The 144,179-nt window shown below is 44.2% G+C and overlaps 1 protein-coding gene across 2 annotated transcripts; it reads right to left on the bottom strand.

Annotated features, from left to right (window-relative positions):
* Window positions 1–17,358: 17,358 nt before the first annotated feature.
* LOC140485525 (solute carrier family 49 member A3-like) lies at window positions 17,359–115,265 on the bottom strand. 2 transcript variants are annotated; one of them, XM_072583704.1, is made up of 10 exons: window positions 115,107–115,265; window positions 92,396–92,554; window positions 90,993–91,212; window positions 89,867–89,943; window positions 89,617–89,754; window positions 65,032–65,148; window positions 58,699–58,851; window positions 29,766–29,923; window positions 29,262–29,371; window positions 17,359–22,091 (listed from the first exon to the last, which is right to left on the bottom strand). In XM_072583704.1, the coding sequence occupies exons 1-10, from the start codon at window positions 115,239–115,241 to the stop codon at window positions 21,952–21,954; spliced, it is 1,407 nt and encodes a 468-aa protein (XP_072439805.1). In that variant the 5' UTR covers window positions 115,242–115,265; the 3' UTR covers window positions 17,359–21,951. The 2 variants fall into 2 exon arrangements, with proteins under 2 accessions (XP_072439805.1, XP_072439806.1); XM_072583705.1 differs by lacking the exon at window positions 115,107–115,265 and adding an exon at window positions 114,968–115,082.
* Window positions 115,266–144,179: the final 28,914 nt, after the last annotated feature.

Genomic DNA, 144,179 nt, shown 5'->3' on the forward strand with positions numbered 1-144,179 from the left:
GTTCTATGTTCTATATAGCAGCAGAATTAGGCATCTGGCCCATCGAGTCTGCTCCACCATTTGACTATGGCTGTTCAGTTTCTCAACTCCATTCTTCTGCCTTCTCCCTTTAAACACTTGATTCATTTATTAATCAAGAACCTGTCTATCTCTGTCGTAAAGACATTCAATTACTTAGTCTTCTGAGGCAATGAATTACACAGATTCACTACCCTATAGCTGAAGAAATTCCTCATCTCTGTGACTGTTTGGAGGATAGTTGGATGAGCTGAGGCATTATTAATGGATCCTTATGCTGGGCTTTGACCTAACACCAATATAGTGTCCTACCAACCAGAGCTATGACCACTGCAAGTGCCCAAGCTCCAGGCCAAGGTGTCTGGAACACTGAATGATTGTGAAGAAGGTGAAAGAAGGAATGTCAGTCAATCAGACCTCTTCATGATGAGGACCCTCCTGGATTGCTGTGGTTTCAAGCAGCAAATGTTTTCTCTCTGCAATGACTTTCCCAGTTTTTTTTATATGTGTCATGTGAACATCTGAAGGCATTTGAGGAGAAAGGAGGTGAGGCTCCTCTCTCTGTGGTACCACTGTTTGTCCTCCCAGTGAAGAGTAGCCAGATTGTTACAATCCTTATGTACAGCCCCATGTCCCAGTAGGTGTCCTGATCTTCCCATGTACAGCCTGAAGGAGGTAGCACCAAATGCAGTGGACCCCTTTGGGATTTGCACCAGCAAGCGGCAGGTCCAGGTGACCCTGAAGGAGGACTCCATTGGAAACTGGCCTGGCCCGTGGGGACCGACCAGACCTCCCAGTCATTGCCCATTTTTTTTGTAAATATATTTATTAGCAAATTTTTTAAACTTTACAAATACAAAATTATTGAAAAATACAATCAATAACAAATATCAGTATAACAAAAAGAAAAAAAATACAACTACTGTCTACTAAGTACGAACTTACCCTATTATACAAAACAAGTCTGAACACTGTGCAAAGCAACACCAATAAATAAGTAAATAGCTAATATATCAAAAAAAGAAAAGCAAAAAAAAAGACAATACAGAACAGCTATGCTCAGTACAAACAAAGGAACAGGAGCATTGTATACATACCCGTGTTAACTCGGGAGACCCCTCTAGGGCCCAGGGCTCGACAAATCTAACCATCCTGGTTAAACAAACACCCTACTTAAGATAACTGACAAATCTATATCCAGATAACTCCAGTAGGGCTGCCATGTCTTATAAAAATGGTCTGTTGTGTGGTGCACCATGTTTGTGAAAAGAAAGTTCAAGGGAATGTGCTCCATAATTAATCCCCACCATCCCAGCAAGCCCAGCGGGTTCTCAGACACCCAGTTCATCAGAATATTTTTCCCCGCGCAGTGTGCAAGAATATTAAATCGTTTCTTCCCATGCCCCTCTAAAGATGGTAAATTCAGTAGACCTAAGAGGAGAGATATCGGGTCTACTTTAACTTCAGTCGACAATACCCTCCCTATCTCTCCTGCCCCAGCGCTTCAATAAACACGGAGCCTGTGGCATATCTAGAAGCAATGGGTAAAAGTACCTACACTTAGTTTACATTTGGGCACATTGAAGATGCCCCTTTTTTAAACTTCACCAGATGGTCTGGTACCAGATGAACCCTGTGCAGAACTTTTAATTGTGTCGCACATGTCCTATTACAGATTAAGATCTTTTGAGTGTTCTCCCATGTTTCAGAAGAGATCGCCACTCCCAGACCTCACATAACTGGTTAATATCCTGCCAGGCCCTGCCACCCAGCAGGCGATAGAGGGCACTAACCAAGAGGGTGTTTGTGGAGTGTAGCAACAACTGCTCTCTGTCAGGCTTATAGGCCTTAATGAGAAGCGTAGTCTTCTTCTGGATGAAATCCCTAACCTGAAAAAAACGGAAACGATCTCCGCTGGGCAACCCGTATTTGTGGCTCAATTGCTCAAAAGACATCATAACCTCCCCCTCAAACAAGTCTTCCCCAACTAGAAACTCCTCTCACTGCCCATAGTTTGAACCCTGAGTCCATCATCCCTGGTCTGTACCCTAGCTTACCAACTATAGGCAAAAGTGGTGAAGTCTTGGATAAGCAACCCACACGTACGCATCGCCCTCCACGCCTTGACTGTACTAATGACAATGGGGTTCCAGCAGTGCTCTATAACTGTCCTCATCTTATCCAGGAACCACTGATTAGTATGAGGGCACTTTGCCTGGGAGGCCTTGATATCCAGCCATATTGAGTTTGGATCGTTACCTACCCAATCGCAGACAAAGGACAGCAGGGAACTCAATTGATACCTCCTGATGTCTGGGAAATCAACTCCTCCCCATCCTTGAGGCAACTGCAATTTAGTAAGTTTGATGAAGGGCCCACCCACGATGCCAGACAAAGGAACCAAACCAACCTATAAGCTTCCGCAGTGTTAACCTGGGAAACATTATTTAGGGAGCATACGCATGGGATAAAGCAAATGAGGAAGAACATTAATCTTAATGAGAGATATTCAGCCCAGCCATGAAATTGGAAGAGCCTCCCATCTCTGGAGATCTTCCCTAATATTGTCGAGCAAATGAGCAAAGTTAGTCCGAAATAACAGATCAAACTTGGGATTAATAAAAATGCCTAGGTATCGGAACCCTGCCCGTGACCACTTAAAAGGGAACTTAGAGCCACCTTCAACTTCTGGTACATCCTCAAGGCATAGCCTCCGGTTTTGCAAAGTTAATCTTATATTCTGAAATAGCCCCAAATGAATTGATACATTGTATCAAATGGGGTATGGAGGTGATCGGGTTCGATAAAAACAGAAGGACATCATCCCCGTACAGTGTAATCTTGTGTGCCCTCGATCCCACATACGGAGCGGTAATGTGGACGTTCTGACGAATGGTCTCTGCCAGCGGCTCTATCACCAATGTAAACAACAATGGTAAGAGGGGGGCGGCCTTGCCGACTACCCCTAACAATCCTAAAATTCCCAGACTTCACCCTGTTGGTGATGACCTTGGCCAGAAGGTGGCGATATAAAACCTAGCAAAGACTCCACCCAATCCGAACTATTGTAAGATATAAAAAGATATAAAAAAGATACGGCCATTCCACCCGGTCAAATGCTTTCTCTGTATCTAAGGAAATTACCAATCCCTGGATCGATCGTTACTGACAAACTTGGACTATATTCAACAACCTTCTAATATTATTAGAGAACCTACGGCCCCTTATAAAGCCTGGCTGGTCCTCTTTAATAATATGGGGCAATACCTTTTCCAATCTCATCGCCAGGATCTTGGACAGAATCTTGAAATCTGAATTTAATAGAGAGATGGGCCTGTATGAGGCACAATCCTCAGGAACCTTCCCCTTAAAAATTAAGGAAATATTAGCTTCTCTCAAAGATGGTGGTGGGCATTCATGCATTCGGAGTGATTGTACATCTCCAACATTGGCCCTAACAGAATCCCTTTAAATTCTTTATCAAATTCACCCGGAAGACCGTTAGGGCCAGGCGCTTTCCCACTCTGAAGTTGCCTAGCTGCTTCCTATATTTCCTGAACTGTCAAGGGGGCATTAAGGAGAGAGGCCTGTTCCAAGGTTACCCCTGGAGGTCCAGGTTCTTAAAAACGGCCTCCATTTTAGCCCTCCTGTCCTCACAATCTTCAGACCAATACAGTTCAGAGTAAAAACTCCGAAAAGCCTCATTAATCTTTTTAGCATCGTATGTCAGGACCCTGGCACTGTCTCTGATTGCAGTAATGGATTGGGGAGCATGCTTTTTCCTAGTCAGGTACGCTAAATACTGCCTTGGCCTATCCCTATATTCGAAGAGCCTTTGTCTAGCAAAAGCAAGTTCTTTCTTTGCATTTTGTGTCAGTATTGAATTCAAGGCAGCCCGGAGGCCGTGATCCACTGTAGCTTAGTCACTGAAGGCCGTGCAAAATGTACTGCTTTGGCGGCTTTCAACCACGTCTCAAGTAGACGCTGCTGTTCCTCCTTCTGTTATTTCCGGCTAAAAGAATATGAAATAGCTAATCCCCTAGCAAAGGCCTTAGCAGTCTCCCATAGCATGGACGAACTACTAGCCGTGCCTGAGTTGATAGTCAAGAATTCCTGAAACTCCTTCAAAATGTATTCCACAAATTTGGAATCCTTAAGGAGAAAAAGGTCCAAACACCAGTGCTGCAAACCTAGCCCTTCACTCTTGGCCTTTAACTTCCAAATATACCGCCATGTGATCAGAGATAACTATATTCCCAATTTTGCAACCCATAATCGAATCCAGAAGGGCCAAGGGATCCAGAAAGAGATCAATCCTTGTGTGACATTTATGTGGGTTTGAAAAAAAGGTGAAGTCCCTGTCGGTAGGGTGAAGACATCTCCAAATATCCACCAGCCCCAACTCCTCACATAAGTCAGCCATCAGCTTGGCCTGTAAAGAAATAGTTGGGGGCCCACAAGGCATCCTGTCTACTGTCGGATCCAAAAGACAATTAAAATCCCCCCCATAGTAATAATGTGCTAGGTTCCAAAGGCACTCAGCTTAGAGAAAGCACTAATCAAAATTTGAGGGGATACGCCGGAGGATAGTAGACATTTAAAATGCCATATTCCTCCCCATGTACCATGGTTTTAAGAATCACAACCGTCCCTGCTCATCTTTCACCTGCTCTAATAATGTGGACGGAAGGTTTATCTGGATAAGTACCGCCACTCCCCTACTTTTAGTAGTAAAGGATGAAAAGAATACCCGGTCATAACCCTCCTCATTGTAATTTCAGGTGTTCCCCATCATCTAGATGGGTTTCTTGCAAAAAAGCGATATCAACCCTTTCCCTTCTAAGGCTAAAAAGTACTTTATTCCTTTTAATAGGTGAATGACTTCCCTTGATGTTTCAGGTGCACCATTTAATAAAACACTTAGCCATATCCCCTTTCAGAGACCCTTGAACCCCTGGGAGGGGGAACCCTGCTTACAAAGCGCTGAGCACAAGTAAATAAAGACTCATAGAGTTGAAGAATTATATATGCAAAAACTACTCTATCATAACTACAAACAACTATTACTACCAAAAACCTATAAAGAAAACCAACTGTAAAATCTTGAATGGAAGACTCTTCCCCCTGCCCATAGGGGGCACTCATCCTACCCATCCCCTCCTTCACAGCTCCTTCAAAGCCGGACTATGCCCCAGCCTTAGGCCAGAAAAAAAACAAGGAGATGATCCTTAAATCAACAGAAAAAAGACAAAGTCAGGATGAACACTCCACCTATTCCTGGCTTCATGTCACCCCTACTGGTGACTAAAAGAAACAGAACAAACAAAAAAAAGGGGAGACAACAAAGAACATCCACAAAATTTCCCATTATAAAATACAGTTGTTTTAAAAAAGAAACAACTTATTCCAAGTTTTTTTTCCCCTTTCCAAAAAAGAAATTATTATGGAGTAAAAAGGGAATTAAAAAAAGGAAGGGAAAACATGGGAAAAGACGGAAAAGAGAACAAACATTAACCATATTCTTCAGGCCAGTCCGTCTATTTTAAAGTGTCCACAAAGTTTTTAGCTTTATTCACTGAGTCAAACGTATAAACTGAGTCTTCGTGGCTGAAACAAAGTACTGCGGGGTATCTCATGGAACACTGGATGCCCAGGTTCCTCAGCCTCTTTTTAACTTCATCGAAGGACTTCCTCTTTCGGATTACAGCAACAGAGAAATCCTGGAAAAACATGATTTTTGACAGCAGTGCCTGCGGATCTTTTCCTAGGGATCTGGAAGCTTCTATGACTTTTTGCTTGTCCTTATATGAGTGGAAGAGCACTAGGACCGGGCGGGAGCGCTGCACCGGCCCTGACCTGTACACTGTAACCCGATATACCCTTTCAATCTGAAACCTGCTGGACTCGATGTGAAGGCCCAAAAACTTTGGCAGCCAGTTTTCAAAGAAGCTGACTGGCTGCTCATCTTCCTCACCTTCAGGGAGCCCGACAGCTTGGAGATTTATCCTCCAACCTTGATTTTCAAGGTCATCGATATGGTCTCGCAAAGCCCACACCTCTCGCTCCAGCACCTGGATCCAACTGGATGAGGACTCCATTGCAGCTTCTGAGGCCTTAGTTTGACCGTCCAACTCCTCCAGCCTCTCCCCGAGGCCCTGGATCTCCTGCTCGTGCTTCTGCAGCATGGATGCAATAGGTTGGGCTTGGGCACGAATCTCCCCATGGCTCTCCTCAATTGCAGCCCCAACTTTCAAGGAAAGTCTCTCCATCGCCGCAATCAATTCCTGCAAGTCTGTCAGGTCTGGGACTGGGGTTGGGGGCAGAGAGGGGAAAGGTTCAGGAGAGGCTGCTGCTGCTGCAGTCTCTGGTGTGGAGGGTCCACCCTGCTGCTGTTTGCTCACTCCTTTTCCCTTTAGCATCATTCCCACTCCCAAATATTAACAAATAGGTGTTCTGTAATGGCTAGATCAGGGACAGGATTGGCTGTTGCAGGTTCCAGGGTTTAAATGTTTTAGTAGGGTCAGAGGTGGGGGCAAAAGAGGGGGGGGTGTGGCTTTGCTTGTCAAAGATAGTATTACAGCGGTGGAAAGGAAGATGGACGAAGATTTGCCATCTGAGGTAGTTTGGGTGGAGGTTAGGAATAGGAGAGGTGAGGTCACCCTTTTAGGAGTCTTTTACAGGCCTCCTAATAGTCCTAGAATCGTTGAAGAAAGGATTGTGAAGATGATTCAGGAGAAGAGCGACAGTAATAGGGTGATTGTTATGGGAGACTTTAACTTTCCTGATATTGATTGGGAAAGCTATAGCTCCAGTTCGTTAGATGGGTCAGTGTTTGTGCAATGTGTGCAGGAGAGTTTCCTGACACAATATGTAGATAAGCCTACAAGAGGTGAGGCCATACTGGATTTGGTTCTGGGTAACGAACCAGGCCAGGTATTAGAACTAGAGGTAGGTGAGCACTTTGGGGACAGTGACCACAATTCGGTGATTTTTACTCTCGTGATGGAGAGGGATAAGTGTGTACTACAGGGCAAGAGTTATAGCTGGGGGCAGGGAAATTATGATGCGTTGAGGCATGACTTAGGATGTGTGGATTGGAAAAGTAGATTCCAAGGCGAGAGCGTAATTGATATGTGGAACTTGTTCAAGGAGCAACTATTGAGTGTCCTTGATAAGTACGTACCTATCAGGCAGGGAGGAAAGGGTCGTGTGAGGGAGCCGTGGTTTAATAAGGAGTTGGAATCCCTTGTTAAACGGAAGAGGGCGGCCTTTGTAAAGATGAGGCGTGAAGGTTCAATAGGGGCAATTGAGAGTTATAAGGTAGCCCGGAAAGACCTGAAGAGAGAGCTAAGAGCAGCAAGGAGGGGACATGAAAGGTCCTTAGTTGGTAGGATTAGGGAAAACTCTAAGGCTTTCTATAGGTATGTTAGGAATAAAAGAATGACTAGGGAAGGAATAGGTCCAATCAAGGATAGTAATGGGAAGTTGCGTGTGGAGGCTGAAGAGATTGGGGAGGCGCTGAATGAATACTTTTCATCAGTATTCACTCAGGAACAGGACATTGTTGTCGATATAAATACTGAGGCACGAATAAGTAGAATGGATGGCTTTGAGATATGTAGAGAAGAGGTGTTGGAAATTCTGGCAAGGGTGAAAATAGATAAGTCCCCTGGGCCTGATGGTATTTATCCTAGGATTCTCTGGGAAGCAAGGGAGGAGATTGCAGAGCCATTGGCCTTGATTTTTGTGTCCTCTTTGTCGACAGGAGTAGTGCCAGAGGACTGGAGGCTAGCAAACGTGGTTCCCTTGTTCAAGAAGGGGAGTAGGGATAATCCTAGTAACTATAGGCCAGTGAGTCTCACTTCTGTTGTGGGCAAAGTCTTAGAGAGAATTGTAAGGGATAGGATTTATGCACATCTGGATAAGAGTGATGTGATCAAGGATAGTCAGCATGGTTTTGTGAAGGGCAGGTCGTGCCTCACAAACCTTATTGAATTCTTTGAGAAGGTGACTAAGGAGGTAGATGAGGGGAAAGCGGTAGATGTGGTATATATGGATTTTAGTAAGGCGTTTGATAAGGTCCCCCATGGTAGGCTACTGCAGAAAATACAGAGATATGGCATTGAAGGTGAGTTGGAGGTTTGGATTAGGAATTGGCTCTCTGGAAGAAGACAGAGGGTAGTAGTTGATGGCAAAGGTTCATCTTGGAGTGCCGTCACTAGCGGTGTTCCGCAAGGATCTGTTTTGGGACCATTGCTGTTTGTCATTTTTATAAATGACCTGGAGGAAGGGTTAGAAGGTTGGGTGAGCAAGTTTGCGGATGATACGAAAGTCGGAGGAGTTGTAGACAGTGAGGAAGGATATGGCAGGTTACAGCGGGATATAGAGAAGCTGCAGAGCTGGGCAGAAAGGTGGCAAATGGAGTTCAATGTAGCTAAGTGTGAAGTGATTCACTTTGGTAAGAGTAATAAAAAGATGGATTACTGGGCTAATGGTAGACTACTTGGTAGTGTGGAAGAGCAGAGGGATCTTGGTGTCCATGTACACAGATCTCTGAAAGTTGCCACCCAGGTAAATAGTGCAGTGAAGAAGGCATATGACGTACTGGCTTTAATTGGTAGAGGAATTGAGTTCCGGAGTCCTGAGGTCATGCTGCAGTTGTATAAGACTCTGGTGCGGCCGCATCTGGAATATTGTGTGCAGTTTTGGTCGCCATACTATAGGAAGGATGTGGAGGCACTGGAACGGGTGCAGAGGAAGTTTACCAGGATGTTGCCTGGTATGGTAGGAAAATCCTATGAGGAAAGGCTGAGGCACTTGGGGTTGTTTTCATTGGAGAAAAGAAGGTTTAGGGGTGATTTGATAGAGGTGTACAAGATGATTAGGGGGTTAGATCGGGTTGACAGTGAGAACCTTTTTCCACGTATGGAGTCAGCTATTACAAGGGGGCATAGCTTTAAATTAAGGGGGGGTAGATATAGGACTGATGTTAGGGGTAGGTTCTTCACTCAGCGAGTTGTAAGTTCATGGAATGCCCTGCCAGTAGCAGTAGTGGACTCTCCCTCTTTATGGGTATTTAAGCGGGCATTGGATAGGTATATGCAGGATAGTGGCTTAGTGTAGGTTAGGGGTGCTTTGATCGGCGCAACATCGAGGGCCGAAGGGCCTGTACTGCGCTGTAATGTTCTATGTTCTATGTTCTATGTAATTGCACCACATAAGTTGGCCAGGGATGGCAAAAAAAAACACCAGTATGTTAGGCAGAGCTGACCACAGCAGTTCTACAGAATCGCCGCCATGTTGCTGAGTCGCCAGTCATTGCTCACTTTAATTCCCCTTCCTACTCCTTTTCCAACATGACCATCCTTGGCCTCCACTATTGGCAAAGTGGATCTGTCCACAAATTGGAGGAACAGCACCTCATCTTCCACCTGGGCAGCCTACAGCCCAGAGAACTCAACATTGAGTTCTCCAATTTCAAATAACCTCTCTTCCTACTCACTGACTCCCTTTCCAGCCCATCCCCCTCCCTTCCATTGCTCTGATTGACCCTTCCTTCCAGCTTCCAACTGGATTCATTCCTCCCATTAACCAACAAGATTGTACTCTCTGTGTTCACCTCACCAGTCCAACCCTCTCCCCATCCAATACCATCCCCAACCCCCTACTTTATTTGCAGCTCCCCTTACACCACCCACCAGTCTTAAAGAAGGGTTACACCTGAAACATTGAATTCTCCACCTCCTGATGCTGCCTGGCTCACTATGTTCGCCCAGCCTCCTGCTTGTCTACCTCATGACTGGAAGGAGCTTGGAACATATATGCACAAATGGCCAAAAGAGGCAACACATGTCGTGGACTCCAAAAGGACAGTGAGGCACTATCCTCCAATAGATCAACTGAGAAAAGGGACAATCAGAAAAAAAGGAAATGTTTTCAGAAAAAGAAGATGCTCCAGGTCGTGATAAACCAACTGAACCTCCACCTGAGAACAGAGTCATTGGAGAAGACAGTGAACAAACAGGGTGAATAACAGGTGATGAGGATAAACAGCAAAATGAAAACCCTTCAGTCACACAGTGTAGGGTTTTGGTTTGCAGTCAGTTATTTTATAATTTTTAAGTGGTTGGAATCACCCCAGATCGCTGGTTCAAGACACTCAACCTATTTAGGGAATGTGAATTGAAGGTGGCAGTAGACAGGCATTTCAGGGCAGAAGAATCTCTGCTTTTATTAAAAATATAAAGTATTATACAAGAAATATAGGTAAATGCAATAAAAAGGGAAATTGAGTCAATCAGCTATACAGAATACAGTAATATTATTAAATACACAATTAACTAGATTAAACACTAGCAGAATCTAAAAACAACAGTTTTAATGACAGAATCTTTAATCAAAGTTCTTACCCTTGGAGTCTCAATGCAATGTCACTACCCGCCATCCCCTCTCTGCTTGGTTGATGGAACTGGGGTTTCTGCTCACTATTGAGGGAAACATGTTTTTGAAATACGCCTGGTTGTTCGCACCTGCCATACTCGAAGCCTGAATGAAGACTTTGTGCTGCATATGGTTTTCAGTTTGGGTTGAGTCTGCACACGTGGTAAGGTGTGTACTGGATCTATCTGGTAAGTACCTGTATTCTTTCCCTTGCTGATTGTTTTAGGGGCCTGGTTTTCACCTCAGGATGTGTCTGAGGCCTTGTAGTGTTGGTTGGTTTTCAGAGTTTGTTGGTTCTTGGATTTGCTGTTCATGGTCAGTTGGTTCCCCTGGTTCAGATTAGGCTCATGTCTGACAGCTCTTGCTCAGAAGCTCTCAGAATGTACTTGGATTGCCTCTGATCATTCTTGGAATTTCTCTCAGAAAATAACTGTCAAGTGAGATTGGGCCTGCAATAATAATGATTGTGTGTCCCAATCTTCATGCCAATCTTTGCTTTCCGTTGTGTTTCTGGTGTTCTTTCTGAAGTCAATTGTTTTCTTGATTGTTAAGAATCTGTGTGAATAGGTTTTGATGAAAGTTGAATGTCTGGTATCTCTGTTGGCCTCATACTGTCTGTGCTGGGTAACCAGAGGTTTAAAAACTGTCTCAGGCTACAGCCTGTTAGATTTGGTCGATTGCTCTTTTAGAAAGGAGGTGTACGTTAGAATTGTATGCGTTGTATGTTTGCTGCAGCCTCAGTCCAGGATTTTGCCCAGTATTTCAGATGAAGGGAATTTTGCTCAATGTCTCCTGAACCTGCCACCACAGGCCAGCAGCAGAATGGAAAGAAGTTCTACCAGGAACTACTCTTTCAATGAAGACAGACAGGAGAGTATGTCATAAACAGAAAAGGTAAAGCACCAAAAGGGGCAGGAGATGGGCAGCGCCTGACTTGGAAACGATGGACATTGTGAGGGGCCTGGTGAAACTGCACCTTCTGCTGTTAGGAACCACGAGGTACCCAACACCACAGCAAGAAACTAGGAACAGTGATAATTTGAAGCAGGAGCAGAGCACAACAGCTCTGCTCAGTTCGGGACGGCACATTAAATCGGACCTTCCTGGCTTTGTTCTTGACCAAATGATATCTGATCGAGGCAGCAACCCCTAGGGAGGAATACGACATCTCCCTCAGCCCTACTAAGGTGTGATGCTCTCTCAAATCGTGGAGAGGCCAAGAGCTCACCCAGCAACTGGTTTAAACAATTAACAAACTATCACAGGGAATGAACATCTGGCCAGTGACTTCAACTGCATCATTGATGTGGCTGGACAATTCAGAAGTCTTACCAGCCTGGACCAAGAGAAGGCCTTTGACAGGATATCATACACCTACATGTGGGATGCGGTCTGGATTAGTGGTGCTGGAAGAGCAAAGAGGTACTCTATGCTACTTTCTCCCCACCCCCACCCTCCTCTAGCTTATCTCTCCACGCTTCAGGCTCACTGCCTTTATTCCTGATGAAGGGCTTTTGCCCGAAACATCGATTTTGAAGCTCCTTGGATGCTGCCTGAACTGCTGTGCTCTTCCAGCACCACTAATCCAGAATCTGGCTTCCAGCATCTGCAGTCATTGTTTTTACCTGGTTCCGAAGGGCTGACAACAAACTGGATGCTACACCCAGAAATGGTTAAAGTCACCAAGCTACATGGTGCCTTGCAGACAAAGCACAGCACAGATGCATCTGATCACAGCCACACAGGTCTATCCATCAGCATTTCATTGCCCAGAGGACAGTTTGAGAGTCAACCACATTATGGGTCTGAAGTCACGAGTGGACCAGATCAAGTAATGATTGCAATTTCCTTCCTTAAAAAGGACATTAGTGAACCCAATGGGATTTTTCTGATAACTGACAATCCACAGTTATCATTAGACTCTTCAATCCAGATTATTTTTTAACTGAATTCAATCTCCAAAAGTGAGATTCAACTTTAGTCCCCAGAATATTACCTGGATCTCTAGATTAACAGTCTAGTAATAATATCACAAGACCCATTACCTCCCTTTATTGTACGACACAAAGCCCACAGACACTAGTCTCCCAGTTGATCCAATCCTCTTATCAATCCCCTTGGACATAGGAGAGCTGGACTAGCCATTATCTCTTGACAAACTGACCAATGCCTTTGAGTCATTTAAGAAGAGTAAAACTCCTGTAAGCGACAGCTTATTGGCCAAGTTGTATCCAGCTCTGTGGAACTTAGTTGGCCAGTATCATCACCCTTATCTACAAGCTAAAGAGGGAGAGGAAGGAAATTAGAAATCAGCGACAAATTTTACTGTTGAATGCAAATTACAAAAGGTCTAAGGTCATCACTAACCAGGTCAGGTCTGTTCTGGGATTGGTAATTCATCCTGACCAACCCTGTGCGTACTGGGCAGGACATTTTCTGAGAGTTTCACGTTCCCCAGGTCTACCATTGCCTACATGGAGGAGGAGGAGGAGGAGGAGGAGGAGAAGGAGGATGGACACCAGTCTCATCAGCATGGACCAAGAGAAGGCCTTTGACAAGATATCATACACCTACATGTGGGATGCGGTCTTGAAAATGGGCTTTGGGTAGGGAATCCATAATTGGATCCAACTGCTCTACACCAATGTTAGCGCACTCTTAATCAATGTATGGGAATCAAAGCTTCCCGGTCATATCCAGAGGCAGGGCTGCCCACACTCTCCTACCTTGTTTGTGTGCTGTATAGAGCCCTTCGCTGAGTCCATCAGGAAGGGTGTAATCCTGAGAGGAATGACTGTTTCAGGCAGTGGAGGCCTGCAGGTCACAGCCTCCCCGTGTATGGATGACAGAGTCATTTTCTGCTCGGATCCACGTCAGTTCACAGACTCACGAGCATCTGCAAGCAGTTCAAACTGGCCCTCGGAGTCAGGGTAAATCAAGGCAAGTATGAGGCCATGTTCTTTGGGAACTGGACCAACCAATCCTTTATCAGCTTCAGTTTCAGGACAAATTACCTGAAGGTGCTGTAATTATGATTTGGGAGGAACATATCACCAAGTTGAGGCAGCAAGTGGGCAGATGAGAGCTCCGCTCACTTTTCATCGTGGGTTAAACAAACCTTTTCATCACGCGTGAAGCACTCTCTCTGTCCGTGATGCATGGTTTTGCCTATTCCTGAGCCCACACCTTAGCAGGCACCTGAGCTACCTTTCACTTCAGCTGGAGATCTACAATGGACCATTTTCCCAGGAACACCACCTACAAAGCTCTGGATAAGGGAGTAGATAACAGAAATGCCACCCTCAGCCCGTTGGTCACCTTTGTGTGCAGACCCTCTATGCACAAACACTAAGTGTCACTACGAACTAAGGTTCTACTTGCCCCCGGTGTTGCAAAGGACAGCTCTGGCCTGCAGCTAGTCGGAGCATTCCATTTTACCTGCTCTTTATGAAAAAATTTGCAAACAAACATACTTTTGACCACAAATCCATCAGGAACTGGTCAGTAACTGATAGCAGCCTTGAGAGCCTGCAGGAAAAGGAGAGGAAAGATCCTATTGTGTGATTCTGAGCAGCCTGTCAAAATTATTTGGCAAAATGCCTCATCACTAGAACTTTTCAACAAGCACCAAGACATCACTTGGCTTGTGGGGAGAAGGGCACTTCCCATCAATTCCTTCACGTATGCCCAGTCTGTGTGCGCCACGGAACACTGCCCTCCAAAGCAGCTGTGGGGGATTTTGATGAGGGTGGTGGTAGAGACAGTCACACATATCCTGCTGGATTTTGCCTTTGCAAAGAAGGTCTGGATAGAAAGGCAGTGGTTATAGAACATAGAAAAGTACAGAACAGAACTGACCCTTTGGCCCATAATGTTGTGCCGAGGTTTAATCCTAATGTAAAATAACTTAACCTATGCACCCCTCAACTCTGCTATCCATGTGCATGCCCAGCAGTCACTTAGATGTCCCCAATGACTCTGCTTCCACCACCACCATAGCTGGCAACACATTCCATGCATTCACAACTCTCTGCGTAAAGAACGTTCCTCTGACATCCCCTCTATACCTTTCTCCTAATATCTTAAAACTATGAACCCTTGTACCAGTCAATCCTTCCCTGGGGAAGAGTCTCTGACTATTGACTCTATCCATTCCTCTCATTATCTTGTATACCTCGATCTGGTCACCTCTCTTCCTCCTTTTTCTCCAGAGAAAAAAGTCCAAATTTGTCAGCCTCTCTTCATAAGGCAAACCCTCCAGTCCAGGCAGTATCCTAGTAAACCTTCCCTGCACCCTCTCCAAAGCCTAGTCTTTCCTATAGTAGGGTGAGCAGAACTGGACACAATATTCCAAGGGTGGTCTCACCAGGGACTTGTAGAGTTGTAGCAGAACCTTGCAGCTCTTAAAACTCGATCCCCCTGTTAAGAAAGCTTATGGTGTTATGGCTTTCATTAACAACCCTATCCACTTAGATCGCAACTTTGAGGGATCTATTGTAAAGGTTTGTCCTGCTCAGCAGTACAGCACACTGCTCTATGGCCTGTTACCCAGGACACCCACAACGACAAACATTGACTGCACCTGGACGACCATCAACTCAGCAAAAGCTCTTTTGTCTCCTCAAAGCTGGTTTTCCAGTGCAAGGAGCTGACCTTGACTGAGTGCTGATGGAGTTTAATTTGGATGTAGGTTTACTTGCTGAGCTGCAAGGTTCATTTCCAGATGTTTCATCCCCCTACTAGGTAGCATCTTCAGTGGGCCTTGGTCGAAGCACTGCTGATAATTCCTGCTTTCTATTTATATGTTTGGGTTTCTTCTGGCTGGTGATATCAATTCCTATGTTGATATTAGTTTTGCTTGTTACTTATTAGTCTTTGTCACTTACAGTTCTTGCACAGTATTTTTGTAACAAACACTACATTGGACAAACAGGCAGAAAACTAGCCACCAAGATACATGAACACCAACTAGCTACAAAAAGACATGACCCACTCTCACTAGTATCTTTACATACAGATTAGGAAGGACACCACTTCAACTGGGACAACACATCCATCCTAGGACAAGACATGCATGAGAATTCCTAGAAGCATGGCATTCCAACCGCAACTCTTATCAACAAACACATTGAGTTAGACCCCATCTACCACCTCCTGAGAAAAGGAACAGGAAATGACATCACCAACCCAAAGAAACCCAAACATATAAATTGAAAGCAGAAATTATCAGCAGTGCTTCGCCTGAGGCCCACTGAAGATATTACCTAGTAAGGTGACGAAACATCTGGAAATGAACCTTCCAGCTCAGCGTGCAAACCTACATCCAACACCAATAAGCCAGATTAATTCTGAGTAGACATTGATTACAGTGATTTATCTGGAGATTGAGAATCTTAAGGTGAATGCTTATTAATCGATCATGCTGACATTGGAGGACTCTGGGTATTTAGAGAGACATTTTCACTGATCTTGTGTTCCTTTTGTTTCTGTGAGGCAGTCATTTATAACAGTAACCCATTCAGTATGCGCTGGCTCTCTGAGCAACCAGTCAGCCCCTTCAGTCATGCAAGTTTACTTCCTTCAAGTATTTAGCCAGTTTTCTTTTGGAAGATGATTGTTTCAACTTCCTGCACCCTTGTGGGTGATGAGTTGCTGTATAAAGAAAAATTCATATTCATATTGGTCTTGCATTTCTTGCCCATAGTCTTTAGAGCTGTCCCACCCCTAATTCTTGTACATTAATAAGAATAGCTTTTACCTACCTTACTTAAACTTGTCAAATCGTATGGGTATACGCCACACTCCCTTCAATCTGTTTTGCTGTTATGTAAGAGTCATAACAGCACTTAAACAGACCCTTCAGCCTGACTCATCCATGCTGACCCAGTTTCCTAAACTGAACTAGTCTCATTTGTCTGTTTTTGGCCCATATCCCTCGCCTATCAATGTACCTGTCCAACTTATTTTAAATCCAATAATTGTACTCTCCGTTTCCTCTGGCAGCTCATTCCACATACGCACCATCCTTTTGAAAATGTTGCCCCTCGGGTCTTTTTATAAATCGTCCTTGTCTCACCTTAAACCTATGCCCTCGAGATTTGGACTCCCCTATCCTGAGGAAAAGGCCTTGGCTATTCACTTTATCTATGCCCCTCATAATTTTATAAACCTCAACAAGGTCACCCCTCAACCTCCTACATTCCAGGGAATTTCAGCCTCTACTTAACCTCTCCAGTCTCAATAACATTCTTGTAAATCATTCTTAACCTTTTCCAGTTTAATAACTCTTCCTATAACAGGGTGACCAGAATTGTATGCACTATTTCAAATGTCCCGACTCCTGTGCTCAATGCTCTGACTGATGAAGGCCTTCACCATGCCACCCCTAAGGCCTGTCTGACAACACTCTCCAGGTACTGTCAGTAACTGTATAAGTCCTGCCTTGGTTTGTCTTACCAAAATGCAACAACTCTCATTTATTTACATTAAACTCCCTCTGCCATTCCTCAATGCATTGGCCTAGTTGATCAAGATCCCCTTATACTTTTAGATAACCATCTTCACTGTCCACTACAGTACCAATTTTGGTGGCATCTGCAAACTTACTAAACATGTTTCCTCTATTCTTATCCAAATCATAGAGACAGTAGCATGGAAACAGAACCTTTGTCCTACTAGTCCACATCTCCATGTTCCCAAACTAAATGTGGCCCAAATCTTTCCTACTCAAGTACTTATGCAAATGCCTTTAAAAATGTACCAGCTGTAACTGCTTTCATTATTTCCTCTGGCAGTTCATTCTATACACTAACTACATTCTGTTTTTAAAAAAAAGCTGACTTTCCAAAATGGATTTAAAAACACGATGAAAAACGAGTTTTCATTTGAAAAAAGTTTAATGATATTACAGAATGATAATGGAATATCAGCAAGTGATCAACAATCTTTAATCCAAGACAAAATTACATAGATGCAAATTTGTTAATGTTTTACTCTTTAATTTATAGCCAGTTAAAATTTTGTGGTTGGTTTCCCTTGCATTTGGATCAGTTGTCAAGTGATATTTGGAAGCAATTTTACCAAATTCAGCCAGAATTTCCACTAAAGGCAGTGAATCTCCCTACCACTGCCTCAATGCCAGCTGCTACCATTATGCAGCCCCTAATCCAAATTGGAAGATAACCACTTTGGCATAGACTCATCTGGAGCCATTATCTGATACGCATTTTGAACATGGTCTATCTCTTTTAAATAAATAAATAAAACAATCAATAAAATACAAATAAAAAAACACTGACCCCAATCTCATTTAATGAGATTGGAAAGTTTGGTCTCTGCTTAGTGATGTGTTAGCTGATTTCAGCTGAGTCAGCAGGTCAGTCAGTGCTCCTTCAGGCTGCTATTCGGTGCATCTGGCTGCAACGATACAAGGCTGGAAATCGGACAATACCAGGCTCAAGCTCAAGTACAGTATCTCATCACAGACTCCTGTCCAAGTTACATCTAATTAATGGTTACCCAGGAGAAATGTTGGAGGACAAACCCCTGTGGATCTTCAGCAAACGACTGACACCTTTGGCTAGGGAAGGAAGAAAATGGGTAAAAATAATAAAAACAAGTAAATTCGTTTGTGACAAGTCAGTCACAGTGAGAGGTCAGGAAAATAAATCATTACCTTTTCAGATGCAAGCAAAATCAGGAAACCAACCTGGAAAGCAGACTGAAGTCTGATCAATCCTGAGGGGGGATTGGTACCCCAACCAAGATTTCTTCAGATTTCAAGTCTAAACTATTACTGGAGATCTGAAGGAAAGAACAATTCTCCCTCTCTCATATTATGTATGCTTTGGGAATAGAAGTATTTGAAGGGATACTCAGACCTATTACATTTCTGTACACAGTGAAGCTGCAATAAAATTAAAGAAATTAATGTGATACCAAATCCGAAGGAACTACTACAAATCACTAAAATTCTGAAATTTGGAAATTTTGAAAATGCTTCAGAATCCAGGACCATTAGGTTCACAATAATTGATGAGAAAGCTCAGATTATCACACAGCATATATCCAAAATACTGGCATTTCAAGAGGGTTTTGAAAGGGATCTGATATGCTTTTGATAAGAAGAAATGTGTAGTGGATCTAACCAGATAATTTTTGAAAGTATTGGAACAGACATGATGGGCCAAATCATCTCCTTGGGTGCTTTGTCATTTCCTCAAGTCATATTCAGCTATAATATACAAAGAAAACAACTTCATGCCAAGTCTGTCACTGCCAGCAGCTTGAGAAGTCTATTCAACTTCCAAAACTGGAGGCTGAAGAACCGCCTCAAAATACTAAATAACATGTATTATGGGTTCAACTGAGTTGACCAATATTTAGTGAAGTTCTCTTGTGAAACTCGAAGGCACTTGGAAATAAGCCATTTTGTATCCCACAAGCAGCAGGTCTGCAAATGAGATGATTGCTCCTAAAACCAAATAAAAGTTACAAGACAAAACAAACCTAATTACTTCTGTTTTTTGCAAAAGACAAACAGTGGTTCACCAAGAAATAAGAATACTTAAATACCTCACTTTCAGAAGAATAAAAATAATTACTTGCTAAACTGCACTTCCAAATTATAGTAAATTTTTTCTTCTTCAAAATAAAGACAATACAGGGGCCAGGATCAGCAATTCTGACTCAGTCCAATAGATTTTAAACTTCATTAATTGTCACTGCTCAAAGTATAAAAACAAAATGCTTCCAGATAGAAAATTTGACAATAATTTGAATTTTGCACAAGTACTGTAATTGACATCTCATTTAGGAAAATCATCCACAGTGCTGTAGAAAGCAAATGAATATGAGCAAAGGCAAGACATGGGAAAATGGGAAATTAACCTGATTGAGATAAATTGAAAAGGATCATGACAACAACCCAGAAGGGTCAAACGTAATCAGGCCAATTAATAGCAAGTTTCAGCCTTTATTATTTCTGACCTGTACCAAATACAGGATGAGGGAGCCAAATAAATTTCATCAGTAACTTGTAGAAAACTGCAACTTATCCCTTTGACCATCATCCAAAAGCCATTTAATTGGAAAACAGGCACAATTAAAGGCTACAAGCTTCTCCACAGCCCTATAAAAATCTTTCACGCACATTGCAATTTATTGCACTTTATCACACATTAACAATAAACTGCTGTGAAGTACCTGCTCCTTTATTGTTTAGCAGCTAATCTGTAAAGTGCAAAATCCCTCAAACAGGAACAAAGTAAATGTATGTTTGGGTGCTAATTCAGGAAGCAATGTTTGGAAAACTGATAGGATCTAATTTAATACTTCACCTCAACAATCCGCAAACATTCTCTTAATTTTCAAACATGATTTTGTGTTTAAATCAGAAACTAGAGTTTCAACCAACAAGCTTTTGACTCCGATAAGTAAATGTTAATAGCTGAGTCAAACTGATAGCTGCATTCACTGGAAGGTGTTTTGATGCAGAAGCGAAAGCTCGAATAACACATTTAACGAATTACAAATATACAAGATACTTTGTAAGTGCCTTCAAAATGAAAGATTAAGTTCAAAGCTTGTGCTGGCTCCTTTCTGGTGACATGGCCTAATCTTTTAACTCTTCAGTTATAGTATTCAATGGGTCTTGCATATGATATTCTTGTTCGATGAACCAAGGCTTGCTCTATATTCAGAAGGCTCTGCTGCATTTCTCACTCATGGAACTCCTAATATGTCTGCTTTTTCTCATCCTCTAAAATGTTTAGCAGACTTCGGGGCAAAGTTAGCACAATAGAATTTAAGTGTGCTTTACATGCTCTTGTGATACTCTTCCATCTAGAGATGCAGCAACCAATGGGGTTTAGAATAAAGGTTTCATTTTGTGTGTTATTGCTGATGACTAAAACCCAACACATGAGAATCAAGTTCTGGCACAGGCACCATACAGGACATATTGTTACAAGTTGTTGTTGTGGTGGATAGCACCTGTTCCCAAGCTGCTGTAACCAGTTGTTGTTGTCATGGTGCAAGACAACCAACAGGAGGTGTTCCTCTGCTTTCAGTTCCTGACTCCAAAAACCAATGTTTGAGGGTCATCATGCCACACAAAACTAACTATAAAATGGAGCTTTAAGCAACCTATTGATCACCTGGCTTCAGTTGCTTCACTGTATAGAAAGTTCAGGTTGGCAACTGTCTTCCAGCTTTATCCACTGAAACTGCTTTTGGCTTTCATTGCATGGATCTCTGTGTTGGAAGAGGATTGCTCAGTTTGTGATATTGCTCTGCCAAGATGTGTTCATAATGCATCACATACAATGAAGACAAAAACGGAGTTTCTTTTCACAAAGCCTTTAAGTTGCCCATGTTTTAGAGCCAAACAAATATTGAAAAGAAAAAGGACCCTAAATAACACCAAGCGGAGTAGGAATCTAGAACACAATTCCCATTTCACTGGAGATTTATGGATTTTTGCAGACAGCCTACAGTTGCAGAACTCTCTGGCAGGTTGACTGAACAGCACTGAGATGTCAAATAAGCAGCATGGTGGCTCAGTGGTTAGTACTGCTGCCTCACAGTGCCAGGGATCTGAGTTCGATTCCAGCCTCAGATGACAGTGTGTGGAGTGCGCACATTCTCCCCGTATCTGTGTGGGTTTCCTCCGGGGGCTCTGGTTTCCTCCCACAGTCCAAAGATGTGCAGGTAAGGTGAACTGGCCGTGCTAAATTGCCCGTACTGTTCAGGGATGTGTAGGCGAGGTGCATTAGTCAGGGAAAATGTAGAGTAATAGGGAATAGGTTAAGGTGGGATACCCTTTGGAGGGTCAGTGTGGACTTGTTGGGCCAAATGGCCTGTTTTCACACTGTAGGGATTTTGTGTCTCTTGGCATTTGCTCATTAGTCACCTATTCCCATGTTTATTCCCCACTCGTTAATCTTCGTTCAAGCGTGTTTGATCCCTCTGCTCACTTTTTAAACTAGTCATTTTTCCTTCATTTGCTTTGTCTGAAGTTGAAAAGTGATCTCTTATTGAACAGCATAATGCACCGAGGCAAACAACAGGCACTTGTACGAGATGTACTAATCTCTCAGATTCTAGAACACACTACTGGATGGTCAATTTTCATCAAAAGTTCGGGGCATTGATCAGATTGGAAGTTGAGTGCTCAATTATTCATCTCCTTTACAGTCATGAAAATGTACTTTTAAATAATTTGTAAAATCTAACTTTCCTACTTATAATACATTTGCATTTTTAACACTTTACATATTCAAAAATATGTAAAGAAAGTAAATTAGAAAACAAATACACGATAAAAAATACCTGGCAAGCACAGGCTGATTGGGAATTAAAAAGTGTGCTTCAGTGTCCACTTTTAAAACAGGAAGACAGATAGATATGTAATATAAAACATTTCAAATATTTTAAAAAATAAAATGGTCTTTCAGATTCCTGGAAACAGACATGGTCCCTGCAAGTGTGCAATCATTCAGACACAGCTCCATCAAGAAGAGCAGAGGAATCCTCATCGTCTTCAGCACTGACTCGCCTGTACTCTGTATGGAACAAGAGTGCAAAGCAGCAAGCTTCCAAGCTACAGATAGCAGCCAACACCAATGTAGGAACTATTAAATAAAAAAACATATGAATGCATGATTATTTCTTCAATCAATAAGTATTACAAACACAGTGAAGCAGTCTATGCCTGTGTACAAGGTCTGGACAATGTTCAAGTTGAGGCTGATAAGTGGCTAATAATACTGATGCTACAAAAGTACTGGAAAATTACCAATGCAAGTGAGAATCCAACTATTTTCCCCATGATGATCAATAGCACTTAGTCACCAAATCCCCACACCCTGAGATTCACCACTGACCAGAAACTGAACTGGACCAGTCATGTAATAGCAACATTAACAATCCAAAAACAGGGAACTATGCGGCAAATAACTCACCTGCTATTACTCCAAAGCCTGCACACAAACTTCAAGACACAAGTCTGGAGTGTGATGGAATATTGTCCATTTCCTGAATGAGTACAGTCCCAATAACACTCAAAGATGTTTGACACCATTCTCTCCACTTAGAACATTCACTCTCTGCATCCCAGAAGTATCGGCAGTTATGTGAACAATTGAGAGGATCCACTGAAGCCACTCAGCAGGCTTCTTTGAAAGTCCCCTCAAAACCACAACCTCTGCTACTTACAAGGTCAAGGGAAGATGATCCGGGCAGAAGTTGGAAGCAGTCTGCAGAAGGTTTACAATACATTTACATTCTTCCTTAAATTGAGTCGTGTCATCAATCTAATACACAGTTAATTGTGCTGGTCCTTTCACACTACATAAGGAGCCAATTCTCATTCTCCCACGGAAATTAGAAACGTAGAAAATTGGAGTAGGAGGCCAGTTGGTTCTTTGTGCCTGCTCCAACATTCCATATGGTCATGACTGATGATCTAATTCAGCAACTTGTTCCTGCATATCCTTTCATTTCTTTAGCTTGAAGAGCTACATCTAACACCTCCTCAAAAACTATTCAATATTTTATCCATAACCACTGTCAGAATTCCACACGCTCACCACTCTCTGGAGAGATTTTTCCATTCACTCCTAAATGACTTTACACGATATCCTCAGTCTGTGACTGAGGTTTTGGACTCCCCAGTCATCCTGCATTTATCCCATCTAGCCCTGTTAGAATTCTGAGTTTTTATTGGATCCTCCCTCATTCTTCTAAACTTGAGTGAATATAATCCTAACTGATCCAGTCTCTCTTCATATCACTCAATCTTATGCACCTCTTAGATCCCCTTTCAGCTTTCTCTGCTGTAAATAAACAACCTGAACTTATACAGCCTTGCTTACAGCAGAAATGCAGCACCCCAGGCAACATCCTTCTTATAGTGTGATAACCATAACTGCACACAGTACTCTATTACCTAACCACAGGTCTGCACAGCTTCCAAGTGATCTCCCCATTCTTATAATCTGTCACAGCAGCGAAAGGTAGGACTCCCATATGGTTTCTTAACTACATTGCCACCTTTATGAATCTCTGCACAAGCACCCCAAGATACACTAGCCCAATCCCATGTTCTTTAATTGTTCTTGCTGATTACTTGTGGGACCTTATCAAAAGCCTTCTGAAAGTCTAAATAAACCATATTCCCTAATTTCCTCTTATTAATTCTACTAATTACATCCTCAAAAATAAACTCCAGTAAATTTGTCAAGCATGACTTTGTATCATAAATGGGGCGGCACGGTGGCTCAGTGATTAGCACAGCACCAGGGACCCAGGTTTGATTCCCGTCTTGGGTGACAGTCTGTGTGGAGTTTGCACGTTCTCCCCATGTCTGCGTGGGTTTTCTCTGGGTGCTCCGGTTTCCCCTCTCAATCCAAAGATGTGCAGGTCAGGTGAATTGGCTGTGCTAAATTGCCCACAGTGTTAGGTACATTAGTCAGGGGTAAATATAGGGTAGGGCAATGGGGCTAGGTGGGTTACTCTTCTGACTTGTTGGGCCAAAGGGCTTGTTTCCATACTGTGGGAATCTAATCTAAACTCTGTCTGATCCTGTCACAGTTTTCCAAGTGGTCTGCTATTGAATCCTTTAGAACAGACTGCAGCTTTTTCCCCCACTATCATTGTCGGGCTAAGCAGTCTATAAATATTCTCTGCTTTCATTTTTTAAAAAATAGTGGAGTTACAATAGCTACCCTCCAATTCACAGTTCTCAAGTCTAAAGAAATGTGAAAGCTGACCATCAATGCAGCTACTTTTCAAGGGTCACTTCTGGGATGCAGTCTGTCAGGAACTGGGGAATTATTGACCTTTACTCCCAACACTATTTCTATTGGTTCCTCTATCTCATTAGACAGTGTTCCCCAAAATGTTTGAGATGTTATGTGTGCCCTCTGTGGTGAAAACAGAACCAAAAATGTATGTATTTAATTGATCTGTCATCTTTGTTCCCCATTATAACTTCCCCTATTTATGAATGGAATGGACCTACATTTGTCTTCATTAATCTTTATCTCTTCACATACTTACAGAAGCTTTTACAGTTTGTATGTTCCCTGCATCATGTTCAACCTCCACCTCTTAAATCTTTTCCTTTGATGAAATCTAATTTACTCCCTTGGATCTAAAACTATTGTTAACCTTTCTGGTTAGTCGGTTGGTCCAGCTTTCCCATTTTATTCTTGTACCAGACAGGAATGAACAATTTGAGTGTTGCAGTGGAAAAGCACAGGAGAGGCAGCATCCAGGAGTAGGAGAATCAATGTTTTGGGCATAAACCCTTCATCATTCCTGTGGCTCTTCTGCCACAGGCTTATTAGACCATAACATATAGGAGCACAATTAGGCCATTTAGCCCATCAAGTCTGCTCTGACCTTTGATCATGGCCAAGATATTGCTCAATCCCATTCTCCTGTCTTCTCCCATAACCCTTGATCCCCTTTCCAATCAAGCACCTCAAACACACAATGACTTGCCCTCCACAGCCCTCTACAGCAAAGCGTTCCACAGATTTACTAACCACTGGCTAAAGAAATTCCTCCATCCCTCATTTCTAAGGGTCATCTCATTACTCTGACACCTCCCCATACATTAGTGGAAACATCTTCTCCACATCCACTTTATCCAGGCCTCTCAGTATTCTGTAAGCTTCAATGAAACATCCCTCGTCCTTCTAAATTTCACTGAGTGCAGACCCATAGTCCTCAACCGCTCCTCATAAGACAAACCTTGGGAGATTTGTAGCTCGGGTGTTCGTTGTGGTTCTGTTCGCCGAGCTGGGAATTTGTGTTGCAGACGTTTCGTCGCCTGTCTAGGTGACATCCTCAGTGCTTGGGAGCCTCCTTTGAAGCACTTTTGTGATGTTTCCTCCGGCATTTATAGTGATTTGTACCTGCCGCTTCTGGTTGCCAGTTCCAGCTGTCCGCTGCAGAGGCCGGTATATTGGGTCCAGGTCGATGTGCTTATCGATTGAATCTGTGGATGAGTGCCATGCCTCTAGGAATTCCCTGGCTGTTCTCTGTTTGGCTTGTCCTATAATAGTAGTGTTGTCCCAGTCGAATTCATGTTGCTTGTCATCTGAGTATGTGGCTACTAAGGATAGCTGGTCATGTCGTTTCATGGCTAGTTGGTGTTCATGGATACGGATCGTTAGCTGTCTTCCTGTTTGTCCTATGTAGTGTTTTGTGCAGACCTTGCATGTGATTTTGTATACTACATTGGTTTTGCTCATGCTGGGTATCGGGTCCTTCGTCCTGGTGAGTTGTTGTCTGAGAGTGGCTGTTGGTTTGTGTGCGGTTATGAGTCGCAGTGGTCGCAGTAGTCTGGTTGTCAGTTCAGAAATGTTTTTGATGTTTGGTAGTGTGGCTAGTCCTTTGGGTTGTGGCATGTCCTCATTCCGTTGTTTTTCCCTTAGGCATCTGTTGATGAAATTGCGGGGGTATCCGTTTTTGGCGAATACATTGTTGCTCTTCCTCTTTTTGCAGTTCTGGTGTGCTGCAGTGTGTTGTGGCCCTTTTGAACAGTGTCTTGATGCAACTTCTTTTGTGTGTGTTGGGGTGGTTGCTTTCGTAGTTTAGGACTTGGTCTGTGTGTGGCTTTCCTGTATACCTTTGTGGTGAATTCTCCGTTCGGTGTTCTCTGTACCGTCACGTCTAGGAATGGGAGTTGGTTGTCCTTTTCTTCCTCTCTAGTGAATCAGATTCCTGAGAGTGTGGCGATGATGATCCAGTGTGTGTTCTCTATTTCTGTGTTTTTAATGATTACAAAGGTATCATCCACGTATCTGACCCAGAGTTTGGGTTGAATTTGCGGTAAGACTGTTTGTTCTAACCTTTGCATTACCGCTTCGGCTATGAGTCCAGAGATGGGTGAGCCCATGGGTGTGCTGTTGATTTGTTCATATATTTGGTTGTTGAATGTGAAGTGTGTTGTGAGGCACAGGTCCAGTAGTTTGAGTATGCAGTCTTTGTTGATAGGTTCCCCTTCCTGTTGTCTGTTCTGTATGTCCAGCAGGTTGGCTATTGTTTCTGTGGCTAGGGTTATGTCAATAGAGGTGAACAGTGCCATTACATCGAATGAGATCATACAAAATCCCATGCAAGGACTGCACAAAACACTACATAGGACAAACAGGAAGACAGCTAACGATCCGCATCCATGAACACCAACTAGCCATGAAACGACACGACCAGCTATCCTTAGTAGCCACACACGCAGATGACAAGCAACATGAGTTCGACTGGGACAACACTACTATTATAGGACAAGCCAAACAGAGAACAGCCAGGGAATTCCTAGAGGCATGGCACTCATCCACAGATTCAATCAATAAGCACATCGACCTGGACCCAATATACCGGCCACTGCAGCGGACAGCTGGAACTGACAACCGGAAGTGGCAGAGACAAACCACTATAAATGCCGGAGGAAAGATCACAGAAGCGCTTCACAGGAGGTTCCCAAGCACCGAGGATGTCACCTGGACAGGGGACAAAACGTCTGCAACACAAATTCCCAGCACGGCGAACAGAACCACAACATATGACAAACCCTTTTGCTTAAAACTATATTCTCCTGCTCGTCTGACCTACTGTGCTTTTCCAGCACCACACTCTTGACTTTGATCTCCAGCATCTGCAGTCCTCACTTTCTCCCAGGAATGAGCAATTGTTGCAATTCCTCCATACACTCTTTAAATATTTGTTGTTGCCCATCTACAGTCATCCCATATGATCATTGTCCTCAGTTTATCATAGTTAGCTCATGCCTCATACCATTGCAGTTTAGATTCAGAATCTTGTCTCAGAATCAACTATGCAACGCCATCTTAATAGTCTCTCATCACAAGGGGGCCTGCACAGCTGGCTTGCCAATTATCAATTTCTTAATACACACTACCCAGACTAAGATGGTCTGCCCTTCCGTTGGTTCCTCAACATAACGATTCAGAAAATCATCTAGCACACTCTCCAGGAATTTGTCCATGACAATAGGGTGAGTCATTTGATTTTCCCAATCTAAATGCAAGTTAAAGTCACCCATAAATACAGCTGTAGTCTTATTGCTTGCATTTCTAATTTCCTGTTTCGAGCCTTCTCTAACATTACCATTACAGTTTGAGGGTCTATATACAACCCACATTATTGTTTCTTGCTCCATGGTGTTTCTAAACTCTATCCATAGAGTTTCTACTTCACTGGCCTTTCTCACTATCAGACATGGGTTAGGCCACTGTTGGAATATTGCATGCAATTCTGGTCTCCTTCCTATTGGAAGGATGTTGTGAAACTTGAAAGGGTTCAGAAAAGATTTACAGGGTTGGAGGGTTTGAGCTATAGGGAGAGGCTGAATAGGCTGGGGCTGTTTTCCCTGGAGCAGAGGCTGAGGGGTGACCTTATAGAGGTTTATAAAATCATGAAGGTCATGGATAGGATAAATAGACAAATTCTCTTCCCTGGGGTGGGGGAGTCCAGAACTAGAGGGCATAAGCTTAGGGTGAGGGGGAGAATGATATAAAAAGGACCTAAGGGGCAACTTTTTCATGCAGAGGGTGGTGTGTGTGTATGGAATGAGCTGCCAGAGGAAGTGGAGGAGGCTGGTACAATTACAGCATTTAAAAGGTATCTGGATGGGTATGTGAATAGAAAGGGTTTGGAGGGATGTGAGCCAAGTGCTGGCAAATGGGACTAGATTGGGTTGGGATATCTGTTTAGCATGGACAGGTTGGACCGAAGGGTCTGTTTCCATGCTGCATATCTCTCTGACTATGACTATACAATTAACATTTACTTATTAATTACATATAATTAATCTACTTAAGAGCTAGTGAATTCCAGCTGAGTGCAAACAAAAATAAAAAGCACCTTGATTCTTTAATATGTCAAAATGCAAAAATAATTTTGCTGAGAAACCGAAGAGGCAGAAAACCATGTCATTTAGGCAGTTGGCCGGAAAGTTAACTTGAAAGCTAAGGAATAGCTCCACCTACTGACTGTATCTGGGAGGAACCAGGTCAGCTGTTCGCGATTTCTAGTCTACAGCAGTGTAACAGTAACTATCTCTTAGGGGGTATCAATCCATTTTTCTAGCATTAATACAGTTAACCAGACTTAATAGCAAAATAATTGTATACGTAATTAACTACTCCTCGTTACTCAAGTGTCTCTTCTGCCAAAGTCTTCTTAGACCATAACATATAGGAGCACAATTAGACCTTTTCGCCCATCAAGTCTGCTTTGACCTTTGATCATGGCCGATGTATTTCTCAACCCCATTCTCCTGCCTTCGCCCATAACCCTTTCCAATCAAGAACCTTTTTTGGTCTTAAACACACAACGACTTGCCCTTCACAGCCCTCTGCAGCAAAGCATTCCACAGATTTACTAACCACTGGTTGAAGAAATTCCCCATCCTTCATTTCCAAGGGTCATCTCTTCACTCAGACACTGTGTCCTCTCCTATTAGTGGAAACATCTTCTCCACATCCACTTTATCCAGACCTCTCAGTATTCTGTAAGCTTCAATGAAACATCCCTCATCCTTCTTAATTTCACTGAGTGCAGACCCAGAATCCTCAACCGCTCCTCATATGACAAGCCCTTCATCTCCAGATTATTCTTGTAAACCTCCTCTAGACCCCTTCCAACACCAGCATATCTTCATTCAGTATGAAGCGGCCCTGCGGACTAGTATTATGGAAAGGGTTTGCGACAGAAATCTATCAAAAGATGAAATTATCACAAGGTACAGTAATCTTAGAATCCACACTAACCTGTCCAATCGAGTGCTGCACCTACTCCAACTTGACAGGCAGAACCGTCACTAGTAACTGGCTGGGCCAGTGCTGGCAGGAAATATATAAATAAAGATCCCTGGAGCTGTCTGCAGTTAAAAATAGGAGAGATTAGTTACTAAAAGTGCAAACATATACTCCCTTGTGCATCAACCATGGCTCAGTAAATAGTACTCTTGCCCAAATCAAAAGGTTCTGGGTTCAATATTCTTTCACAATGTGAACAGAAATATCTAGATACTACCTTGTTGGCTCCTGTAAGGATGGTGTATGCTTCAAAGAGAAAGCCATCCCATCCTTCTAAATTTTAAAAAATATATTTTGAAAGTACTTTACTGACATCCATTGATAAAAAAAAAGTACAGGCAACTGTGGGCCATCGTTGAGTACATTTCTGATTCTGCGACAAGGAGAAAGAAATCACTGGGGGGGGGGGAAAGGAGAAAAACTGGATGAAAACCAAAAGCAATAATGATCCATTACCCAGAAACGAAGATTAATCCAGCAGAGGTTGCTTCACCCACAGGGTAAGAACATTCTACACCAAGCTCCATGCCCACTGGATAAATGGAAAATCCAAGCAGCCCAAAAAGTGAGCATACTACAGCGAGTCCATAAGGTTGATCTCTCATCCGTGAAACCTGAAAATGCAGAAAAGTGCGATATTGGCAACACAACAATTCAACCCTTTCAGTTTAGAACATAGAACGATACAGGGCAGAACAGGCCCTCGATGTTGCGTCGACCTGTGAACTATTCTCAGCTCATCCCCCTACACTATCCCAAAATCATCTGTGTTTTCAAGTCTATTTCATAAAACAATTCTAGTAAAAGGAAATAATTCTCAACATAAGAGTTTAAAACATTCAACAGATCAGGCAACACCTACGGAGAGAGAAGCACCAATATTTTGGATCAATGGTCCTTAATCAGAACTCTCTACACAACCAGCTTAACAAACCCAGGATAAGGAGAAAGTGAGGACTGCAGATACTGGAGGTCAGAGTCAAAAGAGAGTGTGGTGCTGGAAAAGCACAGTTGATCAGGCAGCAACCGAGGAGCAAGAGAGTTGACGTTTCAAGCATAATCTCTTTTCCTGATGAATTGTTTATGCTCAAAACATCAACTCTCCTGTTCCTCAGATGCTGCCTGACCAGCTGTGTTAACCCAGGATCAGCCAGCCTTCAAAAATAACTGGCAGCTTAGTGCTTTTTCTTTTCCCACATCATCGCAATTAGTTGTTTGACTGCAGCCATTATAAACTAAGCCTTAAGTGTTTAATATCCTCAAGAGCTGCAGTGTTAAGTATTTATAATCATAGAATCATCAGTGAATAAGGCATTTCAGCCCACTGTCGTTGCTGGCCCTATTATCACATGCCAATCTCTTCCTTTTCCTCATATCGTAGCACACCATTTCTATCTAAATACAATCAAATGCTTTTTGAATGTCTCAATTGAACCTGCGTCCACCACACTTCCAGAAAAGGCATTCCAGACCCTAACAATTTGCCACAAGTGCTTTTCACACATCATCCTTGCTTCGTTTACACAATTGAAGTTGAAATTTATGCCCTCTCATTCTTGCTTCTTTTACACATGGAAACAGTTTCACCATATCTGTTCAAGCCACTTATGGTTTTGAACACCTCAAGTCAGATTTTCACTTTTGTTCTGGAGAGAAGGCAGAGAGAAGTACAGCACAGAAACAGGTCCTTCAGCCCTCCAAGCCGGTGCTGGTCAGCATGCTCTAACTAAACCATAAAACAAACCTTGTGCCCTTATTCAGTCCGCATCCCTTTATTCCCTCCCTATTCATGTAACCGTCCAGGTGCCTCTTAAATGTCGCCGATGTGCCTGCTTCCGCCACCTCTTCTGCCAGTGCTTTCCAGGTTCCTACCACTGAGTGAAAAAGACTTCCTTCACAGATCTAGATTAGATTAGATTAGATTACATTACATTACAGCGTGGAAACAGGCCCTTCGGCCCAACAAGTCCACACCGACCCGCCGAAGCGCAACTCACCCATGCCCCTACATTTACCCCTTACCAAACACTACGGGCAATTTAGCAATCTCTCAAACTTACCCCCCCTCACTTTGAATCTGTGACCCCTTATAATCAAAACTTCAACCCTGGGAAAAAGCCTCCAACTATCTACCCTATCCATGCCTCTCAGACCTCAACCTATATCAGGTCTCCTCTCAGCAGCTGTCTGTCCAGTGAAAACAATCTTAGTCTTTTTAACTTTTCCTCAGTCCTGGAGACCAGGCAACATTCTGGTGAACCTTCTCACCAAGTCTTACACCTCCTTCTGGACATGGGACAACCAAAACTGCTCACAATCCGCCAAATGCAGCCTAACAAGGGTCTTGTATAGCTGCAAAAAATGGTTTGTCCACTTTTGTACTTCACGTCCCAGCCAACGAAGGTAAGTATGCCTTCCTGATTAAGGGCTTTTTCCCGAAACATCGATTTTCCTGCTCCTTGGATGCTGCCTGACCTGCTTTGCTTTTCCAGCACCCCACACAACTTTAATCTCCAGCATCTGCAGTCCTCATTTCCGCCAAGTATGCTGTAAGACTTCCTAATCGCCCTGGCCACCTGTGTTGCCACTTTTAGGGAACTGTGACCTGCACACCCAGATCTGTCTATACATTAATGTTCCTAAGGGTTTCTGCAGTATAATTCAACATGCATCAACTCGCATTTGTCTGGATTAAACTCCACCTGCCATTTCTGTGCCCAACTCACCAATCTATAACCTGTTGTATCCTTTCAAAATTGTCAGCACGATCAGCAACTCCACCAATCTTGTGTCAACTGCAAAGTTACTAATCAGACCACCCACATTTTCCTCTGGATCATTTACATATGCAACAGCAAAGAACCAAAGACTGAACCCTGTGGAACACCACTACTTACTGAAAAGCACCTTTCTACTTCTACCCTCTGTCTTCTATGACTAAGCTAGTTTTTGTATCCATTTAGCCAGCCAACTCAGAATCCCAGGTGCTTTTAGTTTTTGTATCAAATGCCTAACTAAAGTCCATATAAACAATCCCAGCTTCTTCAATCCATCCTCAGATTGGTTCAGGCTATGAGAAATTCATTCTAGTAAATTGCTTCTGCACACAATCTCCAATACATTCTCATCTTTCCTATAATCTGGTATCCACAAACTGTGTGTCATATTCCAGGTGAGGTCTAATAAAAGGTCGTATACAAGTTCACCATCATCTCCTCGATCTTGTACTTTGTTACCCTATTAATAAAGCTGAGAACATTGTATGGTTTATTTACAGCTCTCAACACCTGTTCTGGCCTGTCAAAGATCTTTGCACATATAACCCCCAGTTCCTGTTTCTTCATCCCTTTTAGATTTGCTCCCACTATTTTATATTGCATTGCAGTATTCTTCCAATTAAAGAGCAGCACCTCAATTCTCTGCATTGTACCTCATCTGCTACCTGGTTGGAGTAATACCTGACATATCGGAAAATGGCCGTGGTTGTTGGAGGTCAGTCATCGCAGCTCCAGGAATTCTCTGCAGGGGCTCCTCAGGGTAGTGTCCAAGACCCAACCATCTTTAGTTTGTTCAATGACCTTCCCTTCTTCATAAGGTCAGAAATGGGGATGTTGGCCAATAATTGCACAATGTTGAGCACCATTCATAACTCCTCAGAAACTGAAATAGTCTGTATTCAAATGCAACAAGACTTGGACAATATCCAGACTCAAGCTGACAAATGACGAGTAAAATTCATGCCACACAAATGCCACAATGACAATTTCCAATAAAAGACAATTTAGTCACCACCCCTTGACATTTAATGGTGTTACCATCACTACCTTGCCCCACTATCAATATCCGTGAGGATGCCATTAACCAGAAACTCAACTCGACTCATCACATAAACAGTAGCTACAAGAGAGGTCAGAGGCTAGGAATACTGTGGCATGTAACTCCCCTCCTGACTCTCAAAAGCTTGTCCACCATCTACAAGGCACAAGTCAGGAGTGTGATCCACTTGCCTGGATGGGTGTAGCTCCCACCATAACACTCAAGCTTGACACCACCCAGGACAAAGCAGCCCGCCTCACTGGTGCTACCTCCATGGGCATCCACTCCTTTCACCACTGACACACAGGAGCAGTAATGCACACTACCTGCAAGGTGCATTGCAGACATTCACCAATGATCTTTATACAGCATCTTCCAAACCCACAACCACTGCCATCTAGAAGAATAATGGCAGCAAATGCATGGGAACACCACCACCTTCAAGTTCCCCTCCAAGCTACTGACCATCCTGACTTCACCATTCTTTCACTGTCACTGGGTCAAAAATCTTGGAACTCCCTTCATAGGTGGACTGCCTTCTCAAGCGCAATTAGAGACAAGCAATAAATGCTGGCCAACCAACAATTCCCACATCCAATGAGTTAAAAAAAAAACTTTCCATTTACCATCAACTTGTCAACGTCTTTTTGAGTTCCACGCTGTCATCCTCACAGTTTACAAATAGAATCATACAGCATGGAAACAGACCCTTCGGTCCAATTTGCCCATGCCGACCACAGATATCCCAACGCAATCTAGTTCCACCTGCCAGCATTCAGCCCATATCGCTCTAAACCCTTCTTGTTCATATAGCTATCCAAATGTCTTTTAAATATCGCAATTGTACTAGCCTCCACCACATCCTCTGACAGAGCATTCCGTGCACAAACCACCTTCTGCGTGAAAATGTTGCCCTTAGGTCTCTTTTATATCTTTGCCCTCAGGTCTCTTTTATATCTTTGCCCTCAGGTCTCTTTTATATCTTTGCCCTCTAGTTATGGACTCCCTCACCCCAGGGAATAGACCTGTCTATTTACTCTGCCCATGCTCATGATTTTATAAACCTCTATAAGGTCACCCCTCAGCTTCCAACACTCCAGGGAAAACAGCCCTAGCCTATTCAACCTTTCCCCATAGTTCAAATCCTCCAACCCTGGCAACATCCTTGTAAATCTTTTCTGAACCCTTTCAAGTTTCCCAACATCCTTCTGATGGGAAGGAGACCAGAATTGCACGCAATATTCCAAAAGTGGCCTAACCAGTGTCCCAATAAATCCTCAGGACCTGATCGGGCGTACCCTAGAACTTTGAGAAGCTAGGGAAGTGATTGCTGGGTCCCTTGCGGAGATATCTGCATCATTGGTAGGCACAGGTGAGGTGCTGGAAGACTGGAGGTTGGCTAATGTGGTGTTACTGTTTGAGAAAGGTGGTAAAGACAAACTAGGGAACTATAGATCTGTGAGCCTTACGTCAGTGATGGACAAGTTGTTGGAGGGAATCCTGAGAGACAGGATGTATTTGGAAAGGCAAGGTCTGATTAGGGATAGTCAACATTTCTTTGTGCATGGGAAATCATGTCTCTCAAACTTGATTGAGTTTTTTGAAGAAGTAACAAAGAGGATTGATGAGGGCAGAGTGGTAGACGTGATCTATATGGGGTTCAGTAAGGCATTCGACAAGGTTCCCTATGGGAGACAGGTTGGCAAGGTTACAGCTCATAGAATACAGGGAGGACTAGCCATTTGAACATAGAACTGGCTGAAAGGTAGAAGACAAGAGAATGGTCGTGGAGGGTTGATTTTCAGACTGGAGGCCTGTGACCAGTGGCTCTTCCAAATATTGCTGCATCTGCAAATTTGGATATGGTCTCCCATTCATGAAGATTCAAATCATTAATATACATCAAGGAAAGCAAGAAATGGTTGTAATGCTCCTCCAGTGTTTGAAGGTGGTTGCAGCAACAGACTTCAAGATGGCACTGCCAGCAAGGCAACATCTGGCAGCAGAGTCAGTGACTCCTGGGCACAATAGCCCAGAGCTGGGACTCTCGATTGTGGGGTGAGTGTGGGTTCAGCATGGGATCCAGCATCAGTGGCAACGACCACAAGGTAGGCCCAGCTGTGAAGAGATAGAGCCTGAAGAGCTGTGACTCCTACAGTGTTGGGTCTTGAACAGGCGGTGGTGAGGCGTGAGCTGACTCAGTTATATTTTTTTTATCTGTTTTATTCTTAAACTATTCAAAATGGCACCACATTGTGGCAACTGTTGAAGCTTTTCACTATTCTCTGTAAAATACAAATACAATAAATAAGTCATTGAACTGACCCAATACCAATCCCATGGGAACTACATTAAAAATGTTACAGCCTGAGAAGTAATCATTGATCATGACACCTTGTCTCTAATTCAATTTTGCATCTACATTGCTACTGTCCTTTTTTATACAATGTTACACAACCTTTCTCATGAGACTGTTGTGAGGCACTGTATTAAATGGCTTCTGGAAATGTATTCTATCACAAAACTTTGACCCTCTCAGCATCACACACTACAGAAGAAGCCCAGTCGTCCATTAGATCTACACCCAACTAAAACTCCTCTAAAATTTACACTCGCTTCACTTTCCATCCCTTGAATGTTCTGACATTTCAAGTGCTTATTAAAATGTTGAGGTTTCTGCCTCACTTACCCTCTGAGGCAGTCCAATCCAGATTTCCACTAACTTCAGTGAAAATATTTTTCGAATCCTCTCTAAACCTTCCATCTTTTCAAATTGTAACTCAAAATAATTTTATTTCCCCTTGTTAGTGACCCTTCAACTAAAACAAATAGCTGCTTTCTATCCACCTTGTCCATATTTTACAAATTTATGCATCTCTATCAAGTCCCCTCTCACCCTTCCGTTCTGAAGAAAACAACCTGAGCTTATCCAGTCTCTCTTCTTAACACAACTACTCCATCTCAGGCAATATCCTGGTGAATCTGCTTTGGATGTCCTCCATTGCATTTATCCTTCCTATAGAGCAGAGACTAGAACTACAGAGGACCTTACCAATGTTCTGTACAGCTCCAACATAACCTCCCTGCTCAATGCCTTGACTGAGAAAGGCAAGTGCCTCAAACTCTTGACTAATGTATAACCCATCTCACTATCTTCAGGCATCTGTGCACAAGCATCCAAATATCCCCTGGTCCAGAGTTTAGGGTCAATAACATGGCGGCATAATTTTATCGGGAAAGGTAGAAATGTTAGATGACAGTCATCAAGTCACACAGTCGTAGAGCTTGGAAACCGATTCTTTCGAGAACTCATCTACGCTAACCAAGTTTCCTAAACTGATCTAGGTTCCATATGCCTGCATTTGGCACGTCCCTCTAAACCTTCCTTATCCATGTACCTGTCCAAATGTCTTTTAAACATTGTAATTGTACTTGCCACTACCATCTCCTCAGGCAGCTCATTCCATATAGCAGCAACCGCTATGAAAACTGTGTCCCTTAGGTCCATTTCAAATCTTTCCCTTCTCACCTTAAACCAATGCCCTTTAGTTATGAACTGACCCCACTCCTTGGAAAAGATTTTGGCTATCCACCTTATCTACTCCCCTCATGATTTTATAAATCTCTAAAAGGTCACCCCTCAGCCTCCGATACTCCAGGGAAAAGTCCAGTCTATCCAGCCCCTCTTCAGAACTCAAACCTTTCAGTCTTGGTAATATCCTTATACATCTTTTTCTTGCACCCATATCAGTTCATTAACATCCTTCCAAAGCAGGGTGACCAGAATTCTCCCCATGTCTGCGTGGGTTTCCTCCGGCTTCCTCCCACAATCCAATGTGCAGATCAGGTGAATTGGCTATGCTAAATTGACCACAGTGTTAGCTGCATTAGTCAGGGTTAAACATAGGGTAGGAGAATGGGTCTGGGTGGGCAACTCTTTGGAGGGCTGGTGTGGACTTGTTGGGACAAAGGGCCTGTTTCCATACTGTATCTAATCTAAAATTGTACATGGTACTTCAAATGTAAATCCTTTCACCCAGTGGTGAAAATTTACAATGCACTTCCTGAGAATTCAGTTGAGACAAGGAAGCTCAACCTTTAAAAAGCACTTGGAAGTGCACATAGAATTTGTTTCAGGGGAGACGAACAGCCAGAATCAGAAGAGAGAGTGAGTCAAGTGAACAGAAATTATAAAGCAGTTAAGGCACAAGAGAATTTGGTAAGATTAGAGTCTGATTTATTGTCACATGTATTGAGATAGTGAAAAGCATTGTTTTCCGAGCTACATAGGCAGATCGTACAAAGTTCATCAGGGTAGCAGATCAGAGTGCAGAATATAGTGTTACGGCCACAGAGAAGGTGCAGAGAGAGATCAATATTAATGTTTGAGAGGTCCATTCAAGAGTCTGATGACAGCATTGAAGAAGCTGTTTTTGAATCTGTTTGTACATGTATTCAAATGTTTATATCCCCTGCCCAATGGAAGAGAGTATAACTGGGATGGGAAGGGTCTTTGATGATGTTGGTTGCTTTCGTGAGGAAGCAGGAAGTATAGGTGGAGTCAATACGGCTCTCTGTAGTTTGAGGTGGTCTTGGGAAGAGCAGTTGCCAAACCATGTGGTGATGCATCCAGATAGGAAGTCTTCTCAGGTGTAGCTATAAAAATTGCTAAGAGTCTTCATTAACAATGTTCATTAGCTACCTGAGGCATTATGCGTTTTTGACCATCGCATCGATGTGGGTGGACCAAGACAGATTGTTGATGACATGTATTGAGATAGTCATTAGTCTTGTTTTGCATGCAATGCAGGCAAAGTGTACTGTACAAAGTGCATCAGGGTAGCAGAACAGAGTGCAGAATTCAGTTGACCATCTCCACTTCAGCACCACTGACACAGACAGTGTTCTCCACTCTGCTTCCCGAGGTCAGTGAGTAGCTCCTTCATTTTGCTGACATTGATGGAGAGATTGTCGTCTTTATACCATGCCCCACAGCATGGTACTGCTGTACTCTGTCTCATCGCTGTTCAAGATCTTACCTATAATGGTGGTGTCATCAGCAAACTTGAAAATGAAATTGGCGTTGAATTTGGCCACAGTCCTCAGGAAAAACGTTGTACAGTTGGGGGCTAAGTGCACATCCTTGTGGGACAATGGTGTTAAGGATTATTGTGGAGGTGGCGATTTTGCTATTTTTACTGATCGCAGTCAATAAGTTAGGAAGTTGAGAATCTAATAACAGAGGGTGGAGAAGAGACGTAGATCGTGGAGTTTGGAGAGGAGTTTGTTTGGAATTATGGTGTTGAGGCAAAGCTTTAAATGATATGCAGGAGCTCGATATTAGGATTAGATGGTATTCATTAACAAGACAGATAAGTTGAGGGCACAGATTAAAACATGGGAATTGGTGTTGCTGCTGTCACTGAGACATGGTTGAGAAAGGGGCAGGACTGGTAGTTCAATATTACAGGATTTAGGACCTATAGGAGAGACAGGAGATAAAAAAAGGAGGGGGTGTCACAATATTGATCAGGGAATTGGTAATGCAGATGATGTAGAGAATTGCTATCGAGTCCTACAACATGGAAACAGACCCTTTGGTCCAACCCGTCCATGCCGACCAGATATCCCAACCTGATCTAGTCCCACCTGCCAGCACCCGGCCCATATCCCTTCAAACCCTTCCTATTCATATACCCATCCAAATGCCTCTTCAATGTTGCAATTGTACTAGCGTCCACCACATCCTCTGGCACCTCATTCCATACACGTACCACCCTCTGCATGAAAATGTTGCCCCTTGGGTCTCTTTTATATCTTTCCCCTCTCACCCTAAACCGATGCTCTCTAGTTCTGGACTCCCCGATCCCAGGGAAAAGATTTTGCCTATTTATCCTATCCATGTCCCTCATCATTTTTTAAACCTTGAAAAGGTCACCCCTCAGCCTCCGATGCTCCAGGGAAAACAGCCCCAACCTGTTCAGCCTCTTCCTGTAGCTCAGATCCTCCAACCCTGGCAACATTCTTGTAAATCTTTTCTGAACCCTTTCAAGTTTCACAACATCTTTAAGGATGGTGTGTTGCCTTCCTGGGGCCAGGGTGAATGACATCGCGGACAGTGTGCAGGAAATCCTCAAGGACGAGGATGAAGAGCCAGAGGTGGTGGTACATGTCGGCACAAATGACGGCAGGAAGAGGAGGAGGAACATACTACAGTGGGACTTCGGAGAACTAGGAAGAAGGCTGAAAAGCAGGACGTCCAAGGTGGTTATCTCCGGTTTGCTTCCAGTTCCTTGGGCTGGTGAGGCCAGAAACAGGGAGATGATGGACTTGAACGTGTGGTTGGGGAACTGGTGCAGGAAGCAAGTATTTAAATTCTTGGATCACTGGGGTATGTTTTGTGTAAAGCATAAATTCTACAAGAGAGACGGTTTGTACCTTAATACATTAGGGACCAGCATTCTGGCAGGCAGGTTTTTTTACTGCAACACCACTACATTTAAACTAAGTAGCAGGGGGGAGGGGACAAACTGGATGTTTAAAAAGGAAATTGAAGGGAAAGTTAGAACAAGAGAAGTCAAAAAAGACAACTGTATCAATGAGGCAGAAAATTTGGAAAGGGATCATGCTGCAAGGTTGAGTGAAATAGGAGTTGATGGGAAGGGTGAGGGCAGTAACAAATTAAAAATACTATACATGAATGCACGAAGCATTAGACATCAGATGGATGGGCTTGAGGCTCTTTTGGAAATTGGCAGATACGATATTGTGGGGATAACTGAGCCGTGGCTTCAAGTGGACAGTGCCTGGGAAATGAATATTCAAGGCTACACATGCTATCGTAAGGACAGACTGACGGGCAGAGTGGGAGGGTGGCCATGTTGGTAAGGGAGGATATTCAGTCCCTTGCGCGGGGGACCTAGAGTCAGGGATGTAGAGTCAGTGTGGATAGAGCTGCGAAATACTAAGGGTAAAAAGACCCTCATGGCAGTCATCTACAGGCCCCCAAACAGTAGTCTGGATGTTGGATGTAGGTTGAATCAGGAGCTGAATTTGGCCTGTCACAAAGGTGTTACTACAGTTCTTATGGGGGATTTTAACATGCAGGTAGACTGGGAGAATCAGGATGGTATTGGGCCTCAAGAAAGAGATTTTGTGGAGTGCCTCAGAGATGGATTCTTAGAACAGCTGGTGCTGGAGCCGACCAGGGAGAAGGCAATTCTGGATCTGGTATTGTGCAACGAACCAGAATTGATCAGGGACCTCGAAGTGAAGGAGCCATTGGGAAGTAGTGACCATAATACAATAAGCTTCAAATCTGCAATGTGAGAGGGAGGGTACAATTGGAAGTGACAATATTTCTGTTGAATAAAGGGAACTATGGAGCTATGAGGGAGGAGGTGGCCAAAGTTCAATTGTGCAATACCTTAGCAGGGATGACACTGGAGGAACAATGCCGGATATTTCTGTGTATAATGAAGAAGATGCAGGATCAGTTCATTCCTAAAAGGAAGACAGACCCCAGGAGGAGGCATGGGCGGCCGTGGCTGACGAGGGAAGTTAAGAAACATATAAAGATAAAAGAGAAAAAGTATAACATAGCAAAGATAAGTGGGAAAACTGAGGACTGGGAAGCTTTTAAAGAGCAACAGAGGATTACTAAGAAGGAAATACACAGAGAAAAAATGAGGTACGAAGGTAAGCTGGCCAATAATATAAAGGAGGATAGTAAAAGCTTTTTTCGGTATGTGCAAGGCAAAAAAATGGTTAAGACTAAAATTGGGCCCTTAAAAGACAGAAACAGGGGAATATATTACGGGGAACAAAGAAATGGCACAAGAATTAAATGGGTACTTCAGATCTGTGTTCACTGGGGAAGACACAAGCAATCTCCCTGAGATAACAGTGGCTGAAGGACCTGAACTTAAGGGAATTTATATTTATATTTGCCAGGATTTGGTGTTGGAGAGACTGTTAGGTTTGAAGGTTGGTAAGTCCCCGGGGCCTGATGGTCTACATCCCAGGGTACTGAAGGAGGTGGCTCGAGAAATCGTGGATGCGTTGGTGATTATTTTCCAGAGTTCGATAGATTTGGAATCAGTTCCTGCAGATTGGAGGGTGGCTAATGTTATACCACTTTTTAAGAAAAGGTGGGAGAGAGAAAGCAAGCAGGAAATTATAGACCAGTTAGTCTGACCTCAGTGGTGGGGAAAGATGCTGGAGTCTATTATAAAGGATGAAATTACAGCACATCTGCATAGTAGTAACAGGATAGGACAGAGTCAGCATGGATTTATGAAGGGGAAGTCATGCTTGACTAATCTTCTGGAATTTTTTGAGGATGTAACTCTGAAGATGGATGAGGGAGATCCAGTAGATGTAGTGTACCTGGACTTTCAGAAAGCTTTTGATAAAGTCCCACACAGGTGGTTAGTGAGCAAACGTAGGGCGCATGGTATTGGGGTCAAAGTACTAACTTGGATTGGAAGTTGGTTGGCTGATAGGAAACAAAGGGTAGTGATAAACGGCTCCATTTCGGAATGGCAGGCAGTGACCAGTGGGGTACCGCAGGGATCCGTGCTGGGACCGCAGCTTTTTACAATATATGTTAATGATATAGAAAATGGTATTAGTCATAACATTAGCAAATTTGCTGATGATACTAAGCTGGGTGGCAGGGTGAAATGTGATGAGGATGTTAGGAGATTACAGGGTGACCTGGACAAGTTAGGTGAGTGGGCAGATGCAGTTTAATGTGGATAAATGTATGGTTATCCACTTTGGTGGCAAGAACAGGAAGGCAGATTACTACCTCAATGGAATCAATTTAGGTAAAGGGGCAGTACAGAGAGATCTGGGTGTTCTTGTACACCAGTCAATGAAGGTAAGCATGCAGGTACAGCAGGTAGTGAAGGCAGCTAATAGCATGCTGGCCTTCATACCAAGAGGAATTGAGTATAGAAGCAAAGACGTTCTTCTGCAGGTGTACAGGGCCCTGGTGAGACCACACCTGGAGTATTGTGCGCAGTCTAGTCTCCAAATTTGAGGAAAGACATTCTGGATATTGAGGGAGTGCAGTGTAGGTTCACGAGGTCAATTCCTGGAATGGCGTGATTACCTTACACTGAAAGACTGAAGCGACTGGGCTTGTATACCCTTGAGTTTAGAAGACTGAGAGGGGATCTGATTGAGACATAAGATTATTAAAGGATTGGACACTCTGGCAGCAGGAAACATGTTTCCGCTGATGGGTGAGTGCTGAACCAGAGGACACAGCTTAAAAATACGGGATAGACCGTTTTGGACAGAGATGAGGAGAAACTTCTTCACCCAGAGTGTGGTGGCTGTGTGGAATGCTCTGCCCCAGAGGGCAGTGGAGGCCCAGTCTCTGGATTCATTTAAGAAAAAGAGTTGGATAGAGCTCTCAAAAGATAGTGGAATCAAGGGTTATGGAGATAAGGCAAGAAGAGGATACTGATTAGGAATGATCAGCCATGAACATATTGAATGGCAGTGCAGGCTCAAAGGGCTGAATGGCCTACTCCTGCACAGATTGTCTATTGTAAAATGCATCCAGGACAGTTTTTTTAAAAATAAGCAAATACATAAAAGATACCACAAGTCTTGGAGACTTAACTGTTGGTAATTAAGCCAGGCAAGAGGTTCAACTATCAGTGGGGCACCATTTTGCAGACAGCAATAACTCCATTAGATTTAAGATTGTCCTGTTCCATAACAAGGATGGGCCTGAAATCAAAGTTCAAAATGGAGGGGAGATGGAGTTTAATAAGATTAGGTAGGATTTGGCCAGAGTGGATAGACAGCAGATACATTTAGGAAAATCTGTGTCCAAACAGTGGTTCGCATTCAAGGAGGAAATTGGGAGAGCACACGGCCAACATGTTCCAATAAAGACAAAGGTAAGACTAACTCTAGCGAACCCTGACCATCAACGGACTTAGAGGACTGGATAGAGGGAGAAAGGGAGGATTATGACAGATACCAAGGGCTTGAAACTGCAGAAACTCTAGAAGAGTACAGACTGTGCAAGGGGAAACTTAAGGAAATTACGGGAGCAACAAGAGGTCAAGAATGAATAATGGCAGGTAAAATGAAGGAAATTTTAAGTTATTTTACAGGTACATTTGAGAAAGGACACAAAGGGAAAGCATAGAATTAAAGAAACCAAAAGAATGTTATGAATAAAGCAAAAGGAAAAAGTATTAAATAACTTAAATAAAGGTTTCAAGCTTTGCTGGGAAAAGCAGCAAGTCCAGCTCTGTATAAGATGACGTTTAGGCAGTTACAAAAAACTTAAAAATTAGTCATTAAGGAGGAACAAAAGCCTTTTGACAGATCACTTCAAATACCTACGAGGAAAGACAATAGGGGTTTGAATGAAGAGTTTACTGACCAAGCACAAGGTGGAAAACAATTAGGAATGCGTTTAAGACATTAAAATGTCAGTAATCAGGTTTAAACAAAGGACATGAGTTGATAAATATGTGACCAAACTTTACAGGATATCAACACTTAATGTCATTACCCAAGTCAGTACAAGGGCAGTTTCGTTATCACTATTCTAATCATGTGACTAAAGTTCACCACAAGCACAGCAGGAATGTGGTGAGAATATCATGTTCATCAGTCGGAGTTTGATTGACATGTTTAGTGGGCAAAAACTGTATTAATACTAAAGATTGAGTGCGCCATTTTCAGAGTAGTCCGAGAATGCACGAGGTTGGTAAGTGCTAATACCACTACTCTGCTAGGTTTTAGAATCTCTACTTAGACTAGGGCTTGGAGTCTTGTTACTCTGTAACTGTGATATTGTAGTAAATGTTTAAATAAATGTGCTAAACCTTTAATGAACTGCTTGTAAGAATTTTATTCCAGGTAATTGAATAATCTCAGGGAAAGAACCAGGGAAGATAGAGACTCCAAGAGGGAGATCTCCCTTACCCACTGAAGCTCTCGGGGAGGCTTCGACGCATTCAGGGTAAACAGATGACTGGGGAAGTGAGTAGAGCTTGGTAAGGACAAAGTGCGCACAGAGACAGAAGATGTCTAAATTAATACTTTGCGTCAGTTTCACTAGTGAGAGAGAAGATGTGGATATGAAGTTAAATACAGTGGATGCCCAAAGAGACTTGGGGTTTCAGGTGTATCAATCTTTAAAATATCAACAGCAGGTGTAGAAAATAGATGAAAGAAAGCTAATTGAATACTGGCCTCTACATCGAGAGGTCTGGAATACAAAGGTGCAGAGGAAATGCTGCAGTCATTCAAAACTCTGGTTGGACCCCATTTGGAGTACTACGAGCAGATCTGGGTACCATACCTTCGAAAGGATATAAACCTTCGAGGAGAAAGTGAGGACTGCAGATGCTGGAGATCAGAGCTGAAAATGTGTTGCTGGAAAAGCGCAGGTCAGGCAGCATCCAAGGAGCAGGAGAATCGACGTTTCAGGCATAAGCCCTTCCTGAAGATGATTCTCCTGTCCCTTGGATACTGCCTGACCTGCTGCGCTTTTCCAGCAACACATATTCAGCTTTGAAAGGATATAATGGCCTTGGAGGCTGTATCACATAGGTTTACAAGAATGACACCTGGACTTCAGGAGTTAAGTTGTGAGGAGAAATTAAATGGGCCTGTTTTCTTTAGAATTTAGAAGATCTGATTGAAGTCTTCAAGATACCCCAACCCAATCTTGTCCCACCTGCCGCACCTGGCCCATATCCCTCCAAACCCTTCCTATTCATATACCCATTCAAGTGCCTTTTAAATGTTGTAATCGTACCAGCTTCCACCACTTCCTCTGGCAGCTCACTCCATACATGTGCCACCCTCTGCGTGAAAAAGTTGCTCCTTAGGTCTCTTTTATATCTTTCCCCTCTCACCCTAAACCTATGCTCTCTAGTTCTGAACTCCCCGACCCCAAGGAAAAGACTTTGCCTATTAACCCTATCCATTCCCCTCATCATCTTGTAAACCTCTAAGGTCACCTCTCAGCCTCCAACGCTCCAGGGAAAACAACCCCAGCCTGTTCAACCTCTCCCTACAGCTCAGATCCTCCAACCGATATCTGGTTGGCATGCACGGGTTGGACCGAAGAGTCTGTTTCCATGCTGTACATCTCTATGACTCTATATTAACAGGAGAAACAAAAACAGGGTAGTTAAATGTACCCAAGGTTGTTGAGGGAGGAAACAGAACAGGCACTGCCAGAATCTTTCAATTTCTCTCTTGGCCACAGAACAGATGCCAGAGGACTGGAACAGCCATTATTCAAGAAGTGGGGGGCGGGGGGTGAAGAAGAGATCAACTAGGAAATTACAAGCCAGTCAGTCTAACCTCAGTCAGAAGCTACTTTAAACCCTAAGTCCATTAAATATTAGAACAGAATTAGACTATTTTGCTTCACCATTCAATCGTGGCTGATATATTTCTCAACCCCATTTTTCTGCCTTCTCCCCTTTGGTCCCCAGACTAATCAAGAACCTCATTAGACAATTCTGAGGGACATAAATAATCTACACTTGGAATGGCAAGGGTTAAGAACAACGAGCATGGTTTTGTGAATTCAGTCAAGTTGGTCAAAAAGGACAATGCATTTGATATAGACCACTTGGACTTCATAGTTTTTAATAAGGCCCTGTACAGGAGATTGAGAGAGAAGATAAGAGCCATGGGATCCAAGAAAATTTGGCAAATTGGATCCAGAATTTACTGAGTAACAGGAAGCACAGGGTGACGGTCAAAAGATGTTTTTGGAAGCCAATGAATCATAGAATCCCTACAGTGTGGAAGCAGGCCATTTGGCCCATCAGGTCCACACGGATTCTGTGAAGCATCCTTCTCAGACCCACCTCCCTCTCTATCGTTGTAACACTGCATTTCCTATTGCTAATCCATCTAGCCTGCATATCCATGGACACTCTGGGCAACCCATAGCCAGTCCATTAAAGTTGCACATCTTTGGACTGAATGAAGTAGGATTCCCAAGGGGTCAGTGTTGAGTTTTTGTTATTTGCGATTTATACAAATAATTTAAACCTAAATACAGGACAGATCGATCAGTAAGTGTGCAGATGATATGAAAATTGGTAGATAGGGATAAATAGCAATGAGGATTGTGGTGGATTACAGGAGAATATAGATAGACTGGTCAGATGGACTGATCTGTGGCAAATGGGACTCCATGTGGATAAGCGTAAAGTAACGCATTCAGGTGGGATAAACAAGGCAAGGCAATACATGGAGTCTAGGAAGCATCAAGGATCAGAAGGACATCAGTGTACATGTCCACCAGTCCTTTAAGGCAACAGCACAAATGGATCAAGTAACTAAGGTGTCAAAAGGGACACTAGCCTTTACTAGCTGAGACACTGAGTTTAAGAGCAGGGAGGTTATGCTAAAATTGTGCAAAAAGTTGGTTAGATTACAGAGGATGGTATGCACTTAATTGAATGGGACTGCACACAGAGGAGATCTACCAGGCTTTTGCCTGGACTGGAGATGTTTAGATATGAAGACAGAGTGGATAGACTGGGGTTGTTTTCCTTCCAGGAGAGGCTGAGCGGGAATGACAGATGTATAAAATATAAAGAGCTGAGTTTGGGTAGACAGGAAAGAACTTTTCTCCTTGGTGGAGGGATCTACGATCAGGGGCACAGACTCAAACAGGCAGAACATTTAGAGCGGACATGAGGAAACTTTTTTTTTCACTCAGACGGTATGGATCTGTAACTCTCTGCCTCTCAGCGGTTGAGGCAAAAACCCTCAATATTTAATAATATTTAAATCTGCACTTGCAATGCCAAGGTTGGAAAATGGGATTTCATGGAACATAGAATAGTACAGCAAAGGACAGGCCCTTCAGCCCACAATATTTTGCTGAACAGGACATCAAATTAAACTAATCCATTCTGCCTGCCATTGGTCCATATCCCTCCATTCCTTATATATTCATGTGCTGATCTAAAAGTCTTTGAAATGAGTCAATCTTCTCTGCCTCCTCCACCACCACACCTGGCAGCACCGACGACACTCCAACCAAGAAACAAATCTTGCCCTTCATATCCCCTTTGAACTTTCCCCCCTCAACTAAAATGCATGCTCCCTAGTTTTAGACATTCAACTCTTGGGGAAAAAGATCCTGACCATCAACTCTCTGCATCTCAATTTCATACACTTTCAAGTCTCCCTTCAGCCTCTGCCCTCCAGAGAAAAGAACCGGAGTTTTGATAGCCTCTCATAATAGCTCAAGCCCTCTAATCCAGGCAACATCCTATAAACCTCTTCTGCATCCTCTCCAAAACCTCCACATCATTCCTGTAATGTGGTGACTAGAATTGAATACAATACTGGATTCTGAATTAGTGGTGCTGGAAGAGCACAGCAGTTCAGGCAGCATCCGAGGAGTAAAATTGACATTTCGGGCAAAAGCCCTTCATCAGGAATACAGGCAGAGAGCCTGAAGGGTGGAGAGATAAGTGAGGGGAGGGTGGGGGTGGGGAGAAGGTAGCAGAGTACAATAGGTGAGTGGGGGAGGGGATGAAGATGATAGGTCGGGGTTGGGGGGAGAAAAAAAATAAATGAGGGTGGAGTGGATAGGTGGAAAAGAAGATAGGCAGGTAGGACAGGTCATGGGGATAGTGCTGAGCTGGAAGTTTGGAACTAGGGTGAGGTGGGGGAAGGGGAAATGAGGAAACTGGTGAAGTCCATATTGCTGCCCTGGGGTTGAAGTGTTCCGAGGCGGAAGATGAGGCGTTCTTCCTTCAGGCATCTGCTGGTGAGGGAGCGGTGGTGGAAGCTGCCCAGGACCTCCATGTCCTCGGCAGAGTGGGAGGGGGAGTTGAAATGTTGGGCCACTGGGCAGTGTGGTTGATTGGTGCGGGTGTCCCGGAGATGTTCCCTAAAGCGCTCTGCTAGGAGACGTCCAGTCTCCCCAACGTAGAGGAGACTGCATCGGGAGCAACGGATACAATAAATGATATTGGTGGATGTGCAGGTAAAACTTTGGATGTGGAAGGCTCCTTTAGGGCCTAGGATGAAGGTGAGGGAGGTGGTGTGGGCGCAGGTTTTGCAATTCCTGCAGTGGCAGGGGAAGGTGCCATGATGGGAGGGTAGGTTGTCGGGGGGCGTGAACCTGACCAGGTAGTCACGGAGGGAACAGTCTTTGCGAAAGTCGGAAAGGGGTGGGGAGGGAAATATATCCCTGGTAGTGGGGTCTGTTTGGAGGTGGCGGAAATGTCGGCGGATGATTTGGTTTATGCGAAGGTTGGTAGGGTGGAAAGTGAGCACCAGGGGCGTTCTGTCGTTAAGGTTGGAGGGGTGGAGTCTAAGGGCGGAGGTGCGGGATGAGGACGAGATGCGTTGGAGGGCATCTTTGACCACATGGGAAGGGAAATTGCGGTCTCTAAAGGAGGCCATCTGGTGTGTTCTGTGGTGGAACTGGTCCTCCTGGGAGCAGATACGGCGGAGGCATTGGGAATACGGCATGGCATTTTTGCAGGAGGTCCACGCCCCCCCTCCAACCCACCTTCCCATCGTGGCACCTTCCCCTATCATCGCAGGAATTGCAAAACCTGCACCCACACCACCTCCCTCACCTCCATCCTAGGCCCTAAAGGAGCCTTCCACATCCAAAGTTTAACCTGCACATCCACCAATATCATTTATTGTATCCGTTACTCCCGATGCGGTCTCCTCTACGTTGGGGAGACTGGGCGCCTCCTAGCAGAGCGCTTTAGGGAACATCTCCGGGACACCCGCACCAATCAATCACACCGCCCCGTGGCCCAACATTTCAATTCCGCCTCCCACTCTGCCGAAGACAGGGAGGTCCTGGACCTCCTTCACCGCTGCTCTCTCACTATCCGATGCCTGGAGGAAAAACGCCTCATCTTCCGCCTCGGAACACTTCAACCCCAGGGCATCAATGTGGACTTCAACAGCTTCCTCATTTCCCCTTCCCCCACCTCACCCCAGTTCCAAACTTCCAGCTCAGCACTGTCCCCATGACCTGTCCTACCTGCCTATCTTCTTTTCCATCTATCCACTCCACCCTCGCCCCCCGATCTATCACCTTCATCCCCTCCCCCACTAACTATTGTACTCTATGCTACTTTCTCCCCACCCTTCAGGCTCTCTGCCTGTATTCCTGATGAAGGGCTTTTGCTGCTCCTCAGATGCTGGCTGAACTGCTGTGCTCCTCCAGCACCACTAATCCAGAATCTGGTTTCCAGCATCTGCAGTCATTGGTAAAATAGGTAAAAACAATACTCTTTAGTGTGGCCTAACCATAGTCTTATAAAGCTACAACATGACATCTGACTCTTGCATTCAGCAATACATCTTCTTTACCACCCTATCTACTTGTGTAGCCACTTGCAGGGAGCTATGGACTTGAACCCAAAGATCCCTCTGTACATCAATGCTGTTCAGGGTCCTGTCATTAACTGCACACTTTTCTTTAACATTTGATCTCCCGAAGGGCAGCACCTCACACTGTGACCAGTGGAGTGCCATAAAGGGTCGCTGCTGGGTCTTCTACTTTTTGTCATTTACATAAATGATTTAGATACGAGCATAAGAGGCACAGTTAGTAAGTTTGCAGATGACACCATAATTGGAGGGGTGGTTAGAAATGGGGTAAAAAAGTGTTGTTTTTGCAGATATAGAAAAAGCATACAGAAAAGGGGTACAGCAAGAGAACAATTAACTCTGCAGGTATTTAGGGAAGAGTATCTCTACTTTTCAGTGCATAATTATGGAATATTAAGTACTAACTTTAATGTAGATTTATTAAAGAAAGTGATTCCTTTTACCATAATGTTTAAAACAACAGTTTCAGCAAAACGCTAACATTACTGAAACATATTAGCGAAGCACAAAAAAGATACATTGTTAAGATTATGTACAAGAATGGAATGTACCTATGGATAATGAAAGAAGTTACAAAGGGGAACATCGAGATAAGAGTTTAGCCTTATGACAGCATGGGCAAGGGGGAAATTGCCTACCTGGAAAGAAAGGGGCAATAGATGGGGTAGAGGTGAAATAGTAAGAGAGAGTGGGTATTTAGGAGTCTGGAGAGATGACCTCACTCAGCTCAAAAGGGTATAACTGGACACTAACATAAGTTCTAATTTGCTTCATTTGCTTATGCAATTGAGGCCCGTGCTTGCAAGTTCGTAATAAATTGTCTTGTTTCCAGTTTTGGTGGTCTCGTCTAAATTTTATTGATTTTGTTTCTAACACTATCTTCTTGCATAGCCACTTGCAGGGAGCTATGGACTTGAACCCCAAGATCCCTCTGTACATCATTAACTGCATACTTTTCTTTAACATTTGATCTCCCAAAGGGTAGCACCTCACACTTACCCAGATTAAACGAAATAAAGGGAGAACTAGCCATTTGGATAAAGAACTGGTTCAAAGGTAGAAGACAGAGGCGGGTGGTGGTGGAGGGTTGTTTTTCAGACTGGAGGCCTGTGACCAGTGGAGTGCCACAAGGGTCGATGCTGGGTCCTCTACTTTTTGTCATTTACATAAATGATTTAAATGAGAGCATAGAGGCACAGTTAGTAATGCAGATGACACCAAAATTGGAGGTGTGGTGACAGCGAAGGAGGTTACCTCAGATTACAACAGGATCGTGACCAGATGGGCCAATGGGCTGAGAAGTGGCAGATAGAGGTTAATTCAGATAAATGAGAGGTGCTGCATTTTGGAAAAGCAAATCTTAGCAGGACTTATACACTTAATGGTAAGGTCTTAGGGAGTGTTGCTGAACAAAGAGACCTTGGAGTGCAGGTTCATAGCTTCTTGAAGGAGTCATCGCAGGTAGGTGAGATAGTGAAGGCGGTGTTTGGTATGCTTTCTTTTATTGGTCAGAGTATGGAGTACAGGAGTTGGGATATCATGTTGCGGCTGTACAGGACATTGGTTCGGCCACTGTTGGAATACTGCGTGCAATTCTGGTCTCCTTCCTATTGGAAAGATGTTGTGAAACTTGAAAGGGTTCAGAAAAGATTTACAAGGATGTTGCCAGGGTTGGAGGAGCTGAGCTATAGGGAGAGACTGAACAGGCTGGGGCTGTTTTCCCTGGAGCATCAGAGGCTGAGGGGTGACCTTGTGGAGGTTTACAAAATGATGAGGGACATGGTTAGGATAAATAGGCAAAGTGTTTTCCCTGGGGTCAGGGAGTCCGGAACTAGAGAGCATAGGTTTAGGGAGAGAGGGGCTAGATAGTACAAGACAGTGTATTTGGATCGGCTCAGGCTTGGAGGGTCGAAGGGCCTGTTCCTGGGCTGTAAATTTTCTTTGTTCTTTGTATATAAAAGGGACCTAAGGAGCAACAGTTTCACGCAGAGAGTAGTACGTGTATGGAATGAGCTGCCAGAGGATGTGCTGGAGGCTGGTACAATTGCAACATTTAAAAGGCATTTGGATGGGTATATGAATAGGAAGGGTTTGGAAGGATATGGGCCGGGTGCTGGCAGGTGGGACAAGATTGGGTTGGGATATCTGGTCGACATGGACAGGTTGGACCGAAGGGCCTGTTTCCATGCTGTACATCTCTGACTCTAAACGGCATCTGACATTTCATTGACCATATCTGCAACTGATTTATATCCCGCCATATCCTTTTTACAACCATCTACACTCGGAGAAGGTGAGGACTGCAGATGCTGGTGATCAGAGTCTACAGTGTGGTGCTGGTAAAGCACAGCAGGTCAGGCAGCATCCGAGGATCAGGAGAATTGACTTTTTGTGCAAAAATCCTTCATCGGGGCTTTTGCCTAAAACGTTGATTCTCCTGCTCCTCGGATGCTGCCTGACCTGCTGTGCTTTACCAGCACCACACTCAAACCTTCCATATTATCCACAACTCCACCGATTTTTGTATAATCTGCATAATTACCAGCCCACTAAACTATAGGCCGAAAGACCCTTTTCTATAGTGCAGCCTTCTATGACGCTTTTGAAACGTAGTAACATTCAAGGCTATCAGCCAAGTGTTGGAAAGTGGTACTAATGTAGATTTAGAGTAGAGTAGTGTTTTTGTTGGTTGAAAGGCCTCTTCTGCAGTATCGGACACCTTGTATCCTGCTTCATGAATGGCATTCTCTTGCCTTGTTCCTTCTTCCAAAGTGTGTCACCTCACCTTTTTAATCAGGATTAAATTCTATCTACCCATCCAAAGTGAACACCTTCCTCACTGCTATCCACCCAGCCAAATTTTGTCATCCTGAATACTGACGATCATACCCCAACATTTCATCCTTGATCACTTTATATATAATCATAAACAATAAGGGACCCAGAACACAGCTTGTAGTTTCCAACTGTACATCAGGTTCCAGTCAAGAAATCAACCTTTACCACCACGTTCTTCACAATGACCAAATTTGGATCCAACTTGCAAATCACCCTGGAACCCATGTGCGTTTACCTTCTCTCTTAGTTTCTCAAGTGGCACATTGTCAAAAGTTTTTGCTGATATCCATAAAAACTACATCAACTGCACGACTCTCGTGTACACACCTGATAAGCTCTTCGAAAAATTCAAATTGTTAGACTCTCCAATAAGTTAGTTATAAACACAATTTCCTCTTTAGAAGTTCATGACTACTTTTTCCTAGTCAATCCCCCTGTTTCCATGATTCTATTCCAAATAATTCATTTCAAACTTTTTCCTACCACTGAAGGTGAAACAAACTGGTGTGTAGTAGCTAGAATTATCCATACAACCTCTTATAATCAAGACTGTAATATTAGCAATTCTTCAGTTATCTGGCATTTCCTTGAAGACCAGGAGACACAAATATTACAGCCAGTGCCCTCTACAGTTTCTATCCAGATTTCCTTCAAAATGCTTGGATTCACCAACAGGTGAAGTTATAATGGGGAGCAAAGAAATGGCAAGCCAATTAAATACCTATTTTGTCTCTGCATTCACAAAGAACTTCCCAAAATGTGGGGGAAAACACAGAATTCAATGAGTAGGAGGAGGAAAATCAGTTTTAGAAGGGACATGGTGTTAGAGAACTTAATAAGACTGAAGTTGATAAATCTCCTTCCCTACAAACAGTGGATGCATTTGTCCCTTTAAAGATTTTATGGACTCTGGAATAGTTCCTATACATTAGAGGGTAGCTAATGTAATCCCACTATTTCTAAAAAAGAAAAGGAGGTACAGAGACAACAAGGAATTATGTAACTGGGAATTAAATTGAGAAAAACTGCATAAAGCTGAAATACAAAGGGACTTGGGGGACCTGTGCACAAAACACAAAGCTAACACACAGGTACAGCAGGTAATCAAGAAAGCTAATAATATATCAGCCCTTATTTCAAAGGGGCTGGTGTAGACAAGTAGGAAAGTCCAGAACTAGAGGGCATAGGTTTAGGGTGTGAGGGGAAAGATATAAAAGGGAACAAAGGGGCAACGTTTTCATGCAGAGGATGGTACGTGTATGGAATAAGCTGTCAGAGAAAGTGGTGGAGGTTGGTACAATTGCAACATTTAATAGGCATCTGGATAGGTATATGAATAGGAAGGGTTTGGAGGGATATAGGCCAGGTGCTGACAGGTGGGACCAGGTTGGGTTGGGATATCTGGTCAGCACGGACGGGTTGGACCGAAGGGTCTGTTTCCGTGCTGTACACTTCTATGACTCTAAGTTGGGCCTCGACTCACTGGAGTTTAGAAGAATTAAGGAATGAATTACGACACACTTGCAAAGGCATTGTTTAATTTGGGATAGTCAGCATGGCTTTGTTAGACAGAGATCATTCCCGAAGAAGGGCTTATGCCGGAAACGTCGATTCTACTGTTCCTTGGATGCTGCCTGACTTGCTGCGCTTTTCCAGCAACACATTTTTCAGTAGAGAGAGATCATGCCAAACAAATTAGAATCTTTTGAAAATTTGAACAAGTATGCAGACGAGGGAAGTTCAGTTGATGTAGTTTGTGAATTTTAGCAAAGCTTAACAAGGTCTCACATGGAAGATTGATTTAGAAGGTTAAAGCACATGGAATTCAGGGAAACTTGGTGAGATGGTTCAGAAACTGGTTTAGTAAACTTTAGGGTAAGGAGAAGATGATTCAGATGATTGGGCGGCACGGTGGCACAGTGGTTAGCACTGCTGCTTCACAGCGCCTGAGACCCGGGTTCAATTCCCGCCTCAGGCGACTGACTGTGTGGAGTTTGCACGTTCTCCCCGTGTCTGCGTGGGTTTCCTCCGGGTGCTCCGGTTTCCTCCCACACTCCAAAGATGTGCAGGTCAGGTGAATTGGCCATGCTAAATTGCCCATAGTGTTAGGTAAGGGGTAAATGTAGGGGTATGGGTGGGTTACGCTTCGGCGGGGCGGTGTGGACTTGTTGGGCCGAAGGGCCTGTTTCCACACTAAGTAATCTAATCTAATCTAATCAGGAGATTTTGAAAAATCGTCGTGACTCAGCAGGTAGTGGGAAACTGGAATGCACTTACCTGGGAAGGTAGTGGTGGCTGGAAAACTTACAACCTTTAAAAAGGTATTTGGAGGAGTACTTCAAATAATAACATTCAGGGATACTGGGATTAGCATACTTTTAGTAGTTGGTGCAGACTCCACCTGCCATTTCTGTGCTATGCTGTATGAATCTATGAACGAGGTGACCTCACTGAAACAAACAGAATTTTTAAAAGGCTTGACATGCTAAGTGCTGAGAGAATGTCTCTAGACTCTCCCATGAAGAGAAACATTGTCAGACAAAAAGGGGAACCAATTTAAGACTCAGATGAGGAGGAATTTCTTCTGTCAGAAGTTTGTCTTTGAATGCCTTGCCACAGAGAGCTAGGGAGGCAGAGTCTTTGCGTATATTTAAGGCTGAAACAGACATCCTTTATCAGTAGGAGAATCAAGGGTTCAGGGAAAATGCAGGTAACCGGCCATGAGAAATGTTGGATCAGCCATGATCCTATTGATTGGCAGTGCAAGCTCGACGGGCCAAATGGTCTACTGATGTTCCTCTTGCTCATGATATTTTGGTCTTTAGACTGGTTAGACTGACATCAGCAGTAGGGAATGCTACAATCTATTTAAAAAGATTAACAAGCAGAGCATTTGGAGAACAGTGACAGGATCAGACAGAGTTAGCATGAATTTACAAGAGCAAGACCACACTTGACAAATCTACTGGAATTTTGAAGATACAAGTGTTGACTTGATATGGGAGTCAGTGGATGTTGTTTACTTGAATTTTCAGAAGGTGTTTGATAAGGTTTTACATTAGAACTAAAGCACATAGAATTGGGGATAGTACTGACACGTACAGAGAACTAGTTGGTAGCAGGAAATAAAAAGGGTATGAATAAATGGGTCTTGTTCCAAGTGGCAGGCAATGACTAATGTAGTACCACAGGGATCAATGCTCGGAAGCCAGCTATTCAGAATATAAGGTTACGATTTACAGTAGAGAACTAAAAGTATTATGTCTAAGTCTGGAGATGACAAAAGAACTGGGTTGAAGGTGAATAGAGAAGAATGCATTGATGACTCTGCGTGATTTGGATAAGTGTGAAGTTAAGCACCTTGGTCACAAACACAAATTCATACCATCTGAATACCTGTAAATTGAGAGGTTAATATGCAAAACCTGGGTGCCTTTTGTACGCCAGTTGCTGAAAGCAGCATACCAGTGCAGCAGGTAGAAAGTAAACACTATGGTGGCCTTTGTGGCAAGAGGATTCTAGAAAAGCAGTATGGATGTCCTGCTGCAATTGTACAGGGCCCCTTGTTGAGACCACACCTGGAGTAATGTGGGCAATTTTAGTCAGAGGAAGAACACTCTGGCTACAGAGCAAATGCAAAAAGGTTTACCAGACTGATGGCTGGGACAGTAAGACTGACATATGAAGAGGGGCCAGAATCTGTTTTTAAGGAGTATATTCACTGCTATATAGAAATAGGAGAGGGAGGGATCTCACGGAAACAAATTCCAACAGATAAGGTAAATGCAAGAAGGAATTCTTAATGCCCAGCGAGTCCAGAACCAGGATCACAGCCTAAAGAGGGAAAAAATGAGGACTGCAGATGCTGGAGATCAGAGCTTAAAAATGTGTTGCTGGAAAAGCGCAGCAGGTCAGGCAGCATCAAAGGAGCAGGAGAATCGACGTTTCAGGCGTAAGCCCTTCTTCAGGAATTTTGATGCTGCCTGACCTGCTGCGCTTTTCCAGCAACACATTGTAAGCTCACAGCCTAAAAATATAAGGGAGGCCATTTAGAACTGAGAGGAGGCAACATTTCTCCACCTAGAATGTGTGGAGCCCTTGAATTCTCTGCCTCAGAGTGTGGATGAAGCTAAGATACTGAGTTTTTGCAAGATGAAGTTAGGCTTAATTCTTAGGGTTAAAGGAATCAAAAGGCTATGGGGAAAACACGGTGGAATGGATTTGGACAAAGAGCCAAGATCATACTGAATGGTAGAGCAGGTTCAAAGGGCCAAATGAAATAGGCTTGCTCCTATTTTCTATATCCTCAGCTTCCCTTCCCTGTCCTCAACCCATGTCGTCACTCTCTTCCCTCCTTCCCCCAATGAACCCTGTTCCAATACCTCTCTCTTCTAAGAGCATGTACATCATGGCCTTGATGAATTACATCATTAATATTTTACATGTTGATACAGGAGTGTTTCTGGGTTAGCTATACTGATGATCATACTGAATGCGCAGTTGCTGGTATCAGCAGACATTATCTAAAAAAAAACTTTTGTTAATATAGTGACCTGTTTGAGGTCATTACCATCACAAAGACTGCCTACTGCTAACTCTAGACAGCCATTAAAACCTGATGCATTCCATTGTCACTTGCAAGGATCTTGTTGCACATTATCAATGTCCATATCTTTGAACCAGGAAGCCTGTGTTCAAGTCTCACCTGCTCCCGAGATGCATAATAACATCTCTAAACAGGTTGACTGGAAAGTATCTCCACTGTTACTTCCAGACTTGATTAATGCAATACTTTCCTGCCTAGCTTCCCAATCTTCAAATCATCCAAAATTCAGATGTTTGTATAATCTCCTTTACCAAACTCCACTTTCTGATCACATTACTGACCACTGACCTATGTGGACTCAAAGGTAAAAACAATGACTGCAGATGCTGAAAATCAAATACTGGATTAGTGGTGCTGGAAGAGCACAGCAGTTCAGGCAGCATCCAACGAGCAGCGAAATCAACGTTTCGGGCAAAAGCCCTTCATCAGGAATAAAGGCAGTGAGCCTGAAGTGTGGAGAGATAAGCTAGAGGAGGGTGGGGGTGGGGAGAGAGTAGCATAGAGTACAATGGGTGAGTGGGGGAGGAGATGAAGGCGATAGGTCAAGGAGGAGAGGGTGGAGTGGATAGGTGGAAAAGAAGATAGGCAGGTCGGACAAGTCAAGGAGACAGTAACTGAGCTGGAAGTTTGAAACTAGGATGAGGTGGGGGAAGGGGAAATGAGGAAGCTGTTGAAGTCCACATTGATGCCCTGGGGTTGAAGTGTTCCGAGACGGAAGATGAGGCGTTCTTCCTCCAGGCGTCTGGTGGTGAGGGAGCGGCGGTGAAGGAGGCCCAGGACCTCCATGTCCTCGGCAGAGTGGGAGGGGGAGTTGAAATGTTGGGCCACGGGGCGGTTTGGTTGATTGGTGCGGGTGTCTCGGAGATGTTCCCTAAAGCGCTCTGCTAGGAGGCGCCCAGTCTCCCCAATGTAGAGGAGACCGCATCGGGAGCAACGGATACAATAAATGATATTGGTGGATGTGCAGGTGAAACTTTGATGGATGTGGAAGGCTCCTTTAGGGCCTTGGATAGAGGTGAGGGAGGAGGTGTGGTCACAGGTTTTACAGTTCCTGCGGTGGCAGGGGAAAATGCCAGAATGGGAGGGTGGGTCGTAGGACGCCTGGAGGAAGAACGCCTCATCTTCCGTCTCGGAACACTTCAACCCCAGGGCATCAATGTGGACTTCAACAGCTTCCTCATTTCCCCTTCCCCCACCTCATCCTAGTTTCAAACTTCCAGCTCAGTTACTGCCTCCTTGACTTGTCCGACCTGCCTATCTTCTTTTCCACCTATCCACTCCACCCTCTCCTCCTTGACCTATCACCTTCATCTCCTCCCCCACTCACCCATTGTACTCTATGCTACTCTCTCCCCACCCCCACCCCCACCCTCCTCTAGCTCATCTCTCCATGCTTCAGGCTCACTGCCTTTATTCCTGATGAAGGGCTTTTGCCCGAAACGTTGATTTCGCTGCTCGTTGGATGCTGCCTGAACTGCTGTGCTCTTCCAGCACCACTAATCCAGTATGTGGACTCAAAGTCTATTTGACCACTGTTTATAAATCCAGGGTAGTTGGTGTATATCCCTTCATATACTTTTGGCAGTGCAAGCAAGCTAATCTCTGCCAGTTGGTTTCATCAAATAATCTAGAAATTATAATGGTAAAATCAGAGGAACTTCAGGCGACAGATTCCCGATGTTGGCTCTCTAAGTTTTCACTGTGATTAAGGTGTATCAGTATCATTGAAGAAATACTTACCAGTGCAAAAGCAATAGTGGCAAAAGCAGTCAAACAAAAATTAATTTTCGTGGTTTCCATAAACTTCTTTGTTCTATCCACATACATCCCGAGCACAAATGCACCACAGATTCCAAATACAATGAACAAGGCCCCACAGAGTCCAGCAAAAGTCTGTAACAGAAACAGATTTTACACTTCACAAATGACAAACAAGTTATACTTGCACACAGGAACTGTAACATTAATCAGACTGTATAACATCCAGGTTGAACCTTATCACCATACTCGAAAGATTCACTGTGCAAAAATATTCCTTCAAGAATCAAATTCACACAATAAATATCTTCAGATAATGCAGCTTTCATCTCTTAGTATGAACAAACCGCATGAAGCACAGGCTCAAGCACAAGTCTCAACCATCAACAGCATCCACCAGGTACTCACTGAACTGTACATTAATAAAGCTTTTGTCACCCCTTTTAATCCTTAATTATTCAAATTCAACAAGCGACTGGCCAAGATTTTGTTTAAACAGTTTAAAAGTAGATGGCTTCTGTAATTGGATGGTTTGTGTATTCACCACTTTCACACTGCCTGACTTTCCTCCAACAGATTAGTACTCTATTTAGTTCCTGTATATCATCTTTTTGCCACTATTTAGTCAAATGCTCCTTTGACCAAAATTCTGAAAGGCATCATTGCAAGGCCCAACACTTGAGTAATGAATGAATGTGAAAGTCAACGAAAAATTTACAAACCATGTACTCCATTTCCAAAGCGGTACCTCCTGAGCAGCCACTCCCAAAAGCTACTATCAATGCTATCTTCAACTTTTTAAAAAGTTGTATTATCCAACTTCAGAAACACCAATTCTGTTCCATCCTTCATTTTCTTTCATCCAAGGAGCTGTGGATTTGTTTGTTTCTGCCCCACCCCACCCCCCAAAGCCCACTCATCTAAACAATAGAATACTTCGATCACGATCAAATGCAGCTGTTCCCCTTAATCACAGGGTCAACAGTGAAGGGGCATAAATATGAAGAGCTGGAGATTTACAGGGGACTTGAGGAAACATTATTTCACTCAGTGTTGGGAATCTGGAATAGGATTGCATTGCATGGGAGTGGAGTAGGGTTGGGAAAACTGACAACCTTTAGAAACTATGTGGGCGAGCACTTGAAATGTCATACTATTAAAGACTACGGATCAAGTGCTAGAAAGTGGGATCCATACAGCTAAGTGGACACTGACACAATAGGCCAACAGGCCTTTTCTGTGCTGTGTGACTCTAGTGACTATCCTCTAAATTACTCCATTGATACTTGATCCAGTCAATACAATTTATTCTTTAGAGTTATATCCCTGATAGCCAGTGAGTTAAGAAAAAAGAATGCCAATTTTATCTGAAATATTTGCTCATTTGGCATTGGTGGAAATCGATAACTAATTTTTTTTGCCGGGAAATCTGAAAATTCAGCTCATGTACTGTAAGAATGAGCTACAAATGTTCACTAATTAAATAGAGAACTTTCCTACATAAAAATTGGCACAAATACCAAAATCTAAGTTAAGATATTTTAAATACTTGTTAAAGATATTAAAAATTCAATGAACACAAATGTGCCAAAATTGTACACTAACAAGACATTGGTTCGGCCGCATTTAGCATACTGTGTACAGTTCTGGTTGCCATATTACCAAAAGGATGTGGACACTTTGTAGAGGGTGCAGAGAAGGTTAGCGAGGATATTGCCTGGTATGGAAGATGCTAGCTATGAAGAGAGGTTGAGTAGGTTAGGATTGCTTTCATTCGAAAAACGGAGATTATGGGGGGACCTGACTGAGGTCTACAAAATCATGAAGGGTATAGACAAAGTAGATAGAGATAAGCTTTTTCTCAGTTTGAAGGATTCAATAATGAGAGGTCACATGTTCAAGGTGAGAGGTGGAAGTTTAAGGGGGATACACGCGGCAAGTACTTCACACTTGGTTGGCATCTGGAATGCATCGCCAGAGGTGGTAGAGGCAGGCATGGTAGATTCATTTAAGATGCGTCTGGACAGATGCATGAGTAGGTGGGGAGCAGAGGGATACAGATGTTTAGGAATTGACTGACAGGTTTAGACAGCGGATTTGGATTGGCTCAGGTTTGGAGGGCCCAAGGGCCTGTTCCTGGACTGTAAATTTTCTTTTTTCTATGTAAGCTTTAAATCAATCTCCTTAATTTAACTTTCCTTCCACATTTGACTTACGCCCTCGATATTTTAATCTTCCAATTTCTGAAAATTATCTGAATTAACTACTTGGTCTGAACACTTTTTCAAACATTTACAAAAAGGTCAGTATTGGACCTTCCAATTACTTCTGGCAAGGTTTTCCCTTTGAATCTCCTATCACACTGCTATAAACTTCCAATCAACATAGGCATCGCTAGTGTTTAAGTGTAGCTAGTTCTAAGGTCCGTTAACTGTGTTCTTGTATCTAAATCTAACCTTGACTTGGTTATCTCGGACATACAACTAATGGTTAACAAAGTTCTTGCATTCAAGCCTGCTCACAGAATTCCAGCTGAACTCTAAAACGATGCTTCCTGCAGCAAGCTATTTCTTGACCAACTTAAACCCTCCAGGTCAAAACTACACCTAAAGTCTACTCCTTCAATTAACTTTTTGTTGGCACCCTTTCTAGTTTCTATGAAATCAGTCACTTGATCAACTGTTGTAAGCCAAAAATCATCCCAAGAAACCTAGTTGTTAAAGGGATCATTGTCCCAACCTAAAATATTGGTTTTCTTCAAGAACACAGGCAAATACAATTAGAATTGTATCAACTGATGTACAAACCTCCAAAATGTATTCTCTCACTGCCTCAGTAAAATGTCTCACTGCATAAAGTGTGATCAAACAATTCAGACATATTATCTGGATGTAGATAACGTGCATGGATTTGGGGAAAAAAGCAGGACCACTGGCATTATGAATGATACTCGCTTAAAGAGAGAGTGCAGGCATGATGGGATGAATGGCCTTGTTTGGCACAATAATGATGTGATGTTATGACATCAAATCAATGGCCTTCAACTGTATTTACCTCATCAAAATTGATAATTTACACTCAGATCCAGCAAATTCCCTATACTCCCAGCCTTGCCATTCATCTGAACAGGGATATACTGTTTCTGGACTCTTGTTATTTCATTTTTGAAGGCTTCTCATTTTCCAGCTGTCCCTTTACCTGCAAACACCTGCCCCCAACTTTTGAAAGTTCTTCTCTAATACCGTCCCAAAGTTGGCCTTCCTCCAAATCAGAACTTAGATGTTGTGAAACTTGAAAGTTCAGAAAAGATTTACAAGGATGTTGCCAGGGTTGGAGGATTTGAGATCTCGGGAGAGGCTGAATATGCTCAGGCTGTTTTCCCTGGAGCGTCAGAGGCTGAGGAGTGACCTTTTGGAGGTTTATAAAATCATGAGGGATAATAGATAAGGTAAATAGGCAAGGTCTTTTCCCTGGGGTGGTGGAGTCCAGAACTAGAGGACATAGGTTTAGGGTGAGAGGGGAAAGAGACCCATGGGGCAACTTTTTCACACAGAGGGTGGTGTATGTATGGAATGAGATGCCAGAGGAAGTGGTGGAGGCTGGTACAATTACAGCATTTAAAAGACATCTGGATGGGATTATGAAGAGGAAAGGTTTAGAGGGACATGGACTGAGTGCTGGCAAATGGGACTAGATTAGGTTAGGATATCTGGTCAGCGTGGACAAGTTGGACCGAAGGGTCTGCTTCCATGCTGTACATTTCTGACTCAAAATGTAACCTTCCCCAAGGAGCTGAAAACATAATTGATGCAGATAATTAAAGATGTTACAAAGAACAATACAGCACAGGAACAGACCCTTAAGCCTGCACCAACATCTGTTGCCTTTCTAAACTAAAAACCTTTTGTCACTACATTGTTCATATCCCTCTGTTCCCTTGACATATCTGTCAATATGCTTTTTAAAATGATGCTATCATATCTGTCTCCATTAACTCCTCTGGCAGCACATTCTAGGCATTTACCACCCTGAGGAAAAAATGCCTCATCTCTTTTAAATGTTGACCATTTTGCCTTAAACTAATGTCCCCTAGTAACTGACATTTCAATGCTGAGAAAAGGACTGACGAACAATTCTATTCATTCCTTCATAAATTTCCATCAGGACTCTCAGCCTCCAACATTCAAGTGAAAACAAGTCAATTTGTCCAATGTCTCCTCATTGCGAACACCCTCCAAACCAATCATCATCCTGGTGACTCATTTCTGCAGCCTTTCCAAAGCCTCCACATCCTTCGTTAATTGTGGCAACCAAAAATGTACACAACATTCTAAATTCTTTGAAAAACTCTCTCCCCCCTCCCCCCCCCCCCCCCCGTCTTTTATTACTGCCCTGTCTGTAGCAGGATAACTAAAAATCCTCCTCTGCATTTAATCTTCCCTGTAATTTTCAAGCAATTGTATTGTTCTATATCTATCCCACTAGTTGGTGACCGATAAGAATGTATGTAGCAATGCAATGCATTTATTTGTTTGTTAGCTCTAAATAAATGGTTTCCATTAGGCCCCTGGACTACTACTCAGATCAGCAATGCAATACAATGCTTGGAATCAACAGTGCAACCTAACTTAACTTCCTCTTTCAAAGAGGCTTGTAATGGAAGATCTAGCGCCCAGCTTTGAATTATTTTATCCAGTATCAGAAAGGTTTAGGTACATGAAGGTAACACAGCTGGAAAATATACAGAGCTAAGAGGGGCAAGGTATTACAAACAGACAAGCAAAGCTCCATTTGGCCCCTCAAGCCAGGTGCACTATTTTTCATTTATTAACAATTTTTGTCTATCTAAACCCTCTTTGCAGCTTATTTTCCTACCTTTGTCATCAGGACATTGTGGCAACCATACCTTCAACCCATCACCCAGATCATTTATACAAATTGCAAACATAAGTTATATATGCTCTCTTCTAATCTAATGGAATCTTCTAAATTGAAGGAGCTTTCGAACATTTAAAAAAAATCAACTATCTCACAAACTACTTCTTTTAAGATTCCAAAATGAAGGCCATCAGGACTTGGGTACTCGAGACCGCAACTGCAACAATTAGAGGGATTTGAAAAACGATGGGAATTGTACAATTTAAGTGCTGCCTAACCAGGAACCAAAATGACAGTGAACACAAGGGTAATGAGTGAACAAGTTTTGATGTCAGCATGCACATGAAGGCTAGATATGTTCAATTTTACAGATGATAGAAGCCGGAGAATAACCAGAAGGCTTAATAGTCTTCTCCAAGAAGGATATCTGCCAACTGCACCTGGTCTGGCTGACATGGGACTCCAAAGACACAACAATGTGATTGACTTAACTGCCCTTTGAAATGGCTTAGCAAGGATCTCAGATTAAAGGTAGTCAGAGCAGGCAATAAACATTGGCAAGCCAGCAACACCCATGTCCTACGAATTAATTTTTAAAACTTGCATTGGAATAGTCAAGCCAAACATTAACAAAGGCATGAAGGAGGGCATTTGTAATATTCAAGCCGAGGCAGCAGATAGAGTTAGGTGATTTTCCAAAAGGTGGAAATCAATGATCATGGTGATAGTGCAAATGTAGTAGGAAGTTCATCTTCGGCCATATTATAAGTGTAATATTATGAACTGTCTGATCCAGCTATAGCTAATGCGCCAGGGCAGTGATGGAGTTGATGTCCATACAACAGATTTCATCATTGGAAGCAACAACTTCAATATTTTCGAGAATTGGTTGGAGAAATTTTGTGCTCATCTAATACTGAATGTCATATGTGGAACCTGCTAACTTGGAAACAGCAGAGGTAAAGAGACTGATGGTGAGATCTCATTAGGCGACTTGGCATACATGCAGAAACATGCCTTTGGATGATATTGCTGGGTGTCAGCACAAAGATGAGAAACCAGAGGTGGCCAATAGATCCCGAGGAAACTATGTGGGAGCTCACGGCCCTGTATTTCACCCCCTTTCCCCCCCCACCCCACTGCCACCATTCTCATTTTTTATGGAAATTTCAAAGTTAAAATAATTGCAGTAACTAAACATCCACATTTATAATTTCAAAAGAAAGAGCAATAAACGAAGTTTTTCTTAAAAGGAGTCAATTTCATGATAAGGCCACAAACCAACTAGTGCATAAAACAAAATAACAGTTTGAGCAAAAAATGTCCCCATACCCCAAATGGAATAACTAGATCCATTCCCAAAACAAAGCTGATATTTTGCTCAACTGAAAATCATTAGAAGGGCAAGAAACAGGAGAATGTAAAACGTGGTCTTACATTTGAATATCCCCTAACACACAGAATCTGTTGTAGGAGTGCAGAGAAAGAAGTAAAAACACCAATTCCTCCCCCAAAACAGACCATCAGGATCAGGTACGCCTTGTTCTTCAACAACTGCAATTTAAAAACCAAAACACAAGTTAGAACATGTCAATAAGCTCACATACCAAGTACAACATGCTTTAAATTAGTACCAGACTTCCTGGCTAGTTTACAACCCCATTTTAAAAAGATACTTGAACTTCCAGTTAATAGGTGAACAGATCACACAAAAAGATTTCACATTTTAAAGATATGACTATAACAATATGGAAGTAGAACGGATTGCACACTATTTTTGCAGCAACTTGCACTTTAAAATACAGAACAGAACAGAACAGAATTACTTTCAACCTTTTCCACTCCCAGCCTTAAAAGTTTGAATTTGAGAAGTGTACATTTTCCAAGCCTTCTCCCTTCCAGCTTCATTTTAATGCCCCTCAATTTAGTCTTTCCATTCCAAACACAAGCTCACACCTGCACTCCTGTGGTCAATCACAATGGCTTAATGCTTAGAACTTCCCATCTGCTCCCAAATCCTGATAGAATAACTGTGAACTTTCAAGAACATCTTAGAAACCCTACTCCTCTCAAAGCCAACTTCCACAGTAACATGGATCACTTGGACCATGTATCCAAGTAGAAATCTTCATCAGGTTGGATACCTTGGGACCCCAGTCCAATTTTATCTTGGCAGTCGGTCAGTCCAAAGCACAACTGTTTATAACCCAACCGCTCAGTATTTGGCTGAACTTGAGATTCAAAAGGGTACCTCTGTTAGCAAATAAACAGAGGACACCGTCTCAATGTAAATACCTTGTACCTTCTTCCGGAAGAGAAGTCCTTGCGTACAAAGCATCTACCATTAGTTGAGAGTCTATAAATGCACAGTGCTTGCTGAACAATCAAAAAATTAGAAAACGAACAGATTAGCTGTGCAATACTGCAGCTATAAGAGCAGCTCAGGCGCAAAGACCTGCACCAAATAACTTACTACCCAACTCCCCCAATCTCTGTCGGTCATCTGCAACTCACAAGTGAACAGTGTGATAAGAATACTCCCCATTTGCCTGGATGAGTGCAGTTCCAACAGCTCTCAAGGAGCTTGAGCTGTCCAGGATCAAGAAGATCACTTGAATGGCACCACATTCAATATCTTTACCAGTGATATAAGTAGTAATCATCCACACCATCTACAAGATTGACTGTAGTGACTCAACAACTTTTTCCAGTGGCCTCTAATATCTAGAAGGGTAAGACAGTAAATGCATGGTAAGGCCACCAGCTGCAAGTTTCCCTTGAAGTCACATAACATCCTGATTTGGAAATACACTGCCACTTCTTCATTGGAGCAAAGTCTTCAAACATCTTCCCCAAACGCCACCTACAATGTGCACTTAGAGTTCAAAAAAGCAATTGTAAGACCATCACCTAAGAGCAATGGGAATAGCCAATAAATGCTAGCCCAGACAAGACTCATATCCCTCAACTGAGAAAAGCACAAGTACACTAACAGCTTTACCAATAACATTTTTTGAGAATCAGTTGAATTCAATTTGGCTCTTGCTAGAAGCAACGTATGACCATGGAAGAGAGAAAAACAGAATTAATGTTTGAGTCCATTGATCCTTTGTCAGAACTGACCATGGACACAACCAGATCTAACGAACAACCATGGGGCTAAAAACATTAACTTTAGACTCCACAAATGCTGCCAGATCTGTTGAGTTTCTCTAGCACTTCGTTTTTGTTTCATATCTCTAGCATCCATGGTTTTGTTAACATTTTTGCAGTTCTGGAATCCACATTGTGGGAGGGAAACTGTTGCACTGGAGAGGGTGCAGATGAGATTTACCAGGATATTACCTGGGCTAGAGTTTTATAATTGTGGAGAGAGACTGGGGATATTAAGGTTATTTTTCTTGGAGCAGAGGAGACAGAGTCACAATTGAGATATAAAATTATGAGGGGCATAGAACACTGTAGATAGGAAGGAATTTTCCCCATGTTGGAGAGATAAATAACCAAGGGTATTGGCTGAAGGTAAGGGACAGGAGGTTTTGGTGTGGGGAGGAGAGATCGGGAGCATGTGAGGAACAATATTTTCATCCAGAGTATGACAGGAATCTGCAACTCTCTGCTTATAAGGGTGTTAGCAGCAGGAACCTTTGTACCATTTTAGATGTTTTTAAATGTGCACTTGCAGTGCTAAGGAATAGAAAGGTTATGGGTCAAGTGCTGAAAAGTGGGATTAGAATAGTTAGGTATTTGCTCTTGATGGTCACAAACTGGATGGGCAGAAGACCCTTTTTCCATATTGAAGGCCTCTGTGGATCTATTCATAGGAACCCGCAAGCAAAAGGAAAATGCCTCAAGCATTTTCCAGAGTTACCCAGGAACAGTGGAAACCTATAGTTCTTTTCCCACAGATGTGGCCATGACTAGCTAAGCCAGCATTTATTTGCCACCCTTAATTGCCAAGGTCAACCAAATTGCTGAGAGTCTGGAGTCACATGTAAAGCAGACCAGGTGAGGATGGTAGCGCTCTTTCCCTCAAGGACATGAATGAACCACCTGGGCTTTTATGATAATTGACAATGTTCGCCATTCCTAGGATCTTTTTTATTGAATTCAAATTTCAACATTTGTCATTGTGGGATTTGAACTCATTTCCCAGAATAATCACTGATTCTGGATTAGTGCAGCAATATCACCAGTTCTTTTCTCCATGGCAATGCCTCAAAATACACTTAACTAATTAGCATTTATCTTCTCCTGTATTTGTACATTGTTGAGATTGTTGGAAACTTGGCATTCTTGGATTTTCCATTGAGTGTATGACAAAATGTTTCAGTAACAGTTTTTGCAACACTGGTTTCTGTTAACTTATGTTCAGGATTCATCTGAAGAATCATACTGGACATGAAACATTAACTGGTGAGTTCTGAAGAAAAGGTCATGTTCAACTCAAGTTAAGTGCTTCTCTTTCCAGTGATATTACCAACCCTGCTGAATTTCTCTACCACTTGCTCCTTTTATTGCAAATTAAAAGCAAATTAAACAAAATCCATTTTATTTGTGATCAACTGCAACCTAAAATTAGAAGTTAGATGACAGAAAAAGCAAACACAAAGAAATATTGTTAATTTAGCCTCATTCACTTTGCATCAAGAATACAAGATCCTTTTTTGTAAATCCATTTTTGGCTTGTGTTTGGCAATGAATTCAGTTAATTGCAAAATGCTTTTATCAAAATCTTCAGAGGAATAAGTAAAATAAAACAGACACACTCCCACCCAATTCTATCATCAGTCCCATAGCATTATTTCTTCACTTCTGAACTCAAAACAATAACTGTTTCTTTCTGTCTCTCTCTACACAGGTACTGCCAGACCTGCTGTTTCACCTGCATTTTTCAATTAATTATTTACTTGGCTGAAACTTAGGGCAAGACATTTTTAAGCTAAATGTGAGACAGGGGAGGCTCAGTCTCATGTATCATTACAGTCAGCATTATACAGGAAATCAAAAAGGTACTCCTGGCAGTCCAAATGGCCATATGGACGAGTAAAACCACCAGTTTGCTCAGTTTCAGCACTGCAGTACATCTGCAAGCCTGAGGGGCACGTGGAGAGTGTGCTTTTAGATGTGGCCACACTGCAGCTTAAGAAAGTGCTGTCAGGGAAGGAATAGGTGAACAGTCAGATGGGAGATAGGTATGCAGCCAGGAAAGTCTAACAGTGCAACTCACTCAAGAACATCTTTCCTGTGTTGGAAATCAGTGGAAGAAATGGCTTCTAAGGAATAGAGTCAGAACCCAGCTGCATTGTGGATCATTACAGTAATTTAAAAAAACTGCATAAGCCGTGGTTAATTTCCTTACAAAAGACGACAGGAGCTGAGGGGGGGGGGGGGGGGGGGGGGGGGGGGGTGGGGGGGCTGCTGCTGCTTGACATGTACAAAACTACAAGACATTGATAGGGCTATTCGGAAGAAACCTTTCCCCTCGTGAAAGGGTCAATCACTAGGGGACATAGATTTAAGATGGTGGGCAGGAGGCTGAGAGGGTATTTATGGAAACTGGTTTTCACCCAGAGGGTGGTGTACATCTAGAGCTTGCTGTCTCAAAGTATAGTAGATATGATAATCATTGCAACCTTTGAGAACTATTTAGATGGTTACTTGAAATGTCACAGAATACAAGGCTATGGAACAAGTGCTGGAAAATGGGACAAAAGTAGAGAGGCACTTGATGAATAGTGCAAGTATATTGGCCAAAGAGCCTCTTTCTGTGCTTTAAAACTAAGACACTAACTGGGACGTAGAAAGCAAGCTCATGATCCCGCCACTGTAAACCAGTGTCCAATAATCAGTTACAACTTTCCAGAGTAAAACTGGCTCCATCTAAGCCATGTGTGGAATATTAACCTGCTGAGAGGCAGCTACTGCTTGCTGTGCACAAACTACCAGGGCAAACCATACTGCAAAGCCTTACAACATTTTGCAAAAGGAAGCTCGAGCATTTGTCGGAGCAAATCATGTCTAAGAAACCAAGGGATTTGCACAGGCATCAGCTTCAGTACTATTCATCACTGTTACTAAAGCAGAAGACTTGTAGGTGCTGGAAATCAAAACGAATCACAAAACAAGAATTATTCAGTCGCACTACATTTGCGGTGAGAAACAAATATCATTTTAGGTCTCTGCCAGACTTGCTGCATAAATTCCAGCTTTTTCTTTCTCATTATCACGGTGATCATCTTTCTGCAGGTAAATATATCCTGCAGAGTAAACAATTCAACATCTCAAATGAAAATATTTGAGTTAAGGGGCTCTTACACTGGATCTGAAAAGTTCTTACCCCGACATGGAGTCCATGAGGACAGGAGAGATCTAACCACTTTCATCAAGTGTTGTCTGAATTCTGCAGAATGCCCTAGTCTTTGGTCATCATCAGTACCCTTTCAAAAAATGACAGTATTACTTAGGTTACATGCATATTGCATGGACTGAGCCATGACCAGAACTCAAGGATGCACTGCATGGCATGACAGAAATGATGTAGGACTAACACTAACATATTCCAAATGATTATGTGGGCATATAAGATGATTCATAGCCCAGTCACAGTAATGCACCATTGCCTCTGGATAATATAGAATTACACGTTTTAATAACATACTGCATAGTACAGTTAATTTCCACTCAGGTTTGACACAGCTGCTAGTGGGAGTGAATCAGTGATTTTAATAGATACCACTTGGTATTATCAAGATCAAAAATACCTGCACTACCATGGATTAATTTCTCAGTTTCAACACTGGGCTCATCAATATTTCAGAATACAGGTTTGGTATTTGTACTCAGTTATCTCAGTCACGAAGATAGAAATTGTGCAGTTACTTTCATTCCTGCAACTCAACTGAAAGGAAATTTCCTGCTGGGAGTAAAACTGCTGCAAAGCTGTCAACTCAAAGTTCACCAGAGATCAAAACAGTATTTAACTTCTGTCAGCTGTGGCTAACTTTTGCCTCAATGGTCAGTAATGTTTGGTTTTAAATCCCAAATGTTACAAGGTGAAAAAAAAAATCAAGTCTGCATTGTAGCATTGTAGAGGGGCCATCTTTTGAGTTAAAACGAAGCCCCCATCTGCTTCCTAAAATAAAGATTTCACAGCACTGTTTTGAAGGAGGATTTCTCCTTGGTAAATGTTTATTCCACACTCAACATTACAAACAGATCTGGTTACCAATTGCTGGCTGTGGGAATCTCCTATGAAGAATTGGACTGCTGCATTTCCTGCATTAGAACACTGACATCATTTCCAAAATATTTCCTTTCTGTAAAGCATTGAGACATGACAACTAGTCATGAAAAGTCCCATATAAACAGTTTTTAATAACGTAATAAAGTCATCTTGGACTGCATGCGATGTCATAACTCATTCCCTCAAAGAGAACTACAATGACGAATAAACGGAAGAACATTGCATTGCTAAAAACTAAATTATCCCTCTTCCATCCCCATTTGAGCTTTATTCAAAGTTATTTGACTGTTGCTACGATAAGTGGTAATACTGAGAAGTTAGGATTGACAAATCAGTGGTTCTCATTCAGCCAATTCTGTCAATTACCAGAGTGAAATAGGTACAAAGTACATCCAATGTCCAGTTTTACTGGATTTGTGAAAAGTTGCTGTTTAGGACAACTACAGTTGGTGCGATCATCAAATGTACATAATGAAAAGGCGCTCAATCAAATGAAGACAGAAAAAGACAGAATGTCAACAAGCATTTAATATGGAATCATCAACTTTGCAAGAGCACACCTTTGAGTTCAAGGGTTGAACCTAAAAATGATAGGCTATAAAAAGTCATGAAAACAAATACATTCCTAAGCATTTCTGCATTCGAATTAATTGTTATTATAAGCTACTGAAACCAATGATTGCAATACTTTCCTTTGGGTAACTGACATCTCACATCAGGACAGTGCGCATGCCAATATTTGCAAGAAATATCCTGGGATTAGACAAAGATATCATTTTAAAACACAATTTGGAGGTGCTGGTGTTGGACTGGGGTGTACAAAGTTAAAAATAACAACACCAGGTTATAGCCCAACAAGTTTAATTGGATGCACTAGCTTTCAGAGCGCTGGTCCTTCATCAGGTGGTTGAAGAATGACGAAGGAGCGGCGGTCCGAAAGCTAGTGCTTCCAATTAAACCTGTTGGACTATAACCTGGTGTCGTGTGATTTTTAATTTTAAAACACATTCAACATTGCTATTCCCGTGCTAATTACCTGAAGTAGTTATAGACTTTACCCAGTCCTTTTTGCATATGCCACGTAGGCATTTCCCTTTAAAAGAATGAATATGGATCTTAATCCATCACTTGGAGGAGCCCGAAAGGAGGTTCACTAGATTGATTCTAGAGATGGAGAGGTTTATCTTATGAAGAGACACTGAGTAGTTCAGACTTAATACCCGCGGGAGTTCAGACGAATGACAGGAGACCCAAGTGAGGTATACAAGATGTTGAAGGGGATCAATAAAGTATATGTAAACAGGACATTTCCTCATGTGGAGCAATCTGGAACAAGGAGGCAGTGTTTTAAAAGAAGGAGTAGCTGATTTAATATAATGATGAAGAAAAATTAATTCTCTCAAAGTTTATGAATCTGTCAAATTCAATATCCAAGTGCTGGGACATTGAGTGAATTTAAGGAGAAGATGGGCTGATATGATGCAGAGCTGGGCTGAGGAGTGGCAGATGGAGCTCAACCCTGTCAAGTGTGAGGTTGTCCATTTTGGAAGGACAAATAAGAATGCGGAATACAGGGTTAACGGTAGGGTTCTTAGTAAAGTGGAGGAGCAGAGGGATCTTGGGATCTATGTTCATAGATCTTTGAAAGTTGCCACTCAGGTGGATAGAGCTTGTAAGAAGGCCTATGGTGTATTAGCGTTCATTAGCAGAGGGATTGAATTCAAGAGTCGTGAGGTGATGTTGCAGCTGTACAGGACCTTGGTTAGGCCACATTTGGAGTACTGTGTGCAGTTCTGGTCGCCTCACTTTAGGAAAGACGTGGAAGCTTTGGAGAGGGTGCAGAGGAGATTTACCAGGATGTTGCCTGGAATGGAGAATAGGTTGAGAATGCTAGGCCTTTTCTCATTGGAATGGCAAAGGATGAGGGGTGACTTGATAGAGGTTTATAAGATGATCGGAGGATAGATAGAGTAGACAGTCAGAGACTTTTTCCCCCGGTACAAAAGTGTGTTACAAGGGGACATAAATTTAAGGTACGTCAGGTGGACATAAGGTGGAAGGTATAGGGGGAGATGTCAGGTAGGGTCTTTACCTTGAGAGTGGTGGGGTCATGGAATGCGCTGCCTGAGAGAGTGGCAGAGTCAGAATCATTGGTGACCTTTAAGCGGCAATTGGATAGGTACATGGATAGGTGCTTAAGCTAGGACAAATGTTCGGCACAACATCGTGGGCCTAAGGGCCTGTTCTGTGCTGTATTGTTCTATTTTTTATATGTTCTATGGACAGATCTTTAATTAGCCATGGGTTGCAGGGTTATGGAGAGCAGAGTTGAGGTTGGCCATGATTGTATTAAATGACAAAGCAGCCTCAGCCTCAAGACGCTGAATTTCCACATGTTCTATTAATGCAAATCGCAAAAACATCCCATCACCAGACCATCCACAACCTCACCATCTGGAGCTCTCCCATCCACAGCCTCCAACCTCACAGCCTGGGAAACCCCCCATGGCCCAGTCTACCTCCAACCCAAAATCCACAAAACCTGACTGCCCTGGTCAACCCATCATCTCAGCCTGCTCCTGCCCCACCAAACTCATCTTTGCATACCTTGAAACCGTTCTGTCTCCCTTAGACCAGGACCTCCCCACCTACGTTCTGGGCACCACCAATGCCCTCCACCTTCTCTATGACTTCAGTTTCCCTGGCCCTCAACACCTCATCTTCACCATTGACATCCAGCCCCTGTACACAACCATCTGCCATGACAAAGGCCTCCAAGCCCTCTGTTCCTTCCTCTCGCGCCAACCCAACCAATACTCTTCCACCAACACACTCATTAGATTGGCTGAACTGGTCCTCACCCTCAACAATTCCTCCAAGTTCTCCCACTTCCTCCAAAAATAAAAAGGGGTAGCCATGGGCACCTGCATGGACCCAGTTGTGCCTGCCTATTCGTTAGGTACATGGAGCAGTCCATCTCCCGCAGTTTCACCAGCACCATAGTCCACCTTTTCCTCTACTACAGCGATGACTATCGGCACCACTTCATGCTCCCATGATGAGGTTGAACAGTTCATCAACTTAACTAAAAATCTTCCACCCAGACCTCAAGTTTGCCTGGACCATCTCAGATGCCTCCCTCCTTTTCCTGGACCTCTCCATCTCCATGTCTGACTCAACACTCGACATACACTACAAACCTATGGACTCCCACAGCTACCTGGCTACACCTCCTCCTACTATCTCTCTCCTTCCCCCCCCCCCACCATAGCAAAAATGCTATGCTTTATTCCGAATTCCTCCACCAGATCTGCTCCCAGGAAGACCAATTCCACTGCAGAAGATCCCAGATGACCTCCTTCAAGGACCGCAATTCTCCTTGCCACATGGTCGACGATGCCTGCCAGCGTATCTCATCCATTTCCTGCACCGCCACCCTTGAACCCCATCCCTCCAACCACAACAAGGACAGAACCCCCCCAGTCCTCACCTTCCACCCCACCAACCTCCAGATACATTGCATCATCCTCGGCCATTTCCGCCACCTACAAACAGACCCCACCAGAAATATATTTCCCTCCCTACCCTTGTGTGTTTTGGAGAGACCATACCTTCCACACACCCCCCATTTCTCCCCTTCCCTTGCATACTTTCCCCTGTAATTGCAAGAAGTGCAAAACCTGCGCCCACACCTCCTGCCTCACCTACATCCAAGGAACAAATGATATTTCCACATCTGACAGATTTACCTGTACTTCCACACGTCACCTACTGCAACCATTGCACCCGATGTGGTCTCCTCTACATTGGGGAGACAGAATGCCAACTTGCAGATCATTTCAAAGAATATTTCTGGGACACCCGCACTAATCAACCCCACTGCCTTGTAGTTGAACACTTCAACTGCCCCTCCCAACTCCAACAAGGACATGCAGGTCCTGGGCCTCCTCCATCACCAAATCCTAGACATGTGCCACCTGGAGGAAAAATACTTTATCTTCCACCTTGGAACCCTCCAATCATATGGGATCAGTGTGGATTTCACCAATGTCCCCCCACCCCAGTCCCAACCATCCAACTTGGCACCGTTCTTTTTAACAGTCTTACCTGTCCATCTTCCTTCCCACCTATATGCACCACCCTCCTGTCCGGCCTATCACTTTCAGCCCCAGCTTCATCTACCTATCCATTACTTGAACCTGTCCATCTTTGGAATCACCTTAGCAAATATCTTCTTCAATGTCCTCATGGTCTTCACATCCTAATTAGATTAACTTCAAACTGGGCACAATGGTCTAACCAATTTGTAGTGCAGTTGTAGCATAACTGCTACTTTTGTTTCTATTCACTTCGTTAAATAAAAGTGAGGAGCCATCAAATTCCTATTTAAAAACATAAATGAAGAGCATTGCAAATGTGTAAATACTGACATATGTGAAAGACAATAATTTTTTTTCTCTGCCTGACAACAGTATCTGACACGGCCCATTTTTATACCTGAATACTCAAGCCTCAGCACCTTTTAAAGCTGGATCTCTTCATTCATAAATCTTATCTAAATTCATCCTCAAAATCCATTACCTCATTTCTCTGCATGAAAGTGTATTTGATTTTGATCAATCTAGGTTGCTTTAACCGTCTTAGAGCGGCTTGCTTTTCTCCTCAGTTAATTACACACCCCGTTTTTTGCCTCAGTGACAAAGTTCTGATCAACATTTTGACATCATTGTACTACACAAACGCAATGGTCAATAACTGCAGCATCAATTAGGCAGTTCTCCAGTGGGAGAAAGTGAGGACTGTGGATGCTTAAGATCAGAGTTGAAGAGTGTGGTGTTGGAAAAGGACAGCTGGTCAGGTAGCATCTGAGTAGGAGAGTCGACGCTTCAAGCATAAGCTCTTCAATAGGTTCCTGAAGAGCTTATGCTCAAAACCTTGACTCACCAGCTCCTTGCATGCTGCCTGACCAGTTCTCCTTGAAGTTGCTTGTTAATATGTTTAAAGTAGTGCAATTAGAATGTAAGACAATGTAAGAAATTGGAAAAGTAGGCCCCTCAATCTATCTTCATTCAACAAGATCTTTGCTGATTTTCAACCTCAACACCACCTTCAAACTGATCCCCAACAATCTAAACATTTAAAAATCTAATCAAAGTTCATTCGTGGCCTTAATATGACCATTGACAAAGCATCTAGACATGAGATTGAATTTGGAATCTTTGGAATTCTGAGTGAGGAAATTTCTTATCTTAGTACAAATGGCTGCTCCCTTAGCCTTGAACAATGGCCCCACAATTGTATCCATAATCTCAAACCCTCACAGGATTATAGAATCCCTACAGTGTGGAAACAGGCCCTTCAGCCCAACAAGTCTATGCCAGCCCTCCAAACAGAATCCCACCCAAGCCAATTCCCCTACATTTACCCCTGACTAATGCACCTAACCTACACATCCTGAACACTATGAACAATTTGGCATGGCTAATTCACCTCATCTACACATCTTTCAATTGTGGGAGGAAACCAGAGCACCCAGAGGAAACCCACACAAACAAGGGGAGAATGTGCAAAAACCACACAGACAGTTGCCCAAGGCTGGAATCGAATCCAGGTCCCTGGCACGGAGGCAGCAGTGCTAACCACTGAGCCACCGTGCCACCCCAAAGTGGGACAGTGCTGGCCTGTAGTGTTTTAATGAGATCATTGCTCATTCTTCTATACTCCATAGATTAAGGTGATTCTACTATTTCTTCTCAAGATTTTCATCTCAGCAATCAACAAATGAATCTCTGTGCATCCCATCTAAGGCAAATACATTCTTCCTTGGTCATTTCGATCAAAACAAAAGACCACAAGTGTATTCTCACTGAATGATGTACAATTGCAGCCATGAGAAAATATTAATTTCATTTTTCAAACACTCCCAGAAGTACATACTTCACAGCTCCCATTATACATCAGCTGACACTTAAAAAGTCCTGCAGCACAGAGACAGGCCCTTTGGCCCAAACTGGTTCATGCCGACCAAAATGTCCATCCATGCTAACATCATTCCCTGCACTTTTGCCCATATCCTTCTAAGCCTTTCCTATCCATGCATTTGTCCAAATGCATTTTAAAATGTTGTTAATGTACCAGCCTCAACCAACTCAGCTGGCAACTCATTCCACATGCCTATCACCTTGTGTAAAAAAGTTGCCCCCAGGTTTAGCTCCATTCTTTGCCCTCTAACCTTAAACTGATGCCCTCTAGTCCTCAATACCTCACCCCTGGGAAAAAGACTGAGTGCATTCCCAACATCTATGCCTCTCATGATCTTATGCACCTACGTGAGGACCCCCCCACCAGCCTCCTACGCTCTAAAGAAAAAAGTTCAGACTGGTGATGGGAAAAACACAGGTCAGGCAGTATCCAACGAGAAGAGTGAACATTTCAGGCATAAGCCCTTTCATTAGGAATGAGACTTGGTGGGCCAGGGGGCTGAGATAAATGAGTGCGGGAGGTAGGTGAGAATGCGATTCTTAGATACCTATTGCATTCTCAGCTACTTCCTCCCCCCAAATTATCTCTCAGCCCCCAGCCCATAAGCCTCATTCTGATGAAGGGCTTATGCCCAAATCATCGATTCTCCCCCTCCTCAGATGCTGCCTGACTTGCTGTGCTTTTCAACACCACATTCTCAACTCTGATCTTCAGCATCTACCAGTTCTCACTTTCTTCAAAAGAAAGAAGTCCAAGCTTGTCAAACCTCTCCTGATAAACTCAGACCATTGAGTCCAGGCAACATTCTTGTAAATTTCTTCTGCACTGTTTCCAGTTTATTAACATCCTTCCCACAACAAGGTGACCAAAATTGAACACAATAATCCAAATGCAGACTCACCAACATTGTGTACAACTGCAACGTAACTTCCCAACTTCTATTCTCAGTGCCCTGACTGAAGGCCAGCTTGCCCAAAAGTCTTCTTTCACTGTCCTGTCTACCTGTGACTCCATTTTCAGAGAACTGTGAACCTGAACTCCAAGATTCCTCTGTTCCACTCCACTCCACTCCTTAAGGCCCTACCATTCACCATGAAACTCCTAACTTGATTTGACTTTCCAAAATGCAAGACCGCACACTTACCTATGCTAAACTCCATTTGCCATTTCTCAGCCCATGTCCCCAGCTGATCAATATCGTGCTGCAATTTCTGATAACTTTCCTCAGTGTCCACGATACTGCCAGAGGTGGCTTCCACATTGATTTTGTATCATTAACAAATGGGAATGCATTGTGCTCAGTCCCTTCAACTGTTATTAATACATACTGCATATAGATAATGCAGCAATTCAAATCCTTTCAGCACTCCACAGGAACAGCTTGCTAAAATGAAAATTTGTCATTTATTCCTAGCTTGATTTCTGTCCTTTAATCAATTTCTATTCCTGTTAATATATTATTTTCAACGTATGAGCATGGGAAAACTGGACTGACGAGGGCAGAGCATAAGATGCGATCTATATGGACTTCAGTAAGGCATTCGACAAGGTTCTCCATGGGAGACTGATTTAGCAAGGTTAGATCTCAGAATACAGGGAGAACTAGCCATTTCGATATAGAACTGGCTCAAAAGGTAGAAGACAGAGGGTGGTGGTGGAGGGTTGTTTTGCAGACTGGAGGCCTGTGACCAGTGGAGTGCCACAAGGATCGGTGCTGGGTCCTCTACTTTTTGTCATTTACATAAATGATTTGGATGCAAGCATAAGAGGTACAGTAAGTAAGTTTGCAGATGACACCAAAATTGGAGGAGTAATGTACAGCGAGGAGGGTTACCTCAGATTATAACAGGATCTGGACCAGATGGGCCAATGAGCTGAGAAATGGCAGATAGAGGTTAATTCAGATAAATGCGAGGGGCTGCATTTTGGGAAAGCAAATCTTAGCAGGACTTATACACTGAATGGTAAGGTCCCAGGGAGTGTTGCTGAACAAAGAGACCTTGGAGTGCAGGTTCATAGCTCCTTGAAAGTGGAATCACAGGTAGATAGGATAGTGAAGGCGGCGTTTGGTATGCTTTCCTTTATTGGTCAGAGTATGGAGTACAGGAATTGGGAGGTCATGTTGCGGCTACACAGGACATTGGTTCGGCCACTGTTGGAATACTGCGTGCAATTCTGATCTCCTTCCTCTCGGAACGATGTTGCGAAACTTGAAAGGGTTCAGAAAAGATCGACAAGGATGTTGCCAGGGTTGGAGGATTTGAGCTATAGGGAGAGGCTGAACAGGCTGTGGCTGCCTTCCTGGAGCGTCAGAGGCGGAGGGGTGACCTTATAGAGGTTTACAAAATTATGAGGGGCATGGATAGGGTAAATAGGCAAAGTCTTTTCCCTGGGGTCAGGGAGTCCAGAATTAGAAGGCTTGGGTTTAGGGTGAGGGGGGAAAAGATATAAAAGAGACCTATGGGGCAATCTTTTCACACAGAGGGTGGTACATGTATGGAATGAGCTGCCAGAGGAAGTGGAGGAGGGTGGTACAATTGCAACATTTAAGAGGCATTTGGATGAGTATATGAATAGGAAGGGTTTGGAGATATGGGCCGGGTGCTGGGAGGTGAGACTCGATTGGGTTGGGATATCTGGTCAGCATGGACTGGTTGGACCGAAGGGTCTGTTTCCATGCTGTACATCTCTATGACTCTATGTATGAGCTCTTAAATTGTGCCAACCCCTTCTTGGGGGGCCTTATTTAATGACAAGTGGAAACCAAAACATTCTAATCCCCAAACCCATCATCCACTGGTTATATTTTTATCCACCTAGTTATATTCCTCCATAGTAAATTGGTCAAATATTTCCTTTTGGACAGAATCAAGTCATAGGTTTATAGAATCACATGACTTACTAAGTGCCCTGATAACACTCCGAGCACTTTTCCTCCTATTGATGTCCTAATTTCTTAACTATTCGATTTGTTATCTTTGTTATGAAATTGAAGGCTTGTGCTGTACCTTTGAGTGTGAAAGTTGGCAAGCACCTGTCATGTGACTGACTAGCAGGCGGAGTGTGCTGGAGAATTGAAAAATGTAACCTTAAGATGTAAACTAAATACCTGAACTGTGCTTACAACAGTTCGAACTTAGCCAGTTTAAAACTATGCCCCAAGATACTAAAACCCAATCGAATTTGAATTTTACTGTTTTGACAACATTGAACCAATGAGACAATTGGATGTTTGGGGTATAAAAAGCAGGCATTTTGGACAGTTAGCCAGAAAGAGCACCACCTTCCGCTGTTAGGCAGACTGCCTGAAAACACTATCAAAAGGTATCTTTTCGTAAGTAAAATCTATGCAGAAGACCAGATGACGACCCAGGGAATCTACAAACAGAGGAAGATTGACACCAGGGATGGCAGCCACTCTCTGGTTTTCAAAACTGAGTTGCTGTAAATTTAATAAGGGCTTGACTGGATTAATATATTGTTACAGAGTGGGAGGTAGATAACAAACATGAAGAGAGATGAGGCTTAGAGTTGTAAATAGTTGTTACTTAATGTTCACTTTTAGAGTTAAAGAATAAAATTAATACTTTAACAGATTACAAGGCAAGGTGAACTGTTGTGTGTGTTTGGCTTAATTAGCAGAAGGGTTTACCACCAGTCATAACATCTTAAATCCTTGACATTGTTCCATTATCTAGGGAATTTTGAGATTACAACCACTGATTACTCTCTGCAGCTACCTCTTTCAGAATTTTAGGATACAGTTCAAGGCATTTCTAACTATGTATTAATTTCTCCGCATATTTCCTTTAGTAATTATTTACTTTACATTCTTTACTCAAATTAGACCTTTCTTTATTTGTTATGATTTTTGTGTCTGCTATTACTATCAAGGAAGAAACAATGTTTTAAATATTGCATTGAACTGTGAACAGTACTGTACTTCAAGCATGAGCCAACCCAGGCTCGAGACAGGTTTCTCAAAGTCAGCAGTGATGCAATGGGTCAAATGGGCTCCTTCTGTCTGTAATCTTAGTCTGATGGGAAACAATTTGGAGATGGAGATAAGGATCCAAGGAATGCTTAAGTTTTGAAATCAGCTTGGCTTTGATGAAAGCCACTGATGCTAATTCAGAACTCATGACTTATGCTAGCAAATTGAACAATTCATCCTCCTTTTTGGGAAGTTAATACCCAATTCCATCTAATGTTGAAGAGATAACCCCCCCTAAATTTGCTCGAGATGTAGGCATTGCTGGCTGGGAGTCAAAGAGTGCAGTGCTGGAAAAGCACAGCCAGTCAGGCAGCATCCGAGGAACCTGCTCCTCGGATGCTGCCTGACCAGCTGTGCTTTTCCAGCACAGCACTCTTTGACTCTAATCTTCAGCATCTGCAGTCCTCACTTTCTCCCCATTGCTGGCTGGAGAAATTGTACTTCAGGACCTGACTGTCAGCTTGCTTGTTAATCTGCTGCAGCACTCTGGGTATAGTTAAGTCATGGCCAAGTAGATAGCATTCCAACACATCAATTCAGTTCAGTTTCTTGTCAGTGCTAACCTCCAGGATGTTGATAATGGGGAATTCAGCAATGCACATTGCATTGAACATCAAGGAGTGGCTGTTATTTGCTCTGTTTGAAATGGGTATTGCCCGACATTCCTGTGAAGCTAATATTATTTGCCATTTATCAGCTCAAGCATGGATGTTGCTTAAGTCTAGCATTCAGACAGCTGTTGAATTGCAAATGGTTCGGAACACTTTAGTCTGTGAACATCACTACTTTGATTTTGTGATATAGGGGAGGTCACTGGCTAAGCATGTGAAGATATTCGAGTCCATGACAGTACCTTGATAATCTCTTGCAGAGATCTCCTGGAGTGGAGACGTCTGACTTCCAACAACTTTGCAACAGACGCAATTCCAACCAGGAGAGTCGGTTGTTCCTCCCTACCCTCGATTCCTATTCACTTCAGTTTTGTTCAATATAATTGATCAATCATTATACTTCGCTCGTTCTGGGGTGTTTTGTTTCCAACATCATTCTCTTAAAATAAAAATTTGGCTGGACAGAAAAAGGTGTGAGCACAAACAATTTATCATCATTTCTAAAACAAGATCTAATCAGTTTTTGCATTACTGTAATTACACAATATCCTACCTACTGGAGTACCAAAATTTGACTATCAAAACAGTCCACAAGTGAATTCAGTAATGACATAATTAGATTTCCCTGAGAAACATCTGCAAATGCTGATTCACTTCATTGATGGTTGGTAAATGGTTCCTTTAAGAGGGAGAGTGCTGTAGGACTGCACCTTTAGAACAGAGGAGAAAACATGGCTGTGACATAGACAAATTGAAAGCAAAACTGCTGGCTGACGCTGAAAAGCTCACCAATCTTGTTTGCGATGGTTTCAGACAACACAACATATTGCCAAAACCAGTAGTCAAATGATCTGAAGGTCAATAGGTACAAATATATAAATGACACAGGTCTGTGCAACTCGGGCAAGCAAGGATTCATTTCAGTCAAACTCAATCCACTCATCAACTCTTAAACTGATATTGTTGCAGACCCAGTCTAACTTCCAGTGGGATGCAGTGAGTGTGTAAATAAGACCCTCAGCAAGAGTGGAAAAATGCTGACTCATTCAAGGCTTACATCACTGTGGAATCTGTCATCGAAGCCAAGTGATCCCCTTAACAGTTACAAGTGAGATCCAAGTGCTAAAGCTCTGAATGCACTAGGATCCACTCAATATAAAAATCCAAAAGACTGCAAGACAGTACACTGACAACAGATACAACTTTGCTAGAAAATTCAGCTGTCCTTCAACACAGGGACACAAAGGGATCAAAAGGCAGCAATTTAATCAATAAAGAACTCTAACCCATCCAGACAGCCCTTCACCGTACCACCTCCATTCCCTAAACCACTGCTCTAACTCCCCTCTCCAAATAGAATAAAGACCAATTCCCCCTTGCCTCCCTTACCATCCCATCAGTCTCGCATCTAATGCATCATCCCTAAACTCCACCAACTCCTAGCAGACACCCCCCCACCCCAGAACATTTTCCCCTCCCCAGTCCTCACCGACTTCCGCAAGGACCGTTCCCTTTGCCAACCCTTAGTTTGCGCCACACTCCCACCAATCCAGCAGCCCCCCCCCCCCCCCCCAAAACCCTGCACTTTCTCCTGCAACCACAAGATGCAAAACCTGCCGGTACACCACCCTCTCACCTCCAACCAGGGCCCAAACAGTCCTTCCAGGTGACAGAGGTTCACTTGCCTCTCGCCAGACTTAGTTTACTTCATCAGGTGCACCGATGTGATCTTCTCTACAATGGGAGACCAAACAAAAACTTAGGGAGCAGTTCGTCGAGCATCTCAGCCAGGCTCCCAGGGGCCGACCAGACCTCCCAGTCACCACCCATTTTAAATTCCCCTTCCCACTCCCTTTCAGGCATGATCATCCTCGGCCTCCTCCATTGCCACAACGAACCAAACCGCAAATTGGAGGAACACCTTCTCATCTTCACGTGGGCAGCCCACAGCCCAGAGGACTCAACACGGCTCTACAATTTCAAATAACTTTCCTTCCCATCCCCTGATTCACCTCCCAGCCCTGTCCTTCCCTTCCACCAACCTGATTCATTCCTCCCATTGACCAACAAAGTTGTATTCCTGCCAGTCTTCACCTAACCCCACTTTGCCACCCTGCCCTGCCACTCGCCCGACACCCATCCCTAGTCCTGAAGTAGTGTTGCACTGGAAACAGCGACTTCTCCACCTGCTGATGCTGCCTGGCTTGCTGTGTTCTTCCAGCCTCCTGCCTGTCTGCCTTAAAAACAAAGGCAGGGGAAATTATTATTAACAGTAAAAACCAGTTGTAGACTTGGGTGAAAAGTGACCATAAGCTATATTCCAGGAAGGCCAATGCCACTACACAATCTCTAGACACCATAGAAAGCCAGCCTGTTATTGCGCAGCTGAATATTAACCCAACAGTGGAACTGCTTAGGAATACTGGTGATTTGTTGCCATGGACAAAGCTCACAATTAAGAGCAACTGCAAGATAAACAAAGGAGACCTTGACAATCTCACCAAGACATTCAACTATGTAAGCTGCTGGAGTAAATTAGCTGCCCACTAAAGCTGTTCAACATGACCTGCTCTTTTCATAAAAATACAATAAGTTCAGCTATGACAGGGCAACGTGGGAACTCAGATCTGCGGGCTGTGTTGCGGAACTGGCACTCTGTTTGCCTCAATGCAGAGGGTGTCTACTCACATGCCAGAACTGATGGAAAGCTATTCAGCCTTGCTCATCTGAGATCCAAACCAAAAGGTGTGCCAAGTGCTCAGCAGAGCTGCTCAACATCGATGATGCCGCAATAATATTCCACACTGAGGAACACCTGCAATAACAAGTGGACAGGCACTCTCACACCTGTAAGAGGAGTTTGTTTTGACTATCAGAATCCAAAAGACAAACGTTATGATCCAGTATGTTAACATACCATCTTGTCAGTACTGACAATGTGACACTAAGTTTATTGATTGCTTCAAATATCTACACTCCACAATCACCTGCAAACTGAACCTACAAATGTGGAAAAATGCCCAAGTTCACAAAAAGCTGAACAAATCCAAACGAGCAAGTCACCAGCCTATCAATGTACTTGTGATCATCAAGAGACACTCAACAATAACCTGCTCACTGACATTCAGTTTAAATTCAACCAGTCACTCAGCTCCGGACCTCATCACAGCCTGTTTGTCCAAACATGGACAAAACAGCAGTACTACAGAAGCAAAGCAAGAATGACTTACCTTGACAGCAAGGCAGCATTTTAGATTTGGATTTTATTGTCACATGGTTTCAAGTACAATGAAAAGTGCGTAATGTCACCTCACAAGGTACAAAAGTAGTCAAAGAAATAAAGTTTAAAAGCTCAATCATTATCTTCATAGAATAAATGGAAAAATAAAGAAATAAAGCCAAAAGTTTAACAGTCTGCATCCTCTGCTTAGCTTGCTCTCCAGGAGGCCACAGCTGTCAGTTCTCGATGTCGTCACTGGTACCAGGGTAGCTCCCTCACTGCTCACACTTCCTGCTCTGGGCCACAACGCCATCGCTGCTGCTAAATCTGCCTCCTGCCCAATCCCCTCCTGCCTCCGGAACATGCCCAGGCTGGACCCTCTTGCACTCCGGGTTTAGAGACCAGACTAAGACATTGCCGTGCCAGGCTGAGAGACTGGGCTGAGGCTCCGCCGCAGGCTGGGTTGGGCCGAGCCAAGAGGACATTCCCCTCACTGGGTCCATGCTGAGGCTGGGAGTGAAGGAAAGAGGAGAACACACACTAATAGACAAATAAAAAGAAAAAGAAACAAAGCAGCTGAGCGCTGGCTGAAGCATCCTATTCCGCTGCCAGATTGTAGAGTATAAAGGAGCCTAGACAAAACAGCTGGAGTTAATGAGAATGGGGGGCGGGGTGGGGGTTGCTCTATGCTGGTTGCAGTCATACCTGACATATTAGAAGATTGTTGCAGCAGTTGGATGTCATCATCTCAGCTCCATGATAGCAGTACAGACGCTCCTCAGCATAAAGTCTTAGACACAACCAGTGTCAGCTTCAAAAGATCTTCATAAAGTCAGAAGTGGAGTTTTTGTTGATAATCGCAGCATTCAGTACCATTTGTGTCTCTTCAGATACTGAAGGAGTATCCACATCCAGGTGTAGCAACATGTGAAGATTATCTAGGTTGGGTTGACAAATGTCATTTGTGCTAGACAAGTAGTCGCTGAGGACTGCAGATGCTGGAGATCAGAGTCAAAACGTGTTGTGCTGGAAAAGCACAGGCAGTCAGGCAGCATCCAAGGAGCAGAACAGTGCGTGTGCACACTTGCCTCTAAGGGGACTTAGAGATAAAAATGGGGGGGTAGGGGCTAGGGAGAAGGTAGCTTGGAAGGCGATAGGTAGATGAAGGTATAGGGTGATAGTGATAGGTCGCAGCAGAGAAGTGGAGAGGTGGGAAGGAAGATGGACAGGTAGGACAATTCAAGACGGCGGTGCAGAGTTGGATTAGGAATATGATTGGGGGGGGGAGGGGGGGGAGGGGGGGGGGGGGGGGGGGGGGGGGAAGAGAAATGAGAAAACCGGTGAAATGCACATTGATCCTGTGTGGCTGGACAGTCCAAGGCAGATGTTGAGGCATTCTTCCTCCAGGCATTAGGTGGTAAGAATTTGGCGGTGGTGGCAGCCCAGGACTTGCACATCCTTGGCAGAGTGGGAAGGGAAGGGGAGTTGAAGTGGTTGGCTAAAGGGTAATGGGGTTGTTGGGTGCATGTCCCAGAATTGTTCCTTGAACTGTTCTGCAAGCTGGGGTCCCGTCTCCCCAGTGTAAAGGAGACCACTTCAAGAGCAATAGATACAGATGCCGAGGTGTTTGGATGTGCAGGAAAATCTGTCTGATGTGGAAGCATCCTTTAGGGCCTCAGATTGGGTGGGGGAGGGGCAGGGGTGTGGGTGCAGGTTTTACACCTCTTGTGGTGGCAAGGGATGATGCTGGAGTGGCTTAGTTGAAGGCATGGACCTAAGAAGAGAGTCACAGAGGGAATAGTTTCTGCAGAATGCTGATGGGGATGGGGAAGGAAATATATCACTGGCAGTGGGGTCAGACTGTATGAGGCAAAAATAACGGAGGATGATGCGTTGTGTCTGGAGGTTGGCGGGGTGGAAGATGAGGACCAAGGGGGTTCTATCCTTGCTGCAGTGGAGGGGTGAGGTTCATCAACTTCACAAACACCTTGTACCTCAGCATTCACATGGACCACCTTTCTTTCTCACTCCCTTTCCAGCAACTGACTCAATACAGCCAACTACTTCAAACCCACTGATTATCACAGCTACCTCGATGACAACTCCTCCACCCACCCCTATAAAAAAACCTATCCCTTACTCCCAATTCCTCCTCCGCATCTGCTCCCAGGAGTAGCAATTCCACTCCACATCAGCCCAGATGGTCTCCTACGTCAAGGACCACAACTTGCCCTCCAGCACATTTCCTCCACTTCCCGCACCTCCACCCTTCAGCCCCACCTCTCCAACCACAACGACAGAACCACCCCCCCCCACCCCCCAGGTCCTCACCTTCCACCCCACCAATCTCCAGATACATCGCATCATCCTCTGCCACCTACAGTCAGACCCCCACCACTAGACACATTTCCGCCCCCAGCCCTATCAGCATTCTGCAGAGACCATTCCCTTGTTAGGTCCATGTTCCACCAACCCACCCCAGCACTTTCACTTGCCACCGCGAGAGGCATCAAAACTGTGCCCACATGGCAGAACGGTTTAGGGAACATCTCCAGGACACACTCAACAACCCCACCATCCTGTGGCCAAACACTTCAACTCCCCCGCCCACTCAGCCGAGCACATGCAAGTCCTGGGCCGCCTTCACCGCCAAACCCTTACCACCCGACACCTCATCTTCTACCTTGGGACCCTCCAACCACATGGGATCAACGTCGATTTCGCCAGTTTCCTCATTTCCTCTCCCCCCACCTTATCCCAGATCCAACCTTTCAACTTGGCACTGCCCTCTTGATGTCCTACCTGTCCATCTTCCTTCTCATCTATCCACTCCAACCTATTACCATCACCCTCAGCTTCATCTACCTATCACCTTCCAAGGTACCTTCTTCCAATCCCCTCCCATTTATCTTTCAGCCCCCTTGGGGCCCCCTCACCACATTCCAGATGAAGGGCTTATACCCAAACCGTCAACTCCCCTGCTCCTCGGATGTTGCTTGACCTGCTGTGCTTTTCCAGTGCCACACTTTGACTGTGCCAGACAACTGCCAAGCAATGATGATCACTGACAAGCAAGAATCTAATCAGCTTCCCATGACACTAAATTCCATCATGGAATTCCCACAATCAATGTCCTGCAGCTTACCAATGACCAAAACTGAACTGGATCTATCACAAACATTTTCCTGTATGACTATATCACCAACCACCAGCCGAGCACTGGTTATTTCCTTGATGGATAGTCATCAGGATTTCAAATTCTGAACTACCCAAAATCTGGCCACCTTCAACAAGGCATGGGTTAGGAACATGAAGGAAGCCTCTCCAATTGTTGAGGAATGCAGTTCCAAACACTTAAGCGCTTTTGAACCAGCCTGGTTGATATATTCCCTGTCCAACACCTGAAATATCAAAACATCAACACAGTGGCAATATACACCATCTTCATGATGCATGTCTGTATTTCACCAGGACTCCTCTGACAGCATCTTACAAACATGCAACCTCAACCAGCTAGAAAGACAACCGCAGCAGAAACATGGGAACGCTACCTGCAAGTTCACCTCCAAGCCACTTCTTATCCTGACTTGGAAATACATTGTTGATCTTTCTTTGTCAGATCAAAATCCTGGAACTTCCTGACATCACTGTGGACGTTGTTACATACGTAGACCATAGTGGATCAAGAAGCCAGCCAATAATACATTCGCAGTTAGCTACGTGCAATAAATTCTGGAACAACAGCAACCTGACTGAGAACACCAAACAACAAGACAACACGTTCAACTGAAGGAAAGGCTCACTGGTTTCCACATTTGTTGCCAGAGTCATATCCAAGGCAGATCTTAGTAGGAGAAGGTCATCAAGGTCATGCTTAAGTTTTCAAGCATGTACTAATCTCATCAGCAAACATTAACTGCTAACAAACAATGTCCGCTCTGGCACAACCATGTTCATCAGATGGATAATGGCTGCCATGCAAAAGACCTGTATAGTGAACCAGCCACAGGGTTACGACCACAGGTGATAGGCAAATTGTGGACATTGATGATAGAGCAAAAGTCACTGATGAAAGCCTGCAACCTCTGTAGTTTGACTGACTTGAAGGGCATTGGAAGCAGAAATAAGCAGGTCAGCTGGCCAAAAGCCCAGAGAAAACAGTAGCCAGTGAACCATATACTTCTCAGCCAAAGATCTTCACCTGCAACATGAGGCAGAATAAATGATGCCAGTGTGGGACTTATCAGGTGATGCTGAACAGAATTGACCACCATGACAACCAATTGTCCAAAAGGATGGGACTGCTGTTTCCCAAGAGATGGAACAATTACATTTTCAGTGATGCAAGAGATAAAATACAGATTTCAAAATCTAAAATACAAATTTAGAACTCCGTGAATACTCAGATTAGACAGCACAACCATAAAATGGTGTAGTGTCAAGGTTACTGAGCTGAAACTCTAACATCTTTACTTATTAATATTGCATGAATTGTTGAGTGTTTCTTGGATTTCCTGTTTATAGAATAAAGATCTAAGCAGCCCTAGAAGTCATCCAATTCAGGAACTTCAGCATTCAAAACTTAAGCATGCGATTACTAGAAAGTTCTGTATTCCATCCAGTTGGGTGATGGGTTTACGCTGTTGAACAGTGAAGTAAAGAAAAATGATGGGAGGGTATTTTGCAGAGGAATTTCATACAAGATTGGAGCATTTACTGCGACTGACGAATGGGGTGGGAAGTGGGAATTGAAATGGCATGGAATACAAGACAAAGAACCTCAAGTATAAAATGTACATTTCGTTTAAAGGAACTTCAGAATCAGTTTATTTTCACTTCAGTTTATTGTAATTTTACAATTTGCTTCCTCTCAAACTATGTAATTAAAATAAATGGACATTCAGCATTTTTAGTTCAAGGCTGCAGCATTAAGAAATATTCAAATGGAACTCCAGTTATTACGACTTACCATCTTCACTCCTCTAAAAAAAGGCTCTGAGGTAGAGTTGGCTGCACCAGCAGATGGAGGTGTTGGAGGTACCTTATTACGAATTCCAACACTCGTCAGAAGACAAGCAATTGCTGCAGGCACGGCGTACACTATCATCTGAAAACCAAAAAGAACTTCATTCAGAATATATTCTCTCTGGAACATGCTAGGAGCATTCTAAATTATAATTTGGATGATCAACATCACCAAGATTTTTGTGTGCGCTTACCAATACTGGCATTGAAGATGGCTTCTTCACCAACATTGGAGAAAGTATATTGGCGAAGAGAATACCCAACGGATTGGCTAGATAGATAGGAAACAAAATTCAATTATGACATAGCAACTGTAGTGTTACATTTTGTAGAGTCAGAGTTAGACATCACGGAAATAAATCCTTCGGTCCAACAACTCCCATTTGCCAGCATTTGGCCCATAAAGCTCTAAATCCTTCCTTGTCCCCATCCAGATGCTTTTTAAATGTTGTATTTGTACTCGCCTCCACTACTTCCTCGAGCAATTTGTTCCATATACACACCATCTCCTGTTTGAAAAAGTCATTGCTCAGGTCCCTTTTAAATCTCTACCCTCTAATTTTGGATTCCCCTATCCTGGGGAAAAGACCTTGGCTGCTCACCCTATCCGTGCCCCTCATGATTTTCTAAACTCTTCGAGAGAGGAGTATATGAATAGGAAGGATTTAGAGGGATAGGAGTCAAGTGCTTTCAAATAGGACAGGATTAGGTTAGGATAGCTGGTTGGCATGGACAAGTTGGACTGAAGGGTCTGTTTGCATGCTGTACATCCCTATGATTCTAATGACCGAGCCATGGCTGAAAATCAGGTCAAACTGGGCTACCATGCATATTATGAAAATACTTTAACATGTGGCACATACATGGGAGTAGCAGGGCTTGATTTAAATTATACAACCCTAATGGGTTTCAACTCTTAAATTTGGTATGATAAACGGTTCGCAATACTCTAATTGAAGCCTCATTTGTGTTTCATACATTCACCAAACTTTCCCTGTTCTTGCATTCTTTGGCTTGACCAATCCATCAAAGCATGCTATAGTAAACAAACAGATGCAGATCTCAAACAAAAACTGAAATTGCTAGAGAAACTCAACAGGTCTGGAATCATTTGTTAAGAAAAAGCAGAGTTCACATTTTGAGGGTGAAGAAGGATCACTTCAACACATTCTGCATGTCTTTTGCAAACTCTTATAAAATGGTAGTTAGGTGTTTACCCAGATGGCTGGCTAAAGCTTATATCTATCCCATAGAAATCCAAATGAAAAGTCACTAATTTTTTTTGAAAGATGTATCACATACGTTCTATGCCAAACTCACCCATTGATGAAATCATGTTTGCTGTTGCTCTCTGTTGTTCAGGAAACCAAATAGCAGCCAATTTTGTTGGCGAAAACAGAACCAAAGGTTGTGCCAAAGCACCAAGAGTCTGACCCACCATCAGGAGAGGAAATTTCCAGCTTTCTTGAGGTACGAAGTCAGCAACGCTTAAAAGTTGCATGGCACAACCAGCCAAGTTCAGCCATGAGCTCAGAATCAGCTACATACAGAAAATAAGAGGGATTACTAAAAGATTAGATGGTGGTCAGTTGGTACTTGTGTATATGCAGTGGAATACTTTTCCACTATTTTGGGCACATCTACAGATATCCTAGTTTTCAATCCCTGCTTGCTCAAATTATGCTGTCAAGAATAAGTTCAGTCATCTTTACAACCTCTGATCATCCATGGAAATAATCTTACATCACTGAAAGCAAACTGGCTTAATGTAAATAAACTACACTTCATCAGTAGAATTCAAGAACTATATAATGATCATATACTGCAATAGAATTCATGTTTTTAACATTAACTTTACTTGAGCAGCATTTGTGTATAAGCACCATCTATTTCCAACAGAGGACTCACACCTGCAATTTAGGTTTTGTTGGGAAACACATTTGAAAATTAATTGGGCATCGGCGTCCCTATGCTCTACCATACAGTCATAGACATCAAATTTTTAAAAAATTGTTGCTCATTCAAATCAACATACAGACTTTCAGGCCGACTAGAGGGATTGAACACATGGATCGTCACATGGCAGTGCAAAGAGTGGCCTCCAACTAAGGAATTGGCTCTTCAAAAGAATTTTAAATTGTACGACATAACTGAAGGCGAAATGTAGATCCAGTAACCAACCTCAATTCATACCATCATTGGCATTAATTGTCTTATTTCTAGTCAGTTGATTATTTTGAATTTCTGGATTGTTTAATCCTTTGTCCAATTCTTTCCTGTTCCTTAGAGTGGTGTGCAAAGTTTTGGCCCAAAGCGTTTTAATGGGGACTGTGAGATTAGCAGCAGAGGGTAGGAAGTGGATCAGATTAACTCACTGTACATCAATACAAATTACCGAAATGCAACCAAATAAACATTGTTTGAATGCTTTGCTCAGAGCTCAAAAGCTCAGAACTCTTAGAAGGTGGGATCAGTTGTACTCTAAGAAAATGCAGAATCCCTGTGGTATATTCCAAAGCAACAAGTTTGACCGCCAAAATTTATGTATATATGTAAACAGTAAAACAAACAAACAATCCAAAAAGATTGAGCAGGGTAAACTCTGGAGGGGTGAGTAGGACTTGTTTATCACTGTATTTAACTGAAGAAAACAGCTATCAAAGTTGTTACATACCTAGCTATGTCAGTAAGTCAGAGAGACATGGAGATAATATTAAACTTACCGACGTTTTAAGTCCAAGCATGTCTAGTATCCACGTTGTCCAAAAACCAAAGGGAACACCAACAATGAGGTAGATCATAGATAGCCAATTGACTTGATCCATGGAAATATGGAAATACCGAGCTGTCTGGTCCGCAATTGGAGCGAATGTCAACCAACACTGAAATAATCAGGAATAGTTACGTACAGACCTACTCTTGCAAAGTGCATTTCACAAAATGAATGCAAATGGCAGCTGTTATTTCTGTACAAGTTGGATTCTAGGCTGAAACCTGCCTCGATAGATCATAGTTTGTTTTTGTTATTTAATAAAGTGGTCTTTCACAAACACAAGCATAGAATGCTACAGAAATGGTTTTAGCCATAAAACAGACAGGACAATCTTATTACATAAAAGCAAGAAACAACTGAACCAAGCAGTTTACATACAATTGGAAAAATTTTGAAACATTCAAAACACAATCCTGTCTATTCAAACAGCTCCATTTTACAGTACCCAAAACTAAAGAGAACTCAATTCTCTACCACATGATAGGTTTTAATTTTACTGTAGTTTCAATTCCCTAACTTGAGTTTTGCAGCTTCTTCCTTTATTACCATACAACTGATTTTAGAATTGCTTAGTTTTTAATAGCCCCTCAGGTTTCTAACCAAACATTTCAAGTATGGAAATTTCAAAATAAAAGCTTAATAAAGTTAAGCAATTTTCTTACTTTTATGAACTTGTTTCTCCAAGGGAAAGGAGCTATTTCAAAAACTAACTTCAACTATGACCTTCAAGAAGAAAAAGCTCTAAAGTTATGGATTTTTCCAAAAGGTGGGGGGAAAAGTTCCCAATTCTTCTAAATTGAAAGCAAGCTAATGCCCTTAAATATTGACTTCGTCCACTTGTAAAACTCACAATGCAAACAAATTTCCATTTTATCCTCAAGGCACCATCTCTCATTAATTTAAAAGATCCCAACTCCAGAAATACTAAACAAGCTGAGCATTAAATCCCCTCACACACACACGAAAATCCACATGCCACTGTGTTCAAAATATCAACTCGAAAATAAATTGGACATAGGAACTAAGAACAGGAGTAGGTAGTTCAGCCTTTGAGCCAGCTCCGCCACTTAACATGATCATGGCTGATCTGAGAGTCAGATGTACAGCACAGAACTTGTCCCTTCAGTCCAACTTGTCCATGCTAACAAGGTATTAGACCATAAGACATTGGAGTGGAAATAAGGCCATTCGACCCATCAAGTCCACTGTCATTTAATCATGGCTGAAAGACATTTCAACTCCACTTACCCGCACTCTCCCCATAGCTCTTAATTCCTTGCGAAATCAAGAATTTATCGATCTCTGCCTTGAAGACATTTAACGTCCTGGCTTCCACTGTGCTCCATGACAGTGAATTCCACAGGTCCACCACTCTGGCTGAAGAAAGTCTAATTTCCATTCTAAATTTAGCCCCTCTACTTCCAAGGCTGTGCCTATGGTCCTAGTCTCCCCACCGAATGGAAACAACTTCCCAGCATCCACCCTTTCTAAGGCATGCATGATCTTATAAGTTTCTACTAGATCTCACCTCAACCTTCTAAACTCTAATGAATACAATCTCAGGATCCTCAGCCATTCCTCGTATGTTAAGCCTACCATTCCAGGATCATCCATGTGAATCTCCACTGGACATGGTCCAATGCCAGTAGGTCCTTCCTGAGGTGTGGGGCCCAGAAGTGGACATAGTATTCTAAATGGGGCCTAACTAGAGCTTTATAAAGACTCAGAAGCACACATCGCTGCTTTTCTATTCCAACCCTCTTGAGATAAATGACAATGTTATATGCACTTTCGGAATCATGGACTCAAACTGCAAGTTAACCTTTAGAGAATCCTGAACTCGTACTCCCAAATCCCTTTGTACTTTGGCTTTATGAATTTTCTCCGCTTACAAAATAGTCCATGCCTGTATTTTTTTTTCACCCCCCCCCCCCCCCCGAGTGCAAGACCTCACATTTGTTCACGTTAAATGTCATCAGCCATTTCCTGGACCTTTTGCAAGGTTTGTAGCTCAGGTTGAGGTATAGGGTGTAGGATTGCTCACTGAGCTGTAGGTTTGATATCCAGACGTTTCATTACCTGGCTAGGTAACATCAGTGGCGACCTCCAAGTGAAGTGAAGCCGTTGTCTCCTGCTTTCTATTTATTTCTTTCTCCTGGATGGGGTTCCTGGGGTTTGTGGTGATGTCATTTCCTGTTTGTTTTTTGAGGGGTTGACAGATGGCATCTAGATCTGTTTGTTTATGGCATTGTGGTTGGAGTGCCAGGCCCCTAGGAATTCTCTGGCATGTCTTTGCTCAGCCTGTCCCAGGATAGATGTGTTGTCAAAACCATGGACAACACCAATGAAACAAAATAGAAGAGACATTTATCATCAACAACACCCTCACAGGCATAAAGTTCACCAAGGAGGAAGAAGCCGACAACAAACTCTCATTCCTGGACGTCACAGTCAAAAGAACGAACAACGGAGAACTACAAACCTGCGTATACAGAAAACCGACAAACACTGACCAAATACTTAATTCCACTAGCAACCATCCCAACACACACAAAGCTCTATCAGAACACTCTTCCAACGAGCCACCACACACTGCAGCACAGGCGAAGTTCGGAAAACAGAGGCGAACCACCTATACAACGTATTCAAGAAGAACGGATACTCAAAAAATACAGTGCGCAGATTCCTCAAGAACAAACCACGACAAGCAGACCAAACACAGCCAGAAACCCTAACCACCTTACCATACATCAAAGAAGTTTCAGAAATGACAGCCAGACTACTAAGACTCCTCTGAATCCGAGTAGCACACAAACTCACCAACACACAAACAAAAACTAACAAACTTAAAAAGACCCAGTACAATCCATGGACAAAACCAACGTCATCTACAAAATTCCATGCAAGGACTGCCACAAACACTACGTAGGATAAACAGGAAGAAAGTTAGCCACCAGGATACATGAACACCAGCTAGCCACAAAAAGACACGACCCTCTCTCCCTCATAGCCCTACACATGGATGAAAAAAAAACCCACCATTTTGACTGGGACAACACATCTATCTTGGGACAGGCAAAGCAAAGATATGCCAGAGAATTCCTAGAGGCCTGGCACTCCAACCACAATGCCATAAACAAACAGATCTAGATGCCATCTATCAACCCCTCAAAAAAAACAGGAAATGACATCACCACAAACCCCAGGAACTCCATCCAGGAGAAAAATATAAATAGAAAGCAGGAGACAACAGCTTCGCTTCACTTGGAGGTCGCCACTGATGATGTTATCTAGCCAGGTAATGAAACATTTCAGTGAGCAAACCTACACCCTATTCCCTGGACCATTCTGCTAAACTGTCTAAATCTTTTTGCAGGAGAAAGCGAGGACTTTTTGCAGCCTCCCCACCTCCGCAGTACTACCTGCCTGTCCACCTAATTTTGTATCATTACACTCAGGGGCGGCACGGTGGCACAATGGTTAGCACTGCTGCCTCACAGCGCCAGAGACCTGGGTTCAATTCCCGCCTCAGGCGACTAACTGTGTGGAGTTTGCACGTTCTCCCCGTGTCTGCGTGGGTTACCTCCGGGTGCTCCGGTTTCCTCCCACAGTCCAAAGATGTGCAGGTCAGGTGAATTGGCCATGCTAAATTGCCCGTAGTGTTAGGTAAGGGGTAAATGTAGGGGTATGGATGGGTTGCACTTCGGCGGGTCGGTGTGGACTTGTTGGGCCGAAGGGCCTGTTTCCACACTGTAATGTAATCTAATCTAATTAGCAAACTTCGCCAGAATGCCTCCAATGCCTTTATTCAGATCATTAATATATAAAGTGAACAGCTGCGGCCCCAATACTGAACCCTGCCTAATCTAGCCCCATTTGCCAGCCCTTGGCCCATATCCCTCTAAACCCTTCCTATTCATATACCCATCCAGATGCCTTTTAAAAGCTGTAATTATACCAGCCTCCACCGCTCATTCCATACAATTACCACCCTCTGAGTGAAAAACATTGCGCCTTAGGTCTCATATTTTCCCCCCCTCACCCTAAACCTATACCCTCTAGTTCTGAACTCCCTTACTCCAGGGAAAAGACCTTGTTTATTCACCCTACCCATGATTTTATAAACCTCTATAAAAGGTCACCCCTCAGCCTCCGATGCTTCAGGAAAAACAGCCCCAGCCTATTCAGCCTCTCCCTTAAACTCAAATCCTCCAACCCTGGCAATATCCTTGTAAATCTTTTCTGAACCCTTTCAAGTTTCACAACATCGTTCCAATAGGAAGGAGACTAGAATTGCATGCAACATTCCAAAAATGGCCGAACCAATGTCCCGTACAGCCACAAGGGGATCTCCCAACTCCAATACTCAATACTCTGATCAATAACGGAAAGCACACCAAACGCCTTCTTCACTATCCTATCTACCTGTAACTCTACTCTCAAGGAACTATGAACTTGCACTCCAAGGTCTTTGTGTTCAGCAACACTCCCCAGAACCTTACCATTAAGTTTAAGTTTTGCCTTGATTTGCTTTTCCAAAATGCAGCACCTCACATCTATCTAAATTAAACTCCATCTGCCACTCCTCAGCCCAATGGCTCATCTGATCAAGATTCCATTGTAATCGGAGATAACCTTCTTTGCTGTTCACTACACCTCCAATTTTAGTGTCACCTGCAAACTTACTAACTATACATTTCTTACATTCACATTCAAATCATTTACAAAAATGACAAAAAGTAGTGGACCCAGCACAGATTCTTGTGGCACTCCGCTAGTCACAAGCCTCCAGTTTGAAAAACTCTCACCACCACCACCACCACCACCACCCTGTCTTCTCAAACTATTTGAGCCAGTTCTGTATTCAAATGGCTCGTGCTCCCAGTGTTCCATGGAGAACCTTGTCAAACACCTTACTGGAGTCCATACAGATCACATCCACCGCTCTGCCCTCAATCCTGTTACTTCCTCAAAAATCTCAAATTCTGATACGATTTCCCATGCACAAAGCCATGCTGACTATCCCCAAACAATCCTTGCCTTTCTAAACACATGTAAATTCTGTCCCTCAGGATTCTCTCCAACAACTTGCCCAACTCAGATGTCAGGCTCACCAGCCTATAGATCCCTGGCTTTTCCATACCATCTTTTTTTAAAACAGTGGCACCACGTTTGCCAACCTCCAGTCTTCCAGCACCTCACCTGTGACTATTGATGATACACATATCTCAACAAGAGGTTCAGCAATCACTTCCCTAGCTTCCCAGAGTTCTAGGGTACACTTGATCAGGTCCTGGGGATTTATCCATCTTTATGCAATTCAAGATATCCAGCACCTCCCTCTTTGTAATATGGACATTTTTCAAGAAGTCACCATCTATCTCCCCACATTCTGTCTTCCATGTTCTTCTCCACAGTAAATACAGATGCAAAATACTTGTTTAGTATCTCCACCAATTTCCTGTGGCTCCACATGTAAGCTGCCTTGCTGATCTTTGAGAGCCCTACTTCCTCCCTAGTTACCCTTTTGTCCTTAAATGTATTTATACAAACCCTTTGGATTTTCCCGAACCCCATTTGCCAAAGCTCTCACACCTCTTTTCTGCCCTTGTATAATTGCAACCACACTTCTTTACTTTTAAAGTTCAGTCCTTTTACAATAAATGCCAGGATTCCATTTACCTTTCATATTATATGCTGTGACTGCGTACCCACTTCCTGCAATTCATACACTTGGCCATCCATATGGCCTCTACACTGACACTTTGAATCTGCATTCAATTTATTAACAATTTGCCCCTCTTTACCAGCTGAAATGGACAACCTCACACTTTTTTTTTCACTCTCTCTTCACAGAAAGAGCGGGAGCAGCAGGGGGAAGTGACGACGACCAGAGAGGCAGCCGAGACCCGGAAGCAGGTAGAGCGTAAGCTTACCTGCGTAGGTTTGTTTCCCCTTTAAAAGCGCGCAGCTGAAGAACCCGAGGCACTACGGAGGTAGTGCCTCCCACCCGCCCTCCTCCTCTAACCTAATAATAAGATCCGTTGTGGTAAGTAGGTAAATGCTGAATTTTGCTTGTTGTATTCTTGAGACCCAGTTTTGTTTTAAAATAAAGATTAGCTTTAGAGGGATGGCAGTGAAGGCAGTGCAATGTTCCTCCTGCAACATGTTTGAGGTGAGGGATGCCATGGACGTCCCTGCTGATTACACTTGCAGGAAGTGCACCCATCTCCAGCTCCTCCAAGACCATGTTAGGGAACTGGAGCTGGAGTTGGATGAACTTCGGATCATTCGGGAGGCAGAGGGGTTCATAGATTGGAGCTATAGGGAAGTAGTAACTCCAAAGATGGCAGATAGATGGGTGACAGTGAGGGGGACTGGGAGGAAGCAGCCAGTGCAGGGACCCCCTGCAGCCGTTCCCCTCAAGAACAAGTATACCGTTTTGGATACTTGTGGGGGGGGACGACTTACCAGGGGTAAGTGACGGGGCTCAGGCCTCTGGCACGGAGCCTGTCCCCACTACTCAGAAGGGAAGGGTGGAGAAGAGCAGAGCAATAATAATTGGGGACTCGATAGTTCGGGGCACAGATAGGCGGTTTTGTGGGAACGAGAGAGACTCACGTTTGGTATGTTGCCTCCCAGGTGCAAGGGTACGTGATGTCTCTGATCGTGTTTTCCGGGTCCTTAAGGGGGAGGGGGAGCAGCCTGAAGTCGTGGTCCATATTGGCACCAATGACATAGGTAGGAGGAGTGCTGTGGATGTTAGACAGGCTTTTTGGGAGCTAGGTTGGAAGCTCAGAGTTAGAACGAACAGAGTTGTCGTCTCTGGTTTGTTACCCGTGCCACATGATAGAGAGTCGAGGAATAGGGAGAGAGAACAGTTAAATGCGTGGCTACAGGGATGGTGCAGGAGGGAGGGATTTCGGTACTTGGATAACTGGGGTTCTTTCTGGGGAAGGTGGGACCTCTATAAACAGGATGGTCTGCACCTGAACCTGAGGGGCACCAGTATCCTTGGGGGGAGGTTTGCTAGTGCTCTTGGGGGGGGGGTTTAAACTAACTCTGCAGGGGCATGGGAACCCAGACTGTAGCTTTAGGGTGCAGGACCTGGAGTGTAGGGAGGTTAGGAATATGGCATCAATCTTAAAGGAGGGTGCCTGTAAACAGAAGAGTGGCTTGAAGTGTGTATACTTTAATGCCAGAAGTATACGAAATAAGGTAGGTGAACTTGCAGCGTGGGTTGGTACCTGGGACTTCGATGTTGTGGCTATTACGGAGACATGGCTAGATCAGGGACAGGATTGGCTGTTGCAGGTTCCAGGGTTTAAAATGTTTTAGTAGAGTCAGAGGTGGGGGTAAAAGAGGGGGGGGGGGGGGGGGTGTGGCTTTGCTTGTCAAAGATAGTATTACAGCGGTGGAAAGGACGATGGACGAAGATTTGCCATCTGAGGTGGTTTGGGTTGAGGTTAGGAATAGGAAAGGTGAGGTCACCCTGTTAGGAGTCTTTTACAGGCCTCCTAATAGTCCTAGAATCGTTGAAGAAAGGATTGCGAAGATGATTCAGGAGAAGAGTGACAGTAATAGGGTGGTTGTTATGGGGGACTTTAACTTTCCTGATATTGATTGGGAAAGCTATAGCTCCAGTTCGTTAGATGGGTCAGTGTTTGTGCAATGTGTGCAGGAGAGTTTCCTGACACAATATGTAGATAAGCCTACAAGAGGTGAGGCCATACTGGATTTGGTTCTGGGTAACGAACCAGGCCAGGTATTAGAACTAGAGATAGGTGAGCACTTTGGGGACAGTGACCACAATTCGGTGATTTTTACTCTGGATGGAGAGGGATAAGTGTGTACTACAGGGCAAGAGTTATAGCTGGGGGCAGGGAAATTATGATGCGGTGTGGCATGACTTAGGATGTGTGGATTGGAAAAGTAGATTCCAAGGCGAGAGCGTAATTGATATGTGGAACTTGTTCAAGGAGCAACTATTGAGTGTCCTTGATAAGTACGTACCTATCAGGCAGGGAGGAAAGGGTCGTGTGAGGGAGCTGTGGTTTAATAAGGAATTGGAATCCCTTGTTAAATGGAAGAGGGCTTTGTAAAGATGAGGCGTGAAGGTTCAATAGGGGCGATTGAGAGTTATAAGGTAGCCCGGAAGGACCTGAAGAGAGAGCTAAGAGCAGCAAGGAGGGGACATGAAAGGTCCTTAGTTGGTAGGATTAGGGAAAACCCTAAGGCTTTCTATAGGTATGTTAGGAATAAAAGAATGACTAGGGAAGGAATAGGTCCAATCAAGGATAGTAATGGGAAGTTGCGTGTGGAGGCTGAAGAGATTGGGGAGGCGCTGAATGAATACTTTTCGTCAGTATTTACTCAGGAACAGGACATTGTTGTCGATATGAATACTGAGGCACGAATAAGTAGAATGGATGGCTTTGAGATATGTAGAGAAGAGGTGTTGGAAATTCTGGCAAGGGTGAAAATAGATAAGTCCCCTGGGCCTGATGGCATTTATCCTAGGATTCTCTGGGAAGCAAGGGAGGAGATTGCAGAGCCATTGGCCTTGATTTTTGTGTCTTCTTTGTCTACAGGAGTAGTGCCAGAGGACTGGAGGCTAGCAAACGTGGTTCCCTTGTTCAAGAAGGGGAGTAGGGATAATCCTAGTAACTATAGGCCAGTGAGTCTCACTTCTGTTGTGGGCAAAGTCTTAGAGAGAATTGTAAGGGATAGGATTTATGCACATCTGGATAAGAATAACGTGATCAAGGATAGTCAGCATGGTTTTGTGAAGGGCAGGTCGTGCCTCACAAACCTTATTGAATTCTTTGAGAAGGTGACTAAGGAGGTAGATGAGGGGAAAGCGGTAGATGTGGTGTATATGGATTTTAGTAAGGCTTTTGATAAGGTCCCCCATGGTAGGCTACTGCAGAAAATACAGAGATATGGCATGGAGGGTGAGTTGGAGGTTTGGATTAGGAATTGGCTGGCTGGAAGAAGACAGAGGGTAGTAGTTGATGGCAAAGGTTCATCTTGGAGTGCCGTCACCATCGGTGTTCCGCAAGGATCTGTTTTGGGACCATTGCTGTTTGTCATTTTTATAAATGACCTGGAGGAAGGGTTAGAAGGTTGGGTGAGCAAGTTTGCGGATGATACGAAAATCGGAGGAGCTGTAGACAGTGAGGAAGGATGTGTCAGGTTACAGCGGGATATAGAGAAGCTGCAGAGCTGGGTAGAAAGGTGGCAAATGGAGTTCAATGTAGCTAAGTGTGAGGTGATTCACTTTGGTAAGAGTAACAAAAAGATGGATTACTGGGCTAATGGTCGGATACTTGGTAGTGTGGAAGAGCAGAGGGATCTTGGTGTCCATGTACACAGATCTCTGAAAGTTGCCACCCAGGTAAATAGTGCAGTGAAGAAGGCATATGGCGTACTGGCTTTTATTGGTAGAGGAATTGAGTTCCGGAGTCCTGAGGTCATGCTGCAGTTGTATAAGACTCTGGTGCGGCCGCATCTGGAATATTGTGTGCAGTTTTGGTCGCCATACTATAGGAAGGATGTGGAGGCACTGGAACGGGTGCAGAGGAAGTTTACCAGGATGTTGCCTGGTATGGTAGGAAGATCCTATGAGGAAAGGCTGAGGCACTTGGGGTTGTTTTCATTGGAGAAAAGAAGGTTTAGGGGTGACTTGATAGAGGTGTACAAGATGATTAGGGGGTTAGATAGGGTTGACAGTGAGAACCTTTTTCCACGTATGGAGTCAGCTATTACAAGGGGGCATAGCTTTAAATTAAGGGGGGGGTAGATATAGGACTGATGTTAGGGGCAGGTTCTTCACTCAGCGAGTCGTAAGTTCATGGAATGCCCTGCCAGTAGCAGTGGTGGACTCTCCCTCTTTATGGGTATTTAAGTGGGCATTGGATAGGTATATGGAGGATAGTGGGTTAGTGTAGGTTAGGTGGGCTTTGATCGGTGCAACATCGAGGGCCGAAGGGCCTGTACTGCGCTGTATTCTTCTATGTTCTATGTTCTATTATCCACATTAAACCCCATCTGCCAGATTCTGGTCCATTCTCCTTGCCTATCAACATTCATTTATAGACTTTTTTCTCCTTGTCACAGCCTGCTTTCCTGCCTACTTTAATATCTACTGAGAATTCTGCTATGTTACGCTTTGCCCTGCTTGCAGAAGCATATATACTATATACAGCAAACTTTGTTTTAGTGACACCTTATGAACTGGCGCCCTATAAATGATAAATCACATACAAACATTGGAAGTTTACTCTATCATCTTTGCAATGTCCAAGTAGACAGTTGAGGGTGGAAGGGAAAAGGCACTCTGCTGGTAAATTTTACTTAAGCCCAAGTTGCGTTATTATTTAAGTGAGTTATGCTGTGAATAAAGTATAACAGTGATGTGTATACCTCCTGCATTAGCTGATTTATGTAGTCACGTCTACCTATGTTCAGTGAGGAGCTTTGTTTGCAAGAAGTACAGGCAGCCATAGTAAGCAAGGACATATAGATCATCGGATGTTTAGATAAAGTGAGGCATACAAGGTTATGGCGGTACAGGGGTGCAATAAGCAAGAACAGGATTTGAAGTTAGAGTCCATTCAGTCTAATAACGGTAGGGTAGAAGCTATTCTTGAACCTATTGTGTGTTCAAGCTTCTAGATCTTCTACCTGATGGAAGAGGTTGTAGGAGAGCATTAGCGGAGTAGGAGGGTTATTTGATGATGTTGGCAGCCGTTTCATGGCAACAAGTATCAACGGAATCCATGGATGGGAGGTTGGCTTCCATGATTGTCTGACTATGCACACTTTTCCATAGTTTCTTATGGTCCTGGCCAGAGCAGTTGTAGTACCAGGGTATGCAAGTGGATAGTATGCTTTCTTTGGAGCATCTATAAAAGTTGATGAGGGTCCTTATGGACATCTCTTTTTCTGAGTATTTGTTTTTATGTAGACCACATGGACCTCCTGAGCAACTTGAGAATGTGTATTGGGTATAAGCAGGCAGAGAAAGAGTTAAATTCTGAGTTTTGTGAAAGGCGTTCAGCTGAGCATGACTCAGATCAGATAAGAACATGCAGTTAACAATGGGGTGCTGGAAGCAAGGGTAATGAGTTAACAAGGTGAAAAAGTAGTCATTGTGTACAGCCATTTAACAATATTGGAAGCATTCAGTATGTAAGGTCAGATAACCAAGGGAAAGTATCCATTATACGAATCCAGTTAACAAGGTTAAGAACATTCATTGTCTAACAGTAGACGGCTTGATCTCTATTATTGACACTTGCTGATTATAATGGTTACCCAATTAATAAGTAGGTTGCCTTATCCGGATGCTACTCCCTGTAAAGTGACTAGTTCATGAAGAAACTCTTGTTCAAGAGAAGATCGGAAACCCATGTCCCTGCGCACATGGGCGATCTCAATCTCTCTCTAGGGCCTGGAATAAAGAAAGGTAAAACTACAGTGTCACCTATGTTTTGCTTTGACTGAAGAGAGAACAGGATGACAAACTGGAATAATTGATCAACCAGCATACTCCTGTTCCCATGAGTGCCAGTTAATAAAACGTTTGCTGTATATAAAAATCATACCTTACATTACACTAAAGTCAGATTAGAAATTGCCCATATACAACACACAACATAAAGACATTACATCACATACTGCAATTATGAATTAGGTCACCATACTCCTTCTGGACTATAGTGCTGCTCTCTTTCGAGTGTTATGGACCAGGCCAGATCTCTCAAAACATGTCAAGAAGGTAGCCCGGACCCTAACTTTGCTATTTAAGCAGGTGTAAAGTGGATATTCCAGGAGAGAATTAGCTGGTCAAACCACTTAGTTTGAAACAAAACAGAATTAATTTAGAAGATTACTGAATGAAACATGAACAGAGAACGGAATACAGAATAACTTATCCTATCTGAAAACCCAACAGATCATCCCAACTTAATGATGCTGTTCGAAATACTTGCAATAATCTCCCTAAAACACCCTTGGCACAAAAGGTAAAATCAAACAAGTTCTTACATGATAAAAGTCAAGAGACAGAGTACCAGCCAGGACCTGCTTCTGGGTCCACCAATTTTTGCACTACTGCTAAAAACAAACCAGAGAAGAGCTGAGCTGGGAGGACTGGCCACACCCCTTTCATTGGACAAGTGTTTTTTTGGAAATTGAAAGCCTTCTGCTTGAGGGAGCATCTGTCAGCTATTATCAAATTGGCCCCGAAACCCTTCAACCTCCAGACTTTTCAGAGTCAGTCATTTACAACCTCTGAAAAAAAAGGATTGCATAACCTTGTTAAAGGAGCAGTTTCGTCATGAGAGAGATGACCTGCTATGGTTTAACCAAAGGGTCACCATGCCTAAGGCAAGGATAGATTGAGAATTAAAATGCTTCATGGTAACTTCGACCAGTGCAGAATCTGAACCAACATTGTAGGCACAACTCTGCATCGCAAACCAGCCATCCAGACAACAAGGGTTGCAATAGTTACAAATCATCACAAACCTTCAAACTCAAGCAATTTGAAGCCTTGCAAGATGACTGAAATCACAGTTGAATATTTTGTTAAACTTCTACACAGAAAGACAATGTCTAAAGCAAGGCTGATAGATCACTACAATTAACACTACAATGGGATAAGATGAATAGCTAAGATTTTTCTTTAGAATAGGAGAGTTCAAACATAAAATTAAGGAGACAGAAGAAAGATTTAAAAGGGACCTAAGGGACAACTTTTTCAGAGGGTGGTTTGCATGTGGAATGAACTGCCAGAGGTAGTGGTAGATGCAGGCACAGTCACAACATTTAAAAGATATTTGGACAGGTACACGAATAGAAAATGTTTACAAGGATACAGGCCAAACACAGCCAAGTGGGACTACTTTAGTTTGGAAAACTTGGTTGGCATTGACAAGTGGGACAAAGAGTCTGTTTCTATGCTATAGGACTCTGACTATCACTGCCTTCTGTGTGTTACCAATCCACAGTCTATGTTAGTTCATTATCCCAATATTGTGAACTGTTATTTTGCGCAACCAACTTTAAGGTGGTACCTTATTGGGCGGCACAGTGGCTAGCATTGCTGCCTCACAGAGCCAGAGACCTGGGTTCAATTCCCGCCTCAGGCGACTGACTGTGTGGAGTTTGCACGTCCTCCCCGTGTCTGCGTGGGTTTCCTCCGGGTGCTCCGGTTTCCTCCCACAGTCCAAAGATGTGCAGGTCAGGTAAATTGGCCATGCTAAATTGCTGTAGTGTTAGGTAGGGGGTAAATGTAGGGGTATGGGTGGGTTGCGCTTTGGTGGGGTGGTGTGGACTTGTTGGGCCGAAGGGCCTGTTTCCACACTAAGTAATCTAATCTAATTGAACATCTTCTGGAAATCCAAATACATTTTAATTACCAGTTCACCTTTATTAACTTTGCTTGTTTTATCCTGAAAGAAGTCTAGCAAATTTGTCAAACAAGATTTCCCTTTCATAAATCCATGCTGGCTATTCCAACTGTCCTCTTTCAAATAGATTCTAGCATTTTCTCAATGACGAGTTGAACGGACTTGTCTTTAGCCCCTTCAGTTTGTCAAGTAATCCGTGTCTCAGCTAGAAACCATTAACTCTATTTGTTATCTTCAAAAGTTTATAGTGTTGTCCACTGTGAAGACTAATTTAAACTAATTTTTTATTGAAAGCTATTTCCATATTTCCCATTATTTCCTAGTTGCAGTTCGAAGGGTCCCTCATTACTCTTTCTTAGCTCTTTTCTTTTTATATACCCACAGAAACTCTCGTTGTTTGTCTATTGCATGCCAGAGTACTTCCTTATTCAAAATCTGCACCCCGCACTCCCATTAGTTTTTAGTGCTGGTTCTGAAAACACTACCAATCCTACCAGTTATTACGGATTTGTATGTCTTGGTTTTGAATGAATTCTCTTCTTAACAGCTGTTAACGACCAGTGTCATTCTTCTTACTGAATCCTTCCTTTTGACGAAAAGGAATTTTGCTGAGCATTATGAAATATCTGCTTCAAAGTCTGTCTCTGCTCATCTCACCTATCCCCATGGTCGGCAACTCTTCCTTCATACCTCTGTACATGACCTTCTTTAAATTCAGGACATTGCAAATTAAGTTTGATGGAGAGCAAGCCAATGTTGTGTTATGGTCACTATACCCTGGAAGCTAAACTTCAAGATCTCTTTTCAAAGTGACCTTATGACATTGCTAGATTTGCAATGTACTCTACAAATTTGTCTTCCCTTTTACACTTGCCAACCTCATTTGTCCAATCAATAAGCAGAACAAAGTCATCCCTGACTACTGTTGTGACCTTCTTAAATGTCTCCATTACTTCCTCCGTTTGTATGTCGACTCCAATGAGACAACTCCTCAGGGACCAAGAGACTACTCCTACTCATGACTAATTTTCCTGACTACTCCGGATTTCCAATCAAACTAATTGCACACCATGATCAATTGGACAAAGAAAAAGGGAGATTTTAGGGCTCAAAACAGTAGTAATCCAAGAGGTGCACCAAATGTGCAAGAGCAACTTAAAAAGGAAATCATGAGAGCAAAAAAGGGAGCCTGAAAGGAGAACAACAAGTAAAATGAAGGATAGCCCTCAGTTATTTTACAAGTCCATGAAAGGTAAAATGATAACGAGGAAAAGAGGTATCCCTCTCCTGCCCCATTAAGGATCACAGTGGTAATGTGTTCGTAGACCATAAGACTAAAAGATGTAGTACCAGAATTAGCCACAAGATCTTAAAAATAGGATAAAAGGCTGGGACAACACCAAGAGCCAAAAGGCATGTACTGTGCTATACTGTTCCATGTTATGATACCTTTTTGAACCCAATTCTCCCGCCTTCTCTCTGTAACCTTAGATCCCCTTATTAATCAAGGACCTATTTCTGTCTTAAATACACTCAATGACATGGCACCCACAGCCCACTGCAGCTCTGAGGATTCACCATATTCTGGCTGAAGAAATTCCTCTTCATCTCACTTCTTGTCCTTTGCTGGTGTCTTCCAATGTGAACACTGATGCTAAGTACCTATTCAGTTCCCCTGTTATTTCTTGGTTCACCATTACTACTTCTCCAGCCTCATTTTCCAGTGCTCCAGTATCCACTCTTAACTCTCTTTCACCTTTTAGATAAAAAAAACTCCTATAATCTTTCATATTATTAGATAGCTCTCTCTTACTTCAACTTTTTAAAAAAAAATTATCCTTTGCTGGATACCCAATCTTCTTGGCTTCCCATTAATCGTCACCACACTATTTTCTTTGCTTTTATATGGTTCCTAACTTCCCTTCTTAGCCAGGGTTGTCTCATCCTTCTCTTACGATGTTTTTTCCTTCTTGGGATGAAGTTCAACTATGCCTCGCAAATTACCCCCAGAGTCTTCTTCCATCACTGCTCCACTGTCTGCCCTGCGATTCGCCCCTTCCAATCAACTCTGGCCAGCTCCTCCATCATGTCTTGGTAGTTAGTTTTACTTGACCATAATGCCAACACATGTGATTCAGCTTCTCCCTCTCAAAATGCAGAGTGGATTGTCACATTATGGTCACTAGTCCCTAGGGGTTCCTTCACCTTCAGCGCTCTAATTAAATCTGCCTCATTACACATCACTAAGTCCAGAATTATCTATTGCCTTGTGGGTTGTACCACAAGCTAGTCCAAAAACACCATCTCAAGGGATTCCACGAGTTCCTTTTGAGATCCACTACCAACCTGATTGTCCCAATCCAACTGCATATTGAAGTAGTTTTCCATGATTATTGAAATACTGCCTTTCTGACATGCTTGCTCTATCTCGATTTATTCTCTGCTCCACATCCTGAGGTTGTACACAAATCCCATCATGTTCTTTACTCCTTTGTTATTCCTCAACTCAACCCACATAGATTCTACACCTTTCAACTCTTTATCACAATTTATTTCATTTATTAAATGAGGGAATCGCAGCCCCTGCCCATCAGACAGTCCTTTCAATAGACATGCATCCTTAGATATTTCGTGCCCAGCCCTGATCCCTTTGTAGGCACGATGATACCCACAACATGATATTGCCAATTTCAATCCAGTTAAAAATCACAACACCAGGTTATAGTCCAACAGGTTTAATTGGAAACACACTAGCTTTTGACGCTCCTTCATCAGGTGGTAGTATTTCATATACTGCATGCATTTAAATATAACATTCTCAAGTCTTGCATTGACTGTCCCTGTTTTCTTAGTTGCCTCCTTATCTGAAGTTAGATTCCTGACCCTTTCCAAACGTTGTCCTAGTGAGAGATCTAGAAACTTTAACCTCTGCTGATCCCTTTCTGACTTTAACTTTTTCCTTACTTTTCCATTCAACAGAACTCACCCACTTCACTATGTAGTTTAAAGCTTTAATCGATAGTGCTCATTATGCATAGCCAGAGGACAAGCATAGGATTCTAAGTGAATATTGTGCATCAGTGTTCACTAGTGAGAGAGATGATATGGGTATGAAGGTCAGGGAAAGGGCTGTGGTATGATTAAATCAATTAGCTCAGACAGAGAGGAGGGTCTGAATTGTTTAGCAGGCTTAAAATTTGATAAATCCCCAAGAACAGCTGAAACGCATCCCAGGCTGTTAAGTGAGATAAGGGAAGCAGCAGTAAGTCAGATGGACTGATCAGTGGCAAATAGAATTCAATTTGGTTAAGTCTCAGGTGCAGCACTTAGACAGAACAAAGGTGACAAGGGGATACATGACCAGAAGGACCCTGGGAAGCATCGCTCAGAGGAATCTTGTGGTGCATGACCACCAGTCCCTTCAGAGAGCAAGATAGGAGATCAAGTGATTAAGGTAGCATATCGGACACATACCTTTAATGTCTGAGGCACAGAGTTTGAAAACAGGGAAGTTACGCTGGCACTGTAAATAACGTTGTTTAGGCTACAGAGTATTGTATGCAGTTCTCCAATTCTAGGAGAAATGCGATTGCACTGGAAAGGTGCAGGGATCTACCAGGATGTCGCCTGGGCTCGTGAGTTTCAGTTATCAAGAAAGATTGAGTAAACTGGTATTGTTTTTCTTGGAGCCGAAGAGACTGTGGGGAGTTACAAGTGAGATGCATACATTGAGGGGCATTGATAGTATAGACAGGAAGGAACCTTTCCTTTGGTGGAGAACTCAATGATCAGGTGCTGTAGATTTGAGATAAGGGACAACAAGTTTACAGGAAAAATGTTTTAACCCAAGGCAGGAGATTGGCGTGAGCTAATAAAACAAGTATAAATAGCCTCCTTCTGCACCATAATAATTCTGAGATTTCATGTCAGGTGGTGGTGAAGTCGACTTTTCAGGTAACCCTTCCTCAGGGCTAGGTGTGGGAGTTTGGGGAGCTGCAGATCCTACACATCTCCAGTCCTGAGGAAGGGTCACGCCCGAAATGTCAACTTCGCCACATCCTGATGCTGCCTAGCTTGCTGTGTTCTTCCAGTCTCCTGCCTGTCTGCTTTGGATTCCAGCATCTGCAGTCTTTTGTGTCCCTGATTACAGTGTAAGTTTGGTGTAATTACTCAGAGGTGTGACTCTGCCCTGAAACCTCAGAGACCTCCCTCTCTTCCTGATGTTTTGCCGTGTCTGCAGTTCAGGCTCTTGTCATCAAATTTGAGCTGAAGTTTCTCATGCAGCCAAAGCTGATATTTATTTTGTTTTGCAATATGACAATCCAGCTTGACCCACTGCAAGTCAGTAACAAATGATTCAAAATCGACATTAAAGGCCAAAAGTACCTGGGAAGGGGCGATAAAGAGGTGGCACAAGGAATCCAAGCAATGAGATTTTTATAGTTGCCAAAATCTGGAATAACTTCAATATTGTAAGGATGCGAAACTAGTTTTAAATGAAATGCAACCTTGACTCATCCTTAGCAAGATGCCAAATGACTGCCATTACATAACATCAGTTCTCTTTTTGTTTTTACCACAAGCCTCAATGTGTCAATCCTTAAAGTTTTCACATGGTCGAGATTTAAGTCTGTTTAAATATTGATCAATAAATATATGATTAAAGTAATTTAACTTGTTCAGTTTTCTATTGCTTTACCAAAATATTTAGAAATGCTACAAAATGTGATAGTCAATTCCAATTTCTTGTTTCAAAAGAAGGAGGGCACATTATTTCTCCCTGTGAAAGCACTTTTTTGAAAAGAAAAAGGAACAATCTCAAAAATGAAGAGGTTGCAACTTTGTTGAATTCCCCAATAAAGTCTGCAGTCTGAAATTAGTCCAGATAATCAGAACTGTTAACTGTATATCATTCTCTCATAAACAAATGACTAACAGATATGAAAAGAAATCTACCAGCTTAAATAACTTGCCCTCAGTTATTACTCTTGTTGTTACTGATGCTAATTCAAGGGTTAAGTCAATCACTTAGCTAAAACAAACAAGGGCAAAATCCAGTTACGTGAAATAGGAAAGGAGACAGAAAAGCACAGAGATAAAATCTCATGCCAACAAATTTAAAGAAAAGATCACAAACACAACCCACTTCTACCATAGTCAATTTCCCAATGGGAAGTTACATTGCCCCAGTTGTTTCTGTGCCTTCAGCTATAATGAGTAACTAAAACTAATCTCATCTCTAATTGGACAGTGATCAATTTAATTGAAGATTGTATTTTGGTTTTCAGAAAATTTAAACTGAGAAGTTAAATAATCCCAAGAATAACTAAGCTGTTCATACAGGAACACCATAGTAATTAAAGCCGAGAATTCAACTTACTTTAAAAAGTCACTACAGTTAAAAATCTCAGTCAGAAGTGATATGGCATCAGGTTATCATCCAACAGATGTATTAGAAATCACAACCTTTCAGAGTGCTGCTGCTTCGTTAGGTGAAGTGCACCACCCCAGGCCAACACCAGCACCTCCACAATCATAGTTAAAAACCACAACACTTCTGTCTCTCTCTCTCTCTCATTTGGTGTGCAGAGTTTTCTGCATTTTTCACCCTTCATACCTGCATAGCAGATATTTTACAAGAACGCACAGCTGTATTTTTTTCTTATATCATTCTGACAATTGTTTTCCATTCTTATGGATGTCCAGGAAACAAACAGAATGGGTCCTGTAGTTGGATTTTATATATCTATTACTTCTACTTGTTTCCAAAACTTTTCTAAAAAAAGCAAAGCCAATTCCCACATTCTTTTACCTTCTGCAAAGGTCACTCAACAATTTATTGAACTTTACAGTTAACTAAAATTGGCAAGTACTAATTCTTTTGCAATGCATTTTTGAAGTTTACATTGCAGTGACACTCCAGTGGAAATGAGACTCAACTATATTAATGTACTACATACTAAAGCACATGTATTTGAAAATATATTACCATTAAAAGCTGACAAATACATCATCAGGAAACTCCTGACACAATCAACCAAAGATGGCCTGTACAATAAGTACATTATTACAGCAGACTGAATACAACATCACCAGTTTCAAGATCATCCAATCAAAACAACATATAAAGGGTAGGGTAAAAGAAAAATCATTTTTGCACCATCATATTGCTATCAGTCATGAAAATAATTGATGTTCTGCAGAAGCAATATGATAGGCATCCTGTAGCAACATTTTCAGCAGTAACAGATTACTGATGAATAGAGATTTATCTTATTGAGGATGATTCTTCCTCAGATGGCAGGATGAAAGAGATGCCAATGCTGGCTGAGAGCCTGCAGATGAACTAAGGATCTCTACCTTATACTTACACATTCTCCCATAGAGAGGACAGCGGTGGCCAGTTAAGGGTACTAAAATTGTTCACTTAAACAGCTGCAGTCTTTCACTGTCTCTCAGTGACATTGCTCTGTTGTCCTTGAACTGGAGTGGTTCAATTGGTCATTTCAGAGGACAGTCAAGAGTCAAGCACATTGTTCAGAGTCTAGGATAACATAGGCCAAACCAGGTAAGGATGCCAGTTTTCTTCCCCAAATGACATTTGTGATCTAGATGGATTTTTATAACAGTGATACTTGTCATGGCTATCGTTACTAAGACTAGCCTTATATTTCAAATTTTATTCAGTGAACTCTAAAACTATCAACTACCATGGTGGGATTCAAATCCCCAACACCATAGCATTAGCCTGGACTTCTGGTTTACTAAGCCAGCAACATGATCACTAGGCACCATTTGCTCACTCCTGTTCACAACAATGTCTTGGCATAAGTTTTGATGAGTTGGCATTTCAGTCACAATTGGGCATCTGCTTCCATGTGTTGATATTAATACAACCACACCTTCACAAACTTTGAAATGATCTTGGAAATCCTCCTTTTGATCCCCCCCGAATATACTTCTTGAAGTGAAATAGAATGTTTGAAATTCTGAAATCAAGCATTTTAGCACCAAGTCCTGTTCACATCAGTTTATGCAAGATAACCATGCTAACTGAGCATTAAAGTCAGATTTCCTCTTTTGTCATCCTATTTGATTCACAGAATCTTAAACTGTGTTGAGGTTGTCATCCTCAGGCCTCAATGTGGCGAAAGTTTTGTTCAAGGTTCAAAACCACAAAAATGTCAGAAGGACCACTGCCCAACAGATTTGAGTTATTATTCAGTCCAATATCATGATTCTCAAAAACAAAAAATGTTTAACTTAAAGCTGAGCTAGTACACAGGACTCTGGGGTGTATGTTATTTACTTTTTGGGTTAGATATCCTTCAATATATGGAAAATAAAAGACTTTTTCGAATACCTCACTGCAAATCTCAATTGGATTTGATCCATTTGATGTGATTTGGTATAGGACTTTGTGCTACTCAAGGCAAGTTCTGTGCAATGCTGAATACATAAACTTTGTGGTATTTCTGTAATGATTACTAACTAGTTCAATGTCAGCAGACTGCAGTTCTACTTAAGTAGCGATTGGCTTGATTTCAGCTTTTAGACAGTTGAGGTTAGTGCTGTAGTTATACCTTCAAATAGCATTATTGCAGCATGAAAGATTGACAACAGAATCACTGCTATGACACACCTATCTGGCATCTATGGTGGAGACATTACAAAGTACTGTTACTTGTACACTGCCATAAAATTCTGTTACTGAAATTAGTTGGTCTCCCAAAACCCACCAAAGGTCTGTTTGATTAATCATTCAAAAGCCTTTGATTAGTAAAGTACGTAATTTATAAAAGGGTCAGCATTTTTCTGGGATTGAGTGTGTTGTGAAGAACATGTCAGTTACTCATCTATGGGTTGGAAGCCATAGTCAGACTCTGGAAGCATCTCCACTACAACTGAAGAGGGCAATTAGTCACCTAGCTAGGGCTTTCTCAAATGTTGAGGGTAGCACTATTCCGTACAGGTATTATACTCAACTTGTCACCTTTCTTGAAAATTTCAATTGTCATGACATCTCTAAAGGTTGCTTGGAATTTCTTCATTCAGAAATTGGTCATTTACCTGAGAAATCTACATTCCTCCTCCATATTTCAACATTTCCAAGCTATATTTCGTGGTTTACAGCAGAAACCATTTATTCACCATCAGATTATTGCCCTTTCAGTTAGAAGCTATAGTGCAAAAGCAATCACAACCTGCATCAACAAGGCCAAGATAGCAGCCCTTATACAGCCTGCGTGGAGACAAGGAAGACAGACAAGAAAACAGATAAGGTAGACTCTATTCCAGAAAGCAAAATCCCAAGAATACAGAATTTGTAGATTACAAAAGCAAAATATGCAAATGTTAGCACTGGCATCAACCAGGACAAACACATGAAGAGACTCCATGAATTTTCTGCTAAAATCAATTCTGAACTCAAAGATGTTTAGGACTAACCTTGGATTCTGAGGAAAAGGTGAAAGAAATCTTCTATCCTAACCTATATGAACCTTTGCTAACTCACTCTACAGACAAGGTCTTAATTCTTGAGGACATGAGGATGGGATCAACCTCAAAACTTTGGGATGGACACCATTGTTAAACATCATTGGTGTTCTTCTTGTGTGCACTGAAGACATCCTCATGTTTTCTGATAGACACTTTTGCCAAAGATATTTCAAGACATCTAGACAAAGTTCAAAACAGTTATATACATGATAATCAGAACAAGCAAGATCTCTAACTCAGTCAGTCTTGGTAGTTGAGACAACCCCTAATTAGGAGCTGACAGCCACAATAGATATGGAAAACATTTCAGGTCGTTCACACAATAAAGTGCTCACATGAAATAACATCCAAGACAACCGGCAACCTTTGAATCCTCTTTTAACATGTCAAGAAATCCTAAGACATCTCGAAAAGGAATCAAAATGATTTGATCAAAACACATAATGCAAGTTCGTTATTTACAATTCGTCAGTATTACAAATCTGGCAAATGTTCAAACTTCAGGGAAACGTCTACCAAACAGGCAACGTCAAGTTCACCAGAGATTTCGCAGTATGAAACAGAAACAGCGGCGAGAAATGCAATACAAGGGACTCGGCCCTTACCAAGGCAATACCAGATTTCTGGAGCCTCAGCTCAAGGACCAACAGCAATGGAGCCAACATGGTGACCTGCTGCAGTCCCTCAGTGACAACCATCGAGGGGCTCTCCAGACACATCACCCGCTCAAAGCGCCTATCATACCATGGCATTGGAGCAGCTCAAAGCACTGCTGGCGAACAACACCAACCACCGGCGCCGATAGCTCTGATAGCGCAACACCAGACCAGCCTCTGATTCACGGTCACGGTCGCCATCGCTGCCTTTCGGCTCCATCATTCTCGGGACCCGGCAACACAACCACCACCGCGCAGGCGCCCCATCCACTGCACACGTCCACATGGCCCTCGACCAATCGGCTGAGGGCAACGGTGCCTGAGATCCCGTGATCAGCCACACCTGGTAACCGGCAAAACCCGGCACCGGATCTCCTCCCATTCCCCAACAACCCGGAAAACCCGGCACCGGATCCACTCCCATTAAACCACCAGTAAACCTGGCACTGGGTTAACTCCCGTCCCACAAACAGCGCAAAACTGATTCTGGATCCACTCAAATTCCTCAACCTATGCAAAATCCGGCTCTTGATCCGCTCCATTCCTCACCCATCACAAAACCTGACTCCGGATCCACTCCTATTCCTCAAACACCACAAAACCCAGTTCAGAATCCATACCCGTTCCTTAACTACCGGAAATCCAACTCTGGATCTACTCCCATTCATCCTACTACACAACACAACTACTGATCCGCTCCCATTCCTCAAACAGTGCAAAACTCAGCTCAGGCTACACTCCCATTCCTCAAGTGCAGCATGGTCGTTCAGTGGTAAGTACTGCTGGTTCATAGCGCCAGGGATCTGGGTTTGATTCCAGACTGGGACAAGTGTCGACATGGAATTTCTACATTCTCTCCATGTCTTTATGGGTATCTGGCAGGTGCTCCAGTTTCCTCCCACAATTCAAAGATGTGCAGGTTAGGTGGATCCACCATGGTAAATGTGGGATGACAGTGTGAAGGTAGGTCTTCAAAGACGTGCTTCAGAGGGTTTATGCAGACGCGGTAGGCTGAATAGCTTCTCTCTCTGAATTATAGGAATTCTATTATTTTAACTGCCGCAAAACCTTGCTGTGGATCCACTCCCATTTCTCAACTATTACAAATGTCAGAAATGATTTCACACCCCTTAATTGGCAGGATGGTAGGAACAACGCAAGGGGAATTAAGGACATAGACCGGGACTAACATAGTATTAAGGGCTTGGATGAGGAAGAATTTAGGAGAAAGTGAGGACTGCTGATGCTGGACATCAGAGCTGAAAATGTGTTGCTGGAAAAGCGCAGCTGGTCAGGCAGCATCCAAGGAACAGGAGAATCGACGTTTCGGGCATAAGCCCTTCTTCAGGAATGAGGAAAGTGTGCCAAGCGGGCTGAGATAAAAGGTAGGGAGGAGGGACTTGGGGGAGGGGCGTTGGAAATGCAATAGGTGGAAGGAGGTCAAGGTGAGGGTGATAAGCCAAAGTGGGGTGGGGGCGGAGAGGTCAGGAAGAAGATTACAGATTAGGAAGGCAGTGCTGAGTTTGAGGGTTGGGACTGAGACAAGGTGGGGGGATGGGAAATGAGGAAACTGGAGAAATCTGAGTTCATCCCTTGTGGTTGGAGGGTTCCCAGGCGGAAGATGAGGTGCTCTTCCGCCAGCCGTCGTGTTGCTATGGTCTGGCGATGGAGTCCAAGGACCTGCATGTCCTTGGTGGAGTGGGAGGGGGAGTTGAAGTGTTGAGCCACGGGGTGGTTGGGTTGGTTGGTCCGGGTGTCCCAGAGGTGTTCTCTGAAACGTTCCGCAAGTAGGCGGCCTGACTCCCCAATATAGAGGAGGCCACATCAGGTGCAGCGGATACAATAGATGATGTGTGTGGAGGTGCAGGTGAATTTGTGGCGGATATGGAAGTATCCCTTGGGGCCTTGGAGGGAAGTGAGGGGGGAGGTATGGGCACAGGTTTTGCATTTCTTGCGGTTGCAGGGGAAGGTGCCGGGAGTGGAGGTTGGGTTGGTGGGGGGTGTGGACCTGATGAGAGAGTCACGGAGGGAGTGGTCTTTTCGGAACGCTGACAGGGGAGGGAAGGGAAATATATCCCTGGTGGTGAAATCCGTTTGGAGGTGGCGGAAATGATGACAGATGATACGATGTATAAGGAGGTTGGTGGGGTGGTAGGTGAGGACGAGTGGGGTTCTGTCCTGGTGGCGGTTGGAGGGGCGGGGCTCAAGGGCGGAGGAGCGGGAAGTGGAGGAGATGCAGTGGAGAGCATCGTCGATCACGTCTGGGGGGAAATTGCGGTCTCTGAAGAAGGAGGCCATCTGGGTTGTTCGGTATTGGAACTGGTCCTCCTGGGAGCAGATGCGGCGGAGACGAAGGAATTGGGAATATAGGATGGCATTTTTACAGGGGGCAGGGTGGGACGAGGTATAGTCTAGGTAGCTGTGGGAGTCGGGCGATTTATAGTAAATGTCCGTGTTGACTCGGTCACCCGAGATAGAAATGGAGAAGTCTAGGAAGGGGAGGGAGGAGTCTGAGACAGTCCAGGTAAATTTGAGGTCAGGGTGGAAGGTGTTGGTAAAATGGATGAACTGTTCAACCTCCTGGTGGGAGCACGAGGCAGCGCCGATAGAGTCATCGATGTATCGGAGGAAAAAGTGGGGGGTGGTGCCAGTGTAGCTGCGGAAGATATCCTACGAAGAGGCAGGCATAGCTGGGGCCCATGCAGATGCCCATGGCTACTCCTTTGGTTTGGAGAAAGTGGGAGGATTGGAAAGAGAAGTTGTTCAGGGTGAGGACCAGTTCAGTCAGTCGAAGGACTGTGTCAATGGAAGGACGGTGGCAGGAAAGGAAGAAGCGGAGGGCTGAACTGAACTGGTCCTCACTCTGACACTGACACCCTCCTTCGACTGACTGAACTGGTCCTCACTCTGACACTGACACCCTCCTTCGACTGACTGAACTGGTCCTCACTCTGACACTGACACCCTCCTTCGACTGACTGAACTGGTCCTCACTCTGAAACCTTCCACCCCGACCTCAAATTTACCTGGACCGTCTCAGAACCTTCCACCCCGACCTCCCATTCCTAGACATGACGGTACAGAGAACACCGAACGGAGAATTCACCACAAAGGTTTACAGGAAAGCCACACACACAGACCAAGTCCTAAACTATGAAAGCAACACCCCAACACACACAAAAGAAGTTGCATCAAGACACTGTTCAAAAGGACCACAACACACTGCAGTACACCAGAACTGCAAAAAGAGGAAGAAGAGCACCTATACAATGTATTCGCCAAAAACGGATCCCCGCGCAATTTCATCAACAGATGCCTAAGGGAAAGACAACGGAGTGAGGACATGCCACAACCCAAAGGACTAGCCACACTACCATACATCAAAAACATTTCTGAACTGACAGCCAGACTACTGCGACCACTAGGACTCATAACTGCACACAAACCCACAGCCACTCTCAGACAACAACTCACCAGGACGAAGGACCCGATACCCAGCATGAGCAAAACCAATGTAGTGTACAAAGTCCCATGCAAGGACTGCACAAAATACTACATAGGACAAACAGGAAGACAGCTAACAGTCCGCACCCATGAATACCAACTAGCCATAAAACGACATGACCAGCTATCCTTAGAAACCATACACACAGATGACAAGCAACATGATTTCGACTGGGACAACACTACTACTATAGGACAAGCCAAACAGAGAACAGCCAGGGAATTCCTAGAGGCATGGCACTTATCCACAGATTCAATCAATAAGCACATCGACCTGGACCCAATATACTGGCCACTGCAGCGGACAGCTGAAACTGACAACCGGAAGCGGCAGATACAAATCACTATAAATGCCGGAGGAAACTTCACAGGAGGCTCCCAAGCACTGAGAATGTCACCTAGACAGGGGACGAAACGTCTGCAACACCAATTCCCAGCTCGGCGAACAGAACCACAACAATGAGCACCCGAGCTACAAATCTTCTTCCAAACTTTGAATTGATACAGTACCTATTTCTAATTAACAGGAAGGTAAATTCAGACACAGATTCTTGCAGGTAATTCTCCAATCCAGGAGGAAACAAGGGAGATTTCAGAGAATGTAGCAGCCAGGAATCATTTTACGGAAGCTCCAACTCGTCGGAACCGAAATAGCGTCTGATCGTTACAGCTAAAAGTACCAGAAAGCGTGATCTGCGAGAACTGGCCAGTCTCTTTACATTGTTACAACTGCTTTATTGGTCAGAGTATTGAGTACAGGAGTTGGGAGGTCATGTTGCAGCTGTACAGGACATCGGTTAGGCCACTGTTGGAATATTGCATGCAATTCTGGTCTCCTTCCTATCGGAAAGATGTTGTGAAACGTTAAAGGGTTCAGAAATGATTTATAAGGATGTTGCCAGGGTGGGAGGATTTGAGTTATCGAGAGAGGTTGAATAGGCTAGGGCTGTTTTCCCTGGGGCATTGGATGCTGAGGGGTGACCTTATAGAGGATTATAAAATCATGAGGGCCATGGATAGGATAAATAGACAAAATCTTTTCCCTGGGGTGGGGTAGTCCAGAACGAGAGGGCATAGGTTTAGGATGAGAGGGGAAAGATATGAGACCTAAGGGGCAACGTTTTCATGCAGAAGATGGTATGTGTATGGAATGAGCTGCCAGATGAAGTGGTGGAGGCGAGAATAATTGCAACATTTAAAAGGCATCTGGATGGGTATATGTATAGGAAGGGTTTGGAGCTATATGGGCCAGGTGCTGCCAGGTAGGACTAGATTGGGTTGGGATATCTGGACGAGTTGGACCGAAGCATTTGTTTCAGTGCTGAACATCTCTATGACTCTATGCTTCAAAAAAAAACCTAAAGGCCTCGTCTGAATGTTGACTGAGGCCATCTCCTGTAGTCACTTTGGTACCTCTGCCTTCACAACCACTCTGTAGGAAAAAAACCCAGGACAACATAACCTTTTTAAAGTGACAGCATTGTCATAGAGACATCTGGCATGTGGGATACTCTCAAAAGTGAGATAATGAGAGTTCAGGGACAGCAGGTTCCTGTAAATGTGAAAGGCAAGGCTGGCAGGAGTATGGAATATTGGATGACTAGAGATATTGAGGCACTGGTCAAGAAAAAGGAGGCATATGTTAGGTATAAACACCTGAGATCAAGAAAATTTCTTGAAAATATAGAGGATGCAGGATTACACTCAAGGGGAAAATCAAGAGGTCAAAAAATGGACATGAGATTGCTTTGGCAGATAAGATTAAGGACAATCCAAAGAAATTCTGCAAATATTAAAGAAAAAAGAGAAATAGGGAGAGAAGACGGCCCAGTAAAGATCAGTGAGTCCATGTATGTGTAGAACCACACGAGATGAGCAAGATCATAAATTAATATTTCACTTCAGTATTTACCATGGAGAAAGATCTAGAAGCTAGGGAACTCGGAAATAAATAGTGATCTCTTGAAAATAATCCACAATACAGAAGAGGAGGTGCTGGAGATTTAAAACACATGAAGGTAGGTATAGGAACACATGTGGGACCTTATCAAGTTGGAACGTATCCCAGGACATTGTGGGAAGCCAGAGAAAAATTGATGGGCCCCAAGCAGAGATATTTTTATCATCAACAGCCACAGGTGAGGTACTGGAAGACCAGAGAGTGGTTAATGTTACATCATTATTTAGTAAATGCTGCAGGAAAGGTCAGGGGACTGCAGACTGGTGTGCCTGATATCAGTTGTGCTTAAGTTGTTGGAGGGGAGTCTGAGAGTCAGGTTCTGCATGCATTTGGAAAGGCAAGGACTGATCAGGGATAGTTAGCATGACTTTGTGTGGGAAATTATGTGTCACAAACTTGATTGAGTTTTTGAAGAGGTGACCAAGAAGATAGCAGAGCGGTAAACATTGTCTACATGGACTTTAGCAAGGCCTTTGACAAGGTTCCATATAGTAGACAGGTTAGTAAGGTTAGATTGCATGGGATCCAGGGAGAGCTAACAGTTTGAATACAAAATTAGCTTGACAGTTGGAGACAGAGAGTGGTGGTAGAGGGTTATTGTTCAGACTGGAGACCTGTAACAAGTGGTGTGCCACAACAATCAGTGCTAGGTCCAATGTTATTCATCATTTATTTAAACAATTTGGATGAGAATATAGGAGGCATGGTTAGTAAGTCTGTGGATAACACCAAAATTGGTGTTGACAGTGAAGAAGGTTATCTAAGCGTACAACAAGATCGTGATCAACTGGGCAATGGGCAGAGGAATGGCAAATGAAATTTAATGCAGATAAATGTGAAGTGTTGCATTTTGGTAAGTCAAACCAGTGCAGGACTTACACAGTTAATGGTTGTGCCCAGGGGAATGTTGTCAAACAGAAAGACCTAGGAGCACAGACATATAATTCCTTGAAAGTGGTGTCACAGGTGGACAGAATGTGAAGGAGGCATTTGGCACACTTGACTTCATCGGTCAGAGCACTGAGCACAGGAGTTGAGACACCATGTTACGGCCGTACAAGACATTGGTAAGGCTACATTTGGAGTATGACTTACAATTCTGGTCACCCCGCTATAGGAAGGATGTTGTTAAACTAGAAAGGCTGTAAAAAAGATTTCGAAGGATGTTACTCGAATGGAGGACGCAACCTTTTCACATAGATGATGATGCGTGATTGGAATAAACTGCCAGCGGAATTGGTAGAGCTAAGTGCAACTACAGCAGTTTACAACAGGTTCTAGTTCAGTTCAGGAAACCTGGTCGGCATGGACGGATTCGGCCCAAGGGTCTGGTTCCATGCACCATGATTCTTGAACAAGTACAAATGACAGAAAGGGGAATAAGAAAAATTATAGGCAAAAGAATCAAAGGTAAGAATCAAGCAAGAGCACAGTACAAAATACTGATGATTTGGACAACCTGGTGTTGGACGGAGGTGGACAAGGTCAGAAGTCACATGACAAGGTTGTAGTCCAACAGATTTATTTGAAATCACAAATTTACAGAGCACTGCTCCTTTGACAGATAAAATGAAGGGAACCACACAGGCACAGAACTGATAGGCAGAGTGATCAAAAATATCATACAAAAGGTGTGAGTGGAGTATCGACAGGTTGAATAACAAGTTTCTGCAGGTGATGAAAAGTGTCAGACGATGACAGTAAAGTGTCAACAGCTGAATAGGAAATGAAGGGATGACCTATGATCTGATTAATTGAGGCAGAGAGATAAGTACAAAAAATTGAAAATAATGTTGTGCCGGGAACAAATCAAATGGCTGGAATAACATGATAGACATAAGAGTTGCACGTCCAGGGTCTAACCAAAGTAACAAGTAATCCAAAAAATGTGCAAACTAATTAAGGTAGAGAGAGATCATAACAAATTGTCAATGTGATAGTGTCAAAACAACAGTAAAGAAGACTTTACAAATACAGAACAGTGTGGTGAGGTTACATTAGCATGACATGAACCCAAGATCACAGTTCAGGCCATTTTCATAGGTACAGAAATTGGCTATCAATTTCTGCTCAGCGATTCCGCATTGTTGTTAATCTCGAAAGTCACCTTGGAGGACGCTTACCCAAAGATTGGAGGCAGAATGTCCTTGAACAATTAAGTGTTCCTCAACTGGGAGGGAACATTCCTGCCTGGTAATTGTTGCATGGTGTTCATTCATCTTTGTCCTAATATCTGCATGGTCTCGCCAATATATCATGCCTCAAGTCATCCTTATCTGCAGTGTATGGAGGTAGACAGCATTGACCGAATGTATGAGTACCTGCCATTTATGTGGTAGCTTGTGTTCCCACGTGTAACGGTAATATCCATGTCGATGATCTGGTGTGTCTTGTAGAGGTTGCCGTGGCAGGTTTGTGTGGTATTATGGTCGATGTTGTCCTGAAAGCTGGGTAGTTTGCTGCGAACGATGATCTGTTTCAGGTTTGGTGATTTTTTTTTGAAGGCGAGAGGTGGAGGCGTGTGGATGATTTTGACAAGAGGCTCATAGTAATTGATGACCTGTTGAAGGCTGTGAAGAACATGGCATAGTTTGTGTTCTGGAGAAGTACTGGACGACAAAGGGTACTCTATTGGTCTTGTCCTGTGTCTGGCTTCTGAGGAGGTCATTGCAGTTTTTCACTGTGGCATGTCAGAACTGGCGATCAATGAGTTGAGCATTGTATCCCATTTTTATGAGGGCATCTTTAGGTGTCTGTCATGTTCCTTCCTGTCTGGGCATACCCTGTGTAAATGCAGGGCTTGTCTATAGGAGATGGTTTCTTTAACATGTTTAGGGTAGAAGCTGGAGAAGTGCAGCATCATGAGGTACTGAGGTGTCTGTCCTTGATGGAGATGCATGGATCCAAGAATGAGACTGATTGTGAACAGCAGTTCATGGTAACTCTGATGGTGGAATGAAACATGCTCATATCGTTGTAGTTATTTCAGTGATTCCTCACCATGAGTCCAAAGGAAGAACATGTCATAGATGTATTTGGGGTACAGCAATGGTTGGAGATCCTGTGCAGCAAATAAGTCTTGCTTGAACTTGTGCATGAAAATGTTGGTATATTGGGGTGCAAATTTGGTCTCCATGGCTGTCCCGTGTGTTTAGATGAAGAGTTGGTTTTTATGTGTGAAGATGTTGTGGCCGGATGAAGTGGAAGAGTTGAAAGATGATGTCTGGAAAGGGGCAGTTGTTGCTGTTGCGAGCTAAGGCTGTTGCAGTGATGCCGTCAGTGTGGGGGATGCTGGTGTAGAGTGCCGAAACTTCTGTTGTGACGAGGAATGTTCCTGGTTTGACTGGTCCATGGGTGTTGATATTTTTTTTAAAAAGAACTATACTGTCATGACAGAAGCTGGGGGTTCCTTGTACAATGAGTTTCAAGATGCCCTTGACATACCCAGAGAGGTTCTAACACAGGGTCCCATTGCCTGATACATGGTACATCCAAGTTTGTTGGCTTTGAGTATCTTTGGAAGGCAATAGAAGTCTCCTGTGTGAGAATTATGTGGGATGAGAGTGCATGGGATAATCTGAAGGTCTGGATCAAAGATCTTGATCAGTCCATCGAGTTGATGGGTGTATTCTTTGGTCAGATCAGCAGGTAACTAATGTTCCTGATTGTTCAGTTGTCAGTCTGCTTCTTTGCACTCGTCTGTTCTGTTCTGTATAACAATGGTTACTCCTTTGTCTGTTGGTTTGATGACGATGTTGTGTTTGGTCTTGAGTCTGGATGGCATTGCGTTGTGCTTGGATGACATTCTTAACTGTCTTGTGAGCACTTCTGATGAATCTGGTGATAACACGTCTCCTGACGGCTTGAGCATATCGGTTGACCCTTGGGCAGCAGCCTTCCAGAAAAGTCCAAATCAACTCTTCCTTTTTCGGTTGCCGCACTGCCGATCTTTCTATCAACTGTTCCGGTTCATTGGTTGTCTCATTGGACTTGCTGCTGACACCTTGGGGTTTGTGGAAGAATTCCTGGAGCCTCATTTGCCTGATGAATTCCTCTATGTTTGCTGTGAGACCAATGGCATCCATTTTGATCGTGGGGCAGAAACTGAGCTCTCAGATGAGAACTTCCATTGCACCTGGTTGAAGGATGTGGTCAGACAGGTTGATGATGGATTTCCCTGTACTTGTTTCAACTGTGAAACAGTGGGAGGCTTGGTTACTGCTAGTGGTGATGCCAAGTTTCTCCAGTTTCCTGTTCTTGGTGTGCTTGTAGCTGGTGTAGTTCTGTTGCCTCATCCATTTGTTAGTGTCTCATAGCTGGTCTGCTGTAACATGAATGCAAGCGAGAATATGGATTCTAACTCAATTTCAAGGTTACGGCGCCTGCTGTAGAGCTGGTGTATGAGATGATTGAGGAGTTTGAGAGGTACAGTTGTAGAGTTTCTCAGTGTAGTATGTGTTATAGGTCAACTTGAGTGGGTTCATGATCTGCTGTCCTTTCGCGATCTTGTCTGCTTTCTCATATCTCTGCAGAAACTGGACCTCTGTGTCTATATGTGTGAGCTTCTTGGATATTTTCCCACTTTGAGCCAGCAGTTTGTGGTGTCGATGGTAGCCATGATGTGCTGGTGCTGGTGTTGGACTGTGGTGGACAAGGTCAGAAGTCACACGACAAGGTTATAGTCCAACAGATTTATTTGAAGTCACAACTTTTGGAGCACTGCTTCTTCATCAGGTAAAGTGAAGCATACAGGTGCAAAATTTATAAGCAGAGAGATCAAAAAGTAGTACAAATGGTGTGAATAGAGTGTTGACAGGTTGAATAACAAATTTCTGCAGGTATTCAAAAATGTCAGACAATGTGAGTAAAGTGTCAACAGCTGAATAAAGTTAAAAATCACAACACCAGGTTATAGTCCAAGAGGTTTATTTGGAAGTGCAAGATTTGAGAGCACTACTCCTCCGACCAGTGATGTCAGGACACTAGCTACCTGACAAAGAAACAGCGCTACAAAAGCTTGTACTTCTAAAGAAACCTCTTGGACTATTGTGTTATGTGTGATTTTTAACCTTGTCCATCCCAGTCCAACACCGGTACCTTCACATAACAGCTGAATAGTGAAGCAATGACCTACAATCTGATTAATTCAGACAGAGCTCAAATTACAAAAAATTAAAAATACGATGGTACTGGGGACAAACCAAATGGCTGAAATAATGTGATTTGTTAAACTCTCGGCACCCGAAGTAACAAGTAATCGAAAACTGTACAAGCTAATTAAGGTAGAGAGATCATAAATTATCAAGGTGATGGTTTCAAAACAGAACAGTAAAGATTTTACAAATACAGCATGTAGCATGACATGAACCCAATATCATGGTTGAGGCTGTCTTCATAGGTACAGTACTTGGCTATTAGTTTCTGCTTGGCGATTCTGAGTTGCCATGCAGCTCGAAGGCTTTTTGGAGGATGCTTACCTGAAGATTGGAGGCTGAATGTCCTTGACCACTGAAGTGTTCCCCAACTGGCAGGGAAAACTTGTGTCTGGCAATTGTTGTCTATGTCCATACATCCATTGTTTTAGCGTCTGCATGGTCTTGCCAATATATCATGCCTGGGGCATCCTTGCCTGCAACCTATGAGGTAGACAGCATTGGCCAATTGTAGGAGTACCTGCTATTTATGTGGTGGGTGGTCTTCTCAAGTGTGATGGTAACATTCATGTGGATGATCAGGCATGTTGCTGTGACATGGTTGCGTGGTGTTGTGGCTACTGTTGTCCTGAAGGTTGGGTAGTTTGCTGCAAACTATGGTCTGTTTAATGTTTGGCAGTTGCTTGAAGATGAGAAGTGGAGGCATAGGGATGATCTTGGTGAGATGCTCATCGTCATCGATGACATGTTGAAAGCTGTGAAGAACATGGCGTGGTTTCTCTGCTCCAGGGAAGTACTGGATGACAAAGGATACTCCATAGATATAAATCCAGTATTGAGGAAAGATATTAGCTCAGACAATGCAAAATCTGCATGGGTAGAACTGAAATACTAAAGGGACAAAAAAACATTAATGGGGATGGTGTATAGACCACCAAACTGTAATGGTGATGTTGGTATTGGCAAGTCACAGATGGAAATGGCAAATGAAATGATGGGTGACCTTAATCTATAGATAGATCGGGTGGATAAAATTAGTCATAATATCGCAGAGGAGCAATTCCTAGAAATGTATATGGGATTTTCTTTGGACCAAAACATTGAAAACCAATTGGAGAATAGAGAATGGATACCATGCAGTGAGAAAGGAATAATTGGTAATGTAATTGTGAAAGACCCCTTGGGGATCAGCGATTGTAATATTATAGAACTCTTCATAGAGATAAAAAGTGAAATAGTTGATTCTGAGACTAGGGTCCTAAAACTCCATGTTCTTGAATCTCTGAATATCTGTCACCGCTTCTAGTTCTCAGAGATACTTACATTGCTCCCATTCTCTCCTTTCGAACATCCTCGATGTTGATTGTTCTTTATTGGCAACCATGTCATACCCGAAGTTGTGGAACCCTCTCATGAAACGCTTACGATCTCTTCAAGATGCTTCTTAAAACTTCACTTTTTGTTAAATGTGAAATCGAGGTCCCTTCCCTCTCAGGGACAATATACTGAAGCACTATTTCAATGAGGAGCAGGGAGGTTATCCCCAATGTCCTGGGTAGGAGGTTTGCTCATGTGGTTCAGGACAGGTTTAATTTAGTTTGGCATTGGGGTGGGAACCAGAGTTACATATCTGAGGGGGGTAGTTGTAGATGGGGCAGTGACAGGATGTAGTGAATCTATCAGGAAGGTTTTTCATGCGATGAAACAAAGGAATCAGTTAACATATATCTGCTTTAATGCAAGGAGTGTCAGAAATAATAAGTGATTAACTTCGAGCATGATTCATTACTTGGAACTATGATGTTGTGGCCATAACGGAGACTTAGGTTTCATGGGGGCTAAATAGTTGCTAGATGTTCCAGGGTTTAGAATATTTAAAAAGACCAAGGAGGGGGGAAAGAGAGGAGGTGGTGTAGCATTGCTAATCAGAGTGTGTGTCATAGCTACAGAAATGAAGGTTATCGAGGAAGATTTGTCTACTGAGTCAATATGGATGGAAGTTAGGAACAGCAAGGGAGCAGCCAACTCATTGGGGCTTTTCTACAGACCACCGAATAGCAGTAGGGAAATCAAAGGACTCATAGGCCGGCAGATTTTGGAAAGATGCAGATGTAGCCAATATTTTTGAAATATTGAGTGGAATCTCCTTATGCAGATAGTTTGGATGGAGCCATTTTTGTCAGGTGTGTTCAGGAGGGTTTCCTTACTCAATGTAGACAGGCCGACGAAGGGAGGGGCCATTTTGGATTTGATGCTCGGCAATGAGCCAGGACAGGTGGGGCCTGTCGGAAAAGGTGAGACACTGATTTAAAACTTTAAAAGCTTACCTCAAGCATCGGAACCCTCAATTTTAGTTGCCAACAGCAGGAAGAGCGGGAGCTTGGACCAGGGGCCTGTTGGGAAAGGTGAGTCACTGATTTAAAACTTTAAAAGCTTGCCTTGAGTGTCGGCCATGGCAGCACCTTGTAGAGCAGACATCTTTGGGAAAGGAGGGATTTTTGTTCCCCTGAGCTACATAGGTTATGAGTGTTTTCTAAACCAGAGACCCTACCCTTGTAGGGCCTCCCACCCATCCACCTCCTCTAACCTTACACACCAGGGACACATCAGGTAAGGTTCTCTTTTTTTCTTACTTTCTGATAAGGGGGTGAGCAGGGATGGCAGTGCAGGGAGAGGAATGTTCCTGCTTGATGTTTGAGATGAGGGAGGCCATTAGTGTCCCATCCAAGTACATCTGCAGGAAGTGCACCCAACTCTTGCTCCTCCAAGAGCGCATTAGAAACTGGAATGGGAGCTGGATGAACTTCGGATCATTCAGGAGGCAGAGTCTGTGATAATACGAGTTACAGGGAAGTAGTTACTCCTAGGCACAAAGAAAGCTGGGTAACTGTTATAAGGAGAAAAAAACATAGTCAGTGCAGGGATCACCTGTGGTCATTCCCCTGAAAAACAAGTATACCATTTTAGGTACTGTTGGAAGGGGCAGGGAACAACTTACCAGGGGCATGCACTGGGATGGAGGTCTCTAGCACAGAATATGTCCCTGTTGCACTGAAGGGAAGGAGGAGAATATTAGTCATTGAGACTCAATAGTTAGAAGGTCAGATAGAAGTTTTATTGGGAACGAAAGAGACTCATGGTTGTTGTGTTGCCTCCCAAGTGCCAGGGTCCGTGATGTCTCTGATCGTGTCTTTGGGGTCCTGTAGGGAGAGGGTGACCAGCCCCACGTCGTGGTCCACATAGGTACCAATGACATAGGTAGAAAGAAGGATAGGAATGTAAGGCAGGATTTCAGGGAGTTAGGGTGGAAGCTGAGAGATGGAACAAACAGTTGTTATCTCTGGATTGTTACCTATGCCGCGTGATAATGAGGCGAAGAACAGGGAGAGATATCAACTGACACGTGGCTGCAGGGATGGTGCAGGGGGGAGGGTTTCAGGTACTTGGATAATTGGGGCTCATTCTGGGGAAAGTAGGACCTCTATAAAATTGACTGCCTTCACTTAACCAGAAGGGTACTAATATCCTGAGTGGGAAATTTGCTAGTGTTATTCTGGTGGGAATTCTGGCTCAGCAGAGGGGTAGAAACCATGTTTAGTTCCAGTACACAAAAGGATGAGAGTAGGCAGGACAAAAGGATTTTGCTGGCAGACAGCAAGCTAGGTTGAAGAGTGTCTACTTCAATGCCAGGTGTATCCGGAATAAGGTAGGTGAGCTTGCAGCATGGAGAGGTACCTGGGACTTCGATGTTGTGGCCATTTCTGAGATATGGATAGAGCAAGGTCAGGAATGGATATTGCAGGTTCCAGGACTTAGATCTTTCTTTAAGATCACGGAAGGTGGTAAACGAGAGGGAGGTGTGGCTTTATAAGTCAAGGATGGTATAACGGTGGCTGAAAGAACTTTTGACAAGGACTCATCTACTGTGGTGGTACGGGCTGAGCTTACAAACAGGAGAGGAGAGAAGTCACACTGCTGGGAGTTTTTTTTATAGGCCTCCGCAAAGTTCCAGGGATATGGAGGAGAGGATTACAAAATCCATTCTGGGCAGGAGTGAAAGGAACAGGGGGGTCATTATAGGAGACTTTAACTTCTCCAACATTAACTGGAAATGCTATAACTCCAGTACGTCGGATGGATCAGTTTTTGTCCAATGTGTGCAGGAGGGTTTCCTGACACAGTATGTCAAAGGGCCGACGAGGAGAAGCCACACTGGATCCGGTACTTGGTAATGAATCAGGCCAGGTGTTTGATTTAGTGATAGGTGAGCACTTTGGAGAGAGTGATCATAATTCGGTTATGTTTTGTTTAGCGATGGAAAGGGATAGGTATATGCCACAGGGCAAGAGTTATAGATGGGGGGAGGGCAATTTTAATGCAATTAGGCAAGACTTAGGAGGTATTAAATGCGACAGCAAAATGCAGGGGATGGGGATAATCGAAATGTGTAGTAGTTTAAGAAACAAATATTGCGTACCTTTGAGAGGTATGTCCCTGTCAGGCAGGGAGGAAGTGATAAGGTAAGGGAACCATAGTTTACTAAAGGAATTGCACCTCTTGTTAAGCAAAAGAGGGAAGCTTATCTGACCTTGACGAGAGTAGCGAGGAAGGATTTAAAAAAAAGAGTTAAGAAGAGCAAGGAGGGGACATGAGCAGTCTTTAGCAGGTAGAATAAAGGAGAACCTGAAAGCATTCTACAGATATGTGAGGAATAAAAGGATGACTAGGGTAGGAATGGGGCCTGTCAAAGACAGAAGTGGAAAGTTGTGTGTGGACCCTGTGGAGATCAGAGAGGTGCTAAACAAATACTTCTCATCTGTTTTCACTCAGGAAAAGGAGAATATTGTAGAGGAGAAGACAGATACGGGCTATTAGACATGAACGGATTGAGGTTAGTAAGGAGGAGGTGTTATCAATCCTCGAAGGTGTAAAAGTAGGTAAGTTCCCTGGGCCGGATGGGATTTTTCCGAGAATTCTCTGGGAAACTTGGGAGGAGATGGCGGGGCCTTTGGCCTTGATCTTTGAGTCTCATTGTCTACAGGTTTAGTACCAGCAGACTGGAGGATTGCAAATATTGTGCCCTTGTTCAAGAAGGGCAGAAGAGATGACCCAGGTAATTATAGACCAGTGAGCTTTACGTCTCTTCTAGGAAAAGTTTTGAAAGGATAAGAGACAGGATTTATAATCATCTAGCAAGCAACACTTTGATTGGAAATAGTCAACATGGATTCGTCAAGGGCAGGTAGTGTCTCACAAACCTCACTGGGTTTTTTGAGAAGGTGACCAAGCATACAGATGACGGTAGGGCAGTTTACACGGTGTGCATGGACTTCAGTAAAGCCTTTGATAAGTTTCCACATGGATGGCTGTTGGAGAAAATGCAGAGACATGGGATTGAAGATAATTTAGCAGTTTGGATTAGGAACTGGCCTTCTGTAAGAAGGCAACGAGTGGTGGTTGATGGAAGATATTCAGCCTGGAGTCCAGTTAGGCAGGGCAGATGACAAAGGTGTCAGTGGGGGGGTGGGGGGTGGGGGTGGTGCCTTTTGGGCACAGCGACCATAATTCTGTTACTTTTTAAATAGTGATGGTAAAGGAAGGTCCGGATCTAAAAGTTGAAGTTCTAAATTGGAGGAAGGCTAATTTTGATGGTATTAGGCAAGAACATTCAAAAGCTGATTAGGGGCAGATGTTCACAGGTAAAGGGACGGCTGGAAAATGGGAAGCCTTCAAATGAGAATGAAAGTCCAGAGAAAGTATACTCCTATTAAGGTGAAGGGAAAGGCTAGTAGGTTCAGGGAATGCTGGATGACTAAAGAAATAGAGGGTTTGGTTAAGAAAAAGAAGGAAGCATATGTCAGGTACACACAAAATAGATTGAGTGAATTCTTAGAAGAGTATAGAGGCAGTAGGAGTATACTTAAGTGGGAAATCAGGAGGGCAGAAAGGGGCCATGAGATAGTTTGGGCAAATAGAGTTAAGGAGAATCCAAGGGTTTCTACAAATACATTAAAGACAAAAGGGTAACTAGAGAGACAATCGGGCCCCTCAAAGATCAGCAAGGTGGGCTTTGTGTGGAACCGCACGAGACGGGGGAAGATAGTAAATGAGTATTTTGCAACACTTTTTACTATGGACAAGGAAATGGAAAGTAAAGAATGTAGAGAAATAGATGGTGACATCTTGAAAAATGTCCATAATACAGAGGAGGAATTGCTGGATACCTTGAAATGCATAAAACTGGATAAATCCCCAGGACCTGATCAGGTGTACCCGAGAGCTCTGTGGGAAGCTAGGGAAGTGATTGCTGGGTCTCTTGCTGAGAAATTTGTATCAATAGTCACAGGTGAGGTGCCAGGCGACTGGAGGTTCACTAACGTGGTGTTAATGTTTAAGAAGGCTGGTAAGGACAAGCCAGGGAACTACAGACCAGTGATTCTGACATCGGTGGTGGGCAAGTTGTTGAGTCATGGAGATGTACAGCAAGGAAACAGACCCTACGGTCCAACCCGTCCATGCCGACCAGATATCACAACCCAATCTAGTCCCACCTGCCAGCACCCGGCCCATTTCCCTCCAAACCCTTCCTATTCATATACCCATCCAGATGCCTCTTAAATGTTGCAATTGTACCAGCCTCCACCACTTCCTCTGGCAGCTCATTCCATACACGTACCACCCTCTGTGTGGAAAAAGATGCCCCTTAGGCCCCTTTTATATCTTTCCCCTCTCACCCTCTAGTTCTGGACTCCTCGACCCCAGGGAAAAGACTTTGCCTATTTATCCAATCCATGCCCTTCATAATTTTGTAAACCTCTTTAAGGTCACCCCTCAGCCTCCGATGTTCCAGGGAAAACAGCCCCAACCTGTTAAGCCTCTCCCTATAGCTCAAATCCTCCAATCCTGGCAACATCCTTGTAAATCTTTAGGGACAGGCTGTACTTTATTTGGAAAGGCAAGGACTGATTCGGGATAGTCAACATGGCTTTGTGCATGGCAAATCATGTCTCACAAACTTTGAAGAAGTAACAAAGAGGATTGATGAGGGCAGAGCGGTGGATGTGATCCCTGTGGACTTCAGTAAGGCATTTGACAAGGGTCCCCCTGGGAGATTGGTTAGCAAGGTTAGATCTCATAGAATACAGGGTAAACTAGTCATTTGGGTAAAGAACTGGCTCAAAGGTAGAAGACAGAGGTGGTGGTGGTGGTGGAGGGCTGTTTTCAGACTGGAGGCCTGTGACCAGTGGAGTGCCACAAGGATCAGTGCTGGATCCACTACTTTTCATCATTTGTGTAAATGATTTGGATGTGAGCATAAGAGGTACAATTAGTAAGTTTGCAGATGACACCAAAATTGGAGGTGTAGTGGACAGCGAAGAAGATTGCAACAGGATCTTGATCAGATGGAGTTTAATTCAGATAAATGTGAGGTGCTGCATTTTGGGAAAGCAAATCTTAGTAGGACTTATACGCTTAATGGTAAGGTCCTTGGGAGTGTTGCTGAACAAAGGGACCTTGGAGTGCAGGTTCATAGCTCCTTGCAAGTGGAGTCGCAGGTAGATAGGATAGTGAAGAAGGTGTTTAGTATGCTTTCCTTTATTGGTCAGAGCATGGAGTACAGGAGTTGGGAGGTCATGTTGCGCTGTACAGGACATTGGTTAGTCATTTTTGGAATATTGCATGCGATTCTGGTCTCCTTTCTATCAGAAGGATGTTGTGAAACCTGAAAGGGTTCAGAAATGATTTATAAGGATGTTGCTAGAGGTGAAGTATTTGAGCTATACAGAGAGGATCTATAGGATGTGCTGTTTTCCCTGGGAGTGTTGGAGGCTGAGGGGTGACCTTATAGAGGTTTATAAAATCATGAGGGGTATGGATGGGTACATGATGGGTTTGGAGGGCTATGGACCAGGTGCTGGCAAGTGGGACTAGATTGGGTTGGGATATCTGGTCAGCATGGATGAGTTGGACCAAAGAGTCTGTTTCTGTGCTCTACGTCTCCATGACTCCAAGTCATGCTGCAACTGTACAAAACCCTCGTGCGGCCTCACTTGGACTACTGTGTACAGTTCTGGTCGCCTCATCATAAGAAAGATGTGGAAGCATTGGAAAAGGTGCAGAGGAGATTCACCAGGATGTTGCCTGGATGGAGCACAGGTCGTTGGAGGAAAGGCTAAGGGACTTAGGTCTGTTCCCATTTGAGAGAAGGTGGCTAAGAGGGCAATTAATAGAGATATACAATTTAATCAGAGGATTAGATAGGGTGGACAGTGAGAGTCCTTTTCCTAGGATGATGACATCTATTGTATGAGGGGGCATCGCTGCAAATTTAGGGGTGACATATTTAAGACAGAAGTCAGAGGCAGGTACTTTACTCAGCGATCAGGGCATGGAATGCCCTGCCTGCCAGTGTAGCTAACTCAGCCACATTGGGGCATTTGAACAGTCCTTGGATAAGCATATGGATGATGATAGGATGGTGTAGGGTGATGGGCTTAGATTAGTTCACAGGTTGGCACAACAGAGGGCTGAAGGGCATGTTCTGTGCTGCATTGTTCTCTGTTAGCACACTTCCAAGAAAGGTTTGGTATTGTCAAGTGATGCCTCCCTGTGTTGCATCAGGGTGGTATTTGCTCATAGGTGGTCTAATAGAAAGGATTGCCATTAGCAAAGGGCAGCTCAGTGCCTCAGTGCCAGGGACCTGAATTTGATTCCAGCCTCACTGTGTGAGGAGTTTGCACATTCTTCCCATGTCTGCATGGGTTTCCTCTGGGTGCTCTGGTTTCCTCCCACAGTCCAAAGCTGTGCATGATAGGTGAATTAGTCATAGGCAATGCAAGATTACAAGGGGAGGGGGGTGAATCTGGGTTTTTGGAGGGTTGGTATGGACTCATGGGCCGAATAGCCTGCTTCTACACCATGTGGAGTCTTTGATATTTTTCCATACACGGATTTCCATAAATGTTGGCCATTGTTTATCAGTTGAGATTCAGTACATAAAAGTTCCACAATATTCATCATTCAGTGGCCTGGCAGAAAGAGCAGACCAAACTTAGAAAGCATGTTTGAAGAAACAGCCAACAGCCTCGTTAGATACCAAACTATCACAGTTCTTATTTGACTATAGGATCATCCCACAGCAACTACAGGGATAGCCTTAGCAGAGTTTTCTAATGGGTAGAAGACTCTGCTCTAGGTTAACTCTGTTCTTCCCCTACCTGATAGGGAGGCTGTAACCGCATTAGGAATGCCAATTCCAAACACAAGACATCTCTCAATGAAAGACTGTTTGATATGGGGAGAAAGTGAGGACTGCAGATGCTGGAGATCAGAGCTGAAAATGTGTTGCTGGAAAAGCGCAGCAGGTCAGGCAGCGTTCAAGGAACAGGAAAATCGACGTTTCGGGCATAAGCTCTTCTTCAGGAATGAGGAAAGTGTCTCCAGCAGGCTAAGATAAAAGTTAGGGAGGAGGGACTTGGGGGAGGGGCGTTGGAAATGCGATAGGTGGAAGGAGGTCAAGGTGAGGGTGATGGGGCGGAGAGGTCAGGAAGAAGATTGCAGGTTAGGAAGGCGATGCTGAGTTCGAGGGATATGACTGAGATAAGGTGGGGGGGAGGGGAAATGAGGAAACTGGAGAAATCTGAGTTCATCCCTTGTGGTTGGAGGGTTCCCAGACGGAAGATGAGGTGCTCTTCCTCCAACCGTCGTGTTACTACGGTCTGGTGATGGAGGAGTCCAAGGACCTGCATGTCCTTGGTGGAGTGGGAGGGGGCATTGAAGTGTTGAGCTACGGGGTGGTTGGGTTGGTTGGTCCGGATGTGCTAGAGGTGTTCTCTGAAACATTCCGCAAGTAGGCGGCCTGACTCCCCAATATAGAGGAGGCCACATCGGGTGCAGCGGATGCAATAGATGATGTGTGTGGAGGTGCAGGTGAATTTGTGGTGGATATGGAAGTATCCCTTGGGGCCTTGGAGGGAAGTAAGGGGGGAGGTATGGGCACAGGTTTTGCATTTCTTGCGGTTGCAGGGGAAGGTGCCAGGAGTGGAGGTTGGGTTGGTGGGGGGTGTGGACCTGATGAGGGAGTCACGGAGGGAGTGGTTTTTTCAGAACGCTGATAGGGGAGGGAAGGGAAATATATCCCTGGTGGTAGGGTCCGTTTGGAGGTGGCGGAAATGACGGCGGATGATACGCTGTACATGGAGGTTGGTAGGGTGGTAGGTGAGGACGAGTGGGGTTCTGTCCTGGTGGCGGTTGGAGGGCCGGGGCTCAAAGGCAGAGGAGCGGGAAGTGGAAGAGATGCGGTGGAGGGCATCGTCGACCACGTCTGAGGGGAAATTGCGGTCCTTGAAGGAGGCCATCTGGGTTGTACGGTTTTGGAACTGGTCCTCCTGGGAGCAGATGCAGCGGAGACGAAGGAATTGGGAATATGGGATGGCGTTTTTACAGGGGGCAGGGTGGGAGGAAGTGTCGTCTCAGTAGCTGTGGGAGTCGGTCGGTTTATAATAAACGTCCGTGTCGATTTGGTTGCCAGAGATAGAAACGGAGAGGTCTAGGAAGGGGAGGGAGGAGTCTGAGATGGTCCAGGTGAATTTGAGGTCGGGGTGGAAGGTGTTGGTAAAGTAGATGAACTGTTCAACCTCCTGGCAGGAGCACGAGGCAGCGCTGATACACTCATCGATGTAGCGGAGGAAAAGATGGGGGGGTGGGGCCAGTGTAGCTGCGGAATATGGACTGTTCCACATATCCTACGAAGAGGCAGGCATAGCTGGGGCCCATGCAGGTGCCATGGCTACTCCTTTGGTTTGGAGGAAGTGGGAGGATTGGAAAGAGAAGTTGTTCAGGGTGAGGACCAGGTCAGTCAGTCGAAGGAGGGTGTCGGTGGAAGGGTACTGGTTGGTACGGTGGGAAAGGAAGAAGCGGAGGGCTTTGAGTCCTTCGTGATGGGGGATGGAGGTGTACAGGGTCTGGATGTCCATGGTGAAGATAAGGCGTTGGGGACCGGGGAAGCGAAAATCATGGAGGAGGTGGAGGGCGTGGGTGGTGTCCCGAACGTAGGTGGGGAGTTCTTGGACTAAGGGGGACAGGACCGTGTCGAGGTATGCAGAGATGAGTTCGGTGGGGCAGGAGCAGGCTGAGATAATGGGTCGGCTGGGGCAGTCAGGTTTGTGGATTTTGGGCAGGAGGTAGAAACGAGCGGTGCGGGGTTGTGGGACTATGAGGTTGGAGGCGGAGGATGGGAGATCCCCTGAGGTGATGAGGTTATGGATGGTCAATTATGGTGGCAATTGAATAAAGATTTGTGCACTTTGTGTCTTTCACTGTGTCTCACATCTATATACACACACACACACACACACACACACACACACCATGGGTGCTGGGGAAAAATAAGCACTACCGCAGTTAGGCGGTAGTGTGGGGGTAAAAAAGAAAAAATATATAAACAGGAGATAACCGCTTGGGTGTTTTCCTATCTTCCTAGTGGTGGAAATTGAATAAAGATTTGTGAAAAATAAAAACAAACAAAAAAAAGACGATCGTGCACTCGGGTGTTTTTCATATATTCCTGGTGGTGGCAATTGAATAAAGATTCGTGCACTTTGTGTCTTTCACTGTCTCACATCTACACACACACACACACACACTCACACACCATGGGTGGTGGGAAAAAATAAGCACTATCGCAGTTAGGCGGTAGTGTGGGGGTTTAAAAAAATAAATTCAGAACGATCCAACTCTATAAAAAAAAGAAACAGGAGATTCACTCCCTTTTTGATTTTCTTTAAAAAAAAGAGGATCGTGGAGTCGAGTGCTGGTCATAAACCAGCTGGTGGCCGCCATGCTGTGGTACCGGCTGGTCAGTTTGGTCCCTCCTCCTGGCTTTGTCACTGACATCCAGAGAACGTTGGTCGACTTCTTCTGGGACAAAAAGATGCACTGGGTTGCCGTGCAGGTTCTGAGTCTCCCTATTGAGGAGGGCGGTCAGTCGCTGGTGTGCGTCCGCACCCAGGTCGCGACGTTCCGCCTTCAGACCTTGCGGCGATACCTTTACGTCGAGCCTCCGCCTAGGTGGTGCGCCCTGGCGACGTTTTTTTTCTGCCAGGTGCGTAACCTCAACTACGACACGCAGCTCTTGTTTGTCGACCGTGACGGTTTGGAGGTCGCCCTCAAGACGCTGCCCGTCTTTTACCAGGACCTGATCACTGTCTGGAACATGGTCGAATCGCGTCGCGCCTACCCTCCGGCTGGAGTAGCGGCTGTCGTCAGGGAGCCGTTGCTCAGGAATCCGCACCTCCGTACTCGCGGGTTCGAGTGGCTGTCGGAGGGGAGGGCCGTGGCAGCGAGGGCGACCAGGGTCGGGGACGTGCTGGGTGCCGGGGGCCTGGGCTGGACGCTGCCGCAGGACATAGCTAGCAGGGCAGCGGTAGACGTCCGGTACGTGGCCACCGCCATCCGACGCCTTAAAACGGCGGTGCTCGGACCAGACGTAGTGCACCAGTTGGAGGACGCTCAGGTGTGCGGTGGGATCCCGTCCGCGCTCACCCCAGCCCGGACGGAATTTCACATTGGCCCCAAGGTCCCGTACTTCCCACGGGAGCCTGTGCCCCACAACCTGAGCCGCCTCCGGAATTTTCCTTTTGACATCTGTATAGACTGCTGCTGCACACCGTCCACCTCTTCTCCCTCATCCACCGTCCGGACACGCCTTGGCGTGCCCATTTGCTACCAGGTGGTGGAGATCCCCAGTGGAGGGCTCTCTACGCGGGAGTCCTCCCCCTTTCTCTTGGGGATCTGGGGTGAAGGGTGCTGCACGGTTGCGGTGGTTCACGGACTCCCAGCCCAACTGCTTGTTCTGTGGCGCTGTAGAGTCCGTGGACCATGTATATATTGGGTGTGGGCGTTTGCACTCCCTTTTTGATTTTCTCAAAAACCTTCTCCTCTGCTTTTGGTTGCACTTCAGTCCCACGCTCCTGATCTTCGGGCACCCGGTACGGAGGAGGGAGGGCAGGTCCCCCGAAGATCTCCTCGTGGGTCTGCTCCTGGGCCTGGCCAAACTGGCCATCAACAGGTCCAGGCAGCGGGTCGTTAGGGCTGACTACCTGCCCCTCTTCCGGGGTTACGTTAGAGCCCGGGTGTCCTTGGAGAAGGAGCACGTGGTGTCCACCAACACCCTGGGGTTGTTCAGGGAGAGGTGGGCACCGCAGGGAGTGGAGTGTATTATTTCCCCCCTCCAACTCTATTTTGATTTAGTCCCTACCCTCCCCTTCACTGTTTTGATCACACAGCATTGCCCTTTGATGTGAAGGGCAGTGCTTGTCACTGGCCATTCAGGTGTTTTTCCTATCTTCCTGGTGGTGGCAATTGAATAAAGATTCGTGCACCTTGTGTCTTTCACTGTGTCTTACACCTGCACACACACACCATGGGTGCTGGGGAAAAAATAAGCACTACCGCAGTTAGGCGGGAGTGTGGGGGTTATATAAAAAACAACACAGAATCACACATCATTAATAAAAAAAATGATGAATATCAAGAGCAGTGCTTGTCACTGGCCACCCGGGTAAAAAAAAAACAGAGGATCGACTAAAAAATAAGCACTACCACAGTTGGGCGGTAGTGTGGGGGTTTACAAAAAAAGAAAAAGATTTAAAAAAGAAAAAAAAGTATCAGACATCCTAACACTGACAGCTAGCTCTGAGGGAGTTGGATCAATGTCAAGGACTTTCCACATGTAAATAAGGGGTGACTTATTGATGTATACCAGCTTCTGTAGAATTGTTACATTCCCTTTTATCTCAAATTTATATCCCTTAGTAATTAACCATTTCTACCATGGGAAAAAGACTCCGACTATCCATCCTATCCATGCTTATAATTTTGTAACTTCAATCAAACCACCCCTCATTCCTTTACATTTATCGGAAAACTACTACCAAACTTGCCCAATCTTTTCTCAAAAAAAATGAATCGTCTAAAAAATAAGCACTCCTGCAGTTTGTTGGTAGCGTGGGGTTAAAAAAAAAATTTTAAAAATGTAAAAAATCAAAAAAACCAAACAGGAGTGTCAAAGGCGCTGTTCACTCAGAGCTGGCTCTGAGGGAGTTGGACCAGTGTGTGCGCAAGGACTCTCCTCCTTGACTGTCAGAGGAGAAGGGGACTATCCCTGGACCAGTTGCCCCACATCCAGTGTGCTCGAAGGAAGGAAGAAGAAAAGAAGAAGGAGAGGAGGGAGAAGAGGAAGGAGGTGGTGGCAGGAGGTGAGAGCTGAGTCCTGGGCCTGCTTTTGGAGCTGCAGCCTGGGCCTCACCCAGGTCAAGGGAGAGTTGCTGCGGACCTGGGGCCCATGCCCACTGCTGGTCTCTGGGACCCCACCCGGACCTGCCTCAGCTGTTACTGCTTGGGGCCTGCCTCATTGCTGCTGCCTGGGACTCGCCTTGGGCCTCTCCCAGGACCTCCACCGCTGCTGCTGTTAGGCCCATCTCCACTGCTGCTGCCCGGGACTACATTTTGGGGCTGCCTGGGACTTGCCTTGGGGACCCTCCCCAACTGGTCTGCCCCCACCGCAGGGACCCTCCCAGGACCTCCACCAATGCTGTTTGGGACTTACCTTGACAGGCCTGCCCCCACTGCTGCGACCAGGGGCCTAACTGGGACACGCCTGAGGCCTGCCACCACTGCTGCTGTTGCCTGAGACCTGCCTCCACCAGGTGGGGGGGGTGGGGGGGGGGGGGTGGTGGGGGTGGGGGTGGTGGGGGTGGGGGTGGAGGGGGTTGGGGGTGGGGGTGGGTGGGGTGTGTGGGGGGGGGTGGGGAATAAGCCTACGGTGTTTCCTGCATGTCCTGCACTGTGGCCTGACCTGCCTAAACTCCCAGGGGCTACAGCAGGACCTTCTGCTGCCATAACTCCTTTGGCCCCTGGGGAGGACTTTAAAAACTGCATGGGCTGTGCTGTGGGTGACAACTGCGACCTGCCCACTGGCTTGTTGAGTGGTGGAGGGTAGGAAGGTGTTATCCTCACTCCTCCCTCCCAGACTGTTTTTCTGGGGACCTTGGCCCTGGGGGAGGACCTTTTCCTTGAGGAGCCAGGTGTCCCAGTGTCAGGAGGGGAGCAGGGCCACGAGCTTCTGCTGCCCGACGACCTGAACACAGGGCATTCCAGGAAGGGGTGCCAAGGAAGGTACTGCCAGTGACCCTGGGGATGGGGTTGCTGGGGATTTGAGGCCAGTTGGTCGTGCTGGACCAGCCCCCATTCTTTTGGTGGGGAGGGGTCGGTGACTGAGGGTGACCCCCTGGAGGAGGGTTTGGGATCGGTGGTGGACACTGGGGATGATGTGGAGTCTGTCTCCAGCGACATTTTCGAGTCCCAGGTGCCCCCCACCGATCTCCCCCTCAAAGAACGCTGGGAGTTTGTCGAGGAAACTCTGAGTCGCCGGGATAGAGCCCAACTGGTGCTCGACCCCGCTGGAGCTCCTTTGTGAGAGTCTACTGGTCGGCCCACACTGGTCGCCAGGTGCCTGGGCTTGACGTGAACGAGCGAAAGCGAGTCAGGAACTTCCTGGGGGCACTCCTGATAAGGGTGAGGGACTTCTGTGCCTCCTCCCTTGTCCTCCCAGTAAATGTATATAGTTTGTAACTGTACTGGTGGTGGTTGCACAACGCTTCTGACATGAAGACAACTATAGCCAGCCTCAACATCCACGGCAGCGGGGAGTCACAGCGCAGATTCCAGACCCCCTCGGTCCTTCGGGACGGGAAGTATGCGGGTGCTTCCTGCAAGAAACACACACTACCCCAGGAGATCAAGCCACCCGGCTCCTGGAGTGGTGGTGGGGTCTACATGAGTCACCTCACCCGCAGATCTGGCGGGGTGGCTATCTTGTTGGCCCCGCATTTTCAGCTGGAGATCTTGGGGGTCAGGGAGCCCGTGCCAAGCCGTTTGCTTCACCAGACGGTTCGGCTGGGGGGCGTGGTGCTTTGCTTGGTGATCGTCTATGCTTCCCCTGGCTGGGCCGAGGCAAGCGAGCTGCTTCTTCGGAGAAGTGTCGGCTCATCTTGCCTCCATCAACGAGAGCCAGTGCGTCGTCCTCGGGAGATTTTAACTGCGTCCTCGAGGACAGGGACCACTGCGGTGCCCGCACTGGTTGGGCGTCAGGGAGGAGGTTGGGGGACTTGGTCAAGTCCTTCGACCTGGTGGACGTCTGGCGGAATCTCCATCCCGACTCCATCGCCTTCACCTTCGTGAGGCCTGGGGTCAGACCGTCCAGAATCGACCGCCTGTACGTTTCGCGGGCGTACGTCTCCTGTTTTCCGAAGGCCTCCACGTGGCAGGTGTCGTGCACGGACCATCACCTGGTGTGGGCGGAACTCCTTCCGTTCGGCGCCAGGCTCTGCTCCGCGTACTGGCACTTTAACAACCTGCTGCTGGAAGACGAGCGGTTCCGGGACTCGTTTCGTTATTTCTGGGCCGGCTGGAGAAGGAAGCGGGGAAGCTTCCCCTCCCTGAGGCTATGGTGGGACGTGGGCAAGGCTCACGTCCGCGTCTTCTGTCAGGAGTACGCGAGGGGGTCGACCAAGAGGCGGAAATCCAGGATCGGGGAGTTGGAGAGGGAGATGCTCGACCTGGAGTCACGCCTCGGTCAGCCCGACGCGGACCTGGCCCTGCGCGGGGTGTACGAAGAGAAGAAGGCCGCGCTGCGGGACCTGCAGCTCGTCAGGGCTCGGGGCGCGTACGTGAGGTCGTGGATCCAGCTCCTCCAGGACCTGGACCGTGGCTCCCCCTTCTTCTACTCGCTGGAAAAAAGGCAGGGCACCCGTCAGCAGCTCCTTGTGCTGCTGGCCGACGATGGGTCCCTCGTCTAAGAGGGCATCAGGGCCCACGTCCAAAACTATTACACGGCTCTGTTCTCTCCGGATCCATCCAGCGAGGATGCTCACAGAGTTCTGTGGGAGGACCTGCCGCAGCTCAGCCCGGAGGACGCCGGAAGGCTCGACGCTCCCGTCACCTTAGAGGAGCTGACCGGCGCCCTCGACTGGCTCTCGAAGGGCAAGTCCCTGGGGCTGGATGGGCTGACTGTGGAGTTCTTCAGGGCGTTCTGGGACGTCCTGGGGAGTGACTACGCAAGGTCCTGGGGGAGTGTCTAAATGCCGGAGAGCTGCCCCTTTCTTGGCGCAGGGCGGTCATCGTCCTGCTGCCAAAGAAGGGGGAACCTTCGTTCTTTGAAGAACTGGCGTCCGGTCTCCCCCCTCAGCATGGACTACAAAATTTTCGCCTGGGTGTTGTCTTCTCGCCTGGCTTCCGTGCTGGCCCACGATTCACCCACCAGGACTGGCCCACCAGTCCTGCACGGTCCCAGGCCAGAGGATACACGACAACGTCCACCTGGTCCGGGACCTGATCCGTTTCTGTCGATGGGCTGGTCTGCCGAATGCCTTCCTGTCTCTTGACCAGGAGAAGGCGTTCGACAGGGTCAATCACTAGTACTTGCTTGGGACTCTGCAGGCATTTGGGTTCGGGACGCAGTTTGTCGTCCGGATCCAACTTTTGTACGCCGCCGCAGAATGTCTGGTTAAAGTTAACGGGTCCCTGACGGCGCCCCTTCGCTTCGGGAGAGGAATGTGTCAAGGCTGCCCCCTGTCCGGCCAGCTGTATTCCCTGTGTGTGGAGCCTTTCCTGCACCTATTGCGGAGGAGGTTGTCTGGACTGGTTCTGCGCAGCGCGGGCACGGGGGTGGTCCTCATTTTCACCGACCTGGCTGACCTGGGGAAGATGCGCGAGTGCCAGGCCGTGTACTTGGCAGCGTCTTCCGCCAGGATCAACTGGGCCAAATGTTCCGGACTACTGGTCGGTCCATGGCGGGTGGACTCTCTGCCGGAGGAGTTATGGGGGTTCAGCTGGAGTACCACCCATCTCCTCTACCTGGGGGTCTACCTCAGCCCGGCTGAGGAATCCTGGCCGGCCAACTGGCAAGAGCTGGAGGCCAAAGTCTCGGCTCGCCTAGGCCGCTGGACAGGACTGCTCCAAGTGCTGGTCATAAACCAGCTGGTGGCTGCCATGCTGTGGTACTAGCTGGTCACTTTGGTCCCTCCTCCTGGCTTTGTCGCTGACATCCAGAGAACGTTGGTCGACTTCTTTTGGGACAAAAAGATGCACTGGGTCGCTGTGCAGGTTCTGAGTCTCCCTCTTGAGGAGGGCGGTCAGTCGCTGGTGTGCATCCGCACCCAGGTCGCGACGTTCCGCCTTCAGACCTTGCAGCAATACCTTTTACGTCGAGCCTCCTCCTAGGTGGTGCGCCCTGGTGACGTATTTTTTCCGCCAGGTGCGTAACCTCCACTACAACACACAGCTCCTGTTCGTCGACTGTGACGGTTTGGAGGTCGCCCTCAAGACGCTGCCTGTCTTTTACCAGGACCTGATCACTGTCTGGAACATGGTCGAATCACGTCGCGCCTACCTTCTGGCAAGAGTAGCGGCTGTTATCAGGAATCTGCGCCTCCGTACTCGCGCGTTTGAGTGGCTATCAGAGGGGAGAGCCTTGGCACCGAGG

This window comes from Chiloscyllium punctatum, chromosome 14 (assembly GCF_047496795.1).
Source record: "Chiloscyllium punctatum isolate Juve2018m chromosome 14, sChiPun1.3, whole genome shotgun sequence".
Lineage (NCBI taxonomy): Eukaryota > Metazoa > Chordata > Chondrichthyes > Orectolobiformes > Hemiscylliidae > Chiloscyllium > Chiloscyllium punctatum.

Bases quoted from the DNA above. Each gene is read 5' to 3' on its own strand.
- LOC140485525 (XM_072583704.1), bottom strand. From the start codon at position 115,241: ATGATGGAGCCGAAAGGCAGCGATGGCGACCGTGACCGTGAATCAGAG. The intron at 89,944-90,992 runs GTGAGTTTGGCA...CTATCTATCTAG, and splicing joins AAACATGATTTCATCAATGG to CCAATCCGTTGGGTATTCTC. The intron at 22,092-29,261 runs GTTAGTGTGGAT...TTTATTTAATAG, and splicing joins TGCAGCACTCGATTGGACAG to TTCCTACATTGGTGTTGGCT.